Raw genomic sequence first — 144179 nt, 5'->3', positions numbered from 1 at the left:
CAGTAAGCTTTGATGACACACTTGGTATTTTCACTACCATGCTACTGATAACTGTTCTAGAACGTTACTTCTAATAACTCTTAAGTATAATTTATAACCCGTGGTTCTCTTGTAAACAAGCAGAGGTGTCAAATGCAGATTATTTTGTAAAATTTAAAGTGTGATATTGGGCTTCCCTGGTGGCTCAGCTGGTAAAGAGTCTGCCTACCATGCAGAAGACCCCCTGGAGAAGGGAAAGGCTACCTACTCCAGTATTCTGGCCAGAATTCCATGGACTGTATAGTTCAGGGGGCCACAGAGTTGGACACGACTGAGCGACTTTCACAAGGTGTGATATTACTTAACTGTTAAGTCAGTTTACTGTAGCTTTGCTTTGGGGGCTTGTTACTGGTCGTGTGTATGTGGTGAAGCTCAGCTCTTGTAGGGAGATAGGTCTGCCTTTGTGATAGTTTGCCTTTTATTTTTGAGAAAAGATTTCTATAGCGCAAAAGTGGCTCATGTTCAGTATAGTAAGGCAGCTAAAGTCAGAATCCTCCAGTATAATTTCCAGCTCCGTCAGTACCACCTGTCATTTTCATCAAGTTACTCTTTACCAACACACACACACACACACACACACACACACACACACACAGTAGTTTTAACTACCTGTGGAAAAAAATGAGATTATGCTCCTAATGGTGATTGGTATGTAATGTTGATTCAATAAATAAAAGCTATTTTATTGTTGTTACTTATATATGTAAGGAGAAAGATCTTTCTGCTCTCTCTCCATCAACTTACATAGATCCAATGATTTTTTGTGTTGCCTTCCAGAATGATGAGCTGATTAATATGCTGTTTGCAGAAATGAATTCTGATTAAAATCAGATATTTTCCCTCCAGCTAAAGCAGGGGCACCAGTCTGGACAATAAAGGGAGGTCCTCTTATTGGCAGCAGTTCTACTTCAGAAGCATTTATTCTTCCGTCTCAGGCCAGCAAAACTGATAGGTACCCTCACCAGATTTCTTTCCCAAGTTTTAAGCATGAACAAGTTCTACTGGTTGTTATATGCATACAAAGAGAATTTAACCATGGGAATGAAACCAGCCACGAGGACAGTGATCAATAATTGAGTCTAGAATTTTAATAAAAGAAAGCTGTTGTCTACTTGAAGTAGATAATACAGGGCAGCATTTTAAGTGTACAGTCTATCATAGTAACCACTAACAGCTGTATCTGAGAAGCAGAAGCATCATAGATGGATTTGAGATTTTATATAAAGAGTATACACTTTATTTCATAGCTCCAGTTCAATTTGAGAAGGGGAGCAATACAAAGTTGGCTTTTAGACTTTAAAAAATGGTGTTTAGAATTAGATATTTACAAATGAGATGGTAACTACAAAAACAGAAAAAGGTTGAAAGTGGACAGTAGCTGCCTCTTGGAAGCAGTAATCAGAGTTCAGGGGTATTAGGTTATTATAAGCCATGTACAACTACTAGATTTACAAAGTGGTATATATTACTTTAAGTAAATATATATTAATGTTTAAAACAAGTGAGTTTTAGGAAAATCAATTTGTTGGTAATTTTCAGAAGGGGTCAAGGTACTGGCTCCAAAACCGTAGCATATAATTTTTTTCCAATGTGAAGTTGAATGAGACAGAAAAGGACAATGTGGTAAATTTTTCACAAAGCTGATTCATACAACTAATATGAAGATTGTCCTTTATTCTGAGATTAGTCTTTCTTTTTGGTGTTAAAATAGCCTTTCTTTTATGAAATAAAGGAGACAGTAAATGATAATTGGTTTCGTTTTAAAATACCCTTCCTGGGAATTCCCTGGCGGTCCATTTGTGCTTTCACTGCTGTGCGCCCAGGTTCAATCCCTGGTTGGGGAACTAAGATCTCACAAATCCTTAGCAAAATTAAAAACTGAAATGCTTTCTATGGCAGTCACCCTTCCCTCTGTTTTGACTTAATTGGTCTGCAAAATTCAGTATTTCTAGAAACCACTGAATGTGTGGGAAAGGTTAGAGCACAGTGGACAAGTTGCAGCCATGAGAAAGATTCCACAGTTTGGAGCCAGAAAGGTCACCCGAGTAATGTAGAGGGAGTGACCAAGGAGACTTCAAGAAACTTGATGAAAATGCAGATGGGGCTGGGGGGGGGGTGGGCGTGGCTGGGAGGGTGATGCCCAAGGCCTTGCCTTCTGCTCCAGCACCTTCAGTCTCCATTTCCATTGCCAGTACTTCCCATCACAGGCTCTGCACACCATGCTGCTGAGACATCTCGTTCCCTCTTCCTTACTTGCCCCTACCTCTGCCTATTTCACTTCTCTTTCTGGATTTTAATTCAAACACTGCTGCTCACTGGCCTTTCTGGTCTCCCTGATAGTATTTATGTTCTCTTGTGCAATCCGAGAGCACTGTGTACCTTTAGGATTGCAAATCACTGTTGCAATGGTGCATTTGCTTTTGTGATTATTTGCATCCCACACTTAATAGGGGTAAGGACCTTATTTGCATTTATTTCCTATATATTGTATGTTTTCAGTGCCTAATACCTGTCTTGCCTGGTACACAGGCTGCTGTCAGTACATACTTTTTAAATAAATGACTGAACACTTCCACCAGGACCGACACTTTGTATAGACTGTTACATGCATTTAGGAATCTCTAAGTGAGAATGCACTGACATGCAAATGAATAGAGATACAGTCCTGTCATAAAACTATCACCATTGTCTCCAATGGCAGTGTCCAGCAAATAAACTATCTCAACAGCACTTTGAATACTTCAAAAAGACACAAAACAGGGCAATAATGATTTTGAGGTCTTTGGGTTATATTTTATTAGAGTAATAAGACTGGCTTTTTATCAACCAAATAGATGAGTAGGCGAAGTACAGAGAAAGCAGAGGAACTTAGGAAATAAGAGTAACAAAACTTTTTTTCCTTCCCCCAAATCTTTAAACACTCCCATCAACCGACCATGACTTAAAACATAAGGTCTTTTGGGAACACATGTAAGAATTAAAGATTTTAAAATTAAAAAAATAAAAAACTAAAAAAAAAAAAACAAAAACACATAAGGTCTGCTGCTGTTCTTTCCTCTCGGAGTGGCTTTTGGGAGACGCAGGGATATACAGTCATCCCTCAGGGTCTGTGGGTAACTGGTTCCACCACCACCCCGCCCCCCCCCCAACTCCACATACCAAAATCTGAAGGTGCTCAAGTCCCTTATATAAAATGATGATAGTATTTGTATATAATCTACAGCACATCCTCCCATTTAAACCACCTTTGTTGTTCTAGTCACTAAGTCGGAAATTACAGAATGTGTTAAGTAGGGCAGAAATCAGTCTGTTTCTTGTCATTGTTCAGTCACTAAGTTGTATCCAACTCTTCTTGACCCCAGGGACTCCAGCATGCTAGGCTCCCCTGTCCTTCACTATCTCCTGGAGTTTGCTCCAATTCATGTCCACTGAGTCAGTGATGCTTTCTAACCATCTTATCCTCTGATGCCCCTTTCTCCTCCTGCCCTCAGTCTTTCCCAGCATCAGGGTCTTTTCCAGCAAGCCAGCTCTTCACACCAGGTGGCCAAAGTATTGAAGCTTCAGCTTTAGCATCAGTCCTTTTAATGAATATTCAGGGTTGATTTCCTTTAGAATTGACTGGTTTGATCTCCTTGCTGTCCAAGGGACTCGAAAGAGTCTTCTCCAGCACCACAGTTTGAAACCATCTTTAGACTACTTATAATACTTAATATAATGTAAATTATATGTGAATTGTTGTACTTATTGAATTTTTTTCCCTAATATTTTCCGTTCTCAGTTGATTGAATCTGCCTGCAGATGCAGAATCACAGATATGGAGGTCTGACTATACTCCTGAGCAAAGGACGTTGAGGCCTGGAAGGAGGAACTCCCTAATTGGCATCTCTCCCTGGATGCCCAGTTTAAATGGATCAGTTCTGCGGTCCCCAGTGAGTGACAGCCGCTCAGTCCTGTCCAGCTCTTTTCGACCCCATGGACTGCAGCCTGCCAGGCTCCTCTGTCCATGGAATTCTCCAGGCAGGAATACTGGAGTGGGTTGCCATCCCTTTGGTCCCCAAGGAGAAGTTATATCTTGCCCAGATTCATGACACATTTCTCCAGGTAAAGTTTTTCTTTATGTTTTCCTTCCACAGATAGTAAAATCTTATCTAATGTTTCACCCTGCCTTGATGGTGTCTTTAATTTAATCTAAGGTGAGAGCCGTTGTGGTTGTTGTCTAGAGAGAAAAGTCACTCAGTTGTGTCCAACTCTTCTGCGGTCCCATGAACTGCAGCCCGCCAGGCTCCTCTGTCCATGGAATTCTCCAGGCAAGAATACCGGAGTGGGTAGCCATTCCCTTCTCCAGGGGATCTCCCCAATGCAGGGACCTGCATTGCAGGCAGATTCTTTACTGTCTGAGCCACCAGGAAAGACCCCTCCTCAAGGGAAGGTTCCAAGTTTGTAGTAAACTTCTTGGTTCTCAAGTTTTTCTTCTTTAAAGAAGACACTTCTTTACGTTATTTCCTCTCCGCTGGAGATCTATGAAATACACATTATCATCATGCTCAATTATATAGGTGAGAAACTGAGTCCTGGTAAGGTTAAGGAACACACCCACAGCCGTGAAGGTAGCACATGACAGGGCCAATGATTAAACCCATACTTTTTACACACAGATCATCTATAATAATTGCCATAATAAAGGTTCAGACCAGTAATTTGTTTAAATGTGTAATGCACGGAGTAATTCATAGAAAATTATAATGTATTTCATTATCCTGACCATCCTGACTATCCCCCTACCTCTTCACTTCAGAGAGATTGGATTTATCCAGGGAGTATAAAATGTGATCTCTTTTACAACTTTATCTGGTACAGATAACTAAGAAATATCAATGGTTTGTAGTAGCCTCAGAACACAAGGTTTTTATAATACTTTGATTTGTTCTTTTAAAAACAGAAATCTAATTCATATACCATAATATAAACTTTTTAAACTGTACAATTCAGTAGTTTTTAGTCTATTTACATGTTCGTGCAATTATCACCACTATCTAATTCGAGAACACTTTGATTTCACTTTTGAAGGCTCTTTTCTTACAGGTTCAAGAGAACCATTGAATACGTGCAAGCGAAAACTCCAAGAAAGATCTGGAGACCTCAGAGCAAGACTGGAGCCCGCAAATGCAATGCTGCTATGTAGTCTTCAAAGGGAAGCTGCCTTGTAAGCAATAAGATGAATTCTGGGTTAGGATTGGGGGCTTTCACTGTCAGGCCTGGGTTCAATTCCTGGTCAGGGAACTGAGATCCCACAGCCGCAGGGGAAAAAAAAAAAAAGACAAGACTCTGACGTCTGGGTACTACTGTGTCAGTGGTCAGGCCACAGAGGACACATTTGTTTTCTGTCTAGTGCAAGAGCTGCTCCCTAAAAGTGGTAAGAGGAGAAGGGTCCAAGGAGCATGATGAAGATAAAGAGCAGGCAAGTACGATTCATGATGAAACCTTTAAAGAGCTTGCAGTAATTTAGTCTAGTAATGTTATTTAAGAAAACTTTAAAAGATATGAAAGAATTTTTATACAGAAAATGTGACCTTTTCTTTCTCCTTTCACTAAGGAAGAGACAAAATGGATTCCTTCTATAGTATGGAGGATTAGGTTAACATAGGAAGTCAGGAGACAGACCCTTCTTAAACATCAAATGACGGTGGCAGCAAACAGTCCTCTGACACTAAAAAAATTTTATTTATTAAAAAAAAAACACTTTTTTTAGGTTGGAAAGAATAGTATAATTTGTTCACTCAGATTCTACATTAACATTTTATATTTTCTGTATCTTTCTCTTTTTCTTCATATATGTGTATATACATGTGTGTATATATATATATATTTTGGTCAGAATCCTTTGAGAATAAGTTATAGACAATGACTTCCCTTTATCACTAATTACTGGGTAATTCCTAAAGCAAAGGCCATTTTCCTGTTGAATTACAGTAAGATTACAAAAGTTCGTAAATTAACAGTGATACAACACTACTATCTAATTTTCAGAACTTATTCGAATTTTTCCTTTTGTCCCAATAATGTTCTTTAGAGGGAAAAAAAAAGTTTCTTTCTGGTACAGGATCCATATTGCATTGAGTTGTCATATCTTAATTCTGGAACAGTTCTTCAGAAAATAATTTTAAGGTCTTTAAAAATTTTAAGAATACAGGCCAGTTACTTTGCTGCCTGTCCTTCAACTTGGGTCTCTTCGCTTTTAACAAAGGTCAGCTTCTGTTTGGGGAGTTTTAGGCGTGTCCTGAATTAAGATCAGAGGTGGAGGGTTCATCTCTCACAAGGACTATTCCTATTATATATTCGAATCATTTGTAAATGGTGGGATGGACAATAAAAGATCTTTGTATTCAGAACTCATCGTTTTTGTATCAGTTTGCTCAGCGTTCCTGCATTTCACGAGTTTAATTTTTTTTTTTACAGTATCTTGATTTCAACAGATTTGTTTGTGAATAATTAGCCTACTCTTTCAAAAAACACTTGAGACTTGAATTACCTATAAACTCCCCTTTTCATAATCTCACCGATGCAGTCGTGGACTGTGCCCAGGCTCAGGAGACAAACAGCTGCAAAAACGGGTGGGTGTTGTTACTCGCTAAAATCTTTCAACAAATATTTGTGGAGTACTTCGTAGCTGTCAAGCTCTGCTCCAAGCCCCCGGAATCAATTCTAGAACAAAGTAAGACCAAAAAAAACCTCCTGTCTGTGTAGTTGGAAGAATTAAAATTAAGATTAAAAAGAATCGGACACTAGGAAATCAACTTCCTTCAAGAGGAAGCAGACAAGGCTCTGAGAAAAGGGGTTAGCTCTGAGGTTCGATCCCAACGCGCCCAACGCGCCCAACGCCGCGGATCCCCGGCAAACGCGCAAGTAATCAAGTTTGCGTTTACCCAAAACGCACTCCCCAGATCCCGACACCAAAGGCCTGAAAGGACGGGTGGGGCAGGACTGCCTGAGCAGTTGTAACATTTTTTCAGCAACAGTCTCCCGCCCGGTGTGTGGGTGGGGAGGGCTGGTTGTTCCCCCCGCACCAGGCCCCGCGCCCCGCAGGGCCGAGCGCCTGGGAACCGCGCGCGGAGAACGCCCCGCGGGCAGGCGGCTCGGGGAACCTGCTCCTCCGGCGGCCTCGCCCACTGCAATGCAATCTGGGTGGTTTTTCCAGGTCCCTCCCTGCCGCCTTCCGCGCCCAGTCCCTGCCCCCGCGACGCCTGCGGGCCTGGGAGAGCGCGCGGGGACGCGCGGCCCGGGCGGGGCGAGGCTGACGCCGCTGAGCCCGCGGAGGGGGCTATGGGCGCCCTTCCGGATCCCGCACCTGAAAGCGCGGGACGCTGGGGCTCCGGCTGCCGACAAGGCTGGTACCCAGCCCCTCTCGGAGGCCCCCGTAGAGCCCGGCATTCATTCTCCCGCTCTCCCGGGGCGCGCTCTGCGGTTACCTGCGTGGCGACTGTCCACGCGGCCTCGAGCTCCTGAAACCCTCCCGCCACCGGCCCTCTCGGCCCGCGCTTCCTCCGGGCGGCAAAGCCCTATCTCCAGCGTCCCCGGAGCAGCCTGAAAGGGGCTCAGATTTGTACCTGGCGCGGGTTACTGTAGTGATTGGGGTACGGTTACCGGTTCTCCCATTATGAGTAAAGGGCCGGATAACTGGAGCCGAATGAGGAATACTTCAGACGGCGCTGTGTTCCCAATAAGAGATCGATTTCAAACATAAAAATCCAACTTCATCCCCAGCACTTTATCTGGAAAACGGCAACAGAACCCACCACACGGCCGTCCGACGAGGGAGCAGGACGATGTGGGGGGGGGGGGGCGCCCGCTAAGGTGGGCGCTCAAGTTCCCGGCAGGTTTAGCTGAACGAAGGTAGGGAGATCGCTCGGGGAACTTGGCCAAATCGACACAGAAGTACAAAGGCAATGGTACGAGGTGGAGGGCGGGAGATCTGAGCCACGAACTGTGCAAAAAGCTCTGTTTTGGCTTGATTTAGAAAAACATCAGGTACAGTATTCGATACATTTTATTTAGGGGCCAGGGCAAAGCAAAGGAAGTGGGCCCCTGGACCGGAGGAGGCTGCAGTCTCCAGCGAGCAGCCAGCACCGAACAAGGAGGAGCAGTTAAGAGGAAACGGCGTGGGGGTCCACGGTGCCCGAAGTTTGTTTGGTGGCCGAGAGTCCAGCCCTCTTCGCCCCCGAGACCCGCGCAACCGCGCGCGGAGGTTTCACTCCCCAAGGTGGGCAGTGAGTGACTCTGGCCGGAGGAACGTGCGCCCCGAGCCGGGGGCGGCGGGGGGGCGGGCCGGAAAGCTTCCGCCCGCTGTTTGCACTTAAAGGTGTGTTGGGCTCGGGAGCGGCTTTTCCGGGGCTTGGCCAGCGCGCCCGCCACCTCCCGGCCGCCGTTGGCCGGTCCCTCCCTCCGCAGTTCGCCCTCTCGGGGCGCCGCGCCCCGGGCAGCTCCGCACCTGGGCCTCACCTCTGTCCTGCTTTCACCTCCCCGCGCCAGGCCTTTGAGCTTGACCCTTTAGAACCTGCGGCTTCGTTCCCCACAGCCGACATTTCTCCCAGCACACCCCCCTCGCCCCCACCCCCTCAACCTCTCGGGTCCTTCCACACGGGCGACCCGTCCCTCCGCGCCCTCGACGCCTCACCCTTTCAAGGTCCGACCTCGGCTCCCTCTCTGGGTGGCCGCCGCCTCTTCCCCGCCCCTAGCGTCTCCCCCTCCCCTCCGCAATCAGCCAGCCATTGTCTCCCGCCCCCTCCTCCCCTTCCACCCCACCCCCCCCGGCCCCGGGCGGCCTCCTCCCCCACCTCCTCTGCCACGTCGTGGTTTGAAGGAGCCAATGGGCCGGCCCCGCCAGGTGTCTCTTACCTGCACCACGTGGGGGAGGGGGAAGGGGCGGGCAGGTAGGGCCACATCCCAAAACAGAAAAGCTTTTCAGCCATTGCGCGCCTCCCGGGGGTGCAGCCTCGGCTCCCAGCTTTTTGCATAGACGCACGGGGCCACTGAATTCAAAAAGGGCAGGCCTCCTTCGCCCTGCTTCCCACCCCCCTTCCTGCCCAGGGCGTGGAGCTCGGGCCAGGTGAGGGCTAGGGTGGTTGGTTACCGCCTTTTGCACCGGCGGCGGCGAGGAGGAGGAGGGGGGTGGGGTGGGTGGGCGCTCTTTTTTTTTTTCCTTCGCAGAGATTTTAGCACAGGTTTCCCCCTCGTTCTCACGGCCGCCCCACCTCGCCGCCTCCCGACCCCCCTTCTCCCCCTCCCCACCCATCGTCATGACGGCGTCTCCGGATTACTTGGTGGTGCTCTTCGGAATCACGGCTGGGGCCACCGGGGCCAAGCTGGGCTCGGACGAGAAGGAGCTGATCCTGCTCTTATGGAAAGTCGTGGATCTGGCCAACAAGAAGGTATTTCTGCACGGTTTCTGTCCAAGGGATAGCGTGGGGGCAGAAGCTGCTCCGAGTTGGAGTGAAGTAGGTAAACAACTGCTCTCCTTTGCCCACTTGTGAGGCTGGACCCGAGGTCTGGAGAATCCAAGGAGAAAACCAGACTTCTCTTCCAGCCGCTTTTGAACCAACCCTTTCAGCTCTCCAAAACCTGGCCCAGGTGGGGAGGCCGGGCGCCGCCAAGCTCTGTTCTCCTGCCGTCGGGGGCCGCCCGGCGGAGGCGGGGTGGGGTCCCTGGGGGGTCCGAGCGCGGACTTCTAGGGCTTTTTCGGACCTGATCCGGGTGGGGGTGGGGCTAGGGGGCAGGGCTGCACCGACCTCTCGGCTACCCGAGCCGCAGGCGACGCGCGAGCCTGGATTCTGAAGCCGGACCCGCCGGGAGGAGTGGGCCTTCCCCACAGGGGAAGGGAGGGAGGAGGGTGAGGATGGAGGTCCCCGCGTTCAGGGAGGGGAAACTGACCCCCTGCTTCTTGTTTGTTTTCTTTCTTTTTCCCGGAGGTGGGACAGTTGCACGAAGTACTAGTTAGACCGGATCACTTGGAGCTGACGGAGGACTGCAAAGAAGAAACGAAGCTCGACGCCGAGAGCCTGTCCTCGGCGCCGCAGCTGGACCAAGCTCTCCGACAGGTGACAGCGCGGTGCCGCGCCGCCCACCCTATCCGCGGCGTCCGGGCGGCGTGCGTTGGTCCCCGGGGCGGGGTGTCGAGACCCGGGCTGGGAGCCCTCGGTGGACTCGGCGGCGAAGTCGCTGTTCGTTGAAGCCTCCCAGCTCCCCGGGGTGGTGGTGGTGGTCTAGTTGCTCAGTCGTGTCCGACTCTTGCGACCCCAAGGACAGTAGCCTGGCAAAGCTCCTCCGTGCGCGGGATTCTCCAGGCAAGAAAACTGGAATGGGTAGCTATTTCCTTCTCCAGGAGATTTTCCCGGCCCAGGGATCAAACCTGAGTCTCCTGCATTGCAGGCGGATTCTTTACCATTTGAGCTTGGGAAGCCCAGCCCCCCGGGTCTTTGGGCCAAAACTTAGTTTTCCGGCTGTTTCCTGAATCGCTCCTGGGGCCCGATATCCGCCGGGTTATTCACCAGTCGTGTGTCTAGCGGAGCTGGAATCCGAGCGCCCTCAACCCCAGGCTGAGACCCCGCTGTGGTCTGCGGCTCTGCCCCCGGGGCAGGGGGCGCTGCGGTGCGGGCGGGCGGGCAGGCCTCGCGCGGAAAGCTAGAGGGGGGCCCCTGCTGGGTGGGAACCGCGGGGGTGGGGGGTTGCTGCTTGGTTTCAGGCTCCTGAATTCCCCCAAGGGCCCGGTTCCGGTTCCGTTTACCTCTTTAGTGACCTTGGGCCCAGCGCCGGGAGGGTTTGTGGTCCCGACCAGGTGGGGCTGCCCCTTGGGTGGCCGCGAAAGTAGTGGAATCCCCTTAGCTGGGGTTGAGGTGACCCGAAAACTAGGATGCTGACGGGTACTGGACCGCGGCTAGGGCGGGGTGCTGAACACCTGTGCGCAGGTGAGTGTCCTGCGTGCTCCCTGCTTCTGCCCTAGAACAAGAGTTGCTAATTACAGGGGAAAGTTACCATTGCTGGGGTGTGTTACAGGAAACATGATACTACGTTTAACAGAGTTCTATGTACCCATTTTTGTTGACTGGTCTCTAAGTCGTGTCCGACTTTGCGACCCCATGGACTGTAGCCCACCAGGCTCCTCTGTCCATGGGTTGTCATTTCCTTCTGGGGATCTTCCTGACCCAGGAATCCAATCTGTGTCTCCTGCATTAGCAGGCGAATGAATTCTTTACCACCGAGACACCAGGGAAGCCTTCTATATACATATTAGCCACATTTACTTCAGAAACTGGCATCTTTGTTTAAGTCTAGAGCATCTTAACAGAAAAAAAAAACAAAAAACAGAATGATGTAATCAGAAGGCAATTTGCTGATGAAATGAGACCTCTGACTTAAAAGTCTTGAATGGATTTATTACAAAAATGCAAGGAGGAGGGATGTTGAAGGATGCATTTACTAAATTCTTCTGTGGGTTAACTGAGGATTGATTGGAAAACTCCCCTGTCTAAAGGAAGCTGGACCGTTTGGAGGGACTAGGTCCTTCTAATGTTGCCCCAAGTAGTGGTGTTCTTTGCAGCTATTAGCTGGGTTTTTTCTGGTTTTAAACAAGAGGGGCCACTTTTCAGAGTTTAGTGAAACTTGCATCTTTTGCATCCTTGGATGTGTTTTGTTCTTTCCAGTTTAACCAGTCAGTGAGCAATGAACTGAATATTGGGGTAGGAACCTCCTTCTGTCTCTGTACGGACGGGCAGCTTCATGTCAGGCAAATTCTGCATCCTGAGGCTTCTAAGAAGGTAAGAGTACCCGTTTCCAGAAAAAAATGATTAGGCCTTAGCAGTGACTGGAGGCTTGAAACCTTCATCCAGGTTTCTCTATTTTAAAAATATGCATATGAGGAGTTAGTATGTCATGGGTACAGAATTTCAGTTTGAGATGACAAAGGAGTGATGGTGACGGTTCCACAACAATGTGGATGTATTTAATGCCTCTAAATTATACACTTAAAATCGTCAAAATGGTAAATATTGTATTATGTATATTTTACCACAATAAAAAATTTGCAACACTTTTATAGAAATATTTGAGGTAACAGTAGTTTTATAGATACCCTTTGGACACTTAAAAGTTTGTTTTTGTGTATGTTAAGTTTTAGAGAGGCTTGACACTCTCTCTTTTCCAGAGCATATTAGCTGAATTTTTGACATTTAAAGTGGGTAAAACTGTAGTTAATACGTCGTGATATTCCCATCTGTGTAAAGGAGGGAGCAAAGAAAAATCTTTCAAATTAGAGTGTAATTCTAATGATTTCATTAAAAAGCTTTGTACTCTTTTAAGTAACTAGTTAAATGTTAATGATAGCATACAGTGTTTTGTCTGACTTTAAGTAAATGTGCAACTGATTGAATTTTGTATCAAAGTGATGGCGTCAGCCTCATCTTTTACCTTTACTCATCTTTCTGGTATGGAAAAAAGTATGAAATGAGAATGATAACTATCTTATGTAGATGTGATTTCCCTTCTGGGGAAGAATACTGAGGGATTGAGAAAAAATGGTACCCATAGACAGCAAACCCAGTGTGACCAATTATTGTTAATGTAGTTCATCTTATCAACTTAATTAGTTAGAGCTGTAACTTTTTATTGTGATAGGCAGATACTGGACTTGAAAAGATGGAAGTAAAATATTTTCATAAGGAAAGGTATATGAGGTAAATCTTGTAATAAAAAGTGTAGACTGGCAGTTGATGTCACAAGTGAGCAGTCAGTGCAGACTTCTTTTTACTCCAGCAGGGAAAGGAAAGGAATGAATGAAATGTATAATGACAACTTTAAAAGTTTAAGGGAGAAACTCAAGTTCCTGTATCATGAGTTGGATAAAAACTCCTCTTTTTACAGCAACCTTAGTAATTGATGAAAAGAGGAGGGTTATTTGTTAGTTAAATGCTAAACAAATTGCTATACCCTCAATCCAGAAAAAGATACATATATGGAATTTTTTTTTTTCCCTTCAAACTCATATGAAGGATAAAATTTAATCTTTCTCTATTGGGTTGGAGTAAAGCAGCAGTTTTTGTTATTTTAGACACACTGTTTTGGATGTGAGACAACCTCCAGAGAAAAATTTTCCTGAGTAACTTCTGTTAAGATTTTGATAAAACTAAAACAATTAATTTAGCATCATAATGAAAATAATTCTATTCATTATAGAAAAATAAGAAAATGGTAAAACAAAATAGTCCTTCTAGTCAGAAAACAAAGTGGTTTTTTGAATGTGAACATAATTGAATGTGTTCTTTCAGATTTTTGAAAAAAAGCCTTGCTTTTACAAGGAGCATTCATACTACATAAATCTTTTAGCCTATTTTAAGTTTAATATAATATCAGTATTTTGTGTAAGCAGTAAAAAAAATTCACTGTCTTAAATGGATATACCTGTTTAAACCAAACTTTTATTGTTGGACTTTTGAGTTATTGTCATTGTAAACAGCTTTTAAATAAGCATTTTTGTAGGTAATCTTAAAAGATTCACAATTCAAGATTGCCTATTTTGAAAACATCACCATTATATACTGATACCTGTTTCAAATATAGCGTAAGCAAACCACATCTAATAAAATCCAATAAGGAAATTTAGAGACATTGCATAAACATTACAGGTCACAGACATTGAAAAGTTTATCTCCTTGACTTTATAATGTACAAGTTCCTAATAAGTGAACATAGACTGTCTTGAAGTTTTAAGACAAATCTAAAGTCACTGTAACAAAAAAACTTTGAAAATTATTCAGTGAGGATTTTTTTCTCTCAGAAAAGTGACACAATAGTGTGATATTTGCTCTGACAACTGAGCTTTGTTTAATTACAAGAGTGATGCTAGTCAATAGGAACCATGTCTTCTTTGCCACTGAGATTTGTGAGATATTCTTTTAAGTCTAATTTGAGTTCTCAAGGTTTAGCCAGAATAATAGTGACCCAGAAAACTAATGTGGGACTGTAATTTGGCAGAAAAATAATCCTCTTCAGGTAATCAGGAATTTGCTATCTTATTCTAATTTTAGTGTGTGGAATATGCTTTATCAGAACCCAGTATTTTAAGCTATGTTTTAATAGAAAACTAAATTTTGATAAAGACTTAGGGTCCTAGGTCTAGACATATGTTGTAAACATATGCATCTGTATGAAAACTGAGAGGACTAATATCCCTTCCTAAAAGTACAGATGGTCTAACATAATTGTGGCTAGACAAAGAACATTGTATTATCAGACAGGAAATATAAAATATAGTAGCCTAAATGTTTTATAGCTTCAGAACTGTTTTAGAGGAATACATAGTGGAGCACAAACGTATAATCCACTGCCTTAAAATGAATTATTTTTTTCGTGACACTTTTATATAGGATGTAATACTTTAACAGAAAGTGAAGACACTGTTTAATTTAAAAAAAATTTTTTTAATTGTGGTAAAATATAATTACATTCAGTTCTTAGGTTCCTAATTGTTAGGGAATTACTGAACTAAATGTGTCTAGTTAACAGTATCTACCTTGTCCTTCCTCAGAATGTATTATTGCCTGAATGCTTCTATTCCTTTTTTGATCTTCGAAAAGAATTCAAGAAGTGTTGCCCTGGTTCACCTGATATTGATAAACTGGATGTTGCAGCAATGACAGAGTGTATCCTTTAAGTGGTGACTCAGGAATCATTTGAGAAGACAGCTCTAGGAAAACATGACAGTTCACGAAACTTTAAAACATTGTATGAAAATTCACTTGTCCAAAATTTGTCTCTAGTGCTAGGGGAAAACAGTACAATCAAAGTAATTATAATTGACTGAATTTGAATGGTGTTCTCCCTGGTGTTAGATGTTGATTTTTGTGAGGTGAACACATAAAATAGAATTCAATTTTGAATTATGGGAGTGGCTTGATTTTGTTTATTTTGTTTTTTCAATTGATGAATTGTTGAATGTGAAGACCAGAATTTTTTTTGCCAATTCTAAGGCCACTTACTCTTGATTATCTTGGTTTTGGTGTTTATTTCTGCTTCTTTTGAATGGATAAGAGTGTTTGGGTTTTTTAATTGTGGATGTATACTCTTTACAAACAGCTGTTCATCATTGGCACCCTGTTTAATCTTCTCTGTTTTTCAAATACATGTAGATTGTGGTGATTACTATAACTTATCTGATGAGATGATAAAATGAGGTTGAGATTTTTACCCCAAATTATTTCATTACCAAGCTAATATATCCGATGCATCATGTACTGTAAAAGTAGATTTTATAGTCACAAATCTTGTCATGAATGACCCATCATCTTTCATACAGTAAGTCTTTAAAGTGCTAACTAATAAGCAATTATGTGCCAACTATCATATGTAACACTGAGTAATAGAGGTGTTGGGGACCCACCCAAAGCCACTATGAGAATCATCATGAAGTCAGATTCAGGTTATTCTCAGGAACTTCTAAGTTACAGACGCTTATTCTTAAACTTCATTCTTTTTCAGGAGCTAAAGCCTGATTTTTATTTCAAAATTTCTTGATGAAAGATAGTTTGGATATTTTTCCTAACCATTTGTAAGCAGATCAAACTCATTATTTGCTTTCTTGGAAGTAGATAGCTAGAATTTTGGTGTAACTGATTTAGCGGCTCAGACGATAAAGAATCTGCCTGCCATGCAGGAGACCTGGGTTCAATCCCTGGGTTGGGAAGATCTCCTGGAGAAGGGAACGGTTACCCACTCCAGTATTCTTGGCCTGGAGAATTCTATGGACAGAGGAGCCTGGTGGGCTACAGTCCATGGGGTCACAAACAGACACAACTGAGCGATTTTCACTAAGTTACTGGTTTAGCTCCCAGCAGTTGGGAGAAGGGTAGAATATGCTCATTTGAAGGAATTCTTCACAAGAGTTTTCATTAGAAGGTTGGGACAGTAGAAAAACATGTGTTATGTGTTTTGTTGGTTAGAATGCTGTATTAGTTAGCTCAGGCTGCCATAACAAATACCCTAGACTGGTGGCTTATTAGCAACAGAAATTTATTTTCTCATTGTTCTGGAGCATGGAAAGTCCCAGATTAGGGTACCATCATGGTTCATCTCTGGTGAGGGCTCTTTCTGGCTTTCAGATAGCTATCTCCTCCTTGCATCTCACAATGGGGTGGGGGCCTGGCACAGCCAAGAATGAGGTGGTTCTTTCCTCTTTATAAGGCCACAGGCCTAACAGGGCCCTTTCCTTGTGCCCTCATTTAACCTTAATTATCTCCTAAATAATCTATTCCCAGATAGTCACATTTAGCAGTTAGGGTTTCAACAAGTGAAGTTTGGGGAGGGACACAATTCCATTGATAGCAAGTGCTAAACAATGTGCTGGTACAAAATAACCAAAAACTTATGCAAAGTATTAATAGATAGTGGAGGGAAAGTCTAATAGAAAAATAATTTGAATAGGAAAGGCAGTATTCAGGTTTATCGCTGATCACCCAGTTTTCTCTTTTAGCAAAGAAAATCTTTCTGTAGTAATGATAAGTCAGATATTAGTAAAAATTTGCATAGCTACAAACAAGAGGTTCTTACATTTAGGTATTCTGGTTTTTTTCAATGTACTTTCAGTTGAGAGATAACTTGTTAAAAGCTTACCCATTTTTTTCTCCTTGGTTTCTTAAGAGCTTAACATATATAAGGGTATCAATAAACATCTTCAGTATGGTAACCTGGGCTTTTTACTTGCTCTATGCTGTATTATCTGGGCTTTCCTAGTGGCTCAGATGGTGAAGAATCTGCCTGCAATGCAGAAAACCTGGGCTCGATCCTTGGATTGGGAAGATCCCCTGGAGAAGGGAATGGCTACCCACTCCAGTATTCTTACCTGGAGAGTTCCATGGACAGAGGAGCCTGGTGAGCTTCAATTCATGGGTTGCAAAGCGTCAGACACGACTGAGCAACTAACACTTTTACTTTCCACTCCATGCTATGTTACCTACAGATTTATGCTCCATACTCTTTTAAATTTCTATATACCTTTGTATAATTTTTGCATTATCTGACCTTTAGGTGAATGGGTAATATGCTATGCTGACTGTTTTTTTTCTGTCATTTCTTTTCATTCTAGCTCCATATCTATTTGTTGGCAATTTTGGTTCCCCCGCCCCCCAAATACCATAGAACTGAAAATCGGAAATATTTGACTACAATAGACAGGTGAATTATGAATAAAGCTAAGTTAGGCCCAATTTCAGGCACGTGTGTGTGCTCATTTGTGTCAGACTCTTTCGCTATCCCATAGACTGTGGCCTAACAGGCTCCTCTGTCCATGGAATTTTCCAGGCAGACATACTGGAGCAGGTGACCATTTCCTACTCCAGGGGATCTCCCTGACCTGTGGATCAAACCTCAGTCTCCTGCATTGGCAGGTGGATTCTTTTGCACTGAGCTACCTGGGAAGTCCTTCTCTAGTTCCTCGACCACGGATCAAACCTGGGAGTGTGGGGTCTTAGCCCCTGGGCCACCAGCGAAAGTCCCTCAGGCCTCACTTTTATTTATGGCATTTCCCAGTAAAAGCTTTGTGAACCCTGGATGTGAATGAAGCAGTATGACCGCTTTGATAAAAGGTTTAGGCATTTCTTTTATGAGATTCCGGTTCTCATATTAGCACTTATTTTCCTCTTTTGTCTTTGTGTTGGTTCTAAAACCACTGCTGGAGTTAATGTTAGAGCCTCTCTGAGTTATTCCAGCTGCAGTTTTGTTACCTGCTTTTTTGAGTTATGCAGTCCTAAGTAGAGAGGAGACCTCACTTAGCAAGTGAACTATGGCTGGCATTTTGTAATCAGGTGAAGTGGTAAGGGTGTGATGATAGGAATTGGGGCCCATGTAATTTTTTTTTTTTTAAAGGAAGAAATTTATCATGGATCCCTTGGGAGAAATTAATTCTACTTGTCCCCCTACAAGTCCATTTTGATTATGAGGCTGTTTGTATGACTTACCTGTTTGTTTGTTTGTTTTTTAAGAACAAACCTATTTCCCCCACTATCTTGAGTGGAATTACTTCCTCCTGGTTTTTTAACCTATTTGTTAGTTTTGCTATTCATGAGCTGATTTATTCTCATTAATCGAGACCTTTACCACTGTTTATTTCATTTTACCAAGCCTTTACTGAGAACTCATTTTAAATGAAGTATGGCCTTATCCAGAGAGCAGGTGAAAGTGGAGAACTGTCGATTGGAGTTTATTGTTTATCCCAATAATAGCCTCCCAAGAGCCCAGTGGAGGGAAGTATTGCCCCCTTTTTATAGCTAGGGAAACTGATGCTTTGAGGTTTTGTCTTAAGTTAGAAATGGCAGCATTTGAACCTGAGTCTGATTGCAAACATCCTGCTTGTTAACTAGGGGATAAAATTCTAGAATTTGTAAAGATTATTTGACTATTGGGTTGCCTATTTAAATAGATTATCTCCCTTATAAATTTATATTGTTTCCTGAGACTATAATATTCAGGGGGAAAGGGAAGTTAATTTTGTAAAATTTCAATCCAGTTGAAGCGTATTACATCCATATATGCTGTTTGACATTATTAGCAAATGCCATTTCACTAGTGCAGCTTTACAATATCACGGTAGAAAAAAAAAATCACTAAACCACTCTTGTCTGCCCATCCAAGTGTTAGCAGGAGTGTGTCTTTGTGTGTGTGTGTGTTTCACCACTTCGTGATAGGAATAAACCATACATGTTTGTGTGGGCGTGCTACTAACGGTTGCTGCTGCTGCTAAGTCACTTAGTCGTGTCCGACTCTGTGCGACCCCATAGATGGCAGCCCACCAGGCTACCCTGTCCCTGGGATTCTCCAGGCAAGAACACTGGAGTGGGTTACCATTTCCTTCTCCAATGCATCAAAGCGAAAAGTGAAAGTGAAGTCACTCAGTCGTGTCCGACCCTCAGTGACCCCATGGACTGCAGCCTTCCAGGCTCCTCCGTCCATGGGATTTTCCAGGCAAGAGTACTAGAGTGGGGTGCCATTGCCTTCTCCGACTAACGCGGTAACAGTGGCCTGTCTTTCCCATATAGTAAAGATGGACGTAATAGCCTTACTGGCAGAGTGGTAAGAACACGAGCTCTGGGGTCAGATTTCCTGGGGGTGAATTTACTGGACCTGCAGCCTCAGTTTCCCCATCTTGAAATGAGTGTAACTATTGTAGGAATAATGGTGTGGTTCATGCAGCCACTCAGCCACTGCCTGCCCTACCATGCACTTTCCAGTGTAGACTGGGTTGTTGAGTGTCATAGAAAAAGAAAGCCAGCTGCTGATGACTGAAAGGACTTCTTTATTGATTTAGGACCTTATCTAAACTATTTTACACCTAAATATTGTTTTCTAACCTTGTGTGAGACTGGGTATAGGCCTTTTAACATGTCAGCTACATGTTAATACAGGTAAACTTAAGGGTTAATTTAGCTTCTCCATTGTAAAATAGTGTGTGAATGTGGTTCATTCTGCGCTTATGTGCTTGTTTTTATAAGATTTATTTTTAATTGATAGTTTTACAATATTGATTTCTGTCATACATCAACATGAATAGCCATAGATGTACTTATGTTGTCTCCCTCTTGAGTCTGTCTCCCACCCATTCCCACCCCTCCAGGTTACCGCAGAGCCCCAGTCTGAGTCCCCTGAGTCATACAGCAAATTCCCATTGGCTTTTTATTTACTTATGTTAATGTATGTGCAACCATACTCCTCTCTCCATGTCTCTCTCCCTCCTCCCCCACCCTTTGTCCGTAAGTCTGTTCTCTGTCTGCATCTCCATTGCTGCTCTTTGAACAGGTTCGTCAGCGCCATCCTTTCAGATTCCATATATATGCATTAGTATATGATGTTTGATTTTTTTACTTCACTCTGTATAATAGGTTCTAGGTTCATGCACCTCGCTAGAACTGACTCAAGTGCATTCCTTTTTTTGGCTGAGTAATGTTCCCTTTTCCACAGCCTTATCCATTCATCTGGCGATGGACGACTAGGACGTTCCGTGTTCTAGTTATCGTAAATAGTGCTGCAATGAACATTGAAATACACGTGTCTTTTTCAGTTTTGGTTTCTTCGGAGTATATGCCCTAGAAGTGGTATTGCTGGGTAATATGGTGGCTTATTTTTTTTTTATTTAAAAAAATGTTGTTTTGGTTTCGCTGGGTCTTCGTTGCTGCAAGAAGTCTTTCTCTAGTTGCGGTGTCTGGACTTGTCATTGTGGTCGCTTCTCTTGTTACAGAGCATGGCCTCTGGAGCACAGGCTTGGTAGAGGCTTGGGGGCTTAGTTACTCAGAGGCATGTGGCATCTTCCAGAGCAGAACCTGTGTCCCCTGCATAAGCAGGCAGATTCTTAACCACTGGGCTACCAGGGAAGTCCGGTTGTTTGTTATGATTCGTTGAACTGGATCTTTGTGGTCGCGCACACCTTCGTTGCCCTTCTTAAAAAAAATAGAGGCAAATGCTGAATCCTCGCTGGTATCTTTTTGCATATGAAAGGGGTTTAAAATATCACCTAGTTAAGCTGGGTTGCTAGTTGACCTTGTTAGCTGAAGTGGGGAAGAAATTATCTTTGGCACCACACGGCCATGAGGTGAGCCAAATCGGCCAGTAGTCTGGTTTGTGGTGTGTAATAAGTTAAAGTGACTAGAAATACTGTATATTCTTGGCCAGCACTCAGAGTTGTTTTGTTAATTTTATGTGGTTTATTTTGATTATAAAATAGTTTACTTTTAAAATGTGAGTTTGGGAATTCTAAGATAGTTGTTTTGTTGTAGAAGGCTTTTGAAAACATTATCATGGAGTCTCTCCTAATTTGTTTATCCCATATAAATGTCTTTTTCTAAGGTAGAAGTTTTTCTTTTATTTTGCTTTGGCCCCTACTTCCAGCTTATTTCTTCAGAGGTATAACTGACTTGTCAGTTCTGTGCTTTTGTTAACAATAATACCTCCTGAAGTAATAGTTGTTAGGACGAATCTCATTTTTCTCTCCCTCTTAGAAAGTGTAGGCTTCTGCGGAAGAGTTAAAACTACAGATATATGTTCCCCAGCATTTATTATACAAAAAGTTTTTGTATAAGCTTTTAATCTTAGTTACATTCTTTTATAGTGGCATTCTTATTTGCTTCTTTCAAAGGTTACTTTAAAATATAGCAGATTATTTATACAACCTGTTCCATTATTTTATTTTATTTTGGCCACTCAGTGTGGCTTGAGGAACCTTAGTTCCCTGACCAGGGATTGAACTGTGCCCCCTGCAGTGGAAGCACAGAGTCCTGTCCACTGGACTGCCAGGGAATTCCCTAGAACCCATTTTTTTTAAATTATGCAACTCATATAAGGGTAATTTTATCACTTTCCCTTTTTTCCTTCACATAATTGTAGGAAATTCAGTTCTTATTTGGAGCACTGTTTCAACTTTTTTTGTGGTCTATTCCTTTGTTCCTTTAGCACAGGAATTTTATTGAAAAATGTCTGTCTGGCAATATAGGCAGCTGTGTTAGACTATAAAAACGTAAACAGTAGAAGGGGAAGAAGCAAATTTTGTCTTTGGCAGGAGGTGGGGGGCTACTGTTTAATGGCAATGAAAAATGGCTTTGAGTTAGAATTTTGAATTGTGATGCAATTTTAACATGGTTTACATTTAGTTGGTCCACAGTGCCTTTGTTTTATATGTGTGCTTTCTCCTCGAAACTAAAAACTTGTTTTAAACTAGTTTTAAAAAGATGCTATTTATCAGGGAAAATTGAGTGTTCTGAAACGACATGTGTCGCCTCTCAGGCCGTCAGAAAAGGGAACTTCTTTTGAGTGGATCAGCTGATACTGAGGTGCTCTGTAAAATTTCTCTTTGAACTCTGCCTTCAGATAGTATAAGCATGGGTTAAGCCCTGAGATCTGTTTCATTGACCGGGCACCCTCTGTTTAGCTACCAGCGAGGTCTCGAAAGGTCTCCGAGATCTGTGTCAGTGCAGCCCTAGCTCAGGTGTAGCCTGAAACGCTCATTCTGTTCCCACATGTCTGGCTTTACCCTTCCGCGTTTGCTCACGGCGTGTCTCATTTGTAGAGCTGGCCAAGCCTGTTGGTGCTGTTGCGGCCGCCTCGAGGGCAGAATGAGTAAGCTGCATGACGAACCATAAATCAGGAGGCACAGACTCATCTTTCCTTCCCTCAAGATTAGATGCACAGCAGGTCATTCAGTATACACTTATGAATTGATAGCAGAAAGAATCGGTACTAAACGTGTTTTTCTCACTCTCCTGTATGTGGTGTTCATGTTAAGTTCTGGTAAGAATTACTCAAAACTGAATGAATCTTCCAGAGACAGTGGTGTGGCTGAGTGGGTGGTTTGGGCATGCAGGAGGTTGGGTGACTTTTAAAAGTTGCTAGGAGCTCAGAGCTGCTGATCTTCCTGGTGTGTGATGACTTGAAGGGAAACCTGTTGGGACCTGTTATGTGGAACCAGGTTAGCCAAATGTCTACAACACATTCTTAATTCAAAAAGTCGAGTTCAGTAAAATAATTCTTCAGGTGCAGATCTATTCTACACAAACAGGGTACTTCACGTTGTTACTTCTGTTCTTTTTCACTTGGCTTTCATATATTTATTTGTTAATTATTATTTTATTACATGTATTATTCCAAAAGTAGTTTCCATAGGTTGGTTTTAGACTTTAAATAAAACGCCTTCTCAGCGTTAGTACTACTGAGAGGATGTCTGCTTAGATGTGATCCGAGTATTCTCAGGTTCAGACTGTAGTTCAGATGGGATCATGACCCGTGCTAGAGAAGTTAGTCATTTAGTCCTCTTTTCTGTTTGTTGGTTTTCAAACTTTAAACTTTTAATTTCGTATCGGAGCATAGCCAGTCAACAGTGTTGTGGTAGTTTTGGGTTAACAGTGAAGGGACTCAGCCATACATATACATGTCATATATGCATTTAGAAAGCTCCTCACAAACTGTTGCTCAAAACAAATTAAACAGAGCTGTTTATCTCGGGGCGGCGAATTGCATACACATAGTCAGATCAGAACTATATGATAATTCCAGCTCCATTACCTACCAGCTGGGAAACTTGAGTGAGTTACAGAACTTCTCTCCATCTAGTTTCATCATCTGTTTGGCTTCACTGTCATCCACCTGGCAGGGCTACTGCAAAAGTATAGGAGGAAGTAGTGTTTGGCACAAAATGGTGTGTAATAAATATCACTGTTTATGTCAGTAGAATCTTAGAAGTTAATAGGTGCTGTGGTAGATGGAAAGAGATCAGAGGAAAGGGAACCTGTGCTCAGGAAATGCAAAGTAGACTTGAGGAGAGTCATAGTAATATTGTATAGAAATAGTATATCTAATCAACTCAGATTGATGGTTGTGACCTCCAGCAGTTGAAGGAGGCTTTGGTGCTGAGTGGGAGTGACCCATGGTCTAATTTGGTTAAGGGATTATGAAGATAAGAGGATTTTATAGGGGAGTTACCTGAGCAAAGGTGACAAGGCTTATGCCTCTTGTCACTTACAGAAGAGAAAAAACTGGTTTGATTGGAGCATACTCTCCCCATCCAATTCCTTGGAAGTTTAGTTTCCCCCAAGATTCTGCTTTGGGATAGAACGTTGCAATGTGGCAAATATTTCTACAGCACCCTCTATTTTTGGCAGTTTTATTCCTCCAAATCAGAAGTTAGCAATCCTATTCACTAAAGGGCTAGAGAGGCCATGTTTTAGATTTTGGAGGCCACATACAATCTCTTCTCATTCTTTCTTTACAATCCTTTTAAAAACAGGAAAGCCATACTTTTCTCTGGGCTGGCCAGAAATTGAATGAGGGTCAAGGGCTGCCTTTTGCTGTGTTTTCATCCATGTTCCTTAAGGTATAGGGTATGTGTCTCTGCTGATTGGGGTTTTGCCACAGCATCAAATTGCCTTATGCAGTGTTTCCTTGATCAGATATCTTTAAACTTTCTGTCCAGTAATGATCTCCTACATATAAAACTTTTCTCTGAATCAGTAGTAAGGGGTTAAGTTGCCACTCTTTGGAGCTGTTAGTTTTTAATGCTGTTTTTCAACCGGGGCTAGATTTTGCTCACCTGGGGACACTTGGCAAAAATCTGGAGATTTTTTTGGTGGGGGGAGGAGACATTTTTAATTGTTAAAACTGGGAGTAGGTAGAGGTTAACATGGTACTAAAAAATCCTATAGTACACAAGACACCATCCCCACTCCCAACAAAGATTTATCTGCCCTTCATGCCACTGATGCTGAAGTTGAGAAACCCTGCCTTTATGATGGATGGCATTGGTCTCTGTTTCTTGAATATCCTTCTCTCTACTTCATTGTAGGCCCTTACAAGAGGGAAAGTGTTATAAGAATTGCGGGGTTCCGGACGATTGGTGGCATAGTTTACATGATACTTTATGGCTAGTCACAGCTCTTATTTCTTAGTTCTATAAAGGCCCTCCCATCTCCCCAGAAAACTTAGCACAGTTGTCTTCCTAAAGTATCTTCATCCTTTGGCTCCAGTTTTTCTGTCCTGTCATTACATTCTTTGAAAATGGCCCTGAATTAATAAATACAGTACAGTCTGCCAATGATGATCTTTTTTTTTTAAAGCTTATTTTGCACTGGGGCATAGACAAACAATGTTGTGATAGTCCCAGGTAGCAGGGAAGGGACTCAGCCACACACATACATGGATCCATTCTCCCCTACACTGCCCTCCCATCCAGGCTTCCACGTAACATGGAGCAGAGTTCCCTATGCTATACAGTAGGTCCTTGTTGGTTCTCCATTTTAAATATGGCAGTGTGTCCAGGCAACTGTAAGTTCATTCTCTAAGTGTGTGAGTCTTTCTGTTTCATGAGTTCATTTGTATCGTTTCTTTTTAGATTCTCTATATGAGGGATGTCATACAGTATTTCTCCTGCTCTTACTTCATTCAGTATGACAGTCTCTAGGCCCATCCATGTTGCTGCAGGTGGCATTAGTTCATTCTTTTAGTGGTTGAGTGATAGTTCACTGTATACACGTGCCACATCCTCTTTGTCCATTCCTCTGTTAAGGAGGGTTCAGGCTGCTTCCAGGCTATCAGGTTGCTGTTGTCAGCGGTGCTCCAGGGAACGTTTGGGTGCATGTATCCTTTCAGATCATGTTTTTCTTCAAATGTACGTGCTCAGTGCTCACACCCAAGCACGTTCTGTTTTGGGGCTTCCCAGGTGGTACTAGTGGTAAAGAACCCGCCTGCCAATGCAGGAGACAGACTCGGGTTTGATCCCTGGGTCAGGGAGATCCCCTGGAGAAAGGCATGGCAACACACTCCAGTATTCTCGCCTGGAGACAGAGGAGCCTGGTGGGCTGCAGTCCACAGGGTCACACAGAGTCCGATGCAGCTGAAGCGACTGAGTACACACAAGCACGGACATATGCCCAGGAGTGGGATTGCAGGGTCCTGTGGTAGCACTGTTTTAGCTTTTTTAAGGAATCTCCCTACTGTTCTCTGTAGTGGCTGTATCAATTTACGTTCCCACCAACAGTGTAGGAGGGTTCTTCTCTCCATACCCTCTCCAGCATTTATTGTTTCTGGATTTTTTTTTTTTATGATACCCATTCTGGCTGGTGTGAGGTGATATCTTATTGTAGTTTTGTAGTTTTGATTCCCATTTCTGTAATCATTAGTGATGTTGAACATCTTTTCATGTGTCTCTTGGCCATCTGTATGTCTCCTTTGGCGAAATGTCTTTAGGTCTTCTCCCCATTTGTTGATTGACCTGTTTATTTTGATGTTGTTAGGCATCATGAGGTGTTTGTAAATTTTGGAAACTGGTCTGTTGACAGTCGTATCATTTGCAAATATTCTCTCCCAGTCTGTGGGTTGCCTTTTTGTTCTGTTGTTTCCTTTGCTGTGCAGAAGCTTTTGAGTTGAAGTAGGTCCCCGTCTCTTTACTTGTGTTTTTATTTCCCTTATTCTGGTAGATGGGTCGAAAAAAGATGCTGCTGCAGTTTCTGTCAGGAAGTGTTCTGCCAGCATTTTCCTCTTAAGAGTTTTATTGTGTCTGGTCTTAAATTTAGGTCGTTAATCCATTTGGGGCTTCTTTGTGTGTATGGTGTTAAAGAATAATCTAATTTCATTTTTTTACAAGCAGTTGCCCAGTTTTCCCAGCACCATCTGTTGAAGAGACCATTTCCAACATCGTGTCATCTCGCCTCCTTTGTCACAGATTGACCAAGGACAATCATTTTAATGACCCCGGTCAGCGGTCATTACTCGGTTGCTTGAACATCTCCTGGGATTGGTTTTCTAATCCCTCAGTGGGCAGCACATTTATTTCATCACTCGGTGATTAATGTAAAGACGGAATGCAGAAATTATCCACCATTTTAGCTTGATTATCCTATGAGTATACAAATAGGCATCTGGTGAGCTCAGATGTTTTTTTAGTCATAAAGTGACCCTCTTAAAGTGTCCTTATCGTGGGTTATGAAAGTCAGTCACCTAAAATCGAGGAGCTTCAAGTATTAAATGCCTGCTTTGTGTCCTCAGCTTGTTTTATCTCATTTAATCTTCACAAAAGTCCAGGAAGGTAAAGGTGATCACAGCTTTGGCTTTACAGATAGCATGAAGTTTAGTGGGGTTAAGTAATTTGCCAAGGAACGTATAGCTGCCTTTCTACATGCAGTATATTTAACTACAGAGAAATGTAACTGGTTGAGAGACAACAGAAAAATGATTTTGCCCAGTGTGGGGAAAAGCAATGCGATGTCTCTGTTGGAGAAGGGAAAGAGGAAGCTGATGTGGATGAAACAGAAAAGGATTTTGAATTGAGAACAGAAAAGAATATTACTCATTCAGAAGACTGACCATAATTCTTGGTGGGAAAGAGATCTCTGGGTTGTTTTTATGTTATATCCTCTTTGTTCACAGTTAAATGGTACCTACTTTTTATTAATATTTGTCTTCATTTTTTACCCATATTACAAAATACCAGTCAGAAGACATTTTTATAAAACATGTTAACAACCACCACACAGATGGCTGTTTTCATTTTAAACTTGAGAAAAGGTAGTCCTGTAGTAGTATTTGTTATGTGCATTGTACTACACTATAAAACTTATAACAAAGTGAATTCATGAAAAAGTAATGGTAGCATTGAAACTTGAAAATAAAAGAAATGAACCATTTTAATGACTGTTGGCTTTCTAAGGTAACTGTTTTGACAAAGTCACATGCTTTAGACTGCAAATTCATAAAACCTGGCAGAAACCTCTTTTGGTTGCATCTTCAACACAACTTGAGCCATGCATTTCTTAAAAGTCATGTTTCCTGGCTTATCCAGACAGTGTACTCACGTGATCAGAAGTCACATTGGTCACGGTTGGCCCTGAGTACTGGAGTTGTTTCTACACATCTACTCTGAAAAGACAAGCATTTGTTGCCATCCAAGATAGCTGTGTTATGGGACTCCAAAAATCTTGTAGAAAGGAGTTCAGGATAAAAACGGTATCAGAGATACAATGTTGTCAGTAATCTGAAAAGTTTTTGAACATTAGGCTTAAAGCCATTTAATACCTTGTGATTTTGGTAGATGTAACTATATCTTTAGGTCAGCATGGTGTTTGCCTGTGTGTGCTATAAAGGTAAGGGAGGGATTCTGTTAATTTCACTGTATACTTCATGGTTTGACAGTAAAGTGCTCATTATTCATGCATTCTCTACCCCTCAATAAACGTTTTATTCCTGGTATTATTCCTCAGGACAGAATTGTTTGGCCATCTTAGTCCAAAGGGGCAATTGGGTACTTCAGAAACTGTGGGTGAAGTCCAGGCTGATGGGAAACAACTATTCTGAGATTTCAAAGAATTTTCAATCTAGATGCATTTTACTTGACTTCCTGGCTCCGTGACAGTTTAAATTGGGGTTAAAAGCAAGCTCATTTTACCTCCCCAAAATATTTCCTTAACTTAATTTCCCAGGTTTAAATTTTGAGAAGAATAGTTCACCCTCCCGGTATGGAGCATCTCAAGTTGAAGATATGGGAAATATAATCTTAGCAATGATTTCAGACCCTTATAGTAAGTACTGGTGTTATAACAATGGGGACCTAGAATCTGATCCCATCCACTTTCTGTCACCTATGCTTCTGAGTCCCATTCTGCCCCACCCCCCCACCATACACCCCCCCCCCCAACACACACACACAGCTTTTTCTCCAGCTAAAAAGATGACTTGTATGTTCTCATTTTAGATCACAGGTTTTCAGATCCAGAGAGAGTAAATTACAAATTTGAAAGTGGCACTTGGTAAGTACTTGCATACTACGCCATTGGAGTCTTTCAATGTGTTTGTATTCATATTGTGGTATTTAACTCCCCTTATATTTTAGTGACTTTACTGACCCTTTTGGCTATCCATTTTCTACTATTATGTCATTCATTAATGGAGATTCTGATTTAAAGTGAGCTTGGATGTGGGGATTAACATTTAATGAAATATTTGTATCCTTAGTCACTAAGACCTTAGGGACATCTTGTGTTCCTATCTGTGATTTTGAGTTTAGCCTCTCTGAACTGTCCATCCTCACTGGAAAATTTCCAAGGGGGAACATCCTAGGGCTTGAAAGAGTTCACAAGGTTTTTGCTGAGATAATTGTAAGCATGTTCTATCAGCTCCTACTTTAAAGCCCAGGAAATAACTGGGGAGAAGTATGAAATGCTGGTATCTCCGTTTGTGATCACAGGTAGACCTATTTGTACATCACTGCACTGGCTTGCATGAGATTACTTGGTGCCTGAAGTGAACAGAAACTTCTGACATCTTTGCCCATTAGAGAGACACTGAGGCCTATTTAGTTGTGGGAAAAGTGACTCATTAAGAAAATGTCCTCAAAGTACTGAAAATAAAAATGTGGGAGGAATAGAACATCAAAAGATGTCAAAATATAGAATAGGTGATTTACAAATGACTCATTAAGATATGGGAACTCCCAAGCATTTTCGTAAACACTCTATGATGCCTCCCTGTTTGATAGGGGAGATATTTTAATGGCAGACTTCTGACCACACACACGCATTACTGATGTGGGTTAATTACCAGCTTTATGGGAATCTTAAGTTTTTGCGGTCAAGCTGGATCTAAACCCCACTGGTGTACTGGCCAGATCAGAGAATGAGTTTAAACCTATGCTTCTCAGCTCTAGGAACTTAGAGGCCATCAGGGTATTGGGAGGATTTTTCTTCCTATGAATTGATCTCAGGTTCTTGTGAGAACAAGGAAGCAGCAACTTAGCTGATAGGCGGTTTGCTGGGTGATTAAGCTGTGCTGAACTTGCATAGGGCATTGCCTTTTTGTAGTTACCCACCTAAAGAGTACTTTGAACTATATACCCAGAGAATTTTTCAAGTTACGAAGTATAGTGGGCAGTATGACAAGTTTGTCTGAACTCCAAATGAAGAATAGCTCAAGTGCAAATAGGCCAGGTGTCTTAGGAGGGGGTAGTACGTCAGACTGCCTAGCATTAATCACGTAAGCTGAAGTTTTGCTTGATCCACAGCAGCAAGATGGAACTTATTGATGACAACACAGTAGTCAGGGCACGAGGTTTACCATGGCAGTCTTCGGATCAAGATATTGCAAGATTCTTCAAAGGACTCAATATTGCCAAGTTGGTTTTTCCTTAATCTCTATTTGACTTAACAGCCCCAAGGGGATAAATAGATACTGTGTCATTTTCCTCCTCACTGTTGTTTTTTTTCCCCCCATTGTTTTCTGTTCGGTTATTTTTCAAAGGGGCGGTGCAGCTCTTTGTCTGAATGCCCAGGGTCGGAGGAATGGAGAAGCCCTGGTTAGGTTTGTGAGCGAGGAGCACAGAGACCTAGCTCTGCAGAGACACAAGCATCACATGGGGAGCCGGTACATCGAGGTATGTCCTCAGCCTGACAGGTGACGTCTGACAGGCCTGGCGTCTTGAATGAGTGTGCGCGTCAGAAGGCTCAGAAACTGCATTTCATTTCCCTTTGTCTTTCCTTAGGTTTACAAAGCAACAGGTGAAGATTTTCTTAAAATTGCTGGCGGTGAGTACCTTTCATACAATGTGACTATATTGAGAAGGATCTAAAATTTTACTTATATACCAAAGGCAGATAAACACAATCATGAATGTTTTTTTACTCCCAATGAAATATAGGAGTTGACTTTTTATTCTTTTGACAGGAGGAAGAAATATCCAGTGGTATCAGGTAGTGTAACACTTGTCCTAAGGCTTAAGTCAACCAACTGTAGTTAAATAGCAATTAAGCATACTTCTATACAAAGGCCAAAGGGTACATGTAAAGTCATGTACAAAGGGAAAGAGTCGTTCATGAAAGAAATTAAATAGTCTGAAAACTTTCAAACAGCCGTAACAGCTGTACCCGAGTACCTGGAATCGTTGCATATCTGCTTCTAATTTTTCTCTCAACTTCATAACTCATCAGTGGCCAGGAACATGGTAGCTTTCTGGCTTCTAGTATTTTAGAATACGTGATGTTTGAAGTAACATGGTCAAAAAGAAGTAGGAATAGGAAGTCTTTATCTAATTCTGGAGTGATTTGTAACTGTAAAACCTAAAAATAATAGATAAAAAATGTCAACTGTGGTTTGTCCAGCAGATGTTTTTCTTTGCTCCTATTGCTTTAATTTCCTTTCTCCTTTTAGTATATTATGAATATCTTCTTAAATATTTCAATGTTCCTCAGTGCTCATTGCCAGGCTTCCCAGGTGGCGCTAGTGGTAAAGAATCCACCTGCCAATAGCAGAGGCACAAGATGAGGGGTTGATCCCTGGGTTAGGAAGATCCCCTGGAGAAGGAAATGGCAACTGACTCCAGAATTCTTGCTCAGAAAATCTCATGGACAGAGGAGCCTGGTGGGCTACAGTCCATGGAGTCACAAAGAGTTGGACATGACTTAGCACACATATGCAATTATGTTTACCATAATTTTTTATGAAAACGATCATATTGGAAATAAGCTCCAATTGCCCAACTTTTCACTCGATACGTATGTTGCAGTGGATATTTATTTATCTCTGTATGTGCCACTCATTAAGATAAATTCCTAAAAACGGGAGAACTAGATCAAAGAATATGGACATCTTAAGGGGTTTTGGACACATATTGCCAAAATATGCTAAAGTAGCTTTCACTTAAATACAGAAAACTTTTATACCCCTTCATTATCATTTTGTTATTTATCCCTGATAAAAATTTTTACAACTGTAAAACTTGTAGTAACAACATTCTGTTAATAAAATTTGCTGATAAATTTCTTGCACTTATTTCTTGAAATAAACCAAGGCTTCCAAATTAAAAACTTCAAGTTAATAGGGTTTCCAATGTTTGATATTCATTGGGGATAAAGTATATTTGGAAATGCTATGGTCCTGAGGTTCCATGGTAGATAACATTGTACATCGCAGGTGGCAAAGTTGACTGAATGTTTATTTGAGTATTTGCTACAAGGCAGCATCTTACAAAATGCTTCATGTTCAGCAGAGTATTGATAAATGTTGAAACTAGCTGCCAAATGTGTTCATTATCCTCTCTACTTGAGTGTGTTTGGACCTTTCCTAATAAGAAGTAATTAGGAAAACAGTAACAAAAATCACTAAGTGCTTTGTATGCAATCACTTAGTCTCATAATTTATGAGGTAGGTAATTTTACTCCCATTTTACAGATGAGCACACTGAGGTACAGAGATTAAACTTGACTGAGGTCACAGCCTGGAAAATGATAAAGCCACAGTTGCATCCAGGCATTCTAGCTTCAGGGCCTGTGCCCTTAACCACCATGACTAGTTACTTCTTCAAGAATATGATTGTTGGTCCATGATTTAACTGTATGGCTACTTTCTTAAATTAAGAGAGGTGTTTTATGAAAATGGTAGAGGGGAAAGTTTCAAGTTAATTGGAAGTGAGTTCTGATTCCTGGAATGTTACTATGAATTCTTTGGGTAGTGCAGGTCTTAATTATAAATTCAGGACATTGCCAAAGATGTCACCATTTTAACTTTGGTGAAGTTGATGTCTTAACCGTTTCTCCCTGTGCTTCCTGCTGTTTGTCTTCCCAGGTACATCCAATGAGGTGGCCCAGTTTCTCTCCAAGGAAAACCAAGTCATTGTCCGCATGCGGGGGCTCCCGTTCACGGCCACAGCTGATGAAGTGGTGGCCTTCTTTGGACAGCATTGCCCCATCACCGGGGGGAAGGAAGGCATCCTCTTTGTTACCTACCCAGATGGTAGGCCCACAGGGGATGCTTTTGTCCTCTTTGCTTGCGAGGAATACGCACAGAACGCACTGAGGAAGCATAAAGACTTGTTGGGTAAAAGATATATCGAACTCTTCAGGAGCACAGCAGCTGAAGTTCAGCAGGTTGGTGGCTTTGCCTTATTTCTGTCCTCTTTTTGCTTAATTTATTTTTTAATTGAAATATAGTTGGTTTGCAATGTTTTAGGTATATAGCAAAGCAATTCAGTTTTTTATATATATATATTCTTCTTCAGATTTTTTCCATTATAAGGTATTATAAGATTGAATATAGTTTCTATTCATTATTTCAGATCCCACATTATTCGGTGTGCTAAAATAAAACTTGGAAATTACAGAAAGTATAAGCACATAAAAAAATCTTACTCTGTAACTAAATGAGAGCCACTATTAATATACAAAAAAAAATTCAATCTTTAATTCTGTGTCTAACAGCAGCATATAATTCATTTAGAAAGTCTATTTGCCGAGTTTTGTTTTGTTTTGTTTCCTATCATTAGAAATTGCTAGGTAAACATGGTAATAAAATGGTCAGTTTCTGGTTGATTTCTTTAGAACTGGATATAGGGAAATAAGGTTTTAATGTCTTGCCAAATTTATTTCCCAAAAGGCTTGATCAGTTTCATACTGCTGGAAGAGTGCAAAGTGTCCTTTTGTCCTGCTGCTGGTCATCCCTTTCAGAATTGAGCACTCTTTTTGAGACACGGACAGAGCAGTCAATTCCCGAAAATATGCCAAGATCTAAGCATAAAACCATCTCTAGGGTCTCAAGCCTTTCAGCTGTTCTTCTTGACTTACAAGCTGATCATTTCACTTCAGGGGTCAGTTAGCTTTGCACCTGAGATCATGTTGACTGTTTTCACATGGCTCTTCAACTTATTCTACTTGATTCGATAGTAGGATATAGTCATTTCAGTGATTTTCTTTGGTCTTTTTTGCAAGCAGTTCAGACACTGACTCTACTGTTACTTCAGTGAGTTCCTAATATGATTTTGTCTAGCTTCTGCAAAGCCCATTGTAATGATTTAAAATAGTTCTCCAAAGTTAAATAGAACCATCCTCTGCTAGAATATCAGACTGATTTTATGCTGAAATAAATGTAAGCGAAATGCTACATTTATTCTGTGTTCTATTGTACTGGTGCTCTTGAATCTTAAACTATGAGCATACTTGTAGTATAATCAATTGTACTTGTTGAAAGTGAGTATCATAAATTCTGAATCTCTAAAATATGCTGAGCACGCTCAAGGCTTAAAACATCCTGCCCAAACTAGAGGGCGGGGGCTGAAATTTTTATTTTAGATCTTTATTTCAAAAGAACTGTTTCATGGAAATCATGCCCTAGAATGTATTACCCCAGAGCCTTGGCGGCGGCTGCTGCTACTGCTGCTAAGTCACTTCAGTCGTGTCCGACTCTGTGTGACCCCATAGACGGCAGCCCACCAGGCTCCCCCGTCCCTGGGATTCTCCAGGCAAAAACACTGGAAGGGGTTGCCATTTCCTTCTCCAATGCATGAAAGTGAAAAGTCTAAGTGAAGTCACTCAGTTGTGTTCGACCCTCAGCAACCCCGTGGACTGCAGCCTACCAGGCTCCTCCGTCCATGGGATTTTCCAGGCAAGAGTACTGGAGTGGGGTGCCGTTGCCTTCTCCAGCTACTGTTTGTTTATTGGCTTGGATGTAGAGTATGCTGTCTCTATGACTCTGCCATAGGTGGTTTTGAGTGTAGGGGGCAGTTTTCTCTTTCCTGCCTCCCATCTCTAATAATTTATTTTAATACGTACTGAAGTAGTCTTAGACTTTCCGCTGTCTTTGTTACTAATAATCACTTAACTCAGAATCTTTTTACTCACCTTCTATTTGGCAGGTTCTGTAGGTGCTAGACCATTTCCTGTCCCAAGTTTGTTTATAACCACATTTGTTTTCTATTCATGTTCTTCCCCCTAATGTTTGTACAGTGTCTGGATTGTTTGTATATTTTCTTAAAGTCTTGCTTTCTCTTTGGCTGTGTTGTGTTTACTTTTTATTATTGTCACCTCTTATTCACCTAGCAGTTGGACAGGCTGTGAGTGAGGAAGTTAGGGCAGTTTGGGGGGAGTTCATGGATTGTCTTATATTTTTAGTTATGAGCTGGTAACTAGTTGGGCTTCCCTCCTAGCTCAGTCGGTAAAGAATCTGCCTGCAATGCAGGAGACCTGGGTCTGATTCCTGGGTTGGGAAGATCCCCTGGAGAAGGAAACGGCAACTCACTCCAGTATTCTTGCCTGGAGAATCCCATGGGCAGAGGAGCCTGGTGGGCTACAGTCCATGGGGTCCCAAGAGTCAGACACGACTTAGCGAATAGACCACCACCACGTGAGATGATAAAGGCTACAGTGGTAAATGGTTCAGAAATCTTGGGGATTCCACACATGGCATTTGCACAAGGACCTCCTCGTATTATTAGCTAATAGGCGTACTCTAAACAACAACAAAAGTAGACAACAACTTTGTAACACCAGTTTTGCCTGGGAGCAATTCTTTCTCCACTCCAAAATGTTCCTGACCTCTCATCCATTCTCAAGAGAGCCGAATTCCATGAATTTAAAAGAGAGGATCCTCTCTTTTGCCACTCTCTCAAATTCACATGGAAATTGATTTTTTATTTTTACTAATGGATTTTTTTTTCAGGTTTATGTTATCCAGGCATTCTGCTTTACATATCATTATAAATGTGACATATTTTAATGTAATTGAGTCACTATTTGACCTGTGGTTCCTTTACTGGGTCGTTTTCTTTATATTCTTGGGTTTGGAGGTGAAATGTGAAGATAATGTTGAGAGCACAATTTAATGAAATGAAATCTAATAGGTTGTCCATAAGTCCGCATTTTAACAATATGTCCTGAAAAGCAGCAGACTTGATGAGTACTTTCTCAAAGCAGATAGTGATGCTTTCGTCTGTGGGAGAGGGTGAGGGTGGGATGATTTGGGAGAATGGCATTGAAATGGTATATTATCCTATGTGAAACGAATCGCCAGTCCAGGTTCGATCCATGATACAGGGTGCTCAGCGCTGGTGCACTGGGGATGACCCAGAGGGTTGGTATGGGGAGGGAGGTAAAAAAAAAAAAAGTCCTTAATCTAAGTTCGTTGTGTTGTGTGTGGCATATACCTCAGAATGCCTCTAACAAAAGTGGGCTCACGATCTCCCAGCTGAAAAGCATGAACGACTTTCTCTATGAATGCTTCTCAGACTATTATGCTGGTTGATCACCCGGGGATCTTGTTAAACTGCAGACCCATACGGACTGAGTTGGGGTGGAGCTGAGAGGATGCAGTTCTAGCCATTCCCTAGGGACGCCAGCCCTGGCCTGCAGGCAGCATTGCAGTAGCAAAGCTCTAACTGACTTCTGTTTTGCTCCGAGCACAGGTGCTGAATCGATTCTCCTCGGCTCCTCTCATTCCGCTTCCAACCCCTCCCATTATTCCAGTCCTACCTCAGCAGTTTGTTCCCCCTACAAACATTAGAGACTGTATACGCCTTCGAGGTCTTCCCTACGCGGCCACAATTGAGGATATCCTCGACTTCCTAGGGGAGTTTTCCACCGATATCCGAACTCATGGGGTCCACATGGTATTGAACCACCAGGTAAGAAAATCACTTACTGGAAAGCTGATTTGCTGCTTCTTATTAAAGACACTCTTCAGTAAACAAGTAACAATTGTTCCATCTGTTTGTATAGTACGTTTTGCAGGAAAAATTTAACTATAAATGCAAGAGATCTTTTAAGATGAGCTCCAGAAAGAATGCTGGAGTTGGTATAGTAATTCAGATTCAGCTTTGATTCCATTATCACATACATCCACCAAGTCATCAATAGCATCAGGTCAGAGAAAAAGACGTTATCAGCATTTTACTACTGCAAGTACCGAATTCTGCTGGAGTGAGAACGCAATCATAGACAACATTTAAAAGCAATAAACATGTCTGTGCTCCCAAGTATTTTGTATCCATAGATGATTTAGAAATGGGTTATTTCATGTAGCTATCAAATCACATTTAGTAGAGTGCAAACTCAGAAAGAATTTGTATCTATACCACTTGGAACAGTATGTGATCATAAGAGACATTCAAATGTATTAGTGTATTTGCGTGCGTGCTAAGTCATTTCAGTCGTGTCTAATTCTTTGTGACCCACCCAACTTCAGCCCGCCAAGCTCCTATGTCCATGGGATTCTCCAGGCAAGAATACTGGAGCGAGTTGCCATGCCCTCCTCCAGGGAATCTTCCTGAGCCAGGGTTCAAACCCACATCTCTTACGTCTCCTGCTTTGGCAGGCGGGTCTTCACCATTAGCGCCACAGTTGTTGAGAATCCTCTGAAAAATCTAACAGATTCTTATAGTATGCAATATATATTCTAAGCATATTAAAAATAGGTCTCGGCTTGGTATCTCTTGCTCTTTAAATAAAATGAATTATATTAGTTGCTGGGCAATTTGCCAGTATGTTGTGTTATCATAAGCAGGACAGAACTCTAAATACCCATATAGCATGTAATTCTAATGAAAGTTTTGGAACTGTTTATTAAAAAGCCAGGTTGTATTAATTTTTGAAAAGATGTTTTCTGTGCATTACAGTCTGAATATAGGTTTGTATTAGAAATGCCCACTTTCTCTAAACTGCTAGTTTCCCACTTTCTGTTCTCTTGTGAAGATGGGTCACATTCATAACCATAATCCTGTCTCACTGGAAAGTGCATGCCACTGGGTATAGGGAACCGGAAGATACTGAGTCCCTGGTTGATGCTCCACACTAACACGTGCTCACTCTTACGTCACTTTTGAGCTATGTAACTTTTTATCCAACTAGGACTCCTCTCGGCATGTTTCACTGATGGGAGTCCTTTTGAATCTAATTCCCCACAATTCAGCATCACCAGAGAATTGTTTGGGTTCTGAGTCACCATTTCTAGTAATCTAGGGGCCATTATTACTCTTTGATTAACAACTGTGGCCAGATTTGCCTCTCATTGACCCTTGTGACCTACTGTGATTGCACCTGGGAGAAGTGCTTCTTTGATGACGGACAAGCTCTTAGCTGCCTCGAAGATGTTAGTTTTCCATCTTGGACTGGGTTTCCCTGGTGTCCTTAATTTCCCTGGTATGGTAACTCTGATGGTAACTTGCATGGTAATCATTTGCCATAACTAGTCCCTTAGAGACTTGAAAGAAACCCATAAAATAAAAAAAAAGGAGTCTTATAAGCCAGTTGTATCTTTCTTTCTCTCCCATAAAATGTCTATGCTAAATAGGACTAACGCATTCTGGTCCTGTGTAGCAGAGATCCACCAGCTTTGTTTTAAATAGGATTTTTAGCAAGCTGTTAGTAACTGAGGAAATGTCTGTAATACCTGTTGCCCAAGGTTTAAAATGGAGATGCAAAGAAAGAGGTGCGAGAAGGGCTCCCTCTCAGTGCTGGTGCTCCGGCTCCGGCCACCCTTCACCGCGCTCTGCAGTCCCAGCTCCTCTCCTCCTTCCCTGCCTACAGGCCACATCCCAAGCTAGGCAGGCTTCAGGAAGGAGGAAAAGGCATGTTACTCGTCAGTGAGGGACAGACTGGAGAGCCCATAGAGAACACTGGTTTGTTCATTTTCATGTAGGAGATGGGTAAAGCTCTAATACTGGTTCTGTTACTAGCTTTTCTCAGTTGAGTGAGATTTAATCAGATTTTTCAGAAAGGGAAAAACCCAGTGTACAATCCTGTAGTTTGAAACCGCAATCACAAGGAGACCCTTCAAAAACCCATAAATCTAATTCTAGTTGATAAAAACCCAAAAAGGATCACTTTCAGCTATGAGCTCTCAAAACTTATTTCTTCAAGGTTTTGTGGGCAATTCTGTTGATTAGGTGATGAAACATAAGTCAGGTTTCAGTAGATCTTACCGTCACCCAGATTTTGTGGCTAAAATGTCTGTACCATGGGTGATTGTCACTGTGCATGTTTTGTAAGCAACCACTTCCTTGTTGAAGGAGACAGTCTCCTTTTGTTTTTATTCTTCCTTACGCGCTCAGGGCCGCCCGTCAGGAGATGCCTTTATCCAGATGAAGTCTGCGGACAGAGCATTTATGGCTGCACAGAAGTGTCATAAAAAAACCATGAAGGACAGATATGTTGAAGTCTTTCAGTGTTCAGCTGAGGAGATGAACTTTGTGTTAATGGGGGGCACTTTAAATCGAAATGGCTTATCCCCACCGCCATGTAAGTTACCATGTAAGTTTTTCTTGGGTCTTGGCGCTATTCTACGCTATATGCTGGTAGGTGCTTAAGCTGCTTTCATAACTTTCTGTGCCCCTGGTTCTTTCTAAGGCAGGTGAGGTGGTTACATAAGGCTTTCCCATCTGAAATCTGTAGTATCTGGTAATCATTTAAGACCTTGGTTGTGGACACCCATAATTAGAGATGCTACATATACCTCCTTTCAAATTATATTCTTGCTTTTCCAATGATAAGCACTTGATTTCTGAAGCTTAGTGTGCTCAAGATAAGCACTGACTCTGGGAGGCAACCTGGCTATGTAGATATTTTAATACGCATTTAAAGGTTAAATATAACAGATCCTTTTTGTTTTTTTCCTGCAACATATTGTGGGTTTGTTTTTTTTTTCCAAGCAAAGGGTGATTTGATGCCCATTTTGCATTTTTAATTTTTTGAGCATTAAGTATTTTGGGGGAAGGATAACCTGAAGAGCATCTCTCTTGCTGTCCAGGATATCTGGAATGAGCAGTTTAGTAAAAACTAAAATGCGTAAATAAATTAGCCAAAGTTACCATTGGATCACAGGATCAGTGCTTAAATCAAGCCGTGCTGTTGCTCATTGGCACCTGGGTGCAAGCCATCTGGAATCCTGTTTGAGAGGAATAAGCCCTTTAGCATGGAGACCAAGTTCTGGTTCACAACTAAGGAGCATCTGGAGATCTGATGTTCAAAACTTGAATTCCTGAGAAAGTTTTCAGTTTTGAATAAGACTTTTTCTTAGGAAGTATGTTGGGTATGTTTAAAGAATGTAGCACTCAAAGTATAGTCTAAAGATAAGTAAGAAAGTGAACTGGATGGTGTGCTTGATTCCAGTAAAATGTGGAGTGTTAAGACATCACTTTCTAGTAAAGAGGAATCCATACCAATAAACCTATTTGATAAACTGTTATTCATAGAACATTTGGTAGGGCTTAATCCTTTATTGCCCTTGGAATTCCTAAATGCTAATATTCCATTTATCTGCTGCTTGCTGTTGGTGAATATCTAAGAATTGATCACTAATGACTATAAAGTTTAAAACATTCTTATTGGGCTGAAGTGGATATCTTAATACAATCTGTTGTGTGTTTCCTGTCCATAAACCACTGATAATATCAGTAACTTTTACAATTTCCTTTATTGATAATCTATCAAGCATTGTAAGATAAGGGAATTTCTCCATCATGTATAACCCCAATTCTTTTACTGTGATACATTTTTACTTCTCTCTTCCTAGTGAAAAAAATGGTCATTACAGGCTTCATAAGACTTGTATTTCTCTTTCCCCCATCACAAACCCTAAAATAATAATTTTTCAAAATTTAAATGCACTTTTACATAAAAACTTACTTCCATATTTTTATTTCCTTCTGAAGATTTTAATTAAAATTCAGCTGTTTGTCATTTTAATGGAAGAGTTTGCTAATTTAAAAAAATTAGAACCAGTTTGTGCACGCTGTCGTGCTTGTTCTGGTAGTTTAGTCGTTTAGTCATGTCCGACTCTTGCCACCCCTTGGACTGTAGCCTGCTGGGCTCCTGTGTCCGTGGAGATTCTCCAGGCAAGAATGCTGGGGTGGGTTGCCATTTCTCTCTCCAGGGATGCTTGTTCTGCTGCACTTATTTTTTTCTGCCAACTCACTTTAGGTGACCCTCTCTTTATGACTTGGTTGCCTCAGTTCTGTTTGCCCTTTTTCTGGACTTTTTCAGGCCAGGGATCATAATTCTAAAATTATCTACACACTAGGTATCTAACCTGTAACAGTTTTTGATGGATATGAAGGAGGCACCCCAAAATTGAATATGAGATCAATATGTTAGTCTTGGGTTTCTGGTTTGTTTGGAGGGGTTGGGGTTTTTTGGTTTTGTTTGTTTTTGGCTGCACTGCTTGGCTTGCAGGATCTCAGTTCCCCAACCAGGGACTGACCTAGGCCACGGCATGAAAGCCCAGAACACTAACCACTAGGCAACCAGGGCACTCTCGGGTCTCGGGTTTGTGTACCCTTATTCAGCTAACTTACTCATCTCCAGAGACACACAGAAACCTCTAAGAAGACCCACAGACAGTAGAGGTTTTCATGTGATAAGTTATCCATTGGGCCTCAGCTGTTTGCAAAATATATTAGGTGATCCTAGGTTTGAAAATTGAAGATAGGGACCCCACATTCAGGCTACCACTCAATTATCTCTCTTGTTGGGTGCAGATGTCCTGAAGAGTTGTGCTCTTCCCACACATTAAAGCTAGGGACCAGCAAGTGGTCTGACTTAAGTGAGTTGCTGTCTTCAAAGACTTTGCATAGCCAGAAGACAAAAAATCCTGTCCTTTCTAATCTAATCTGAATCCACTTTTCATCAGCTGACTGTCAGGAAGACTTACACATATTATTTCTTCAGGATTCTTTTTCAAGGAATCTGACTTTTTTACTTTTTTTTGCACTGGTCTGAAGATGTCCATTCATTTTGAACACCCACCTTCTGGGTTGCCTTGAAGTGTGCACAATACAGAGATAATCTACTTTTCGGTTACTCTGCTCTGTCACAGTCTATGCTTCGGCATAGCACATGGTCCTGGCGAATAGTATTTTACCCTAACTGTGCTGTGCTGTAGAGTCGATAAAAGGATGGACTGGCAGTGTAGCTCTCAAAAGGGGAAAAAAAGAAAGCTTGTAGTTTGAAGTTACACAAGATGTCAGTCTGTCCCATGTTTCTTTCCTCAAAGAGTGAGTTTGTGGTTTCTTGCACTTAGGAGCAGGGTTAAAAAAAGAAAAGAAAAGATTGTGTCACGAAATTTTGAGAAGACTTGAAAGTCCACTTAGAACCTTTTTTTTTCCCCCCAAATTTCAAACTAAGAACCATTCTTCAGGTAGATGGAGTGTGTGAGATTTGAGATTGCTCCTAGGTATTACCTGTGTAATCAAAAGGCAGTTGCCTGGGACGGTATGCAGAACTGGTCTCTCTTTCAAATGTGTGTATAGAAGGGCGACCTCATGGCCTCAGTGCTTGCATGTGTCAATATCACTAATATATCTCAAGGTCTCTCTCTCTGTTTGTTTAGGCCTGTCCCCTCCCTCCTACACATTTCCAGCTCCCGCAGCAGTTATTCCTACTGAAGCTGCCATTTACCAGCCCTCAGTGCTCCTGAACCCACGAGCACTGCAGCCCTCCACGGCGTACTACCCCGCGGGCACCCAGCTCTTCATGAACTACACAGCGTACTACCCCAGGTAAGGCTCACAGGAACAAAGGACTCCTTTGATAGCCGCTACCTGAGTCCACAAAAGATTGTCACCCGCCACGTGGAAGGTTAGCATGGCAGGCTGCAGTTTCTGGTCATATATATCTCTGTCCAAGAAGGTTGTTTCAAGACAACCAGAATGTTTATTTTTTTTATCCATCTCTTATTGATACATAGTCTTTTCAATTACTTGCGTATACAACTTTCCCTTTTTCCTTCTGTTTTAGGGTTGTTCGTGAGTTAGCCCAGTAATCATTACAGAGTGACAATATCATGTGAGTGAATTACAAAACAAGACAATCTGTGGTGAAGGCAGTTAATTTTTAAGGATTCGTGTCAGCCCAAAGTAGATAAAAACTGTCTTAAATTTTATAGGGCTTGCATTCTTTCCCCTCTAAGGCTTTACTAAAGTCCAGAATGAGATTTTTCAGTACTTTCTTAGACTCAACATATTTTAAATCTGATTGTTTTTAGTTGTTCTCAATTTCTTGGAGGCAACAGGATATAATGGAGAGAAATTCATCAGTCTCATCTCTTCTACCCGCAGCAGTTCACTTAACCTTTCTGGTTTTTAAACAGTGATGGGATCAGCCATGTTTCTGGAGTCCCTGAGTACCTCCCAGGTCTGATTGCCTGTGATTCTAACTTGGATATATAATAACTTCTCATTCTCAATCTTCTTTTCAGAAAAAATTTTAAATCTTTGTTTAGTTACTAACCAGTTCACTTTATTAAAATAAAAATTTTACTTTGGCACAAGCAATATTGCTCAAAATTCTTTTTTAAGGTACACAAGGGCCTTGTTTTTGCCTTCTCAACCTATTTAAAATAGATGTGTTGAATACATCCACCAATGTACCTGTGAGGTTTTGACCTGGAACTTAACTGTCTGATCTCTAGAGTTTTGCCACACTGTGGCTTTTTATTTTTGTTGTTTGTTTGTTTGGCTGGGGAGTTTCGTTGGCCTTGCGGCATGGCTTTCGGGATCTTAGTTTCTCGACTAGGGATCAAACCTGAGTCCCCTGCAGTGGGGTGTGGCATCCTAGCCTCTGGGCCACCAGGGAATTCCCAATCCCACTGTATTTCCGTGCCCTCTCCATCTACAGCTTCCTCACAGGGAGCGAGAACACTGAGATCTTGGTGGCAGTGAAGCTTGCAGCCAATAAATTTATTTTTTTAGGAATTTTAAAAACTTTCATTCTTGTTTTTAAATGGAAAATATTGACATTTTTCTTTATTGGGGAAGAACAGTGAGAAAGCATGATAATCATCAGCTGACCATCTTTTGAAAATTTGAAAAGGTCCAGAAGCATGAGTAATTATTCTGGGTTGAGTACTGTCAGGCACCCACTCCAGTCCCAATCTGTCAGCTTCTCTGGAGCCTGTAACAGTCACTTGCTGGTAGCGGCTCTGGTTATAAGAAAGATCTTGGTCTTTCTTGTGCCATCAGAATGCCAGGAGTGGGATGCTCTGTGCCCCTGGGTGTCGGGGGCACTTTCTTGTGCCTGTGATACACTTGGAGAGCATCCAGTTCCATCATTGCCTTGCTCTCTAGACACTGTTAAAAGAAGGAATCTCTTAGAAATAGTTTCCCATCATAGTGAGTTGCGAGCTTAAGTCTGGAACTGAAGCCCCAAAGGCAAGAGAAACTGATTTATGGCTTAATAGTTCCTGTAATTTTTTTCTACCAGTAGTTTTAAAGTTTGTAATGTCCTCCTTATTAAGTCTAAGAGGATAGAAGTAGTGGTAAAAGTAGATTCAGATTTTACATAACTCTAAGTCCAAAAGTAACCTCAGTTATCAATTTGAGAACATCTGTGTGCTTGTAAATAATGTGACATAACATATGCTTGGTTTTCTTTTCAACTTGCCAGTATGTCACTGACTGCTTGCCTAAGGAATATCTGCAAATTTACCTCACTCTTATAACTTCCCATGATAACTAACAAGTTACTTCCCATTCATGTAACTTTCTAAGAATGAAAACGTGTCATAATTTTAAAATTCCTGTATTTTTATAGACATCTAACTGTATCTTTCTCTATTAAACCTCATACTGATTGTTAAATACTTCTATGGAACAATTCCACAAAAGTGGGATTTTTAAATCATGCTTGTGTGTTGTATTTAAATTAATATTTCCAAATAACTCCTAGTATGTTTCATTATTTGAATTTTCATTTCCCTCATTCTAGGAAATTAAACACACGAACAAAGTGTTCAAACATTGGAATGTTCTGTTAACCAGACTTAAAGTCTGATATAATCTAAAAAAAAATATTCCAGAAGCCATCAAATATTTCATAGTTTTGGGAGAACACCACTAATTTCTAACCTCACATGACTCTGTAATGTAAATGTTAAAAGTATATTTTGGCTTATTTACTGATGTGTAGGAAAATGGGAGATAGCATACTTCAGGCTAAAATAGGATATTAAATCGGAAGCTCTGGAGTTTGTCTCTTTTCAAATTAGAAATAAATTTAAATTCTTTAAAAACACTTTTAAACACTTTAAAAAAATACTTTATTGAAGTATATTTGATTTACAGTGTTGTTTATCTCTGCTTGTACAACAAAGTGATTAATTATACACATTTCCTTTTTCTTGTTCTTTTCCATTATGGTTTATCATAGGATGTTGTCCCTCCCCTTTTTAAATGAAAGCTGTATGTCTGACTTCAAATTAATGCCATATGTTCATTACTTTAAAGATGCTAACATATTTTGCAAACTTTTAAAAGCAGGCCCCTCAGAAAATGATACTGATTTTTACCTGTTTTTAATTAATTTATCTGTTATTCAGTACCTCTGTGTGTAACACATTTGGAATATTAGGATTAATAAAATATGAACTCTTTCTGCCATAGGGTAGCTGACAGAATTCATCCCTGTGCAAAGTCAGTGACTTCAAAGGGCTCCTTCTGCTAGAGGGCATCTGTTCTTATTTTATTTCCTCCTACTTGGTATATCTTCCAGTGGGTATTGCTCTGAGAATATACTGATGGCATCTCTCACCATAAGGATTTGGATTACTTAAGGAACATGTAAGGAAAAAAGCAATGAACCAGTTAATTGCTTTTTGTTTATTACTAGATGAGTTTCTAGCAGTCTAAATGTGTGGCTGTGACAACAGCATCTTGAAGAGCTAGTGAAATTAAAACAAGTGGTTCTGTTTGCTGCTTAAGAACATTGGTTTTTTCTTTCTCCACTTGAAAGAAGGTTTCAGGTACCCGTATGCCAGAGATTAGCCTAGGATACAAAAGAAGTGTTGATGCCCACCCTGCTTATCACTCAAAACTTCTCTCCCATTACACCTTTTCTCTCCTATTACATAAAGTCCTACCTTTTGTTCTGACCTCTCATTTTTCTTAGAAAAGAATATTCTCTTTTGCATCAGAGCTATAAGCACAGGTGAGAAACGTGCTAGATCTTCAGCTAAATGTCATATAATTTAAAGAAAGGTGGATTAACATAAATGTCTTGTGTATATCCATTGCCTTGCCTTTTGTAGGACACATAACTAATAACATAGTCACCTTGAACCAAAGTAGAGGGCAAGGGGGTGCTTGACATTTTTAATGAGGGATGCTTTATTTGCATGCCCATGAGAGAGGGTGGGGGTTGGATGGGGGATCCTTTTATTTCTTGGGATAACTCGTTATGTGAAATGCTTTCTATCCAAGCATTAAATACATATATTTAGAAATAGTGAAACATTCTGCAGTGCTTGGTTTGTCATGTCGTTTTTTCATTCTCTTCTGAAATTCTTTGCACTTGAACCGAAAGAATTCCAACCCTCTGAGAGATGCCTCCATTTGCGCTTGGCTTTCTTGTTCCAGTTGCCTTTGTTTTATTGAGATAAATATAGGTTCACACGCTATGTAACAAACAGTACAGAGGCATTCCATATACACTTGAACTCATTTAGTCACTAAGTCGTGTCCAACTCTTTGTGACCCCATGGACTGTAGCCCACCAGGCTCCTCTGTCCATGGGATTTCTCAGGAAAGAACACTGGAATGGGTTGCTGTTTCCTTATCCAGGGGATCTTGCTGACCCAGGGACTGAGCCATGTCTCCTGCTTGGCAGGAAGATTCTTCTCCGCTGAGCCCCTGGGGAAGCCACATTTACTTGCTGAAAGCTTTCTGATAGGACCAAGAAAAAGAAAGAATTCTTGTTTTAAAATTTTCTTTTTATTTTATAACAAATACTTAGTGTCACAAATGCAAGCTGGAACTAAGCATGCAATGAAATGACACTCAGTTCAGTTCAGTCGCTCAGTCGTGTCCGACTCTCTGCAACCCCATGAATCACAGCACACCAGGAGTTCACTTAGACTCACGTTCATCGAGTCAGTGATGCCATCCAGCCATCTCATCCTCTGTCGTCCCCTTCTCCTCCTGCCCCCAATCCCTCCCAGCATCAGAGTCTTTTCCAATGAGTCAGCTCTTCGCATGAGGTGGCCCAAAGTATTGGAGTTTCAGCTTTAGCATCGTTCCTTCCAAAGAAATCCCAGGGCTGATCTCCTTCAGAATGGACTGGTTGGATCTCCTTGCAGTCCAAGGGACTCTTAAGAGTCTTTTCCAACACCACAGTTCAAAAGCATCAATTCTTCGGCACTCAGCCTTCTTCACAGTCCAACTCTCACATCCATACATGACCACTGGAAAAACCATAGCCTTGACAAAAATGACACCAGAATGTTGTAAAATGTGATATTAGTGCAGTTTCAGACAATGCAATAATGAAGATGCGCCAGACAATTTCTGTTGGTGGAAACAACTTTTTTTTTCTTTCCCGATTTGAATGTCATTTCTAAATGACATAAGCAAGAACTGTTGTGGACCATAGACAATACTATCAGTGCCTGAGAATTCAGTGTAGTTTCATGGAAGAAGTAGTTGTTTACTAAAGACCTTATATAATGAGTAACTCAGGGAATTTAAAATATACTTAAAATTCTTAACTTCAAGGAAAAAGCTTTAATTACTCAAAGCACTTAATTGACTTCAATATATAGAGTTTCCCGCCCCCCCCATTCTTTTTCTTAAAAATGTTATTTTCAAGCATAGCTTTTTAAAAACCTATTACAGAAATTTTCAAACAAGTAATTTGGGAATATATCTATTACTCCGTATTTTGCCAATCTGGTGTCATCATATTGAGGATATTTTAAAGCACAGAAACCTAGACATCATTTCTTTCATGTGTTGCTATTTATGTGCCCAGTGTATCTCTAAGCGCCTTATTCTTAAGCGTTAATGCTGTTGTTGCACTCGATTCTTCTCAACCCCGTGGACTACAGCCCGTCAGGCTCCTCTGTCCATGAGATTCTCCAGGCAAGAATCCTAGAGTGGGTTGCATTTCCTACTCCAGGGGATCTTCCTGACCCAGGGATCGAACCCATCTCTCTTGGGTCTCCTGCATTGGCAGGCAGATTCTTTATTACTCTGCCACCTGGGAAGCCCTGAAGTATTGATAACTTTAGTTAAAGCAGATAAACTTAACTAGAACACATATGCCTATCTTGATAAACAAAATAAGCCTCTTTGCCTCCACTGCCCTATGTAAGCATTTCCTTGGTATATATTTATTGCACTGAAGTAGGTTTAAAGGAAAAACTGACACTTGTCTATGAGTTTATTTAATAATGGAGTAATGCTTTTTATTTTATTATTTAAATTCAAAATAAACCATAATAACCACAAAACTAGAATGGGATTGCTTCCAGACAGGGTGTGATTTGGGAGGAAAGAATGTGATGGAGTCTTCCTGCTTGCCTTTTGCTTGTACCTTTCAATGTTGTCCTCAGTTCCTATTCAAAAATAAGACAAAAGTGCATTTAAAAAACAAAAACCCAATAAAATGTGCCTCTCTGGAAATTGTTGTAACGTAGCATGGATCACAGTGTGTTTTGCTTGCTTCTTCATCTACAACTTTTCATCAAAATACTACTTTTTAAACTGTTGTGGTTCTCAAAATATGTAAGAACAGTTATCATTTTGTGCTTTAAATCAAACAAAAAGATTACTTTTAAAATAATTTCTGGTGTTGGATATAGTTTTCAAATGTAAAATGAAGCTTTGTGGGGACAATTCTTGTTTTGAGTAAGCAGTCTGTAACTTTACTATGTATTTGGAACATATTATGATAAATGTAGTAGGGGGTTTAAATTTTTGTAATCTTTAACATAATTGGAGTAAATTTAAGTTTAGCTACCAAACAATTTTGACAGTGCCTAAATTTGCTTACTATTTTAGTGAAAAATTCTAGAAATATTTCTTTATTCCTTCCAAAGTGTTTTTATATTTGTTGGTTACTTCAACTTTCTCCAGGAGGGAGATGCACTTGGAAAGAGAGACTTGTAGCCTTTAAAAAGAGCTAACAGAAATGGAGGATCTGCGTGTACTGCCCAGTCCATCTACATGAGTATTAAGCTCAAAAGAATGTTGCAAAGTCAGCCTTCTTCAGACTGTTCACTTCAGATGAACAAGTTAGTTCAGAAATTTCCAAATGAAAATTGATTCCAGCCTTTACACTTGCTAGGATTAAAACATTGTTTCTCCAGTCACTTTCCAAATATAGGGTCTTTATGTCACTAGGGGTATTAATAACTGTTAAACAAAGACTCGGTGCAGTAATTTTGCAAGGAAGTAGAAACCAGATTTCTTTTTGTAAGACTTCTTAGGATGTTTTCTGTGTTAATGTGTTTTTGATTTATTGTGACTCATTCAGAGGAGAGTATATTCTCTCCTCTAATTTTCTTTTCCCTTAACCTCTTTCTCTAATAAGGTAGATAATGCTTTTGATCTTTGTCCTCTAGAGAAATATGACAAGTCATTTCATTGTTTTGTCATGCTATAACTGCTTCTACTTTGGAATGCTATCCGTGTTGCCAATGTTTGAAGTGAAGTGAAGTCACTCAGTCGTGTCCAACTCTTTGCAACCCCATGGACTGTAGCCTACCAGGCTCCTCCGTCCCTGGGATTCTCCAGGCAGGAATACTGGAGTGGGTTGCCCTTTCCTTCCCCAGGAGATCTTCCCAACCCAGGGATTGAACCTGGGTCTCCCATATTGCAGGCAGATGCTTTACCATCTGAGCCACTCGGGTAATTTGTAATTATTATGAGAACTGTTTTTGAAAGAGTATATATTTAGTTTTCTTGGTTGTTAGACACCTTGGGCTTCAGTGTTTTCATATATCTTCCCCTGTTCTGAAAAAGAATTTGTAGTGATGTATTAGGATACAGAGTATTTTTTTTTAATGTGATATAAATTAAGACTTGATAAAAATATAGGAAATGTTTGATAATCTGGCAGTTAAATTAATATTGGGATAACAATCATGGGCTTTGGGCAGGAGGAAACTTGAATTGCACACTCATAATTTCAAAGGAAAAGAAGTCATAAATTTCTCAGGGAAATCCAGTTTTTCTCCTCATTGAGTTTGAGTGTTATTACTCAAATCCATAGAGAGAACATGGGGGAGATCTTCCACTTTATAACTCATGTGTTTGACTCCAGCCACAAGTATACATATATCCCCTCCCTCTGAGCCTCGCTCCAGAAGTTTCTTAATATGATCTCAGAGTCACCTGCTGACTGAGTCTCAGCAGCAGTGTCTGCATAACTGTGATGCTCTAGCAGTCTTTTGAAAATAAACCTTTGGGGAGAACCCCCCCACCATGCTGTTTTCTTTTTCTCTTCATTTCTTCTCACCTCCCCTCAGGTCTTTGCTGGTTCAGGCAGCCCCAACAGGGTTTCTTAGCAGTTCAAGGGCAGTCTCCTTGTTAGTTCATACAGTCTGTCCACGCCCTGTAGGAATTCCGTGTTCAGTGTTGGGTTGACTCATTCATTTGGACCCTAAACCTTGGGTTCCTTTGTGGTTCTATCAGTTTTTGAATCTTTGCAGCTTTTGAGTACCGGTTACATTATCCCTGGTGGCTCAGATGGTAAAGCATCTGCCTGCAATGCGGGAGACCTGGGTTCGATCCCTGGATTGGGAAGATCTCCTGGAGAAGAAAATGGCAACTCACTCTAGTACTCTTACCTGGAAAATCCCATGGACGGAGGAGCCTGGTAGGCTACAGTCCATGGGGTCGCAAAGAGTCAGACACGACTGAGCGACTTCACTTCACTACATTATTGGTACTATGTCCATCTGAGACTTTTTTTTTTTTTTTCGCAGAATGTTGGGATCTTAAGTTTCCCAACCAAGGGATTGATCCCATACCCTGCTGCAGTGGGAACAGTCTTAACCACTGAACCACTAGTAAAGTGCTTCTAACAATTTAATTTTAGAGTAACCACTAGAAGAACTATGGTGTCCATTAGTAGCAACTCCAGTTCGCTTCCCTTCTACCCACTTTACTTGCCCCTTCCTCATCCCTAAATAACTATGAATCTATTTTCTGTTTCTATGGATTTGCCTGTTCAGATGTTTCATATAAACAGAATAATGCCATTTGTGGTCTTTCATGACTAGCTTCTTTGATTTAGCTTGTTTTTGAGGTTCACTCATGTTGTAATGTGGATCAACAGTTTTCATTCCTTTTTATGGTTAAACAGTATTCCATTGTAGGAGTATACAACATTTAGTTTATCATCAGTTGTCAGACACTTGGGCTTGTCTGTTCTCTCTGACTATCAATACTGCTGTATACATCTGCATTCAAGTTTTTGTGTGGACCTAGATTTTCAGCTTTCTTTAGTTAGGTATGTTCATAGGAGTAGAATTGCTGGGTCATATGGTAACTTTATGTTTAACTTTTCAGAAACAGCCAAACTTATTTTCCAAAGGGGCTTCACCAACTTAACATCCTCATTAACAATGTTCTGGCATTTTTCCTTTCTTTACACCCTTTTCAGCTCTTTTAACTTTTCATGGGTGTGGATTTGCTATCTCATTATGGTTTAGATTTACATTTCTTTAACTATTGATTTTGAGTAACTTTGTATGTAGCTATTCGCCCGTTTTCTTTGGAGAAAAGTTTATTGAAGTCCTTTGCACATTTTTTAATTGAGCAATTTTTCTTAACTGTTTTTTAGTTGTAAAGTTTCTGTATATATTCTAAGTACGACATCTTATATGACTTACAAATATTTTCTCCCAGTCTGTGGGTTGTCTTTTCATTTTCTTGATGATGCCCTTTAAAGCACAAAAGTTTTTTAAGTTTTGGTGGGTTTTGTTTTTGGCCATACCACATAGTAAAATCATGGATTCCTAACCATTGGATCACCAGAAGAAAAAAGTCAAAGTAGAAAGTATTAGTTGCTCAGTCATGTCTGACTCTTTGTGACCTGTTGGTATGTCCATGGAATTCTCCAGGCCAGAATACTGGAGCAGGTAGCCTTTCCCTTCTCCAGGGGATCTTCCCAACCCAGGGATCGAACCAAGGTCTCCTGCATTGCAGGCAGATTCTTTATCATGTGAGCCACCAGGGACTAATTCCCCCAAAGTTGTGAATTTTGATGCAGTTTTGTCATATAGAATGCAGGGTCATGAAAATGTATTACTACATATTCTTATAAGAGTTTTATAGTGTTAGCTCTTGTACTTAGGTGTATTATCCATCTTGAATTAGTTTTTTATACAGAGTAAGGTAGAAGTCTCAATTCATCCTTTTGTATGTAGACATTTCACTGTTCAGCACCGTTTACTGAAAAGAGTTATTTTCTCATCAAATTATCCTGAAACTCTTGTCAAAAATCAGTTGACCAGGGACTTCTGTGAGTCCTAGTGTTGACTCCATGCTTTCATTGCTGAGGGCCTTGGGTTCAATCCCTGGTCTCGGAACTGGGATCCCATGGGCTAACAAACAAGCAAATAAATTGACCATAAATGTAAGTTTATTTCTAGCCTCTCAAATTTGATTCCATTGATCTTTGCCTACCGTTATGGAAGTACCACACCAAAATTACTGTAGTTTTATAGTAAAGTTTTTAGGAAATTCAAAATACTTTGCTCTTTTTCAAGAAAGTTGGGATGTTCTTGGTCATTTGTAATTCCATATATGTTTTACCTTCAGTTTTGTTGATGTCCGGGGGGAAAAAGACAGAATATCATAGCTATTTCATCAAATCTATACAATCTTAGAGTATTGCCATTTTAACAAAATTAAATTGTCTGTTTATGAACATAGACTGTCTTTCCATTTATTTAGATGACTTCTATTTTTTAACAGTGTTTCATAGTTTTTAGTGTGTAAGTCTTGCTGTTCCTTTGTCACTTTTTTTGTAATAGTTTGTTCTTTTAATGCTATTATGAATGCTTTCCTTATTTCATTTTTGGGTTGTTCACTGTAGTGTATGTATGTATGTGAAAGTCGATCAGTCGTGTCTGACTCTTTGCGACCCCACAGACTGTATATGTAGTCCACGGAATTCTCCCGGCCAGAATACTGGAGTGGGTAGCCTTTCCTTTCTCCAGGGCAACCCAGGGATTGAACCTAGGTCTCCCATACTGCAGGTGGATTCTTTACCAGCTGAGCCACAAGGGAAGTCCTATTGTAGTATACAGAAATGTAATTGATTTATTTTGTACATTGATCTTATATTTGTAACCTTGCTGCTTTGAATGAATGCTGCCTGTATGGGGGGAAGCATTGAGCTAGGAGTTAAGAAATCTGGGTAGTTCTTTGGTTTTGTGAAGAGCTAACTGGTTGTGTGACCTTCGGGAAATTATTTAACTCGTAGTTTCCGTTTCTACCTCTGTGAAAACAAGAAGGTGTGGCTGAATGATGGCTAAAGTCCCTCTCAGCCCTAAAGATCAGCATTCCCTCTCTGCTCACAGTTACACATAGATTGACTTTTGGTCTCTAAACAGACTCTCCTTGCAGAGAGCTGTAAAAATCTCTCCAAGTAACTCGTATATGCAGATGAGTTGACAATGACTGTTTTAGAGACAGATTATGGGCAGCTTGATGTCAAGTGATATTTTCAGGCTTCCATATTTTAGATATGATGAAATGGAAGAACGGTGATGGGAATAGCAGGAGTGAGAATAATAACAGAACAACAAATTACTGCGTTTTACGGTTTGTGGAGTATTTCGAGACGATAAGTCATTGATGCTGAAGGACAATTCTGTGAAACTAGGAAGTGTTTTCATTCCTGTTTAAGAAATGATAAAATTGGAGTTCAGAGAAATTAAATGACTTGTTCAAGGTCACTGCGCTAACAAAATGGAGGCTATGATTGGATCCACCATCATCTGGTATCATTCCTGTTAAGCCATCAGTTAGGATTATGTAGGGTAGATAATTTCAAAAATTTTTAGTCCCTTTCATTATGTTTACTTGTCTTTGAAGTGGGATAATTACCTACTTAGAATCATTTGTGCTAATAATCTAAAGCTGTGAATCTTTATTGCTCTTTTAAGCTAATAACTTAAAAAAAAAAATCCCTGTGCATATATAAGTATCAGGCAACTAAATGAAAAACAGATTGGTATGGGACATGGTGAAACTAATTTCATAATATGGTAATCACTTGAGTTACTACATAAAGAATGATTAGTTATTCATGTGGCTTGTGTTTCTTGGAGGTAATTGTTGCAGATACACTAAAAGCACCCACCAGCAGTTCCCCCTCATGTTAATGGTGGGCAGTGTAATTTGTTATGCATCCCTTCTGGTTTACTTGGCCCCTCCCCCAACACACACTTTCTTTTTCAGTTCGGTTGGAAGAATGACTCATGGGTGCTGTAGTACTTTGCTCTCATATTGTTCTGTACTTAACTGTTGTGCATTTGCTTGTATACAGGGAGAGAACAGTGTGTTCTTGGAAGCGATCATTTTGTATACTTCTGGTCTCTGGCTATGGTTCTGTTACTCTTTTGTGTTCCTGACTTTCCTTGCCTTAGTATTCCTAGTAACTAGCCAGTTAATCATCAACGAGCTGGGCTTTGGAAGTGGTGCTGTGGTTGAGTGGCTGCAGAAGTTTCCTTCTCTCCTTCCTTCACTTAAGAATCTCAGACAGAACCAGATCTCTGGGGACACCCTGCATCTAACTCCGCATTAACCCTTCTGTCTTTCCAACTCGGGGCTTTTGTAGAAACGGGGGACAGAATAGCTTGTGGTGTACTTACCTGCCTTGGGAGAGAGAACTGAGAATTCTAAGAAAGGTCACCTTGAGAAAGTGTTTCTTTAAGTAACTATTGTTTTTAGAGTAAATATTAGACATTGTCTGTTTCTATTGGTTCATTGTGCTTTCTCTCCCTTTAGCCCCCCAGGTTCGCCCAATAGTCTTGGCTACTTCCCTACAGCTGCTAATCTTAGCGGTGTCCCTCCACAGCCTGGCACGGTGGTCAGAATGCAGGGCCTGGCCTACAATACTGGAGTTAAGGAAATTCTTAACTTCTTCCAAGGTTACCAGGTCAGTACCTTGAAGAAGAAAACTACTTAAGTGCCCTTATTACTTAAGCTGATGTGCCTAAAGAATGCAGCCAGGAATATTCTCTGAAACTCATGTGTGTACAAGTGCTTTTAAATAGATTTGCTTTATGAAGAACCAGAGTCAGGGGGGACTCATTATCTGAGTGCTTACTTCAAACTCATCCCTTTGGAAGGATTAGGGCTCTTCCATGGTATTTTAATTACTTCCACTTAATCTTAGGTGCTTTTCTTTTTCTCTCTTTCGGTTGGGCTACTTTGAGAAAGCTCTTTATGCACACAGTGGTGTGGGTCTTTCCATCTAGAATAAGATTGGCTAAGAAGGAATTTTCTTCAAAGTCAAATTGTTGACTAACGAAAAAATAAGAGACTTTGAGTATTTAAAAAGTAGTCTGAGTCCTTTCTGCCTGGTATGGAAGAAACAGGGTGACTCAATGAATCTTTAGATGGTAACTCTTGAAAAGAGCCGTAGGAAGTGTTTCTTTTATGATAACTCTAATGAAACTGATTTTTACTCTTTTCTATTTTTCGAACGCTACCTGTGTCCATCAGTTGTTCTTATTCTCATCTCACCTGAGAGGATACTTTTCCTTCCTTAAATCACATGGTTAGACCCAAACTCCTTCTTCCTACCATGTCTAAAAATCAGTATCTTGCAGTCTTTTACTTGCACTAAAAGCGAAAATGGTCTTTCCTCTTGGAGCTGAGCCTTGCTTGAGTCATTAGAGTTGAGAAGCATTTGTAGGGCTAATCATCAAGTCCTAAAGCATTAACCATACAAAACGATAAGGGTTTTGCCTGCAGGCGCAGTTGCACTGGCACTCTTAGAATAGGTTTACAAGATTGGTGTCCATGAACCATGGAGTCGCAAAGAGTTGGACATGACTTGGCGACTGAACAACAACGACAAATCCATAAATCGGGGAGGATTGTGGAGCTCAGCTAAAGCAATGTCAGTGGGGATGCCCCAAACCTACCAACTTACCATCATGGGATATTTTTTGACAATTGAAGAAAATCTATGTCTGATAGTGAAAGACTGAATGAAATTGGACAAAAGTTATGTTTTGTTACTGCTTGGCTTAGCACATTCTTTGCAGACATAGCTGTTTTTCAGAGATCAGCAGATACTTTGCTTCTTCCCTACCTGTTGGAATCCTTTGGAATGGTAAAAAGTTACTTCCCAAACTTCATATCTGATTCACTAGATTACGAAGAGAGAATTTTACCAATGGCTATTGAAAAGATAAAATCACATGGAGAATACATTTGAGTTTTGTGTTTTCTCCCATGATTTTCCAGTTGTTTTGACTAATTAATTTTTATTACATTCAAACTGAATAGCGTCAAGTGGTCATACATACAAACTGTATGAGAGTAAACAAAACTGCTCTTCTAATGGGTATTTATCAAACCACAAACACATAATAGCAGTTATTTCTAGATTTATGGCTAAAAGATTTACAGGCTTCAAAATTAAGATAAACTACTACAGATTGACGTTATTTTATCTTCTAGTAGCCTCTAGGGAATTATTCAGTGTTGGAGCAGACCTAGTATAATCAGAAGCAAAAAGATTCTGCCAGACTATTTTGTCTCAAGGCATTTGCCTTCATTTCTGAAGTGCTTGGAATTTATGAACTGGATAGATAAATTAGGATTACATGGGAACCTCAGTTATCTAATTCAGCATATCAAATTATTCTTGAATAGTTTTAAGGTAGTTAAAATGCATACATTCGAAATCTTTTGTATATAACCTAGTTTCATGTTGCTCTTACTTAAAAGTTTATTTTCTGCTGTCTTTAAGAGTCCTTGCCTTCTTATTTCTTTTTGCCTGTTCTCAGTTGTTTTAGTAATGGCCAGTAACCCTGAAGCCCTAGATTCTTTTAGATATGGCTTTGTCACAAGATAAAAAAATCAGTGGATGACTTTTTAAAAAAAATTGTTCTGAAGTGTAATCTTTATGTCTATCTTTATATATGGGGCCTTCATTGCTGTTGCTTACTTATTGGGAGGTCTTCATTTGATTTCTGGGTTAAAATTTATCCTACATAATTACATAATTTATTTATGTAGGTAATAATACCAAATCCTTGGTGGTAATTGTTTGAATGAGTGAATGAAATCTCTTTATGGTTTCCGATTCTGTCTTTTAAAACATACATATATATATATATATAATAATGGTATATGTCATTTTTATAAATGTTACTTTCAATTTTTAGATGTATGGTTCCCCTTTCCTCAGCAAAATTCTTTCTATAAAACTACTCCCACTTAATTTTTCCTTATTTGATTTGGGGTTGAAGGGGCTGGAAAGGGCTGATTAACAAAAAGAGAAGAATTGTGATACTAAAGCAAGATGCAGGATATAGGTTCTGCTATCAAATCTGCATTTTTGTAAATTAACCTGAGTGAGGCCCATTTTGATAAATGAAATTTAATAGAATGAGAATTGAATTTATGAAGGCAAACTAAAACTGTTTACTGATGAGGACGTCATTCTGGTCGTGGAAGTAAATCTTTGTCTTTATTTTGGTTGATGGACCTCTTATTCTGAAATGGGCTCTTAGGTATCCTTATATTAGTCCTTTAACTTTTTCATTTGCCCTTGGCATTAACCTTTGCTGTCAGTGGCTTTGCATTTTCAATAGTGCTAATTTTCTTTTCTCCTCCAAGTACTGACTTTAGTGATTATCTCTTTGGGTCGCTCACTGCTCTTAACTTGCTGCGCTGCTGAGAGAACTAGATTGATATTACAAACACAGCTAATGCTCGTGGTGTCATGGAAACTATCGTTAACAAGATCTGAGTTGTTTGGTAATGCTGTGGTACACTGTTCTTTTTCTATCTGCATGTTCATCTAACTTCCCGCTTAGAAGAGATTTTTATGGTATTTAGACATGTTAAGTAAGAAAAGATTTGAGATTCACAGTTACTTATGTGGCTTGTATCAGCGTTAACTTGTTTCCTATGGTTTTAACGTCCTGTATGTAATTCAGTTGGTAGAACTATTCAGTTGAAATACTAACCATCTGTAGTGATTGTTTGTCCATCTTTTGATCCTGTTTGTTTTAACTTGCATTTTTAGTATGCAACCGAGGATGGACTTGTACACACAAGTGACCAGGCCAGGACTCTATCCAAAGAATGGGTTTGTATTTAAGGGCCCCAGCAGTTAGATCATCCTCAGAAAAGAAGGTAAGGCTCCATGCTGTGGAAGTTAAATTATATAAAGGGCCTAACAAAGAGAGATCAAGAATCTCGATGTTTTTTAAGTCAGGTGGGACTTCTCTTCCCTTTATGTGATATAAGAAATGACAGAAATCTTGGAAGGAATGGAGACTGAAATTAAGATTGTCATCTTAGTATCTAAGCGATATATATGGAAGCGGTTGTATGTTATTTTGGCGTAAGGGAAAACTTCCATTTGGAAATTATTTTATTTTAAAGTATACAGTTAAATGATACTTAGTGTATTTGCAATATTGTGTGACCACTGTTTCTGTCTAGTTCCAAAACATTTTTATCAGCTCTGAAAGAAAATCCCATACCCATTAAGCAATAGCTCCCAGTTTTCCCTCCCAATAGACCCAGGCAACCCATCTACTTCATGTCACATGTTTTTGAGGTTTATCCATGTTATAGTATGTATTAGTACTTTATTCCTTTTTTTGTGACTGATTAATATTCCATTTATCAAGTCAGAATTAATATTCTGGCTTGATGGACATGAGTTTGAGTGAACTCCAGGAGTTGGTGATGGACAGGGAAGCCTGGCATGCTGCAATCCATGAGATCACAAAAAGTCAGACACGACTGAGTGAAATGAATATTCCATTGTATGGCTATATGAGATTTTTTTTTTTCCCCATATATCTATTGATGGGCTTATGGGCTGTTTCCACCTTCTGGGTATTGTAAATAGTGCTAATATGAATAATTATGTACAAATATTTGAATATTTTAAATTATTTTGGGTGTATATTTAGGAATAGAAACACTGAGTCATATGATAACTCTATTAAGTTGGTTATACCTTTTTTTCCTAGTTTCTTTTCTAAAGTTGTGATAAAATAATATATAACATAATACGATTTTAGTCATTTTTTAAGTGTACAGTTCATGGCATTAAGTACATCCACATTGTTTACAAAGTCTAGCTCCTGAACATTTTACCTTCTTGTGCTGAAACTCTAAATAACATTAAACACAATCTCCTATCCCTCTTTCCCTAGCCCCCTGGAAACCATTATTCTCTTATGTTTCTGTGCATTTGACTATTGTAGTTACCTTATAAATGGAAAAACACAATTGTTCTTTCGTGGCTGACTTATTTCATTTAGCCTAATGTTTTTTAAAGTTCTTCTGGATATACTTTTAAGTATGCCTCATTCCAAAATGATTGTAAGGTTTTTGTTGCATGTCTTCCTCCTCTTCTAAAACTAAACCTAGAGGAAAAGGATGCTGATAGCTTTTTGAATAATTTTTTCTCCCTACTAATACAGTTCAGCTCAGTCGTGTCCGACTCTTTGCGACCCTATGAATCACAGCACACCAGGCCTCCCTGTCCATCACCAACTCCCAGAGTTCACTCAAACTCATGTATATCGAGTCGGTAATGCCATCCAGCCATCTCATCCTCTGTTGTCCCCTGCTCCTCCTGCCCCCAATCCCTCCCAGCATCAAAGTCTTTTCCAATGAGTCAGCTCTTCTCATCAGGTGGCCAAAGTATTGGAGTTTCAGCTTCAGCATCAGTCCTTTCAATGAACCCCCAGGACTGATCTTTTTTAGAATGGACTGGTTGGATCTCCTTGCAGTCCAAGGGACTCTCAAGAGTCTTCTCCAACACCACAGTTCAAAAGCATCAATTCTTCGGCGGTCAGCTTTCTTCACAGTCCAGCTCTCACATCCATACGTGATCACTGGAAAAACCATAGCCTTGACTAGATGGACCTTTGTTGGCAAAGAAATGTCTCTGCTTTTCAATATGCTATCTAGGTTGGTCATAACTTTTCTTCCAAGGAATAAGTGTCTTTTAATTTCATGGCTGCAGTCACCATCTGCAATGATTTTGGAGCCCCCCAAAATAAAGTCTGACACTGTTTCCCCATCTATTTCCCATGAAGTGATGGGACCAAATGCCATGATCTTCGTTTTCTGAATGTTGAGCTTTAAGCCAACTTTTTCACTCTCCTCTTTCACTTTCATTAAGAGGCTTTTTAGTTCCCCTTCACTTTCTGCCATAAGGGTGGTGTCATCTGCATATCTGAGGCTATTGATATTTCTCCCGGCAATCTTCATTCCAGCTTGTGCTGCTTCCAGCCCCGCGTTTCTCATGATGTACTCTGCATATAAGTTAAATTAACCTTCCCTTAAAAAATATTAACATTGTGTGTGAATCTCCTCAAAAGAGCTGGTTATAAGGAAGGACATGGTCAGGAATTGGTGTGGCTTCTTTCTTTTTTTTTTTTTTAATTGGGTTGCTGAAATTGTTTTTTTGGCATGTCATTTGGTAACCATTTTCATGGCCAAGGACTATGTGGGCTTCAATCACATGGATTCTAAATTAGAAAAAAATGTTGTCATTGCAGTGTTGTGTTTGAGAAGATGACAGTTGGGGGTCTTAGTCTATCATTCTGAAGTTGTAGAAGCCCCAGTTCTGGATTGGAAGTGTTGATTCTCTGCCATTTTCAGTGAGGTTTCAAGATGCTATCAAAGGGCTCACATCCATGGAGAATTTTCCAGTCCACATACCAGTCCACTGTGCATTTTCTAGTACGTGGTGATGAGAGCACTTCAGGTGTTCTTTGCTCATCTCCCTGATGCTGCCTATGAACTTGACAAGCACACTGTGCACAAAATACGTGTAAAAATGACTAGAATTGAGGAATTCTCTGGTCATCTAATGGTTAGGACTTGGCACTTTCACTGCCAGGACCTGAGTTCGATCCCTGATCAGGGAGCTAGATCCCAGAAGCCTCACGACCAGAAAAAAACTGACTAGAAGTGTGACATTTTGAAATATCCTGAATTGACTATGACCTTTACTCAGTACCGCTAATTCTATCCTAATGTTTGTATATTTGGGGTCATGGTAGGATAACAAACCAGGTCCTTTGTTAAAATCCAGGCTTTTGCATTTAACATCAGATTAATCTGCCTTTATATTGAGGATTTTTAAAAAACTCACATGGAGTACTGTATGAAATACTTGGCATAAGTTATCTCATTTAATTATATCAACAACCTTGGGCTGTAAGGATCATAAAAGTATTTGTGCTCCTTGTAAAGAATTTGAAACATATAGACAGTTACAAGGAAATCAGTAATCATCCCACCATCTAGAAATAGCTACAGTGAATGATTCTTTTTAAGTTCTTTTTTTATATGCCCTCTAGGAATTTTGAACCTGTTTCTTTCCCTGAAACCTTTTGCTGTGACTGTATATTTGCATATTTTTCTCCTCATTCACATGCATATTAAATTCATTAGCATTAGTCATCTTTGACGCCAATAGAGTGGCATGTGCTCTGAGAGCACTTTTATATCTGCAGTCTCACTGGAGTTTCAACACAGCCCTGTGAGGCCTCAGGACATGTACCTTGGCTCCATTTGTCAGAGGAGATGAAATCCAGAGGGATTAGACAATTTTTACAAGTCATATAACTAGTGACCAAGCTGATCTAAGACCCATAGTTTCCAGCTTCACTCTTGGTGCTCTTTCCTTTGGGCAAATGAGAGCACAGCAGTAAGTGTGCGTTGAACTAATAGTGACCCAGAATGTCTACATCCTGATTCCTGGAACCCGTGTCTTTTGCCTTACCTACCAAAAGGTGTAAATTAAGGATCTCGAGAGGAGGAGTTTATTTTGGATTACCTGGGTGGACCCTAAGCGGGATTATAGGAAAGAGACAGACAGAGATCAGGTAGACACGTGAGAGAGGAGGTGGAGGTATAACTACCAGAGACTGCAACCAGGCAAGGAACACCTGTAGCCGCCAAAACTTGGAAGAGGCCAAAAGGAGATGTTTTTCTTGCACCCTACCCTCTGGAGGGTGTGTGGCCTGGCTGACACCTTCATTTCTGACCTCTGGCCTCCAGAATTGTTAAGAATAAATTTCCCCTTGTTTTAAGTCAGTTTGTAGTAATTTGTTACAGTAGCCACAGGAAACTGATATGTTGTGTAAAAATTCACTGGAAGAACAATGTCACTGCTCGTTATAGAATCAGATAAAGGTAACCAAAGCCCATGGTGAGGTCTGGTAAAGTCTTTTCCTGTAGCCTTTTCCCCTCAAAGGAGCCTATATTTGCAGAAAGTAAAAGTGAAGTCGCTCAGTCGTGTCCGACTGTTTGCGACCCCATGAGCTGTAGCCTACCTGGCTCCTCTGTCCATGGGATTCTCCATGCAAGAATACGGGAGTGGGTTGCCATTTCCTTCTCCAGGTGATCTTCCCGACCCAGGGATCGAACGCGGGTCTCCCACATTGCAGGCAGACACTTTACCCTCTGAGACACCAGGGAAGCCCAGACTGCCCCCTAAAAGATAATGCTTGCTTTTTTGGTCATAAGAAACCCCTAAGGACAGCTCACAGGCTATTAAAGATGCCCAAGGGGCACTTCAGAGATGGAGGTTGTGATGACTGGCTGGAAAAATGCCTCCTCACCTGGCCAGAGTTCTTGTCGCCTCAACTTTCACTGTGAGCTCCAAGCCTCATACTCAGGATCTCAAAGGGCAGGGTCAGCTCATAAATTTAAATTTGTCAACAAGTGCTTCCTAACTGTGTTTACAACTATATTTTGCATACATAAGGAGATGATAATTCTTTTGAGGGGACAGTTCCTTTCTCTGTAAAAATTGGGGAAAAAATAACTTCTACATATGTAACATTTTTGGGTGTTAAGAATCAGGTGGATTAATGAGTATAAAGTTACACAAACTAAGGTTCTTTCTGTATACAAGTACCTATTTTGTTGTTCTGAATACAATAATCATTACAGGGTTAGACTACTCTCTACATTCCAGACTTATTCCGATTTTACTAGTGTTTTCGTTAATGTCCTTTTTCTATTCCAGGATCCAGTCTAAGGTTTCACATTTAGTTGGTTTGTCTCCTTGGTGTCCTCTGGCCTGTGTTAGTGTCTCAGTCTTAGGTTGTTTTCTTGACCTTGACAATTCTGTTTTACACTGTTCTTGAAGTCTTGTGGGCTGTCCTTTAGTTGGATTTGTTTTTTTCTTGTGGTTGGACTGGGGTAGTAGGTGTTAAGAAAGAGTATATGGAAGTGAAGATCCCCTCTCATGAAGTTTCATGATATGTATTATCTGTTGTGTTGTACCCAGGTGACCTCCCTGATGATATCAATTTTGATCTCTTGGTAAATAGCTTCATCCATTCAGGCTGTCTTAACACAATTCTGTGGACTTGGCTGGCTTATAAACGACAAACATTTACTCTCTCACAGGGTTCTGAGAGCTGGAAAGTCCAAGGTTAAGTGCTTCTGGTTTCCTTTTGTGTGTGTGTGTGTGTGAAACGTTTTGTCTGTTTACAAGGTTATTTTTGGAAGCTCTTGTAATACATTAAGCCTGGTATTGTCATAGCACCTAAGTTTCATGGAAAACAACAACAAAAATCTCGATGTAGCTCTCATTTGAATAGGTGTGTTTTTTTCTCTTTTTTTGGCTGCACTGGGTCTTTATTGCTGTACTCGGGCTTTCTCTGGTTGCAGTGATTAGAGGCTACTTTCCAGACTCCGCATTTCGGTGGCTTCCCTTGTGCTGAGCACTGGCTCCGTGTCCTCGGGCTTCAGCAGTGGCAGTGGCAGATGCAGCAGTAGGGGCTGGCAGGCGGTAGCTGTGGCACATGGGTTTAGTCGCCCTGCAGCGTGTAGGATCTTCTGCAGCAGGGATCGAACCTGCGTCTCCTGCTTTAGCTGGTGAATTCTTAACCACGGGGCCTCCAGGAAGTCCTGAAGGGTATTTTTTATTCTTGGTCTCTTAAGTGTATAGTTTGGATTACTTTGTGGATTGAAAAAATGTTTTCTTTTCGATCAACATAGTGGCTGATATTTTATTTTCTGCCCCCCAAATTCAAGATATCTTTTGAATAAAAAAGAGCAGCTTTGAAAATTGGACAAAACTTCTCTCTTCCTCCTCCAACTAGGATTATAAAAATGGGCCAGAATGACAAATAAATATTGATTCTTTTGACTTAACTGACAAACAGCCTTTCTTTGATTAAAGAATTTGAGTTACAGGTTTTATTTTATCTTAAAGGAAGAAGAAACTGTTCTTCTGTCCTAATCAAAGATCCCACCTATGAATTATACTTTTCAGAAAAGAGATGTCAAAATTACTGGGAGGAAATGAAATATTACAAGTACAGACAGTCCCTACATACGAACAAGTTCTGTTCCGAGAGTACTTTTTAAGTCCAGTTTGTTAGTAAGTCCAACAAAGTTAGCCTAGATACCCAACTAACACAATTAGCTATATAGTACGGTACTATAATAGGCTTATAATGCTTTTCACACAAATAATGCATAAAAAACAAACATGAGAAATAAAACATTTTCCATATTACACACAGTGCCTTGAAAAGTACAGTAGTACAGTAGGGCAGCGGGCACACAGGGGCTGGCAGGGAGTGAGCAGGCAAGGGCAGCTACTGACCAGAGGAGGGATGGGCGGTGGGGCAGCCGAAGGACCGGCGGCAGTAGAAGACGCAGGGCAAGCTGCACCTTCCCTCGCACACCTGACGCTGATGGCACAGGATCTGGTTCTTTGCTGGCTTAGCTTCTGTCTACCCTCTTGAAAAAAACAGTCTAGCGACGTCTGGGTAGTAGCTGTTATTTCTCGTCATAGAGGACACAGTAGCACTGGATCGCATTCTGAATGGCTGCTGCAAACTCCTTGAGCCGTTGTAAGTTCCCCTGCTGTGCCTCAAAGACTGACGGTGCCTCCTCAAATAAACAAAATCCCCTGCCATCTCCTGCGTCGTGAATCTCTTCAGTTCTCTGTTTACTTCTTCCCTCTTTTCTCTCTTTGTCCTTTCTCTGGGCTTCCAGTGCCATCAGGTCTCTAACTTGCGTTTGCATCTTTGAAGGTTCGCAACTTGAAGGTTCGTATGTAGGGGACTTATGTAATCAGAGTTGCAGGCGTTTTTTTCTTTTTAAGGTGTGTAGGTTCATTCCATAGGACATAACACCAGTTGGTGAAACCAGATATCTTAAAAGGATTCTTTGTAAATATACATAGAACTTTTAATGGCAGCTTAGTGCAAAACACAGCATTATATGTTTTGACACAGATCTTACTAGAAACGAAAGACAAATTTGCCGTTGTACCTTAAAAATTGTCTTCGCATAAGAGTGTTTGCTCTTCTGCAGCTATAGGGGAATATGAAACATTTTCTCCTTATCTGTCTGAGATTTTCTTTTTTGTTGTTGTTGTTGTTGACAGCTAGGAATCTACAGCTGCACTGCTAAATTCTAAAGTTGCATTGGATACCATGGGGATTAAAAGGCAGGTCTGAGAAGGTTAAGCTTTTAATTTTTTCAGAACTTGTCCACATTTTCACAAAACATGAAGGTATAACTTTCAACATCTACAGTGATTTCCTACTGGAATACTAGTAGTCTGGGCTGACAATGAGGAAGCTAGAATTCATTGACTCTGATAACAGACAGGTCCATAGTTGACCAACTTGGCTGCATCCAATTCCTCACTCTCAGCCCATCTCGCAGCAAATCCTGGCTTGTCGCCCTTCCATTGCCAAGTCCAGAGGAAGCCAGGGCTTCAGTGTCACCGGCCTCACTTTAAGTCCATCTCTGAAACCATTGTGGCCAAGGGCACACAGGACTCTAATGGGCTATATCTGGGTCACTTGTTGGGCTCAGTGGTAAAGTTGCCTCTTTATGGCCTTGAGACTGGGGGCAGGGCAGTCATTTAAGGAAAATCAGGTGCTATTGCCAAAAGATAGACAAAATAGATATTGGACAGCAATAATAATGTCGGGTCATTGATAAGAGATTTTCCTATCCAAATTTAGTATCCAAAGTGAAAGTGAAGTCGCTCAGTCGTGTCCGACTCTTTGCGACCCCATGGACTGTAGCCTACAGTGCTCCTCCGTCCATGAGATTTTCCAGGCAAGAGTACTGGAGTGGGTTGCCATTTCCTTCTCCAGAGGATCTTCCCAACCCAGGGATTGAACCTGGGTCTCCCGCATTGTAGGCAGATGCTTTACCATCTGATCCATCAGGGAAGTCCTGGAGCAGGTTTCAATGCATAGTATTTTAAAGCTAAGTGCTAAATTATGGTCCCTTTGAAAACCACATTTAAAAATGAATTCTAACAAAGAGACAAAAGTTTCTCTGTTCTTAAGAGTACCTGAATCTAAATCTGTATTCCAGTTTTGAAATCTTTTTTATTTTTTATTTTTTGCTGTATGCTGATTCTTAGCTATGGCTGAGTCTTAGTTTGATTTTCATTGCAGTGTGCAAACTCCTAGTTGTGGCATGTGGGACCTGGTTCCCTGACCAGGGATCAAACCTGGGGCCCTCTGCATTGGGAGCACAGAGTCTTAGCCACTGGACTACCACGGAAATCCCAGAATCTACTTCTAAAGCAAATCTAGGATTAACCACAATTACAAATTGGCCATATGAATAGAATTAAACTCTGAAGAACTATATTTCTATCTTCATTTGTTTCTCATTTACATGTGAAAGTATACACATGCCTAGTTAGTTTTCATTTTAAAGATTGTGTGTGGGATATAAGTAAATAGCACAGAAGAACCAATTTGCATTCACATTCTAGATCTTCCAATTACTGGCTTAATTGCTCTGTGCCTCAGGTTTCCCATCTGTAAAATGGGCGTGACATGGCAATATAATAGGGTGGTTGTAAGGATGAGATAGTCCACATAAAGGTGGTTTTTATAGATTGGCCACTGACATATAGAACTCTTTTGCTACAGTGTCATTATTTAGTGCCTTTTTTTTTTTTCCTTTTGGCCGCACCACGTGGCATGTGTGGTTAATTCTCCCACCAGCTATGAAGCTTGTGCCCCCTGCTTTGAAAGCATGGAGTCTTAACCACTGGACCACCAGAGAAGTCCCCTCTCAGTGCTTCTTACTGATAACAAATAGTCTTGTTTGAATTTTTTTGAAATTTCTTATATTAGAATTTAATATTAAATTTTTGTCTTACTGGCTTGATTTATTTAAAAAATGGTATTGAACCTCCACTATCACTAAAATGCTTGGATAACTTGGGGACCCAGAATAAGGAATGGAGAGAATAGTCTCCTCACAAAGGATTTAAGTGGGGAGGTAAAAACACACATCATCCCATGCATGATAATATGGCTAGGGTATTGTGGAAATGCCAGTTATCACATAAACTTCACTTGTCAGCAGTGTATTCCCTGAGAATTTGCTGTGTAAATACCAATTATGTCTGTGTAAAATACAAATTTGGAATCCTTTTAAGATTTTTAGACAGTCTTTTTTATGGCGACCAGGAATTGTAAACTTGAGAGACTATAATTTTTTCTTTTGTTGTTTTTTTTTTTTATCCAGTATTTGAAAGATGTATGGAGATCCTGAAACCTTCAGACATAAGACAACTTCCAGCAACTTCAGGAGAAGTTTGTCTACACTCAGGCTGCAGTATTTTCAGCAAACATCACTGGACGGTGGGCAAATGCCCTATCTTTTGGTGGAATGAAAAATTTGAGCCAGTGAAGCCAAATTCTCATTGCAAGCAGCATGCTTGGCTCCTTGCTCACTGCAAACAGGCATTTAAAATGTGAATTTGAAATCGGGTGTCTCCATTACTACCAGCTAGTATGGCATCATAGGTGTTTCCTAAGTTTTAAGTCTTGGGGGGAAAAAAAATACTCCACTAACAACTGCCATCTCCACCAGGAACTCTTTTCTGGAAGCTCCATTTATGTGTGTTCCCCCTCTTCTCCCCATCTTCTGCACAATCACGTGCTCTTCTGAAGTAAAAATAAGGTCTTGGAGTACGTAAGTCCCAGACTTACAAAAAGAAATAAAGCTATTATTTTCCCAGTCTCTTGGCCATCACAATGTCTTACAGTTAAAAGCCACCAAAAAACTATTTTTAAAACACCTTGGAATAAGTGAGAAGAAATGGCACACCCATCACAAAACATATGTAGTTTAAAAGTTGCAATTTTTTCTCAGTGGGTATCAGTTGTAAATAAAAATGAACTAGGGGCCAAAATATAAAACCAAAATGAAGCAGCTATGTGTAGTTATTAATTTCTAGTTTGAACTGTAACTGAATACTGTGGCTTCATATGTATTATTTTATACTATACTTTTCCCATTATTGATGGTTTGGACTTTAATAAGAAATTCCATAGTTTTTAATATCACAAATGAGAATATTTGAACAGTGTATTCTAGAAAGCAATATACTAACTAAAGTGAATGCTTGTATATAATATAGCCTTAATCCTTTTTCTCTAATGCCTTAACTGTCAAATAATTAAAACTTTTAAAAAGCCTAGGGTTATAGTCAGCATGCTAGACTGAGAGGTAAACACTGATTGATGAGAACAGGTACTGATGCTGTCAGTGTTTAGCACTATGTGTTTAGCTGTGTTCATGCTCCAGAAGTGCAATATTAGACACTAGCTAGATAGTACTGCTGCCTCATGTAACTCCAAAGAGAAAAAAACAGAATTTGATTAACTGAGTGCACATGTTCCTTTAAGTTACTCTTAATGTCCTTAGCTTGAATGCAATGCCATACAGATTCATGTGGCTGCTATTTTTATTTACTTTGCATTGTTTTGATTAATACCTTAAATGGAAAGCCAAACATTCCCTCTTCACTGACCAGTAATGGCCCTTTAACTGCAGTAGGAAAAATAAGAAAAACCATGTTGTGTGAAAATTGGTGATAACTGGCACTTAAGATCATAAAAATAGTTCTTTATACTCGGCTGCCTTAAGATGCTGTTTGCCCAGAGCTCTGAAAGACTTTAAGATAGGCAGTAATACTACAATACTACTGAATTTTTGTAGAATTGTTACATTTGATAATAAAACTTGCCTGTTGAATCTCCATGTTTGCATTCTGTTTTGTAATTAGAAGAGTTAAGGGTAGTAGGTGAAGGGTGTGGTGGGTAAAGCTGTCTTTCCTGAGGTGGTAGGATATTTCCTTAAGTTACTGCGAGTATTTGTAGGTGTGCTCTCTTGTGTCTGACTCTTTGCGACCCCATGAACTGTAGCCCGCCAGGCTTCTCTGTCCATGGAATTTTCCAGGCAAAAATACTGGATTGGGTTGCCATTTTCTTTTCCAGGGGATCCTCCTGACCCAGGGAATCGAACCTGCATATCCCGTACTTCCTGCATTACAGGCAGATTCTCTATTGCTGAAACACAGGGGAAGCTATCAATGATTAATGCACTCCAGATACAGATTAAACAACCAGCCTTAGAGTATAAATCATTGAGACTTTGATCCCAAAATTCTTAAAACTGTAGTCATAGTTATTAATATGTAGTCCTTGCATCTTATTATTAGAGCTCTGTTTGCTTGATAATTTGAAAACTTATTGGAGCCACATAAGACATTTCTTAAAAGCCATATAATAAAAGCTAGAACTCTAGTGTTTCTGAATCCCACATACTTCTCTATTCCAGTTTCTCTGCTAATTCTGAGTTCTCCAATATTCTCTCATCCAAATTTTATCCATTTTTTAGAAACCAGGTTAAGACTTGCCTGACTTCCACCATTTTACAGTTACATATATTGACCATATCGTTATTTGATGTATGTACTCTTTATGGAGTTCGATTCAAGATCTAGTACATTTTTACACACATGATCTTGTTAAATACTCATCAAGTGAAGTTTAGTTCACCTGGGACACTTTTGCAATCTCAGTCCTTGCCCACATCATTTGTAAGAATGAAGCAATTGCTTTCCGGTTTGTGCTTCAGCTTTGGGTGTGAAGAGGGAGCAGAGCCCTCTGGGTAATTTAAGGTTCTGCTCCAGGTTCCTGTACCTTTATGTCTGGTAGGCATTTAATGCCCAGCTATTCCTTGCCTTAAAGAAAAACAGGTTGCCTAGGCTAAGGAGATAGCTATTTACCTCCTTGAAATAGTACCTCATATAGTTGCTCTTAAGGCAGAAAAAGAACAGGCGATGGTATGAGATTAAGAAAGGCCAGTGGGAAAGAATTGAGAATAGAGAGTATATATTAAAAATCTTAAAGTCCGTCTCTTAGGTTTATAGTTGGTTACATAATTTCTGTTCCTCTCTCTGCTTCCCCCAGCTCTTTGGGGAAAATGTTTTTAACATATACAAAAATAGAATGATGGCCACCAAGCCTCTATCCAGCTTCAACAATTACGAACTCAAAGCCAATCTTGCCTATAGATGGGTTATATCATCAATTGTAAAGTCTGTTACATACAGGATTATATGTAGTTAAATTGTTCAGTCACTATGTTGTGTCTGACTGCGATCCCATGAACTGCAGCATGCCAGGTTTCTCTGACCTTCATTACCTCCCCAAGTTTGCTCAGACATGTCTGTTGAGTCAGTGAGGCCATTCAACCATCTCATCCTCTGTGGCTTCCTTCTCTTTCCCTCAGTCTTTCCCAGTGTCAGGGTTTTTTCTAATGTGTCAGCTCTTTGCATCAGGTGGCCAAAGTATTGGAGCTTCAGCATCCGTCCTCCCAATGAATATTCAGGGTTGATCTTTAGGATTGACTGATTTGATCTTGCTGTCCAAGGGACTCTCAAGAGTCTTCTCCAGCAGCACCACAGATTGAAAGCATCAGTTCTTTGGCACACAGCCTTCTTTATGGTCCAACTCTCACATCCATACATGACTATTGAAAAAACCATAGCTTTGACTATTCAGACCTTTGTCTGCAAAGTGATATCTGCTTTTTAATATTGTCTAGGCTTGTCATAGCTATTCTTCCAAGGAGCAAGTGTCTTAATTGCACGGCTGCAGTCACCATCCACATTGACTTTGGAGCCCAAAATGAAATCTGACACTGTTTCCACATTTTCCCCATCTATTTGCCATGAAGTGATGAGATTGGATGCCATGATCTTAGTTTTTTGAATGCTGAGTTTTAAGCCAGCTTTTTCACTCTCCTCTTTCACCGTCATCAAGAGGCTTTTTAGTTCCTGTTCACCTTCTGCCATTAAAGTGGCATCAGCTGCATATCTGAGGTTGTTGATATTTCTCCTAGCAATCTTGATTCCAGCTTGTGATTCATCCAGCCCAGCATTTTTCATTATGTTCTCTGCATATAAGTTAAATAAGCAAGGTGACAATATACATCCTTGAAGTATCCTTTCCCAGTTTAGAACCATGTCCAGTTCTAACTGTTGCTTCTCATCCTGTATACAGGTTTCTCAGGAAGCAGGTAATGTGGTCTGGTATTCCCGTCTCATTAAGAATATTCCACAGTTTGTTGTGATCTGCATAGCTAAAGGCTTTAGCATAGTCCATAAAGCAGAAATAGATGATTTTTTGAAATTCCTTTCCTTTTCCATGACCCACTGTATGTTGGCAATTTGATCTTTGGTTCCTCTGCCTTTTCTAAATCCAGCTTGTACATCTGAAGTTCTCTGTTCACATGCTGCTGAAGCCTATCATGAAGGAATTTGAGCATAATCTTGCTGGCCTGTGAAATGACTGCAAATGTTCAGTAATTTGAATATTCTTTGGCATTGCCTTTCTTTGGAATTGGAATGAAAACTGACCTTTTCCAGATTATATAGATTATCCTTATTTCTTTCCACTTTTCCCACTGTTGTATTATTTTGAAGCAAATTCTTTGGGCCAAGATTAAAATGGAACTCCAAGTATAAAACTGGGCCATGGCAGGAAGTGTTTTAATGAGAAGTGTGTGTGCTCAGTCATGTCTGACTCTTTGTGACCCCATGGATGGTAGCTCACAGACTCCTCTGTCCAGGCAATTTTCCAGGCAAGAATCCTGGAGCGGGTTGCCATTTCCGCCCCAGGGATAGAACTCAAATCTCTTGGATCTCCTGCATTGACAGGCAGATTCTTTACCACTGCACTACCTGGGAAGCTTCTTAGTGAGAAGAGGCAAAGGCTAAATAGGACTGAACTGGTAGAAATAATTCGGTTTCTGAATTTCTGCAATTGTGCTTTGTAATCCATTCCCTATCCCATGTGCCAATATGAGACACAGACTAGACAGGATATGGTGTAAGCTGAGGACTGGAAGGCCACAGGATGGAATTTAGGAATGAGAGCCCTGAAGGAGTACCATAGGGAGAAATTGTTTTTCTACATTTTTGCTGCCTTCTTTAAGTGAGTTTTGAGGCCAAGATCCTAAGGGATCAAAGGTTCAAAAACAAATGACTAGCTCCTAACTTAGAAAAATTAAAGGGAAATGTCCATATTTCAGTGTACTTCCCCTCAGTTACTTTATGTGGAAAGTGGAGGGATATTTCAAGCCAAAACCAAGCTGATAATCATTACCTTGGAAGAGTATACAATCAAAAAAACACTGAGAATATGTATAAATTATATTATACATATATTAAAAGCACAATAAAAAGTACTGTGTAGGTTAAATGATTCTTCACAATAACCTATTAGATGGCACTGGTGGTAGAGAACCACCTGCCGATGCAGGAGACATAAGAGACTCGGGTTTTATCCCTCCATCAGGAGGGCACGGCAACCCACCCCAGTATTCCCACCTGGAGAATCCCATGGACAGAGGAGACTGGCAGGCGACAGTCCATGGGGTGGCAGAGAACCGGACTCTATTGAGGCGACTTAGCATTTATTAACAATAGCAACACTGTTATTATTTTTACTGACCAGGAAATTAAGTGTAGGTTAAGTAGTATCTGTCATGGCTGCCCAGAAGGTACAGGAAAGGATCTAGAAGATAAAGATTTGGAGTCTAGTTGATGTGATTAGTGCTCTCATAACTGCTTCTTAGCAGTTCTGGCTCTTTTCCTAGCATCGCACAAATACAATCCATCATTACGGAGGCATAGAGTTGGGCTTCAAAATGTTCCTTTGGTCTGCCTTTTCATGTTATTACCACCATGCCATCAGTTCAGCTGCTGAATTATTCAGCAGCTATGTACTGTTGCTGTGCTAAAAGGCAATGTTGATAAATGAGTAGCAAAGCTGCTGATTACACACTCAAATTTGAGCCAGTGTTTTTTAACCCATATGAAACCAATATGATAGTGGCGTTAAACACTAGAAACATATTTTAAAAAATCGACGTGGAATTTTCATCTTGTTCTGGACGGTTCTCAGCGTATGTGTGTGTATGTGGGTGACACAGACAGAGAGAGAAAGAGATTCATCCTTCCTTCCCTGATGGTGTTTCTCATGGTTTCTTCCTTAGCCACCTTCTCTATTTTCTGGGCAAATTCACTAACTTACTTCTGCATTCTTCTTTGGAGCTACCAGCTTCTAAACCCAACAATTCAATGGACACTTATTTACATTTAAATATCTCTCTGGGCATTTCAAATGCAACATGTTAAAACAAACATATCTTTCTATGTTAGCAGGTCTGAAAACCTGCTACTTATCTTTTCTCTACTTCAGGAATCGGCACCACATAGTATCAGGTATTAATGTTAAGAAAGCCATTTGTAACTTCCTCACCTCACCATCCTCATCATCAGTATTTCTCACCAGTTCTTTGCCTCATTATTGAACCTGTGCATCAAATTCTGCTTTCCTCTATTGCCAGAATGCTTTTTTATAAGAATAATATTCCAAATTATTACATTTTAAAATAAAAATGTTTATTTATTTATTTGGCTGCACTGGTCTTTAGTTGCAGCATGCTGAATCCTTAACTTCAGCATATGAACTCATAGTTGTAGTATCTAGTACCCTAACCAGGGATTGAACCTGGGCCCTGGGCATTGGGAGTGTGGAGTCTTAGCCACTGGACCACCAGGAAAGTCTCTGATTACATGTTTTGAAACCACTTTATTGAAGTATTATTGAGATATAAAGACTGTACTTAATATGTGCAACTTGGTGAGTTGGATCATTGAAAAAGCAAGAGAGTTCCAGAAAAACATCTACTTCTGCTACAGTGTGGGAGACCTGGGTTCGATCCCTGGGTCGGGAAGTTCCATGGAGAAGGAAAAGGCAACCCACTCCAGTACTCTTGCCTAGAAAATCTCATGGACGGAGGAGCCTGGTGTCTACGGGGTTGCAAAGAGTTGGACACGACTAAGTGACTTCACTTTCACTTTCACTTTCACTTCTCTGTTTCATTGACTGCCCCAAGGCCTTTGACTATGTGGATCACTACAAACTGTGGAAAATTCTTAAAGAGATGGGAATACCAGAGTACCTTACCTGCCTCCTGAGAAACCTGTATGCAGGTCAAGAAGCAACAGTTGTAACCAGACATGGAACAACGGACTGGTTCAAAGGAGTGACTTGGGAAAGGAGTGTGTCAAAGCTGAATATTGTTACCCTGCTTATTTAACTTGTATGCAGAGTACATCACGAGAAATGCCAGACTGGATGAAGCACAAGCTGGAATCAAGATTGCCGTGAAAAATATCAATAACCTCAGATATGCAGATGACACCACCCTTATGGCAGAAAGTGAAGAGGAACTAAAGAGCCTCTTGATGAAAGTGAAAGAGGAGAGTGAAGAAGTTGGCTTAAAACTCAACATTCAAAAAACTAAGATCATGACGTCCCGTCCCATCACTTCATGGCAAAGAGATGGGGAAACAGTGGAAACCGTGACAGACTTTATTTTTTTGGTCTCCAAAATCACTGCAGATGGTGGCTGCAGCCATGAAATTAAAAGATGCTTGCTCCTTGGAAGAAAAGTTTTGACAAACTTAGTGTATTTAAAAGCAGAAACATCACTTTGCTGACAAAGGTCTGTATAGTCAGGGCAGGAGGAGAAGGGGGCAACAGGACAAGATGGTTGGATGGCATCCCTGACTCAATGGACATGAGTTTGAGCAATCTCCAAGAGATGGTGAAGGACAGGGGAGCCTGGCATGCTACAGTCCATGGGGTCACAGAGTCAGTCAAGACTGAGCGACTTAATAGCATACTAGGTAAGCATATTAGTGAAACCATCACCACAATCAATACCACAAATATCTATCACCTCCAAAAATTTCTTCCCACCCTCTTTAACTTTTGTGTGGGTGTGTGGTAAGAACACAACAAAGTGATTATGTGTTCTTCACATCTTTTCTACTAAAGGTTTCCATTTGCTGTTTAAAATACCCAAACGTATTACTCATGCTATTGGGTGAGCTGACTTCTGCCTGCCTCTTGAGTTTTATTCGGGTACCCTTACCCTCATGCTCTACACTTTGTTGTCGTTTTTCCAGGTTGTTGCAGGAGTGATGCACTGTTTTTTGTTTTTGTTTTTTTTCTGTTATCTTTCTCTTCACTGACTAACTACTATGCAGAATCTTACCTTTCTAAGGAAGGCCTTTCCTGACTCACTAGACTCTATAAATTTCCCTATAATCTGCTCCCCAGATTGTAACTTCAATCAAGGTAAACTGTATCTTCTTCCCTTCTGAATCCTTCCTGACTAGGCAGCACTTCCTAGGGAATAAGTATCTGTTGAATGAATAAGTGTATGTTCATTCCTGTAGGTGAAAAGGAATGTGCTTTATGCAGTTTTCCTTTAAAGTTGTCTATAAATTTAAATCTTAAAAGTAAAAAATTGTTTTTCTTTAGCACCAGTTAAAATGTTAGTATTCTCTAGTTATTAACAGTATGCTTTTTACACTAAAATGTAAAGTCAGAGTCACCTTTCACATTGATGTACACATCCAAAGAGAAAGTTTGGTATGAAATTCACCCAAACACGATTTTGGATGCCTCTGCCATCTCCAGGACTCACAGTGACTTTTCAGGGTCCTATTCTCAACCAGAGTGCTTATGTGGAACTGTAACAAGATTTTTAAAATTTATCTGTATTTAAATGATGTCATAATTGGTGAACAGATTTTTTGTCTTTGTTTTTCTTTTTTACTGTATTAAGAAAAAAATACCATGGCAATTACCCTGTTACACTTAAATTGTTATGGTGATACATCGTAATTTTGCTGGGAAAACTTTTCCCGCCACAATCACTGTATGCTTTTGGTTTTAAGATATATCTGTACTTTGGAAGTGCGACTAGTCCTCCACACAGCTGGTCTAGATACACCCGATCAGTCATCTGCAGTGATTGGCTGGGTGAGAAGTTGATCAATGGTAGCTCTAGGAGGCACCAGGCCCATCCAAGGTCTAGCTGGAACCATTTTCAGGGTGAGAAGACAGCATCAGCAGTTTCACGTATCAGTGCTTGAGGAATGGCAGATTCTTTTCTGAATTCATAATTGATGTACTTAGAATCCACCTGCTATGCCTTCCCTCTATCGTGAGAAAGACTTTAATCTGTTATTTACATGGGTCCAAAATGCTGGAGAGTAATCAATGCTCGGGAGCTCCTCATGGGGCAATCTCAATCCATAAATAGGGTTGACAAAGGAACGAAAGCCAAACCAAACCAAAAGCAGCATACTTAATTCAATGGAAATTTCAAATAAACAACAAGTAATTTTTAGCTTAAGCTGGCCCAAATATTGCATGGAGCATATTATACTAAAGTGTCCTATATTATCTGCAATTCTAATATTCAATTCAACTAAATTTCACAAATATTTATTTACTTACTTACCTGCAAGAAGAGAGGATGAAATCTTGGTCTACTAAAATAGAAGCTTTGTCTGGGAAAATCTTAAAAATAAGCCATTTAGTACCACTAATTTTTTTAATCAATAAATGAAAGGATGTGTTTAATTAATGAATTAATGATTTCTTACAACTAATCTGGTTAAAAAAAAAGTTTTTTCCTGGAGGAGTTTTAATTGTAGGAAAAAACTATACTTTAGAAATGTCCTAGAGTTCAATTGTCTATGTTCAAATGTCCTATGTTCAATTTAAAAATATTTAAATAGAATACACATTGTTCAATGTTTTCCCACTGGCGAGGCTTATACAGTTTCCCAGTTTGACTATTGCTTTGTATGATTGTAATTCTCCTAGTTAGTGGAAGAGGAAGACAGCCGATCCTTGTGAGTGATAACAGAGCAAATATATTCAGGAGGCACCGAAGTACAGCTTCAAACAATGAGGAAAAAGTGAGGGCTGCTTGAGAAACAACTGCAGGAGCCACTGACAATATAGCTCTTTATTTCTTCTTTTACAGAAAAAGCATAGAAAAAAATTAATCCATAGTCACAAGAAAAACTAACAACAAGCTAAGACAAAACAGCATCTACTCATAGTTTTCATGGTTAGTGTGAAACATACAACTTATCTAAGACATCCACAGCTCATACTATTATCAGTTCAGTCAGTTCAGTTCATTCGCTCAGTCATGTCCGACTCTTTGCGACCCCCTGAATCGCAGCATGCCAGGCCTCCCTTTCCATCACCAGCTCCCAGAGTTCACTCAAACTCATGTGCATCGAGTCGGTGATGCCATCCAGCCATGTCATCCTCTGTTGTCCCCTTCTCCTCCTGCCCCCAATCCCTCCCAGCATCAGAGTCTTTTCCAACGAGTCAATTCTTCGCATGAGGTGGCCAAAGTACTGGAGTTTCAGCTTTAGCATCATTCCTTCCAAAGAAATCCCAGGGCTGATCTTCAGAATGGACTGGTTGGAACTCATTGCAGTCTAAGAGACTCTCAAGAGTCTTCTCCAACACCACAGTTCAAAAGCATCAATTCTACAGCACTCAGCCTTCTTCACAGTCCAACTCTCACAACCATACATGACCACAGGAAAAACCATAGCCTTGACTAGACGGACCTTAGTCGGCAAAGTAATGTCTCTGCTTTTGAATATGCTATCTAGGTTGGTCATAACTTTTCTTCCAAGGAGTAAGTGTCTTTTAATTTCATGGCTGCAGTCACCATCTGCAGTGATTTTGGAGCCCAAAAAGACAAAGTCTGACACTGTTTCCACTGTTTCCCCATCTACTTCCCATGAAGTGATGGGACCAGATGCCATGATCTTCGTTTTCTGAATGTTGAGCTTTAGGCCAACTTTTTCACTCTCCTCTTTCACTTTCGTCAAGAGGCTTTTGAGTTCCTCTTCACTTTCTGCCATAAGGGTGGTGTCATCTGCATATCTGAGGTTATTGATATTTCTCCCAGCAGTCTTGATTCCAGCTTGTGTTTCTTCCAGTTCAGCGTTTCTCATGATGTGCTCTGCATAGAAGTTAAATAAGCAGGGTGACAATATACAGCCTTGACATACTCCTTTTCCTATTTGGAACCAGTCTGTTGTTCCATGTCCAGTTCTAACTCTTGCTTCCTGACCTGCATACAGATTTCTCAAGAGGCAAGTCAGGTGGTCTGGTGTTCCCATCTCTTTCAGAATTTTCCACAGTTGATTGTGATCCACACAGTCAAAGTCTTTGGCATAGTCAATAAAGCAGAAATAGATGTTTTTCTGGAACTCTCTTGCTTTTTCCATGACCCAGCAGATGTTGGCAATTTGATCTCTGGTTCCTCTGCCTTTTCTAAAACCAGCTTGAACATCAGGAAGTTCACGGTTCACGTATTGCTGAAGCCTGGCTTGGAGAATTTTGAGCATTTCTTTACTAGCATGTGAGATGAGTGCAACTGTGCAGTAGTTTGAGCATTCTTTTGCATTGCCTTTCTTTGGGATTGGAATGAAAACTGATCTTTTCCAGTCCTTGGCCACTGCTGAGTTTTCCAAATTTGCTGGCATATTGAGTGCAGCACTTTCACAGCATCATCTGTCAGGATTTGAAACAGCTCAACTGGAATGCGATCACCTGCACTAGCTTTGTTTGTAGCGGTTCTCTCCAAGGCCCGCTTGACTTCACATTCCAGGATGTCTGGCTCTAGATGAGTGATCACACCATTGTGATTATCTGGGTCATGAAGATCTTTTTTGTACAGTTCTGTGTATTCTTGCCACCTCTTCTTAATATCTTCTGCTTCTGTTAGGTCCAGACCATTTCTGTCCTTTATCAAGCCCATCTTTGCATGAAATGTTCCCTTGGTATCTCTAATTTTCTTGAAGAGATCTCTAGTCTTTCCCATTCTGTTCTTTTCCTCTATTTCTTTGCATTGATCACTGAAGAAGGCTTTCTTATCTCTTCTTGCTATTCTTTGGAACTCTGCATTCAGATGCTTATATGTTTTATTTTCTCCTTTGCTTTTTGCCTCTCTTCTTTTCACGACTATTTGTAAGGCCTCCCCAGACAGCCATTTTGCTTTTTTGCATTTCTTTTCCATGGGGATGGTCTAGATCCCTGTCTCCTGTACAATGTCACAAACCTCATTCCATAGTTCATCAGGCACTCTATCTATCAGATCTAGGCCCTTAAATCTATTTCTCACTTCCACTGTATAATCATAAGGGATTTGATTTAGGTCATACCTGAATGGTCTAGTGGTTTTCCCTACTTTCTTAAATTTAAGTCTGAATTTAGTAATAAGGAGTTCATGATCTGAGCCACAGTCAGCTCCTGGTCTGGTTTTTGTTGACTGTATAGAGCTTCTCCATCTTTGGCTACAAAGAATATAGTCAATCTGATTTCGGTGTTGACCACCTGGTGATGTCCATGTGTAGAGTCTTCTCTTGTGTTGTTGGAAGAGGGTGTTTGCTATGACCAGTGCATTTTCTTGGCAGAACTCTATTAGTCTTTGCTCTGTTTCATTCTGCATTCCAAGGCCAAATTTGCCTGTTACTCCAGGTGTTTCTTGACTTCCTACTTTTGCATTCCAGTGCCCTATAATGAAAAGGACATCTTTTTTGGGTGTTAGTTCTAAAAGGTCTTGTAGGTCTTCATAAAACCATTCAACTTCAGCTTCTTCAGTGTTACTGGTTGGGGCATAAACTTGGATAACTGTGATATTGAATGGTTTGCCTTGGAGACGAACAGAGATCATTCTGTCGTTTTTGAGATTGCATCCAAGTACTGCATTTCAGACTCTCTTGTTGCCCATGATGGCTACTCCATTTCTTCTGAGGGATTCCTGCCCGCAGTAGTAGACATAATGGTCATCTGAGTTAAATTCACCCATGCCAGTCCATTTTAGTTTGCTGATTCCTAGAATGTCGACGTTCACCCTTGCCATCTCCTGTTTGACCACTTCCAATTTGCCTTGATTCATGGGCCTGACATTCCAGGTTCCTATGCAATATTGCTCTTTACAGCATCAGACCTTGCTTCTATCACCAGTCACATCCACATCTGGGTATTGTTTTTGCTTTGGCTCCATCCCTTCATTCTTTCTGGAGTTATTTCTCCACTGATCTCCAGTAGCATATTGGGCACCTACTGACCTGGGAAGTTCCTCTTTCAGTATCCTATCATTTTGCCTTTTCATACTGTTCATAGGGTTCTCAAGGCAAGAATACTGAAGTGGCTTGCCATTCCCTTCTCCAGTGGACCACATTCTGTCAGACCTTTCCACCATGACCCACCCATCTTGGGTTGCCGCAGGCATGGTTTGGTTTCATTGAGTTATACAAGGCTGTGGTCCTAATGTGATTAGATTAACTAGTTTTCTGTGAGTATGGTTTCAGTGTGTCTGCCCTCTGATGCCCTCTTGCAACACCTACCATCTTACTTGGGTTTCTCTTACCTTGGGCATTACCAACATAGTCTACAACATGTTTCAAAGAGTTGAAAGAACAGGATAAAACATGACCAAAGTACCAGTCAGAATATAATGCTGGTAAGAGTGTTATGTGTTTTCAAGGACTAATTGATCATACCTGGTTCAGACTTCACAAAGGAGATGGTATTGAGACTAACTCAAATATGTTACTTAATGGATAATTACAAATTAATGATATAATAAAGGTGAGAAAGAGTTCCATATCTTTAATAGAAGAAAAGCTGAACTAATGCAAAGATTTCACACTAATTATTCTATACATTAAGATGGAGAATTAGATAGAAGAGTATCTTTTAAAATAGTCTTTACTTGTATTTTTTTGGTTTCAAGTAGGTAAGTTTTCAGGGGCTTTTGTTTTGTATTTGTCTCATATTCTGGTAACAAACAGTACTTGGCACACAGAAGGCACATGATCAATTTTAAGATAGAAACCTTAAGAGTCATTCTCAACTCATCATTGATGGCATCCAATCTGTCACTAGGCCCTGTAGATTTTACCTCCAGCATTTTTTGAATCCGTTCTCTTTGAACACTTTTATTTCCATTGCCTTATTTCAAGCCTTTATTTTTTAACCCAGTTACTACAATACCCTTCTAATCTACATTTTCTTAAAAGACTTAACTTCTTCAACAAAGCATTTCACATCAAGCCCTAAAGATACCCATTGCATACAAAAGGGGTCCTTAAACTTCTAGGTGGTGGTTTAGTCTCTAAATCATGTCCAACTCTTGCAACCCCAGGGACTGTATCCCACCAGGCTCCTCTGTCCATGGGATTTCCCAGGCAAGAATAGTGGAGTGGGTTGCATTTCCTTCTCCAGGGGATCTTCCCAGCCCAGAGATGGAACCAGGGTCTCTTGCACTGCAGGCAGATTCTTTACCAATTGAGCCACCGGGGAAGCCAGACTTCTAGAGGAGGCAGCAAATCGTACTGTTCTTTGAGTGTAGACGGTAAATAAAAGACCATTTGAGAATATCTCCAGTGTTTAGGACTGGTCAAGATGAGGCAAAGGTTAATGAAACGACCCTTCAAATTCTGGATGGGAAACTAGCAGCCCATGGTTTGCAGTCATAAAATGGTCAATGAAGTCAGGATCAGAAGTTATCATTCTGATTGTCACACATATTAGGATCACGTGCACACCTGGTTGTGTATATTACCATCTGGAATCACCTGGTCGTATCGCGTTATGGAGTGATGTAATGAAAGCTCATCTATACTGCTAGGTAAATGGCAACATCTTGAGCAGTCAGGAGTACATCTTTTTGAATGAAGTTGATATTTGGAATAAAAAATGTCTTATTTTTCTCACAGGGAAATTACACTGGTTCAGGGATAAAATGATTCATTCTCAGACTTATGGGAAGGTTTAGGGTTCAAGGGAAGAATATTCCTATCAGGGAACACAATCACAATTCCACCATTTATATCTAAAGATTGAATATCTCTCCTTTCATATTCCTATTTGATTTTGAGAATCACTATTTTTTCTCTTTTTCTACTTCTGTGTAGCGCATGTACGACTTGAGGAATGGTCATCACCTCAAGACCCTTGACATGGAAAACAATGGCCCTCATGAGGTGGAGCTCTGCTTGCTTCTCATCTGATAAGCTGGGCACTGAAATGTGCTGCTTGTGTACATGGGCTCTTGTGGTTTTCAGTGACCAACAGTCTTGTTCTCTCTTAGATTTGACTCAGGCCTTTTTTGGGCAATTAGTGTCTTCCCATAGAAACCCATGTTTCATTCAGCATTGTTTGATAGATTATTAAAAAAAAAAAAAAAGAAACCCATGTTTCTAACTCCTTGTCCAATGTTACTTGTCAGGCAAGAAATATTTATAGGTGACCAAAGGCATAAAAGAGAAGCGATAAACAAAGGAGAAAAGGAAAGAGATAAGGATTGGAATGCAGAATTCCAAAGAATAGCAAGAAGAGATAAGAAAGCCTTCTTCAGTGATCAATGCAAAGAAATAGAGGAAAAGACCAGAATGGGAAAGACTAGAGATCTCTTCAAGAAAATTAGAGATACTAAGGGAACATTTCATGCAAAGATAGGCTCGATAAAGGACAGAAACGGTATGGACCTAAAATAGAAGCAGAAGATATTAAGAAGAGGTGGCAAGAATACACAGAAGAACTGTACAAAAAAGATCTTCACGACCCAGATAATCATGATGGTGTGATCACTCATCTAGAGCCAGACATCCTAGAATGTGAAGTCAAGCGGGCCTTGGAGAGAACCGCTACAAACAAAGCTAGCGCAGGTGATCGCATTCCAGTTGAGCTGTTTCAAATCCTGACAGATGACGCTGTGAAAGTGCTGCACTCAATATGCCAGCAAATTTGGAAAACTCAGCAGTGGCCACAGGACTGGAAAAAGTCAGTTTTCATTCCAATCCCAAAGAAAGGCAATGCAAAAGAATGCTCAAACTACCGCACAGTTGCACTCATCTCACATGCTAGTAAAGAAATGCTCAAAATTCTCCAAGCCAGGCTTCAGCAATACGTGAACCGTGAACTTCCTGATGTTCAAGCTGGTTTTAGAAAAGGCAGAGGAACCAGAGATCAAATTGCCAACATCCACTGGATCATGGAGAAAGCAAGTTCCAGAAAAACATCTATTTCTGCTTTATTGACTATGCCAAAGACTTTGACTGTGTGGATCACAATAAACTGAGGAAAATTCTGAAAGAGATGGGAATACCAGACCACCTGACCTGCCTCTTGAGAAATCTGTATGCAGGTCAGGAAGCAAGAGTTAGAACTGGACATGGAACAACAGACTGGTTCCAAATAGGAAAAGGTGTACGTCAAGACTGTATATTGTCACCCTGCTTATTTAACTTCTATGCAGAGTACATCATGAGAAACGCTGGACTGGAAGAAATACAAGCTGGAATCAAGACTGCTGGGAGAAATATCAATAACCTCAGATATGCAGATGACACCACCCTTATGGCAGAAAGTGAAGAGGAACTCAAAAGCCTCTTGACGAAAGTGAAAGAGGAGAGTGAAAAAGTTGGCCTAAAGCTCAACATTCAGAAAACGAAGATCATGGCATCTGGTCCCATCACTTCATGGGAAGTAGATGGGGAAACAGTGGAAACAATGTCAGACTTTATTTTTTGGGGCTCCAAAATCACTGCAGATGGTGACTGCAGCCATGAAATTAAAAGACACTTACTCCTTGGAAGAAAAGTTATGACCAACCTAGATAGCATATTCAAAAGCAGAGACATTACTTTGCCGACTAAGGTTCGTCTAGTCAAGGCTATGGTTTCTCCTGTGGTCATGTATGGTTGTGAGAGTTGGACTGTGAAGAAGGCTGAGTGCCGAAGAATTGATGCTTTTGAACTGTGGTGTTGGAGAAGACTCTTGAGAGTCCCTTGGACTGCAAGGAGATCCAACCAGTCCATTCTGAAGGAGATCAGCCCTGGGATTTCTTTGGAAGGAATGATGCTAAAGTTGAAACTCCAGTACTTTGGACACCTCATGCGAAGAGTTGACTCATTGGAAAAGACTCTGATGCTGGGAGGGATTGGGGGCAGGAGGAGAAGGGGATGACTGAGGATGAGATGGCTGCATGGCATCACTGACTCGATGGATGTGAGTCTGAGTGAACTCTGGGTGTTGGTGATGGACAGGGAGGCCTGGCATGCTGCAATTCATGGGGTCGCAAAGAGTTGGACACGACTGAGCGAATGAACTGAACTGAACTGAACTGAAACGCATAAAAAGAGTTCCTGGAACTGTTTTTGCATAGCACTGAAAGCTGATAGCTTCTCCCCAAATATCCTGACTTAATATAGGTGGTATTAGGAAGAAGACTCTCGCTGTCTGCTAAAATGGGACAACCATCATTACCCCATGACTTCAGTGAATTCTTGTGCTTTTTTCCTCTCATTCTATAATGGGGATTTTATCAGTTCTTAAATGTACTTCTTCCTACTGTTGAAACGCATGAATGCAAAGTGGTATGACCCCGATAGCCACAATAGTGTGGTCACTCACCTAGAACCAGACATCCTGGAGTGTGAAGTTAAGAAGGCCTTAGGAAGCCTTACTACAAAGCTAGTGGAAGCAATGGAATTCCAGCTGAACTATTTAAAATTCTAAAGGATGATGCTGTTGAAGTGCTGTTCTCAATATGAGAGGAAATTTGGAAAACTCAGCAGTGGCCACAGGATTGGAAAATGTCAGCTTTCATTTCAATCCCAAAGAAGGGCAATGCCAAGGTATGTTCAAATTACCATACAATTGTGCTCATTTCACATGCTAGCAATGTGATGCTCAAAACCCTTAAAGCTAGGTGGTGCTAGTGGTAAAGAAACCGCCTGCCAATGCTGGAGTTGTAAGAGATGCAAGTTTGATTCCTCGGTGAGGGAAGATCCCCTGGAGAAGGAAATGACAACCCACTCCACTATTCTTGCCTGGGAAATCCCACGGACCGAGGAGCTCAATGGGTCTCAGTTCATGGGGTCGCAAAAATTCAGAGACCATTGAAGCGACTTAGGACAGCACACAGACTTCAGTAGTATGTGAACTGAAAACTTCCAGATGGACAAACTGAGTTTTCAAGAGGCAGAGGAACTAGAGATCAAATTGCCTACATTCGTCAGATCATAGAGAAAGCAAGGGAGTTCCAGAAAAACATCTGTTTTATTGACTATGCTAAAGCCTTTAGCAGAAAGTGAAGAGGAACTAAAAAGCTTCTTGATGAAAGTGAAAGAGGAGAGAGAAAAAGTTGGCTTAAAGCTCAACATTCAGAAAACTAAGATCATGGCATCTGGTCCCATCAGTTCAGTTCATCACTTCATGGCAAATAGATGGGGAAACAGTGGAAACAATGTCAGACTTTATTTTTTGGGGCTCCAAAATCACTGCAGATGGTGACTGCAGCCATGAAATTAAAAGACGCTTACTCCTTGGAAGAAAAGTTATGACCAACCTAGATAGCATATTCAAAAGCAGAGACATTACTTTGCCAACAAAGGTCCATCTAGTCAAGGCTATGGTTTTTCCAGTAGTCATGTATGGATGTGAGAGTTGGACTGTGAAGAAAGCTGACCGCCGAAGAATTGATGCTTTTGAGCTGTGATGTTGGAGAAGACTCTTGAGAGGCCCTTGGACTGCAAGGAGATCCAACCAGTCCATTCTGAAGGAGATCAACCCTGGGATTTCTTTGGAAGGAATGATGCTGAAGCTGAAACTCCAGTACTTTGGCCACCTCATGCGAAGAGTTGACTCATTGGAAAAGACTCTGATGCTGGGAGGGGTTGGGGGCAGGAGGAGAAGGGGACGACAGAGGATGAGATGGCTGGATGGCATCACTGACTCGACGGACGTGAGTCTGAGTGAACTATGGGAGTTGGTGATGGACAGGGAGGCCTGGCGTGCTGCGATTCATGGGGTCACAAAGAGTCAGACACGACTGAGCGACTGAACTGAATTGAACTGAACTGAAAGCCTTTGACTGTGTGGATCACAATAAACTGTGGAAAATTCTTAAAGAGATGGGAGTACCGGGTTACCCTATCTGTCTGCTGAGAAATCTGTAGGTAGGTCAAGAAGTAACAGTTAGAATCGGACATGGAACAATTGACTGGTTCAAAATTCGGAAAGCAGTATGACAATGCTGTATATTGTCATCCTGCTTATTTGGCTTATATGCAGAGTATTTCATGTGAAATGCCAGCCTGGGTGACTCACAAGCTGAAATCAAGATTGCTGGGAGAAATTTCAACAATCTTAGATATGCAGATAATACCACTCTAATGGCAGAAAGTGAAGAGGAACTAAAGAGCCTCTTTGATGAGGGTGAAAAGCTTAACTTAAAACACAACATTCAAAAACTTAAGATCATGGCATCCAGTCCCATCAGTTTATGGCAAATACAAGGGGAAAAAGTGGAAGCAGTGACAGATATTATTTTCTTGGGTTCCGAAATCACTGCAGAGAATGACTGCAGCCATGCAATTAAAAGATGCTTGCTCCTTGGAAGGAAAGCTATGACAAACCCAGCCATTGTATTCAAAGCAGAGGCATCTTTTTAATATGTGACAAAGTCAAAGCTATGGTTTTTCTAGTAGTCATGTACAGATGTGACAGGTGGACTGGAAAGAAGGCTGGGAGCCAAAGAACCGATGGTTTGAACTGTGGTGCTAGAGAAGACTCTTGAGAATCCCTTGGAGAGCAAGGAGCTTAAACCTAAAGCTAAACGAAGATCATGGCATCCGGTCCCATCACTTCATGGGAAATAGATGGGGAAAGAGTGGAAAAAGTGTCAGACTTTATTTTTTTGGGCTCCAAAATCACTGCAGATGGTGATGGCAGCCATAAAATTAAAAGACGCTTACTCCTTGGAAGAAACAGCCTAGATAGTATATTCAAAAGCAGAGACATTACTTTGCCAACTAAGGTCCGTCTAATCAAGGCTATGGTTTTTCCTGTGGTCATGTATGGATGTGAGAGTTGGACTGTGAAGAAGGCTGAGCACCAAAGAATTGATGCTTTTGAGCTGTGATGTTGGAGAAGACTCTTGAGAGGCCCTTGGACTGCAAGGAGATCCAACCAGTCCATTCTGAAGGAGATCAACCCTGGGATTTCTTTGGAAGGAATGATGCTGAAGCTGAAACTCCAGTACTTTGGCCACCTCATGCGAAGAGTTGACTCACTGGAAAAGACTCTGATGCTGGGAGGGGTTGGGGGCAGGAGGAGAAGGGGACGACAGAGGGTGAGATGGCTGGATGGCATCATGGACTCAATGGACGTGAGTCTGAGTGAACTCTGGGAGATGGTGATGGACAGGGAGGCCTGGCATGCTGTAATTCATGGGGTCACAAAGAGTTGGACACGACTGAGCGACTGAACTGAACTGAACTGAAAGGAAATCAACCCGAAATATTCATTTCAAAGACTGTTGCTAAAGTTGAAGCTCCAATAGTTCCGCCACCTGATGTGAAGAGCTGACTTACTGGGAAAGACTCTGACTCTGGAAAGACTGAAGGCGAAAGGAGAAGGGCCACGTCAGAGGGTAAGATGGTTAGAAAGTATCACTGACTCAATGGTCATGAATCTGAGTAAACTCCGGGAGATAGTGAAGGACAGGAGAGCCTGTCATGCTGTAGTCCATGGGGACACAAATACAAGACTTAACGACTGAACAACAACAACACTGTTGAGGGGGAAAGATCCAGGTATATTTGGAGAATGCCTGATATAATAAAAATGAAGACAAACAGTATGCAAGTTAAAACTATGTTCCATTGCTGTGGAATATCTAAACTGCACCCTCTATTACTGGCCATAGTATTACTGTTTGTAAAATAATGTTATGAAATGCAGATACGTTTAACCACTTTGGGTGGTTAAAACACTTAAGTTGCAAGTACAAGTTTTTTTCTTGTAAATGTCTGCTGCTGCTGCTGCTAAGTCGCTTCAGTGGTGTCCGACCCTGTGCGACCCCACAGACGGCAGCCCACCCGGCTCCCCCGTCCCTGGGATTCTCCAGGCAAGAACACTGGAGTGGATTGCCATTTCCTTCTCCAATGTGTGAAAGTGAAGTTGCTCAGTTGTGTCCGACTCTCAGCAACCCCATGGACCACAGCTTTCCAGGCTCTTCCGTCCATGGTATTTTCCAGGCAAGAGTACTGGAGTGGGTTGCCATTGCCTTCTCCGTCTTGTAAATGTCTAGCGGGCTACTAAACCAATGTGCCAACAACCCAAAGGGGTTTTGCCGCGCTCTGAAGGCACTCTGAGGATTCAGGAGCCCTGGCTCAGACTGGCTTGGTGACTTAAGACTCGCTCGACCTCCTTTTCCTCTCTGTAAAATGAGGCAGGTACGGGGGCTGGATCTGGATATTCTCTGGACTGTGCCGTGCTTAATCACTCAGTCGTGTCTGACTCTTTGCGACCCCATGGACTGCAGCCCACCAGGCTCCTATGTGCACTGGGGATTCTCCAGGCAAGATCACTGGAACGCGTTTCCATGGCCTCCTCCAGGGGACCCAGGGATCGAACCCAGGTCTCCCGCACTGCAGTCGGAGTCTTTACCGTCTGAGCCACCAGGGAATACCTGAGTCACAAAAGTGCCAGAAGGGCCCTCGGGCACCCACCTTTACCGGTGTGTGTGGGGCGAAGGGCCTCAGCGGGAACCCCGGGATTTGTCTCCTGGGGTGCGGGCGGAAGGGGCCCGGAGCGCCAGCCGTGGGCGGAGCCACCCCCGCCTGAGCCGCCTTCCTTCCTGCCCGCTCAGGCCCAGGCGCTCGCGCCAAACACTCCGGCCAGCCCTCCGCTCCCAGCACTCTGGTTCCAAGGCGGCCCGGGGCGGGGGGACGCGGTTGGCGGCGACACCGGAGGGGGGGTGAGTGGGCGGGTCAGGAAGTGGGGGCGCGGCGGCCCGCGAGCGGGCCTGAGGAGAGCCGCGGGGCTCGGCTACGCGGAGGCGGGAGACGCCGGGCGGCGCTGGAGCCCCGAGGGAGTCCCCCCCCGGCCTCCGCGGGGACGATGGCGGAGGAAGAAGGTGACCGGCCCCGGGGTCCGGCGCGCGTACGGCCGCCAGAGGTCTCGGGAAAAGGGCCGGGAGACCCGGCGGCTGGTGGCGCGGCTGTCCGGCGGGAAGGAGCGGGACCGCGGCGAGGGGGGCGGGAGGTGTGCGGAGACATCGAGAGGGAGTGGAGTGGACGGCCTGAAGTCGTGCCGGCTCGAGTGGGAGGCAGAAGCGGAGCTTGAAGTTGGAAATCGGGGCGCGGGAGAGAACGCCGTTGGGGGAGTGGCGGAGAGGAAGGGCCGGGAGCTGCTGGTGAGCGAGCGGAGCGGGGGACAGACTCGGGTTGAGAAGATGTCGGTGCGAGTGCTGAGTGTCTCCTTCGGGAGTGAAAGTCGTGTTGCCGAGTGCCCCTCGGGCTGAGTGCGCTCCTGAGACGTCTGTGGGTGCTGACCAGGTCACCCCTGGGTAAGAGGAGCCGCACGCCAAGGTGGGGACAGAAAGAGGCAAGGGTTTGGGATGAAAGGGGTAATGAGGTGGATTGGGAGGAGACGAAGAAGCAGAAACGGAAGAGTGAAGGTCAGCCAATTTCATTTACAGGTTTAGGGGGCGACGGCACAGGGAGAAGGACTGGGTGCCTTTGGGGGGATCCGGAAGCCCGGAGTGCTTTGAGAGTGAAAGTAGGTGGGCTGGAGAAAGCTTTCCACGTCTTCAGGGCCACTGCCAAGACAGCTCACTCAGTATTGATTCACAGAAGTTGATAGGTATGAGAGAAAAATGGGGAGCTGGGCGGAACTTCGCCAGCGAGAGATGTTCTAGGAAACATTTGTGTCACATGTTCATAATAGGCATGGTGCTTTCAGGCATAGATGTAATGATATCGCCTGACTGAGCAGTTAGACTTTTCATTCTGGAAAATATGACTTTTTAACCTTGTTGAGGAGGGTTGTGAACGTGATCTGTTTAGACTGAAGCCTTGCTAAACCAGGAATGCAAGAAGGGAGTCTGAAGAATTCAATGGAAAACAGTTTAAAAAAAATTAAGAATTGTTTGCTCTGTGACTTGCTGCTCTGTTCCTGCGCCCAGTCTTGCTTCATATTTGCCTCCTCCTCCTCCTTAAGTTTTCTGGGTTAAAACTGGTCTAATTTAAGACACTGTACCTAAAAACAGCTTCAAAACTGAATTCTTTGTAGTTGGTAAGAAAGAATGTATTTCTGTTTGTCGCCTTGGTTTTATCTTTGGTTCCAGTATATGTGACAGATTTTTTCATATTTTTTACTTTTCTAACTACCTGCAAATCTTGGGGTGGGTTGATAAGCTCACTTATATGTTTCCATGAGCACTTAAAGCATAAAAAAATTAAAACTGCAGTACTAAAAGTCTTTAATATTATATATCATGCTAATGAGGAATTGTTTTAACAGGTTAAAGTTAGACCTAACTAAACAGATATGATGTGGAACCAGTTGTGATTTCATAAGCCATACAAGTTTGTGAAATTTACTTCCGTGATATAAAGTGAAAAATGACTTTGTTTGTAGAACGACAGATAATCCAAAGGAATGAAATACCTCTTACTTGGAATAATTAATGCATTGAAGTTTTAAGTTATAGTTTCATTCAACAGACTTTTAATTCCATAAATATTTGGCTGTCTAATGTGTTAGGTGTGCTTCCCCAATGGCTCAGCAGGTAAAGAATATGCTTGCAATGCAGGAGACACAGGAGATATGGGTTGGATCTCTGGGTTGGGAAGATCCCCTGGAGGAGGAAATAACAACCCACTCCAATATTCTTGCCTGAAAAATCCCATGGACAGAGGAGCCTGGAGGGCTACAGCCCAAAGGGTCACAGAGAGTCAGACATGACTGAGCACAGCAACAACTAGTAATTAAATTCTTATTTATTGTAATCTAGTAATGTTATTTATAATAAACATGTCTATGTGCTAGGCATTATTCTGAGTACTTAATGTTTATTAGGCACTCCATACTTTTTCAAAATGCATGTTATTTGTATTCACTGTATTAAAATTTGACTAGTCTATTTTACTTGTATACACATGTTTTCTATATTGCTTTTTTGCTTATCATTCACTTCACTTGGACCCTTTTCTTTGTCCTATGTTTTCTCTAAGTAAATACTCTTTGGGAATCTCATCTTCTCTTGATGCTGTAGAGAGTCATGGTATTGTATTTGTATATCCTGGAAGAAATGTTAGAGCAAAGAAAGTGACAGCTTTGAGTAGAGCAGTATTCACACTTTTCTTGGTAACTGCTATGTATAGTCTAGATGGACATTTGAAAGCCTATTTGTAGCCTTGTTAACTGTATGATGTGAAGATCACAGAGCCAGAGACTGAAATAGTAGGTTGTTCCTGTGGCTGTGTTATCATTTTTATTTACTGGACTTTTTCTTTACAATGCTAAAATTATAAGATAGCGAAAAGAAAACTTGAATTCTAACCCAGAGCTTTCCTATCAGAATGAATAATCTGGTTTAGCCACTGCTTTGGTCTTTGTTGCTTATCCACCTAGGGATTCTGGGCTTTGTCTGTCAATTATGAAGTTAAAAGATCAACATAAAGAAAATGAGGTAAAATTTGCATCCAGTCAGTTTCGTTTTATAGTCACAGGCAAAAAGTTTAGGAACAAGATGGAAGAGATTGGTTAAAAAGGTTACTGTATTTCCTAAATAGTACTTTTTGCTCCCACAGTTTAATGCCACTGAAATTGGCATGTCTTAAAATCAATGCAGGTATTTAATATGGTAGTGTTTTGTTTTGTTTGTTTTCCTCTTGAAAAACTATTATTAAATAGTGTCTTAAAATATATGACATTTTAGAGTCAAGAAAATAGTACTGAAATTCCCTGGAGGTCCATTGCTTAGGATTCTGAGTGTCCACTTCAGGGGTCATGGGTTTGATCCCTAGAGAACTAAGATCCCGCATCCTGTGCAGCATGGATGCAAAAAAACAAAACAAAAAAACCCATGTGTGTGCACACTCTATTAAAATCTCTGTAAAGTGATTCATTTTATAGAGAAATTTTTTTAAAAAGAAAAATGATAGCTTTTTGTGAAGAACACTTTTCTGTGAATATCCTCATCCTTTCCAAGTTATCGTTATCTTAAATGCATACTTTTAGACTTTGTGTAATAAAAAAAGCCCTATCTAACTCATTGGTCACATATTTTGTTTGGCTTGCCTGGTTGCTCAGACAGAAAAGAATCAGCCTGCAGTGTAGGAGACCTGAGTTTGATCCCTGGGTCAGGAAGATCCCCTGGAGAAGGAAATGGCAAAGCACTCCAGTATGCTTGCCTGGAGAATCCCATGGACAGAGGAACCTGGCGGGCTCTAGTCCACCATGCTGCAAAGCGTTGGATACAATTGAGTGACTAACACTTTAAATTTCAGTAGATTTGTTTACTTGATTTCTGAAATTACCCAATTACATTTTTTAACTTGTTTAATCATGGATGTGTGTCTACTTGTGGTTACATTCTTTTTAAAATTTGTTTATGTATTTATTTGATTTTTGACTATGTTGCTTCTTCTTGCTGGGCTTTCTGTGGTTGTGGGGTGGAGGCCTACTCCCCAATTGTGGTGCAGGGCCTCTCATGGTGGTGGCTTCTCTTGTTGTGGGACGTAGGCTCTATGGTGCTCAGGCTTCAGTAGTTGTGGTGCACGGCCTTAGTTACCTCATGGCCTGTGGAATCTTCCTGGACCAGGGACCAAGCCCATGTCTCCTGCATTGGCAGGCAGATTGTTAACCACTGGACCACCAGGGAAGCCCTGTGTTCTTTTTCAATAAAATTTAAAATGATCACTTGCAACAAAAGACTTTGTTTGGCTTTACATAAATTTTCATTCTTGTTGACTGCTTTTAACTTTCGTTTTAACCCATAGCAAAATTAAAAGGAAATCATAAATGAGGAATATAATAGTATTTATTATTTGTCCCAGATTTGTATGCAAAAATGCTCAATATCCATGGTATGGCTTTTCTAATGATGTCATTTTCCAATCTGTTCACTGACTTTGCTACTTAACATGATTATAAAATAAAGAATAAATGATATAAAAATGGTTAAAATTTAGACTAGTCAGACAGAAGCCACTAAGTATATAGTATTTTTTTTCCCTCAGTATGTCAGTGTTGAAAGACATTTTTTTTTGTTGTTGAAAGACATTTTAACAAACATACAGATTTGCTTTGAAACTTTTTTAAAACAAATTTTATTCATTTTCCACAGTTAAGTTAGAATTAGCCATCTGATATCAGCAATAGTAGCTAATTCATTTCTCCTTTTTTGACTTCTCTTTTTAGACTCATTAAACCCTGCTTCTATGGAGAAGGCAATGGCACCCCACTCCAGTACTCTTGCCTGGAAAATCCCATGGATGGGGGAGCCTGGTAGGCTGCAGTCCATGGGATCGCGAAGAGTCGGGCACGACTGAGTGGCTTCACTTTCACTTTTCACTTTCATGCATTGGAGAAGGAAATGGCAACCCACTCCGGTGTTCTTGCCTGGAGAATCCCAGGGACGGGGGAGCCTGGTGGGCTGCCGTCTATGGGGTCGCACAGAGTCAGACACGACTGAAGCGACTTAACAGCAGCAAAACCTGCTTCTATAGGAAAGAGATAAATTCTTGTACCACCTTAAACCTTGACAGCCCATGATGGTGTTCTATACCTACATGGCACAGTCTGCCTCATAATTAACTAGGGAGGAAGAGTAATTAGGGAGAATGTAGTAAATTCTTGTTTAATTTGGAGTTTAGTTTACTGATTTGAAAGTACTTTCTGCATTACATTTATTTTAATCGGTTGTAGAAATAGTAGATAATGGAATATTGGAAAAATTTCTGAGAGCTTCCCAAATACAGGGATTTTTGTAGGTTCAGCCTATTTTCTGATACCTAAACATCTAAGACTGTAGAATGATAATGATAACACAGCACTGTGAAATTCTGTAGAACCTTCAGGATTTTAAACAAATGAAGTATAATTTTATGATCAATTTATTTTATAATATTTTTATTTAAAAAAAATTGTTAATTCATGAATAATGCCTATGATACTCTCAGGTAACTTGAAAAATAAGCCAGTTTATTAAATAACACTTTGTTCTCTAGTCATTCTGGAAGAGTTTACTTATTTTAGGATGTTTTGAAAATAGCATCATCTCAAGAGAAGAGCTCAGTTTATCAATAAGACTCTGAAAGCATGAATTGGAGGCAGAACTTATATTGTCTTTTGGTTTGTAGGAATGTTTGTTTTGTAGGGAGTGCTAAAATAATTATGAAAAGAGTTATCTTTGGTACTAATAGTTCTTCATGGGACTTTTGCCTTAGTATAATAAAGGTAAATCAGTTCAAGATACAGACAGAATAATTTGTTACACACATTGCAATAACATCTCAAATATTCTAAGGACCAGCTATAGAACTGCGCCAAAGAAAAAAGCCAAAGTCTTCAGAAAATAAAGAATCTGCCAAAGAAGAGAAAATCAATGACACTCCAGTTCCTGAAAGAGCTCCAAAATGTAAGTTAGATTTGGAGGTTTTTCGCTATTATAAAAATAGTTATGTTGTATATTTTACAGTAATATTTTAAATTATAAATTAATTTTGTCTTAAGTATGTGGTGGTATCAATCATCTTTCATTAGGTTGTGCTGTAGAACAATTCCTAAGTGTCCCTGGCTTACAGAAAGCGTTTATTTCTGATTAACTTGCATATTGTGGCTGTCGGTTGGCTGATGAAGCTTCATGTGTCCTGAAGGAACAGTCTCTATTTGGAATGTGTTCTTGTGGCAGAGAAAAAGAGCAGGAGACAGGCAGAGTCATGCAGCGCCTCTTAAAGGTTTTGCTGAACTGCACACTGTCACTTGTACTTGCATTCTATTGGCCCAAAGAAGTCATCCAGTCAATCCAGGCCATGGGATGGAGAAGTTTATTCTGACTACAGGATGCACAACAAGTCACGTGGTAATGGGCAGGGATGAAAAATCTTTCCAGGAAAGGACAAAGTAGTTGGGAGTAATAATAATAGTCTACCACATTCTGGCCTTTTGGTCATAAATATTTATTTCTCTCCCTCAGACAGAGTATACTTGATACCTCCCCGACTCCAAGGAAGACACTCAGTCTTACCTAGTGAGGGCATCAGTCTTGAACCTAAGGTCATCTTATAGGGTCTATTCACAGTTAGCTCTGACTCATTCTGATCCAAAAGAATTGAAAAAACAAGTTACTTGCTCTGTGTCAGGGGTCCCCAAACCCAGTCCTGTGTTTAGAGATTGAACAATCCAAAACAAAATCAGCAAAGGGAAAAGGGATATGGGCAAAAGCTTCCAGGACACATAGGACATGCATAATTCCTTCAGCCTCAATTTGTTGTTTTGTCTGCCTGGGAAGCTTATTAACAACTCTGCTCAGGATTTTTAGTGGTGGCTGATCATGTAACCTCTGCTTAATGCATGCAAAAGTTCTAGACTCCTAGAAAGAAAGCAGTAGGTGTGAAGCATACTGTTTGCACAAATAAGTTAGACACAGTAGATCACTCATTAGCAAATGATGTGAAACCTTTGGAAATCCAGGTTCCCAGAGACCTACCAAGAGCTTAGCTTTTAAGCAGGCTTTTCTTTTTTTTAAGCAGGCTTTTCTTAGCAAAGCAGTTAGAAGCCTGCTATGGTAATCTTTTCTGTACATGTCCACTTTTCCATTATACATTTTTGGTTGGAGACAGGATAACCAAAATAAATGCTTCCATTCAGAAAGAGGAAGAGTAAGAGATACATTAAACACTGGGGGTCTTCCTCCTCTGGAGAAGGGAACGTTTCTTGATTAGTCACTAGCTGTTTTCCTTGGGGGTAGTTGCCCAGTTCATTGTTCTTTGTGGTCCTTGGCTTTATCCTCTGAAGGTCCTTCCTTTTCCATTATCCTCCTGAACCATATCTGAAAGTGGCTCTGGAGAATATGCCATCCTTAGGAGCTGAACAGCTTTTACCAATAGATTCTTCCCAAAGGGAGTTCAAAGCCAATTTATATAAATTTGTTCAAATAAGATAAACATTTTGGGAGATGGAAAATAATAATATATCATATGTGTGATAAATCATTTTATAAAACTGTTTCTTGTGAATAGTTACAATTCTAGTACTAACTTTTGTTTTTATTACTTTAGATAACAAGATCACAAAAGAGATTATTACTAGAGTACCTTGATTATGAACTGCTTTGATTGCAGGAAAGAGATCCATTAGAACAGAACTGGCCCATTTGCCAACAGACATGTACAGGAAAATAAGAGTCCAAAATTTCTGAGACTTGTAGTGTTGAAGTTAGTATTGTTTGTCTTTTCAAGTAGTAAATCATAAAATTGAGAAATACTTTAAGTAACAAAGACTGATAAAGATGAATCCTTAGGGCAATGACCAAATCAACGGCATGATTGGTCACTTAGTCTGTTAAAATGTATGAGGTTTAAAGTAGTTCCTAGTAACTCCTTTCAGTTGAATAAAGCACTCGGGAAAAGAACAAAAGGTGTGGCTTTTGTGACAAATAAGCAAAGCTTGATTAGTTCAAAATACATGTAGTTAAACCTCTAAGAGAGGCATATCTAAAAGAAAAATTTGGGGTAGTTATTGGAGAACAGAGCTGACTGGAATCAAGTAGGTAAAAAACCAATAAAATTGTTTTTTTCTTTGCAAAAATGAATGATTTAATTTTGTAAAATTAAGGTACAACTTAACAATAAAATGCACAGAATCATAGGTATTAAGTCAGTTTTGGTACTTGAATACAATTAAGATATATAACATTTCCCTTATCCCAGAAAGTTCTTTTGTATCCCTTTCCAGTAGAGTTCTCCTGTGCCCCCTAAAACAACCACTCTTCTGATATTTTTCAATATTGATTAACTTTGCATGTTGTAGAATTTCATGTAAATAGAATCACACAACATATATGCCTTTGTGTGTGGATTCTTTCACTTAGTTCAATATGTTATCCTTAAAATGTAATCATTTTGAGATTCGTTCATCTTGCTGTAAGAGTTTATTCCTGCTTTTCTAGTTGGATATTTGAGTAATTTCCAAGATTTAGCTATTATGAATAAGGCTGCTATGAAAACTTGTACCAGTCTTTTTGTGGACATCTGTTTTTATTTCTCTTGGAGAAAGAAATGTCAAGCTACTCCAGTATTGTCTGGGAAATCCCATGGACAGAGTAGCCTGGTGGGTTACAGACCATGAGGTCACAAAGATTCAGACATGACGTAGCGACTAAACAACAGCAACAATTTTTATTTCTCTTAGGTAAATACCTAGGCAAATTGACGGCTAAGCTTAGAGAGATACATACTGTCAACAGAGCTGCCAGCCTAGGTTAAGAAGAACCCAGCTATTCATGTCTTGAAATGATGTTTGAATTCCTAACTTTCTACATTCAGGAAGCAGGCCGAATAGGCTGCTCTGCTCTTAGGGTATCTTTCCTGAGGAGTAAGTGATTTTTGCCTTTGAAGGGAAGTACATATTTGTGATGAACGGGGCAAACCCTGATGGATTCTTCAGTTATTCACAAATATTTTCTCCCTTCCCTGAAAATGTGTTGTATGTTCTTTCCCATTATTGTGTTGATTTGGAGTGCCTCTCTGAAACAGCGTGTACTTCCCTACCCCATTGTCAGGTTTATATATGTGAGTTGCTGAGCCAATGGACTGTGAGTTAAAGTAGCAGTGTACTTGTTCTAATCAGAAATTGGAAGAGGCATTATATGTTTTTGCCTGTTCTGATCTTTTCCTCTGTAATGAGAACAGCATGTCCCAAATAGGGACTGATTCCATTCTGGAACTCTGAAGATACAAGAGGAGCCACAGCTAATCTAAAATCTGGAATTGAGTGGGGAGTGACTGCTGATCCAAAATCCATAGTAACATGAGTGAGAAACAAATACTTGTTTTCTAAGCCATTGGAAGTATGGGGGTCACTTCTTCACTACAGCAAAGCCAACTAATACAGTGATCATTTAATATGTTTTGGAAAATGCAGTATAAGCAATTGTTCTATTAAGCAATTTAGAGATAGCTACTATAGAACAGTATTTTCCCCCAACTACAAAAATGTGTTTTTAGGATCAAAAATGTGAAAATGGAGAAAAGTATAATAAAAATAAAATATATGTGTAATTCTACTGCTGCTAAGTCGCTTCAGTCCGTGTCCGACTCTTGCTCGACCCCATAGACGGCAGCCCATCAAGCTCCGCCGTCCCAGGGATTCTCCAGGCAAGAACTACTAGATAATAGCTATTGTACTGCTTATATTTTTTCAGTGTATTTGTACTTTTTTCTTTTGTTTATTTTACTTTTTGTGAAATTGAATACTATGTTTCTTTTTTTTTTGGCTATGTGGCTTATGGGATCTCAGTTCCGTATAAGGGAGTTAACTTGGGTTGAAACATACAGAAGTTTTTTGATTAGGCCTGTTTGTGACTAATGTAACTTAACTGGAAATCAGTCCTTTACTTTCCAGTTTTCCAATTTTAAATGGTAATTTTTTCTTTTTTTTTGGCCATGCTACACAGCTTGCTGGATCTCAGTTCCCTAACCAGGTATTGAACCGTGGTTGGGCCATGGCAGTGAAGGCCCAGAATTCTAACCACTAGACCACCAGGGAACTCCCATGATAATTTTTAAGTAAATAATTTCCAGGACCCAGAGCTCTTTATTTTTCCTAAAACGTATATACTTATACACTGAACACTGATAGCTTGATTCCAGCTTTGACTCTACAGAATCTTCACAAACAAAATAGTACTAAGGTAAGGCATTTATATGTAGGATTTGCTTGAATGTATTTTTTGTAATAGCCCTTGATTATCAGGATTAATTTTCATTGTCTAGGAATTAATTTAAAAGATAGAGGGAAAAAAAAAAAGATACAGGAAAAGATACGTTTAGTACTTTTACCAAATTACCATGTTAGGTAAGTTTTCTTGTGGTCTTTTTATAGGTTACGTTGTGTCAACACTGCTTTAATTAACTATCTTATATATTTTTGCAACTATGCTTTTATAGCCCAGTAATAATAACTATTATTTACTTATCTCTTGCTTTGTGCCAGGGCAAATGCTTTCCATTTGTTACTGGAAACAGTAATTGTAAAATAATTGTGTCATGCTGATTCTTTCTAAAAAACATTTATTTACATATTTATTTTCATCTTTGGCCAAGTCAAATGACTTGTGGGATCTTGGTTCCCTGACCAGGTATTGAATCCTCGCCCTTAGCAGTGAAAACAAAGTCCTAACCACTGAATCGCTAGGAAATTCTCTGATTCTAATATTTGATTTATTGGGTAGTATCTTTCAAGCATTTTTAATATAATTCTCACTAGTTTACTGATATCTAGCTAGTATTTAATGTCTCTAATGTGCTGTGCATACCAGTATTTATTAAATAATTTATTAAGCTGCAGTTTTAGTTTAGCTAAATTAGTAAGTCAGCAGGTTTGTTTTTACAAACCTGTCAGTCATTCAGTAACATAACACTGGGCATTGGACCTTGAGGCCTGGGCTTAATTTACTGAATCTTTTTTTTCCCCCTATAGTTTTATTGAGATATAATTGACATACAGCACTGTATAGGCATAATGATTTAACTTGCATACATCATGGAATAATTATCACAAAAGTTCATTAGAAACAATTAAATAGAAATTACAGAATTAAAGAAATATAACATTTTTTTCCTTGAGAACTCTTAAGCGTTACTTTCTTAACAGCTTTCATGTATAACATAGCAGTATTAATTATATATACCATATAGTACATTGTATCCCTAGTACTTATTTATCTTACAGCTGGAAGTTTGTACATTTTGACTACTTTCATTCAGTTCCCTCTTCCCCACCTCTCACCTCTGGTAACCACAAGTCTGATCTTTTTCTCTCTGAATTTGTTTTTGAAGTATAATTGACCTACAACAATATGTTAGTTCCTGTTATACAACATAGTGAATCAGTAGTTCTGTAGATTTCAAAATGATGACCACCGTAAGTCACCTTGCCATCTGGTACCATACAAAGATGTATTCTGTCTACCAGGGGGACAGTGGCCGGGAGGAATTGTTATCGAGTTTGAGATTGATATGGACACACTGCTGTGTTTAAAATGGATAACCAACAAAGGCCTACTGTGTATCCCTGGGAACCCTGCTCAGTGTTATGTGGCAGCCTGAATGGGAGCGGGGTTTGGGGGAGAGCAGATACATGTATATGTACAGCTTAGTTGCTTTGCTGTGTACCTGAAACCATCAAAGCATTGTTAATTGCCTATACTCCAAAGTAAAATTAAAAGTTTTTTTAAAAAAGATATATAATTATTGACTATAGTCCCCACACTGTACATTTCATATCTGTGCTTCATTTATTTTGCAGCTAGAAGTTTGTATGTCATAATCCCCTTCACCTATTTCTTCATCCCCCCCACTTCTCTGCTGTTTGGCAACCACCTGTTCTCTGTACCTGACTTTCTTTCTGCTTTGTTATGTTCTTTTCATTTTTTTCAGATAACACATATAGGTGAAGTCATATGGTATTTATTATTATACTGAATCTAAATAGCTGTAGAAGGGCTAAATCATCCTGTGTGTAGAAAATTCAAATGTGTTCTATGCTTTTGACAAGAAGTATTTACATACATATATATATGTAACAGTTATGTATGATGTTTTAAATATGTAATCATCAACAGTCATTACCTTGTATAATTCAAAGAGCTATAATTTGTAGTGTGTAAAGTATTCCTCAATAAAAAATTACTTGATAAGGAAAAAAAAAAGGGATAGTAATTCTAAATGAACCTGTATTTTTTTCCCCCAGATATTTGGTAGTACATTCCGTTTACTCCTTTTTTTGAATTGATAAGACTTTTATGTATTTATTTTTTTAAAACTTTTTCTTTTGTATTGGAGTATAGCCAGTTAACAAACAATATTGTGATACTTTCAGGTGAATACTGAAGAAATTCAGCCATAATATACATGAATCCATTGTATATTATGTATATCTATAATATGTATAATATACATGTATCCATTCTACCGTGCTGCTGCTGCTGCTAAGTTGCATCAGTTGTGTCCAACTCTGTGCGGCCCCGTAGATGGCAGCCCACCAGGCTCTGCTGTCCCTGATAGGCTTGAATTTTAAAAACTATTTTTAATTTATAGAAGAATTGAGTAGATAGTATAGTACAGAGTTCCTATCTTGCACACCCCGGTAAGAATTTATTATTAGTATGGTTCATTTGGTACAAATAATGAACCATTTTATTGATATATTATTTTTGTTTTAGCATCAATAATATATATTATTAATTTTATTAGAGTATAGTTGCTTTCAGTCACTTTAGATACATTTTTTTTTTTGAAGTGGTTGATGGAATACTCTTGTTTGCTCAGTTGCTCAGTCGTGTCTGACTCTCTGCAACTGTATGGACTGTAACCCACCAGGCTCTTCTGACCATGAGATTTCCCAGGCAAGAATACTGGAGTGGGTTGCCATTTCCTCTTCTAGGAGATATTCCCAGCCAAGGGATCGAACTCGCCTCTCTTGCGTTGGCAGGCGGATTCTTTACCACTGCGCCACCTGGGAAGCCCTCAATATGTTAACTAAAGTCCATACTTTCTTTAGTGTTCATCTAATGTCCTTTTCTGTTAAAAAATAAGGGATCACATTCAGGATACCACATTACATGTAGTTATAATGTCTCCGTAAACTTTTCTTGGCTGTGACAATTTCTCAGACTTCCCTTATTTTTGATGACCTTGACAGTTTGGCAGAGTACTGACCAGGTTTATTGTGGGATACCCCTCTGTTGGAATTTGACTGCTGTTTTTCTAGTGATTAGACAGGGATTATGTGTGTTGGGTAGGAAGACCACAGAGTTAGAATGCCACTTTTGTCAAACCACATCAAGGATGCATACTACTTTTGATTACTTTTTCTTTTTAATAGAATTGCATACATATTAATGTCATCCATCACTGATTACTTTTAATATGCCTTTTCAGATATATTATTTCAGCGCTTTGCAAAGATATTCATTGGCTGTCTTGCAGCAGTTACTAGTGGTATGATATATGCGCTCTATTTATCAGCATATCATGAACGGAAATTCTGGTTTTCCAACAGGCAGGTAAGAAGAAAGAATGTTGAGCATATGAACATTTGCTTCAATATTTAATATTAATTTTAAAGATGCATTTCCCAGGGGGTTTTATTACCATAAAAATGCATGGTAATATGATAAGTGTTTTCTTATGTTGTGGCTGTAAGCCATTAGGAACAAAATGGTATAGAAGCTATTTTGAGTCATGGTATCAGCCTGAAAGGTATAATAGATTGTATTTCAAGGTCACAGAATAGAAACAATGAGGGTGCTTTTCTTCATGCAATTGACTTATCAGGGACTTAAAAAAATTTTTTTTAGTGGAAGGATAATTGCTTTACAGAATTTTGTTGTTTTCTGTCAGACATCAATGTGAATCAGCCATAGGTACACCCATGTCCCCTCCCTCCTGAACCTCCCTCCCATCTCCCTCTCCATCCCACCCTTCAACCTGTCACAGAGCCCCTGTTCCCTGAGTCACACACACAGCAAATTTATCAGGAACTTTTTTGATGACAGTGAAATGTTATAAAGTCTAGTCAGCTTTTTAGTAGTTTTGGTAGTTGACATTTATGAAACAGTCTGTGGACATTTCAGCATCAAAATATTTTAATTTTTGGATTCTATGATTAGAATGTCTGGAGGTGCTGAAAATGATTAGCAGACATAATGGTATTTATTAAAATGTTGCCTCATATTAGTATGTTTCATGTTTGGTTTTAAATCCTGTGTAACCCACAGACGTTTGCTATGGTTATATTCATAATTCATTTGGCCTTTGAATAAGTTTGTTTTCAACTTATCTTTGTAGTCACATATATCTGTAATATGCATTGGCAAAGTTCACAGGGTTACTACTTGACTTCAAAGATTTTTTGTTTTTGTTTTAGGGGAAACTCTTTTGTTGGTGTTCTTATTTTTGAGCGAGTAGTCAAGCTGACTATATGTTTTTCAGACATTGATTTATCTAACAACACCTAAACATTTAACTGAATAATTACTCATCTGTATTGATTTGACCAAGACTATTGCATAGCCTATTTCCTTGAAAATAGTAGTTTTCAACACTGAATGTGCAGTAGAGTCATCTGGGATGATTTAAAAACTAACACAGATTCTTAGATGAAGCAGAGAGAGTATCTGGGGTCAGTATTGCACAGAGTCTTCCTACATGATTCTGTTACGTAGGCAGAATTGAGAACAGCAAAGGTTTGGTAATCTAGAAGACATACATGAAGAACTTTGTTTTCCAGAGCATTGTGATGAGTCAGGGGTATTGGCATCATTTGGGAGCTTTTTCAGAGTTGCAGGTTCTCAGGCCATACTTTAGAATCAGAATCTGTGTTTGAATAAGATCTTTAGGAATTTATATGCACATTTAATTTGAGAAGCACTGATTAAGAGTTTACATCTTTGAAATTGTAGAAAGAAAATCCTGTATCCATTCATAAAAAATGATTTTCAGGAAATTTATTTAAACTAGTAAACTCTAAATGAGAAAAAAAGAGCTTGAAAAAAGGGCTCTAGATCTGGTAAATTCATTTAACTTTCTTTAATCTAGCCTTTATACAACTTACTTAACCACAGAATTCTTTTGAGGTAATACCCCTTAATCTTAAGAAGTTCTATTGATCAAACTTTGGGGAAACTGCTCTGATAGCATTTGTATAATGATATGATACAATTTTATCAAATTATGATAAAATTACTTGTGAAAATAACTTTTGTTTAAAAGATTATTGATTTGTGAAAGTTTGATTCATCATGAAAAGCACAGATTTCAGTGTTTTTGACTACCTATATTCTTGGTTTGTTATAGCCCAGTTTAGGAATTCTAAAATTTATTTACTTTTCTGGAAGTTCATTTGAAAATCACGGATTAGTTATCTGCTGCTCTTCTAAACCCTAATTATGGGCTTGCTTTTCTGGATACATAGGGAAATGGAATAGTAATAGAAAAATAATACTTTCTTCTTAAACTTATATTTTTATTATGGACTTGTGATACTTCAGCTGTCATTTTTTATTACCTGCCATACTATTCTTGTGCTCCTATGATAATACTTTGGGTTTTCCTTCTAGATTTTTCTTATATATAATAGGCAGATAACTTATGAGTTATAATCCAGTTTAAACCTTAGGTGTTTCATTAAAGTGATTGCCAGATTATGGAAAAGTTTAACCTTATTAATATGGCCACTAGTGATTAAAGGAAAATTCAAATATGTCTTTGGATAAAAGGATAAATAAATAACATTAATTTGAAATATGAGGAGAGAAAAAGATCACAGTTGAAATTTAAGTCACTGAGTATTTAAATAATCATTTAATTTTCTTTTAGGAGCTTGAACGGGAAATCACATTTCAGGGTGATAGTGCCATTTATTACTCTTATTATAAAGATATGTTAAAGGCACCTTCATTTGAAAGAGGTATGATAACTACATCTGTGTATTTAATAACAGTATTTTCCTAAAATAAAGCATTTTTCTTCTATGTGGGAGCTCTTGAATGTGGAGGTTTGTCTCAGAATATAGATATTGTGCTTTTTATGTAGGTAATTTAAAAATGGGAAAAAGAAGGCACAGAGTATTGTATTTTGATATCCTTCTTGATAATAAAGTATTTAATGACTTCTGAATAACATGTTCAGTTTTCATAAAAGCAGAATAAATAACCTGGAGAAAAATGTTTCTGACTTTAGGTGTGTATGAACTGACGCACAATAACAAAACTGTATCTCTGAAGACTATAAATGCAGTTCAGCAAATGTCTCTGTATCCAGAACTTATGGCCAGCGTTTTATATCAGGCAACTGGTAGCAGTGTATGTGTCTCTTTTGACTTTAATATTCATTTTCTCACGTATTTATGAATATTCAAAATTATATACTGTCATCCTATTGTCTCCTCCTCTTTTTTCCCCCAATTAGGAGATTATTGAGCCAGTATATTTCTATATTGGAATTGTTTTTGGATTGCAAGGAATATATGTTACTGCTTTATTTGTTACAAGTTGGCTTATGAGTGGAACTTGGCTAGCAGGAATGCTAACAGTTGCATGGTTCATTATTAACAGGTAAGAAAGGTGTTTTTAGTGAAACTTTACAATTTTTTGTGACTGCAGTAGTCAGAGTTCTAAAAATGGCTCCCTCCCTCCAAACTTTGCATGCCCCTAATTCCTACCCGTGAATGTGAGATATCATTCCTGTGGTTGTGTTATGTTATATGGCAGAGTTGACGTTAAGGTGGCATGATTACCTGGTGGGCCTGTTCTAATCGTGTGAGCCCTTAAAAGTGAGCAGCTTTTTGTAGCTGGTACAGAAGGGAAGTCAGAGATACTTGAAACATGAGAAGAATTTGATGCCTTGTTGCTGGATTGAAGTGAGGAGGAAATGAATTCTGCCAACAAACACTGAGCTTGTAGAAGGAATACCAGGCCTAGATGAGAACTGCAGCCCCAGTTGCTGCTTTGATTTTAGCCTTAGAAGACGGTAGCCTTAGCCTTAGTCTTAGCCTTAGCCTTAGGAGAACAGAGAATCCAGCCATACTGTGCTGGGTTTGTGAGCTAATAAATTTGTGTTCTTTCAAACCACTACATTTCTGGTCATTTGTCATGCAACAACTGAAAAATAAAACACTCACCTCTACCTCTCTTTTTTTTCCAAACAGCAACATTAGCGTACATGGATACACCTCCTCTTTCTTTGTTTATTTAAAATTGATGACATGGCTTTATGAAAAGAAGGAAGAGACATCAGCTATATCAGTTTTAAGCCAACCACTTTATTAATTTATGAATTAATAAATCCATTAATTTGGATTAGTGTGTACTTTAGATTAATAAATCTGTTCCTTTTGGTGATCAGAGGAGTACCACTTCTTTAATAGTGAGGTACAAAGAGAAGGGGGATGGGGCTTCTTTGAATTAGAGGGCTGAAGTTTTCTTGGCATTGGTCAGTGTCAAAAACTTGTTTTTTCAGTGATCCTTGTTTAGGTTTTGAAACATACTTTCTCTACACAGCACTTTCTCCCCATAACACTTAATGTGATTAAATTTTAGAATATGAGACATTTCTTTTGTTATACATTTTCCTTTGGCAACTGCCAAATGAAAAATATGATACTTCCATGTTCTTGAGATTCAGATATAGGGCTATATTTCTAACTGGGCTTTGTTTAGGGTCATATGCTGGCAACAATTGATGTAAGGGATTTGAAAAATCTTCCTTAGGGCCTTCCCTGGTGGCTCAGTGGTCAAGAATTTGCCTACACAGATTCTACAGGAGACATGGGTTTGGTCCCTGATCTGGGAAGATCCCACATGCTGCTGAGCAACTAAGCCCTTGCACTGTAGCTACCGAGTTTGTGCTCAGGGCCAGGAGCTGAACTACTGAGCCCATGTGTCCTGGAGCCCATGCTCCACAACAAGGAAGCTACCGCAGTGGAAAGCCCGTGCACCACAACTAGAGCGCGGCCCCTGCTCACCACAGCTAGAGAAAGCCCGCGCAGCAGTGAAAACCCAGCATAGCCAAAAACAAAACAACCTTCCTTAGCAGTTTTCAAGTATAGCTTGCCAGCTTTTATGAGTCAGGTATGTTTCTTAAAAGTACAGGGATGGGAGGCTTTCCTGGTGGCCCAGTGGTAAGAACCCACCTACTAATGCCAGAGTCCGGGGTTTGATCTTTGGGTCAGGAAGATCCTTTGGAGAAGGAAATGGTAACCCATTACAGTATCCTTGCCTGGGAAATCCCATGGACAGAGGAGCCTGGTGGGCCATATAGTCCATGGCATTGCAAAATAATTGGATAGTTGGACACAACTTAGCAACAAAACAACAATTATTTAAAATAGAGACCTTCTAAAAGGATTGCTTTCTAGCCTATCTGATGTATAATAGATCAGCCCAAGACTTAAGAACAAACAACATTCTCTCTTACCATTTCTGAGGGTCAGGAATCCAGAGCAGCTTATCTGGGTTGTTCTGGCTCAGGGTTCCATGTGAGATTGAGTCAGTAATTGGTTGGGGCTGTAGTCATCTGAAGGTTTGACCGGCCTGGACCATTTTTACTTTTCACTCGTGTGGCTTTTTCAGGAAGCCTCAGTTCCTCACTGGGTGTTGACTTGGAAGGCCTTAGTTTCTCATCTCGTGGACCTCTGCAGAGGGCTGCTCACAACTTGGTTTAAGGTGAATGATGCAAGAGAGAGTGGGGTGAATGTGTCATAGTGGAAGCCAGGTTCTTTTATAACCTGACCTCAGAAATGATAGAACATCATTCTGCCATATTCTGTTGGTCATATAGATTAACCATGGCACAATGTGGGAAGTGGCTAATGGGTTGTTAATACTGGTTTGCTGTTCAGTCACTAAGTTGTGTCTATTTGTGACACCATGGACTGTAGCCTGCCAGGCTCCTCTGTCCATGGGATTTCTCAGGTAAGAATAGTGAAGGAGGTTGCCATTTCCTTCCTCAGGGGATCTTCCTGACCTAGGAGTCAGGGGCTATTGTGAACCATGTTGGAGGCTGGCTTTAATACTCATTTCATTTAATCCCTAGATCTTTCTTCATCAGAATTTCAAAGAGAAGAAGACCAGGCAACTTTTCCATGTAAAAATAACAGCAATTAAAAGATAAATAAGATTCCCTGTCAAATAAAATATTTTAAAGATCTTAGAATTATAACAAAATTGCCTTATTATAATTTGTTTGCCTTATTTAATGACACAATATATCCTGGGTAGCTAGAACAGGAGTTAGGTAGAAAAACTAATCTGAAATATCTCTGTTAAAATATATCTTTTAGCAATTTAGAAATTCTTAGCAAGTAGTTTTTCTTTATATGTTTGTTTTGCATTGTTTATTTTTTGGTATATATTTTTCTTTTGTTTTTTTTGGCCACATGTTGCGTGGCTTTGGGATCTTAGTTCCCTGACCAGAGATTGAACCCACCTCCCCTGCAGTGGAAGCAGTCTTAACCTCTGGACCACCAGGGAAGTCCCACGTTGGTATATATTTTATATGGCAAAATATATGTTAATGCCAAGAAAGAATATGCTATCTTTTTTATTCATCAGCTTTGGTTTAAATATGATTGCCTGGAAAAGTATAAAAAGACATGAGTTATTCCATTGTATTTTGAGTATTTGTTGTATTCTTAATGGCATTTTGTGTTCCTTAATATTAGAATTAGGATAGTAAAATAGCTCCTGTTTGTTCAAATTGAAGGATGTAGGCATACTAGAAAATTCAAGAAAATTTCGGGAAGTAGCACTGTGTATACAGTAGTGGGGAGAAGTAAGATGATTCCCTCTGAATAGTCTTATCACCAAAATGGGGTAATCTGAGCCCAGTCTTCATGTATAAAGAATACAGAAATTGCTCTAGGTCCTCAGTGATCTTCTCATCTCAAATACCAGAAAACCACTTTCAGTGGATCCAACTTTGTATTTGAAGAGCAAAAAAATTATATCTGATTAAAAGTCTATACTAAGTTTAATCTTTGGCCAAAAAAAGATTACTAAACCCATTGGTGATTAATAAAAGGTAAAATACAAGGAATGCACATGTTGCAGAGTTAACAGAAAACAGTGGTAACACGTAGTGCTGGATCTATAATAATCTTATTGGTATACTCCAGATACTTGTAGAATTATTAGGTTTCTCAATTTTAGATTCCAGTTTTTCCCAGGAATTTCATTTTATCCAAAAAATTAATTTTAAAAATAAGGGAAGATTTCACTGCCTCAGTAGTAGTATTTGTAATAAAATGAAAGATTAGAAAACAACCTAAATATAAGGGAACTAATAGGTAAACTATGTCGATGCAAGAGAACATATAGCTATTTGAAATGATACTAATATTGCATAGGTATTTTTCAGCTTTCACACATGATACATAGACATGCCAAACTGTTTATCATATCTAATCTAAATCAGTGATTGTGAGCTTCCCTGTTGGCTCCGTGGTAAAGAATCCACCTGCCAGTGTAGGAGACATGGGTTCCATCCCTGATCCAGGAAGATCCCACTTGCTGTGGAACAGCAAAGCCGGTGGGCCACAGCTGTTGAGCCTGTGCTCCAGAGCCTGGAGCCACAGCTGGTGAGCCCACCTGCTGCAACTGCCAAAGCCTGTTCATCCTAGAGTCTTTGCTTTCTAACAAGAAGCCCCTGCAGTAAAAAGTCTACAAACCACAACTGGACAGTGGCCCCCATGACTAGAGAAAAGCCCATTCAAACAAAGACCCAGCACAGCCAAAAGCAAATAAAAAGTCAGTGTTTCTCAAGCTTCACATATGTGTATTTAAAACTTTATAACCATGGGTTTCGTCTGCTGACTTAAATAATCTGAAGGATGCGTGCATGTGTGCTGTCGCGTCAGTCGTGTACGACTCTGTGACCCCACAGGCTGCAGCCCGCCAGGCTGCTCTGTCTGTAGCATTCTCCAGGCAAGAATACTGGAGTGGGTCGCCATGCCCTTCTCTAGCGGATCTTCTCAACCCAGGGATCGAACCCGCGTCTCCTGCATTGGCAGCTGGGTTCTTTACCACTAGCACCACCGGGAAGCCCAATTTGAATGATGATGTTACTTAAATATAAAACATAAAACTATGTTTCAAACTCCTTGTGCTGAAAACATTTATGATAGTATTGAAACCAATTTACTAATGAAGTAACAAACTAGTAAAATATTAACTAGAAACATTAATGTGAAAAATGATATTTTGCTAAAGCCAAATTTCTGCTCAGCATGTATATAGTACTGGAGCTTCCCTGGTGGCTCAATGGTGAAGAATCCGCCTGCTAATGTAGGAGACACGGGTTCAGTCTGCGAGGCAGGAAGATCATCTGGAGACAGAAATGACAGTTCACGCCAGTGTTCTTGCCTGGGAAATCCCATGGACAGAGTAGCCTAGCAGTCTGCGGTCCATGGGGTTACAAAGAATCAGACACTACTGAATAACATATACCAGTTCACTAGGTTCTTTTGAGTTTGGCAGACCTACACGACTGGGTACTGTGAGATGACTCAGATCTCATGTTGATGTTATCCATTATGAAATTTTTTTTTTTACCATAGTTATCTGTACATTTTGTTTTTACTTGGCAGTACATCACTTAGTATTAAGAAAACCATCTCATGTTTTTTTTCTGATTAACCCAAGGCAGTTGAAGTAGTACTGTGTAACCAACTGGATTATTAACACAGACCTGAAAGTGAGTCCTGAAATCTTTTGGCAATAATGAGTTACAAAGTGGTCATCCAGTTGATTCCCATTATGTTTATACTATGATGTATTTGAAATGAAAACACAAAAACTCCGAGTTGGCTGTCTCTGGGAATATATCCATAGGCCCAGTTGATGAAAGTAGTTATTATTTGAACTGCTGGTTTGTGCTGCTCTCTGCTCGACTCTGCCACTGGGGAGAAAAAGTAAGTCTCACTGGATTTTGTCACATCCCATTGTTATCCTTCTGGGGCTTACACCCACCAGGGATGGTGGTGTGGGGAAGAACGTTGAGTAGCGCGGGCATTCAGGACGGGCTGTGAGGAGGCTTGTTCATGTAGAGAACTGGCAGAGTTACTCCGTTTTTGCTGCAATGACTAAGAAGTTTCCCTCATCTCTTCCCAGACAGTGTTTCTGGTGCACAGTTTTGTGGGTTTCACTGTGCTGATCTGTGCATTGGGTAGGGGTAGTGAGTGAGTCTTTGGAGTGAGGATTACAGTTCCAGCTTCCCAGTTCTGGGCTGGTGGAGTGGTGGCAAAGTCCTGACTTGAGAATAGACATCCTCTTCTTCCTGTTTGCTGACTAATGACATGTGAATATCTTGTTTTGTGTTTTAGAAAGCTAACTTTCACAACAGATTTTCAGAAGTAATATCATATTGAAAATAAGTGGTCTTTAGAATACATGATATTCACAAAATGGTATTGCAGCAATCACATCTGGAGAAGAAATACTTATTCCATACATAATAAAATAAATTCCAATTGGGTTAAAGAATTAAAAGTAAACAGTGAGACCAATGATCACTATACAAAAACATTGGTTCCTGTTTTTAAAAACTGTAGTAGGTAAAGTCAAAAACAAGGTAATATATAACAATAGGAAGGAACTGGTTAGATTATGATAAACATGTATAGTTATGTACCATGACCATTCAATGTTCTTGAAGTTTATGGGCATATATATTATAGAAGGATGCTCATAATATATTGTTAAGTAAAAATAGATCATACAGAGTTATAAAAGAGGAAAGATCTAATACTGTTTACTAGGTTCTAGAAACTGTATTAAGTGTTTTTCACCTTGTATTTCATTTGATCTTCCATGGTTTTAATATATGTGTGTATATATTTTCAATTACATATACATTCGTAGAACACAGCTTATTTTCTAATACTTTTTAGCAGTTTTGAGGTATAATTGACATAGAATGAGCTGTATATATTTAAAATGTACCAGTTAATAATTTTAGATGTTTAGACACACTTGTGAAACCATCAACAAAATCAGTATAGTGTTATCACTACCCAGAGTTTAGTTGTGCTGTCTGGTAATTTCTCCCTTGTTCCTCTTCTCATCCCACCTCTACCGCTGTTCCACTGTCTTCAGGAAACTGATGATTTGCTTTCTGTCACTGTAAATTGGTTTGCAGTTTCTAGAATTTTATGTAAATGGAGTCATGGCGGCATATAATTTTGTTTTTTTCTTCCACTCAGCAGAGTCATTTTGAGATTCACGTATGTTGAGTGTATCAATAGTTCATCCCTTTTTATTGCTAAGCAGTGAAGGCAATGGCGCCCCACTCCAGTACTCTTGCCTGGAAAATCCCATGGATGGAGGAGCCAGGAAGCCTGCAGTCCATGGGGTTGCGAAGAGTTGGACACGACTGAGCGACTTCCCTTTCACTTTTCACTTTCATGCATTGGAGAAGGAAATGGCAACCCACTCCAGTGTTCTTGCCTGGAGAATCCCAGGGACAGGGGAGCCTGGTGGGCTGCTGTCTCTGGGGTCGCACAGAGTCAGACACGACTGAAGCGACTTAGCAGCAGCAGCAGTAGCCTATTGTAATGCTGTGCCACATGAAAAAAAATGTTCCCCAGCAAGGGACTGAACCTGCGTACTTGGCAGTGAAACAGCAGAGTCCCACCCACTGGACTGCCAGGGAATTCCCTGTACCACAATTTAAAAAATAATAATTTTACTTATTTGTGGCTGTGCTGGGTCTTCATTGCTTTGTGTGGCTTTTCTCTAGTTTCGTGGAGATGGGGCTCCTCTTTGTTGTGGTGCTCAGGCTTCTCGTTGTGGTGGCTTCTCTAGTTGCGGAGCACAGGCTCTAGGTGCTTGGGTTTCAATCCTTGCAGCCCACAGGCTCAGTAGTTGCTCAGGGCCCCAAGAACACTTGGGCTCGGTAGTTGAGGCTCACAGGCTCAGTAGTTGAGGTGCACAGGTTTAGTTGCTCTGCAGCATATGGGATCTTCCCAGACCAGGGATTGAACTCTGTCCCCTCCATTGGCAGGTGGATTCTTAACCTCTGTGCCACCAGGGAAGTCCCTGTACCACAATTTGATTGAACCAAAATAAATGCAAGCATGTTTGTCTCCATTAGGAGAATTATGCAGCAATTCTCATGAAGTATTTTAAAGCAATAGCACCATTGTGTTTGTGTGTGTGGCGGGGGAGAAATAGCCATTGAATTTATGGAGATCCAAATTTAATTGTTGGGAAGGGAGTCTGCTATGGTAGAGGATATGCATAGGAGACAACGCTCAATGAAGATTGATACAGGAGAAACTTAGGAGGCACCTCCAAAAACATTTTGTGTTTGTGATTCTGGAAATTTTCAAAGCTCTCTAGTATCTGTCATATACAGGGCTACTGTAATGTTAATTTTGGATAACCTGCTGATTGAAAGGAGTGTTAAGTAGATATTAGAAGATAACGCATTGTAATCCTAATTGTGTCATCTTCTAGCTAATGACTTGATTAAATCACCACTTCCTTGAGCTTCTTATTCGTTTTACATAAGAGTTAGTATAAGAACTGCTAATTTCACAGGAGATAGCCCTCTAGAGAGGGATAACCATGTCTTTTCTAAGGGAAGGGAAGATGGGGGTTGAACTCCAGTGTGCTTGGACCAGTTGTGTTTTGTAGCATGAGGCTGTATTTGCCCAGAGCAGAGATTGCTTTTTTAAATTCTCACAAAGGCCCATCTATTCATTAAGCAGACTCAGCAGCACTGAGTCTTCCTGGATGGGAGGTCAGGTAGTAGTGAAACAAGGGATTTGTTGTAAGATGCTGTATAGGTAATGGTGGCTTTGACCATGCCTACCTCACAGGATCTGGAGAACAATGAGATATGTGTGAAAGTGCCTTGAAAAGTGTAGTGTTACACAAATATAATGTCTTGCTCTTTTGCTGTTCATCTGTGGTTTATTTTAGGGTAGATACAACAAGAATTGAACACTCCATTCCTTTAAGAGAAAACTGGGCACTGCCATATTTTGCATGCCAAGTTGCTGCACTTACAGGCTATTTAAAAAGCAACTTAAATTCTTATGGAGAGGTAAGATGCAAATTTATTTGTCACAATTCTGATGTATTGCAAATGTGGTATATAATTTTAAAGCTATTCATATGAAAAGTTATATTCAGTGAAATCTAGTTACTACATGATATATAATCTTGTTGTAACTTTTTCTGTAGTCTGGTTGACAGTAAATTATATTTAGGAGAAGGGAGATGTTAACTTGTTTTAGTGCAGTTACTTGACAAATATGAAGAATATTTTCTTAAGAAAATGAATGTTTCATTGTTTTGCTGTTTCTCTCACTTTGGGGACATTCATGGCCTTTAATCATCATGAGTTGAAGAATGTTAATGAAGTTAGAAAGTTACCGCAAGTGACAGCAGTGGTAGCAGTGCACATTTTGTTTACATTTACATTTTACATTTTGTTTGCCTGATGTTTTCTGTGATTGAGGTATAGGTAAGCTTCAGGAGAATGTCCTGGGTAGTTTAGATTCTTAACTTTCGTTGTTGTTACTGCCATAAACCCTTTCAGGAATCAGGTGAAGCTTAGAGACTCCATCTCAGAGTAATGATTTTAAATGCATAAAATAAATATGATTATAAAAGGCAACCAGTTATATTGAACTTGACTTCAATGTAGTAATCTTTTGACAGTGTGTCTGCCTGTCTTGGGTTAAGAATTCTCAGCCTGAAAAAGGGACTGACTACAGGGACCTGGTTGGCTAGGAAATAGGATTCGCTTATGTTTCCTTTGTGAAATCTCTGAAATATACTCTTTCAAGGATGTCAGATGTCCTGAGCATAGCAAACTTTATTTCATTTCCTATAGTACTAGAATTTCCTTTTTTATCTAAAATAACACATTTTAGATTTGTAATTTTTCTTTTGCTGGGCTTGTGTGAAGACCTTTCTGAGGAGGAATATTTTCTATAATAGGAAGTCTTTAATTGAATGTTTTCCTGTTAGATTGTGCAGCCTTCTAGGGAAGAATAGTTCTTCAGTTTTTGTATAAAAGTGTAACTTAGCAAAATGAACTGCTGAAGCTTCTTTATATTTACCATTATTTTGAATTAAAGTGAAAATTTTGTTGCCACAAAAAAAGATGTCTTTGGTTTTTTTGGCCATGCTTCGAGGCATCTTAGGTTCCCTAGCGGTGATGAAACCCGTGCCTTCTGTGGTAGTAGTGAAGTCCTAACCACTAGACTTCCAGGGAATTCCCTACCAAAGATAACATGATTTTTAGTAAAATCATTCTTCTGGAACTTCCCTGGTGGTACAGTGGTTTAGACTTAATTTTCCAAGGCAGGGTGCATGGTTTCGATCCCTGGTCTGGGAGCTAAGATCCCATGTACTTTGCTGCCAAAAAAACAAAAATATAAAACACAAGCAATATTGTAACAAATTCAATAAAAGACTTTAAAAATAGTCCACATCAGGGTTTACCTGGTGGTCTAGTTGTTAAGAATCTGCCTGCCAAGCAAGGGACATGGGTTTGATCTTTGGTCTAGAAAGATCCCACATGCCTTGGAACAACCAGGCCTGTGCAACTGAGAGACTGAATGCTACAACAAGAGAAACCACTATGATGAGACGCCCAGACTCCGCAAGGAAGAGCAGCCCCCATTCTCTGAAACCAGAGAAAGCCCACACAGCCACAAAGACCCAGCGCAGCCAAAAGTAAATAAAAATGAAAAAAAAAATCATCAGGAAGTGTATTACTAATCATGAAAATTTTAAGAAATAGCCCATGTCAAAAAAGTTTCTTTAAAAAAAATAAAATTATTATTTATTTTAGAAGGTGTTTCAGAAGAGGTAGAATGAAGTGTAAACTTATTTTTCCCTTCTATACCATATTCTATATTTTTCTGAATATCATTGTTTATTGCCATGTTATGTATTCTTTCTAGTACTTTTAAAAATTGTTTTAATTAAAAAAGGACTTCCCTGGTGGTCCAGTGGTTAAGAGTCCACCTGCCAAGGCAGAGGATACAGGTTCAATCCCTGGTCCAGGAAGATTCCACACAGTGTGGGGCAACTAAGCCTGTGAGCCACAGCTACTGAGCCTGTGCTGTAGAGCCCGCATGCTGCGAGAAGGGAGATCACCACAAAGAGACGCCTGCGCACCGCAGCCCGAGAGCAGCCCTGGCTTGCTGCAAACAGAGGAGGCCTGCGCAAAGGCCGTGGGGCCCCTGTGCAGCCGAAATGCACTCATATATATAATAATAATAAAGTACATACATTTAAAAAGTAATAAATACATCTACATTATACAGATGGTAAAAAAAGTGTAAATGGATAGATACACAGTGAAAAGTATATTTCCCTTCAGTTCACTATTGTTTACCAAAGACATGGTGCTTTTTGAAGGGATCCAAGGATAGCCTTTTGAGAAATCTGTATGTAGGTCAGGAAGTAACAGTTACAATTGGACATGGAACAACAGACTGGTTTCAAATAGGAAAAGGAGTACGTCAAGGCTGTATATTGTCATCCTGCTTATTTAACTTGTATGCAGAGTACATCATGGGAAATGCTGGACTGGAAGAAACACAAGCTGGAATCAAGACTGCTGGGAGAAATCTCAATAACCTCATATATGCAGATGACACCACCCTTATGGCAGAAAGTGAAGAGGAACTAAAAAGCCTCTTGATGAAAGTGAAAATGGAGAGTGAAAAAGTTGGCTTAAAGCTCAACATTCAGAAAACAAAGATCATGGCATCCAGTCCCATCACTTCATGGGAAATAGATGGGGAAACAGTGGAAACAGTGTCAGACTTTATTTTTGGGGGCTCCAGAATCACTGCAGATGGTAATTGCAGCCATGAAATTAAAAGATGCTTACTCCTTGGAAGAAAAGTTATGACCAACCTAGATAGCATATTCAAAAGCAGAGCATTACTTTGCCAACTAAGGTCTGTCTAGTCAAGGCTATGGTTTTTCCTGTGGTCATGTATGGATGTGAGAGTTGAACTGTGAAGAAAGCTGAATGCCAAATAATTGATGCTTTTGAACTGTGGTGTTGGAGAAGACTCTTGAGAGTCCCTTGGACTGCAAGGAGATCCAACCAGTCCATTCTGAAGGAGATGAGCCCTGGGATTTCTTTGGAAGGAATGATGCTAAAGCTGAAACTCCAGTACTTTGGCCACCTCATGTGAAGAGTTGACTCATTGGAAAAGACTGATGCTGGGAGGGATTGGGGGCAGGAGGAGAAGGGGACGACAGAGGATGAGATGGCTGGATGGCATCACTGATTCGATGGACGTGAGTGAGTGAACTCTGGGAGATGGTGATGGACAGGGAGGCCTGGCGTGCTGCTATTCATGGGGTCACAAAGAGTCAGACATGACTGAGCGACTGAACTGAACTGAAGAATAGCTTATACTCCTATTTTTGTTTACATGTTTTTCTCCTTTTTTATTTAAACATAATTATTTTTCTGTATTGTGAAAGTATTCCATGAGTTTCTCCCTCCTCTCCCATCCTCTTTCATTTTTTCCCTCTCAATATTAAGGTAAAGGAAGTAAATTATGTTTAGCAGTTATTTGATTATTTGTAACCACTCATCTGGTACCGGGCTTCCCTGGTGGCTCAGATGATAGACAGTCCACCCTGCGGTGCAGGAGACCCGAGTTTGATCTCTGGGTCGGGAAGATCAGCTGGAGAAGGGAATGGCAAACTACTCCAGTATTCTTGCCTGGGAAATTCCATAGACAGAGGAACCTGGTGGGCTACAGTCCATAAAGTCACAAAGAGTCAGACACAGCTAAGCAACTGACACACACATCTGGTACTCAAGAGTACGCAACAAGAGCAAAATATCTTCAAATATTAAAGCAGTAGCAATATTAAGGATTGTATAAAAACATGGTGGTTAAAAAAGAGCAAGTTATTACTGTGGTGTATTCTTAACCCTTCAGCTTAAAACTCAATTTTTTAAGAAAACAAAACTGGACTTTCTGCCATCATGATGCCTGTGAAAAACCTTATGGCATGGGGGAGCAAAGAAAGAAGCAGGTCCTAAAGTTTACTCGCCTTCCCTCATAGTTCAGTTGGTAAAGAAGCTGCCTGCAATGCAGGAGACCGGGGTTCAATCCCTGGGTTGGTTGGGAAGATCCCCTGGAGAAGGGAACGGCTACCCACTCCAGTATTCTGGCCTGGAGAATTCCGTGGACTGTATAGTCCATGGGGTTGCAAAGAGTCAGACACGACTGGGCGACTTTCACGTCACTATACCCACCCTGCAGAAGATGGAATCTTGGGTGCTGCTAATTTTGAGCAGTTTCTTCAGGAGAGAATTAAAGTGAATAGAAAAGCTGGGAATCTTGGAAGTATTGTAATAATTGAAAGAAGCAAAAGCAAGATTACTGTAACGTCTGAGATACCTTTTTCCAAAAGGTATTTGAACTATCTCACCAAAAAATATTTGAAGAATAACCTGTGTAGTTGTTAAGAGCAATAAGTAAGTAATCAAGGTGAGGAGGAGGAAGATAAAGATTAAAATTCAGTTATCTGGAATATTTTGTATGTTGTTGCTCTTTTGTTGTGTGGGATTCTTTGTGACCCTATTGACTGTAGCCTGGCCTGCCAGGCTCCTCTGTCCGTGGGATTCTCCAGGCAAGAATACTGGAGTGGGTTGCCATTTCCTTCTCCAGGGAAACTTCCTGACCCAGGGGTTGAAACTATCTTCTGCATTGGCAGGTGGATTCTTTCCCACCGAGCCATCTGGAAAGCCCGATTTTGTATGAGATTTTCACTAAAATTTGGAAACCAAATAGATACATATATATATAAACTGTCATTCGGTTATGTTTGCTTCCCCTTGAATTCACCCTATACATAAATGTCTGTGTATGTGTGTTGTAATGGAAATAAGATTTGCACCTGAATTAGTAGTAGTGACCACCCAGCAGTCAAGTCTAGTAGAAGCTACCATTTAAAAATACTTACTACTTCATCTCCCAGAATGAAAGAAAATTTTACTGAATTTTCTTTTTTTTTTTGTCTTCCTGAGATTCTCATTATGATGTTGAACATGAAGGGCAAGTGGTTGATTTCTTTGTAGAATGTTTGATTTAAGATCTTATTGTTTATGTAAGGATTTAATCATAATTATGTGATTTTTAAAACAAAGTTTTAAGAGTTGCTTTAAAATGGAACCAGTAACAGCTGCAGAAGTTCAGGTAACAACCTTATGGGTTTATATAGTAACAAAGCTGTTAACACTTAGTTTCTTTCTTTTGTTTTCCCTAGAGGTTTTGCTACTTGTTGATGAGTGCTTCAACTTACACCTTTATGATGGTGTGGGAGTACAGCCACTATCTCTTGTTTCTTCAAGCAATCTCTCTCTTCTTGCTAGATAGTTTTTCACTGGAGCAGAGTGACAAGGTATTAATGGCATTTCAAAATTATGATTTTAAATCTGCAGAATTTTAAATCTAGTGTTTATAGGGTTGTATAAAAACCATTGAATTTTTAAACTTATTTTGAAATGCTTTAATAGGCTCTGATTTATACTTCTACTCAAAAGGTTGTTAAACTCCTTCTTCCCTAGTCCTTTGAAATTCCCTTAAGCATGGGCTGTTTATCCAAAGTCACCTCTGTGCTTCCTCTCTATTTCTAGCCATTTCTCAATCTTCCTTGTTTCTTACACAAAAAAGTGAAATATAGGACATGTTCAAAAGAGTCTATGTATGCTATATATATCCCATGGGCTGAGTATCCAGGCCACGGGGTCACAAAGAGTTGGACATGACTGAGCAACTGAGCACACATATAGTATATAGAAAAAAATATGAGTAATTGAGCAGCCAGGCCAAGAATTGGAGCATTTCAGTACCCTGGAAGCCCCGTTTCCCCAGTCGTATCCTACTCCCTCTCCGACAGAGGCTAACTGTCCTGAATTTTGTTAATCCTTTCCTTTTTCTTTATTTTTTTTTACCATCTATCTATGTATTCCTAAAAATACATTGTTAAATGATAATGTATCATTTACTTTTGCCTGATTTGCTTTTGAGATTCATCCATGGTGATATACAGAGCTATATTTCATTCATTTTTATTTATTAATGTATTCTGCTGCTAAATAACATTTCACCTTTTTTCCAGTTTATTGTTCATATGACCAGTGTTGCTATAAGCATTCATATACATATCACCTGGCTCAGAAGATTTTTCTAGAAGATATACCTCATAGTGGAATTAGAAGTCAAAGGATAAGTGCATATTCAGTCTAACTAGAGATACCAAGCCTTTCCCCAGAATAGTTATATTGATTTATACTCCTGTCAGCAGTAGTTTCCTATAGACATTCAGTTCCTTTATCTTTTTATTTTTTTGCTTTGTTATCTTTCTTTTCCTTATTTATAAACATTTATTGAGTATTTAATATATTGGCTTATCTAGAAATTTGGGAATCTCCATGCTCATCCTTTTTCGTCTGCTTGGTCCAGAATCCTTGTGATTAGGTTATTTAAATAATCATTAACCGAGTATAAGGTTGTTAACTTGTTAAGTGAAAGGGTGATAAGTACCTAAAAGTATTACAGAGGTAAAGCTTCAGGAAGTAGCTACCACCCTAGAAGCTGTGGAAGAACTGGGAATTATTAAAACTTAGAAGTTTAGAGGAAGGACCCCCATGGAGCTGAAACAGACCTCTGATAAAGAGCCACTACTCCACTTTGCTGGTATCTCTGTACTGGAAAGAAGGGCTGTCTGGAAATGGGACCCAGATTTCTGAGAATGGTAGTCTGGCTAGCTGATCCCATGGTCTCTGAGGTAAGAAGATATGATAAAGCTGATTCTTAAAGCTTAAGAAAACTGCAGCTGCATCGAACTGCTGTTACAGGAACAAATTACTCTGTTGGAGTGAAGAAGCCTCGCTAAGGTGATCCATCCAGGAACTGCAGGCCACAGGAAGGAATACATCCCTGCTCTGTCCTCCAGCCTTACCTCTCAGGAAAACAGATTGGCAGAGCTTAATAGGGAGCCAAATGGAAAAGCAGAAATACAGATTATAAGATTGGCCCCAGCATTATGAATCTGGGATAGAGGCATAGGTTTGGACTAAGAGAATCTGCAGCCAAAATGAAAAAATAGGATATTATTAGCACCTAGAAGATCAGTAGAGCCCTCTTCCTTGTGATTGTGTCAGTCTCCCAACAGTGAGGTATCTTTTTAAAAAATGGCTCTGGCCTTTTAGGGATGTTTTTTCTGTGTGTGTGTGTTTTTTTTTTTTTTTTTTTAACATCACTCTGCCTTTTGATTCCTCCCCCTCCCCCCAACTAATGTCTATATTTTGTCTTAGTTCTCCCCTTTCTACTCAATAAAAGGCATCTATTTTATGGTAGATTAAGTTATTCTATTGAAGTTTAGAAAAGAAACCTAGTAAGACAATAACTTTCTAGAAGAACTAGGAAATTTATTTAATTTAAAATTTAAATTAAATTTAAATTTAACTTTCTTATTGTCACTGTTAAATGGACCAAGTGCAAAAATACTTTTCTCTGGTGCTGTATTTCATGGCAATATATTTTCCTTGGGTAGGTTTTGGGAACTACTGCTAAAGATTATGATTTTTTACTGGCATAGCTTGATGTTGCTCAGGTAGACGAGACAAACCAAGTGAAATGAAGTCAGAGCCTGGGATTAAAGAAGGTTCTTCTAGTCTGATTTAGACATCCATGATTTCAAAGCTTTTTACTTTGTTTCTGGAGAGTTCTTTCTAAAAAGAAAGAACTATATTCCATGACATTAAAAGTACAAATTGAAAGGTTGTACAACACTGTCCAAAATTATAGTAGAGCATTTACTTTATAATTGTGGTCAAATTTTATCTAATGGAAAAATGTACAGTAAAATTCATTTTATTCTCATTTTTGTCCTAACAGATTCATGAAGTTTATAAAATCTATATATTTTCTCTCTTTCTGGGATATTTACTGCAGTTTGAGAATTCAGCTTTATTGGTGTCTCCTTTATTAAGTTTAGTAGTAGCCTTAATGCTTGCTAAGTGCCTTCAGGTAAGTAGAATTGACTATCATTCTTGGGGTGAATTTTTAAATTGTTAATTTTTTAAAAATCTCATTTATTTGTTCATATGGTTCCTCCTCCCCATAGTTGAATGTGAAGAAAGGAACTTTTGTGGCTAAAATAATGAAAGTGATTAATTTTTACTTGGTGTGTACTCTGACAGTGACATTGAATATTATAATAAAGGTAAGTAACTCTGTGTTGGAGATTCATGTAGTAGAGCAGTTTGAATAATTTAATGAGAATAATGGGATAATAATAGAGTTTATACAGTAATATTTTTAGTGGAACAGTAATCATACCTAGTATATTAGGTGGGACAATAGGATTCTGAGTTTTTTCTAGATATACTTTTAAAAATTCTATTTTATTTTTCATTTAATTTAAAATGTCATCATTACCCCAATTAGCATTAAGTAATATGTAGAATAAATTCAGATGAGTAAAAGACATTCAAAAGAGTGGGTAAGTTGTTTATACTAGGTGGAAAAAGGTTAAAATTTTCTTACTACCCCATTATACTTTTATGCTTAACTATAAGGTAATGTGATTGACTTACGCCAATAAATCTCCTTGCTTCATAGTTATACCATGCATTTTTACTTCACATTTTTTGTTTCATAATCTTGCTGTGTTTTCTAGTTCTAGTATTGGACAAAAGCATATTGCTATAAGCATAACTGATAGTTCTACAGCTAATAGTTCTAACTAGTGTTTTTATCCTCCAGATGTTTGTCCCACACAAAGAAAATGGACATATGCTGAAGTTCCTTGAAGTAAAATTTGGACTAAATATGACTAAGTAAGTTTTAGATTATGTAAGTTTACCTAATTGTATACCGCTTAGAAGATAAGGAGCAAAAATAATCAAAGGAGGTAGTATGCACCTAATTACATACCACTCAGAAAATAATCTGGGATATTATAATATCTAGAAGAAATATGACATTAATACTTTTCTTATTTTAAAAAATATCTCATTTAGGTCTTTTAAAATTAGATATACTTAAACCTCAGTAACATCACAGTAACTAATTTCTCCCTTAATGAGAAATGATGATACAATCTAAGGTCAGGATAAATTAAAGATTTAAAATGAATAAAGAACCAAGGAAATTTTAACCTCTAACCAGCAAAATGCTAATATTTAAAAGAACATGGGGATTTCCTTAGTGGCACAGTGGATAGGAATTTGCCTGCACACTGCAGCAGAGTAGCCCCTGCTCACGACAACTAGAGAAAGCCCACACAAAGCAACAAAGACCCAGTGCAGCCAAAGAAAAGAGTATGAAGTGAACTATAATTCAATTAAAAAAAGGTTCATGGTATATTACAAATCTGTGCTTTAATAAAAATGGGGTATGGGCATAAAAATGAGGTGGTCAGTAAGATATTTATTTCTTAGCAAAGAATCTCACCTTTGGTCATAGTAGTGGATTGGGCCAGAAGCTGACTTTTTAAATTCAAAAACAGTATACTTTTGTTTGTTAGTTAAGTACATTTTTAAAATCTAAAATGAAATAAATGATTTTAGATACCGATAGAATCCATTTGCATAGCAGAAAACATATATTTACCTATGAAAGTGTTAGTTGCTCAGTCGTGCCTAACTCTTTGCAACCCATGGACTGCAGCCCACCAGGCTGTTCTGTCCATGGGATTTTCCAGGCAAGGATACAGGAATGGTTTGCCATTTCCGTCTCCAGGAATCTTCCTGACCCAGGGATCAAACCTGGGTCTCCTGCACTGCAGGCAGGTTCTTTACCAACTGAGCTACCAGGGAACCCCTTAATGCCAGGTTCATTCTAGAGTTTTCCAAGGTTACAGAGAAAGTCAGTGAAAAGGCCAGTCGATTACGGAGGTCTACAACCAACTTTTACTAGTTGGCTGCTGAATTTCAGACCTACAAATACACCTTATAAAGATATGGTCCCTAGTTTTATGAATCACACAGCCTCTTAAAGGATTCTTTTGTCTTAGTAGATATGATTTACATTTCAGAAGACTTCTGTGGTGTTTAATCCATGTTAAACAGTTGGTTAACTAATACATCACAACATGAAACTTCATGCACAGTATCTAAAATTCCACATAATCTAGTGAAATGTATAGGTGAATATTCTCCAGGGGATCTTTTCGATCCCTGAATCAGGAAGACTTCTCTAGTTCATAAGTAGACCCTAGAACCTTATCATCATTTGCTGTGATTACATGGGATTTTAGATACCATGCATAAAATTTCATGTTGTGATGTACCAGTTAACCAAGCGTTTTACATGGCTTAAACACTAGAGAAGTCTTCTGAAGCATGAATCACACCTATCTACTAAGATAAAAGAATCCTTTAAGAGGCTGTGTGCTTCCTAAAGTGAGGGACCATGTCTTTTTAAGGTGTATTTATAGGCCTGAAACTCAGCAGGCAACTAGTAAAAGTTGGTTGTAGACCTCTGTAATTGACTGACCTTTTCACTGACTTCCTCTGTCACTTTGGAGGACTCTAGAATGAACCTGGCATTAAGGGCTGCTTTTGTTCAGTGTTTCTTAGTTGATCTTGTATAGTGCTCCTTTGTTCTGCATGTCAGGTACTAGATTTGCTTCACAAGGTAATATACTTGGTATTTTAATATTAAAAATTAGTCCTTGTCTTTAAGGATATCGCCAGCTCATTAGGTAGTTTTTATACAATTAATGGCATATAGGTGATACAAATTGTTAAGTGCCTTATATTCAGATATACCAGTTGGATATCAGAGTTTGTAATGTTCATCAGAATTTCAGGAAATTCTGTTGAGAGAAACTTTTAAGAATCACTAAAGAAGTGTTAATAAATATTTATTTAATGTGCAAGATACTGGGCCAGGTACTCTTTGGGTTACAAAAATGTCTACAGTCTGACACGCGTTCTAAGTTGCTTCAGTTGTGTCTGACTCCTTGTGACCTATGAACTGTAGCCCTCCAGGCTCCTCTGTCCATGGGATTCCCCAGGCAAGAATACTGGAGTGGGTTGCCATTTCCTTCTCTGGGGGATCTTCCTGACCCAGGGATCGAACAGTGTCTCTTATGTCTCCTGCATTGGCAGGCGGGTTCTTCATCACTAGTGCCACCTGGGAAGCCAGTCTGGCACATAGTGGATTGCATTAAGCACTATAATAAACGGATAATTAAACTGCCATGGGAATATGGGGAAGGAAAGATTGAGATTGGGATTATGGAAAGAAGATCATTAAATAGGGAATTTGAATTAGACCTTAAAGAATTAATAGGTTTAATAGGCATATTTAAAAACAAGATGTGTTTGTCCTGGATACAAAAGATTTCGATGACAGCCTCTTTGATACAGTTTTATTGATGTTTGGCACATTGAGAAATTTGAACCTTTTAGTTTAAACCCAGTGATTTGTGAAGCATTCTTGGTCCATCTATGAGCACTCCTGAAGATCACTTTATCACTTACCTCCTTCTCCAGGGCTGGGAATTTAAGGATTAAATGGAAGTTAAAGATGGTTTGGGAATGAGAATGCCTATAAATCTACCTATAACTAGGAGTCTTGGTTATATTTAGCATTGGTTAAAAAAAGCAGTTTATCTGATAGAGCTATCTAATATAAAACAAGAGTGTCCAATAACAATGTAACAGTCGCATACCTAATTTTCTAGTAGTCACATTAAAAAAAAAGTAAAAAGAAACAATTAATGTATAAACAGTATAAAATTACTGAGATATATTTTGTATTTTTTAAATTCCTTTTTTCAGCTGTTCTTATCTTTGAAGTGCAGTGTATATTTTGTGCCTAAAGAATATTTCCACTTGCACTTGCCACATTGCATGTGCTGATAGCTACATGTAACTAGTGACTATCATTTTGGACTGTGCTGGTTGAGGCTAGACAGCTGAATTTTTTGTTTTCTTCCAGGTAAAAATAGAAAGTAAAACTACCTTAAAACTATATTGAGTCCTATATATATTGGACTGTATATATATACAGTCACATTGGAAAAGGAAATGGTAACCCACTCCAGTGTTCTTGCCTGGAGAGTCCCATGGACGGAGAAGCCTGGTAGGCTATAGTCCACGGGGTTGCAAAGAGTCAGACACGACTGAGTGATTTCACTTCCCTTATTGTCACATTGCTGTTTCATAAAAAAGTAGCAAGTTTAAATTTATTAGGGCAGTTTGTTGAGGAGGGTTACTACTGCTATTATTTTCATTTTGTAAAGGGTATGACCTTGGTATTTTAAGTTAGTAGACTAAAGAAACGTGTTTTGTCTTAGTTTTTGTTGAGATAAAAAATAACTTTTATGTTCAGTATTTTAAAACATCTGTAATTTTAATATCATGCTTTTTGTTTTCTGTAGGAATTTTACAATGAATTGGCTCCTATGTCAAGAATCCCTTCAGGCACCGTCTCAAGATTTTTTTTTGCGATTGACACAGTCTTCTTTACTACCTTTCTATATTTTAGTGTTAATTATTTGTTTTCTTTCTATGATTCAAGTTATTTTTAGGAGAATTAAGTAAGTACCTAAGAAAACCAATCATATTACTAATTAATAAATTATGAAATACATAAAACATTTAATATCTTTCTTTGTATTTGTTTTATAGCTTCTAATTTAATTCTTTTTTATCACTATGTAAAATATCATTATAAGTTGACCAGATAAAATTCACATTTAAGCATATATATCTGAATATGTAATGTCCATTTTTAATGCAGGAATAATATTAAATAGTTAAACTTTTAAAGACTCATTCACTAATTTACTCAGGATTTTTAGTTATTGTAAGAATAATCTCTTCTATTTAAATGAAACTAGTAGTAAAAGTGATTTTAAATTAAAAAGTTTGACTATTTAAAAGTATTTTTATAATGTTTGAAAGGAGGTTGTATATAGTATCTTAATTTTGAGAACTTACTCTAATTATGATTTAACTATATTGATTTAGCAGCCACTAGTTCAGTGATAATGGACAAGGAACCTAAGTATCTAAGTCTCTTTTTTATTACAGTTCTTAAACTTTCACGGTTCACCTTCATTGAGTCAGTTGTCTTCCACATTCGAAAAACCTCTTTCAAAGACTTGGAAATACATTAGTTAGGTGTTTGACCAGCAGAAAGTACTTTCAAATTTTAAAAACTACCTATGTATTTTTTATGAGGATACTAAATATCTTTGATGTACCGAAAAACACATTTCTTTCGGTAGTGATAAGTCCCTGAAAGAAACTGTCAGGCTTGAAGATGGACGAATTGGAGAAAGGCCAGAAATAATTTATCATGTGATTCACACTATTTTGCTGGGTTCTCTTGCAATGGTTATAGAAGGGTAAGTGTATATTTGATCCATTTGTTTTAACAAAGAATTGTCCTTTATAATGGTAGTTAGTGTGTACTTTCCAGAATACATTTATAAAACACTACAAAAACTCAAAAAACCTTAATATAACTGGGGTTTAGAGAGGTATTTATAATATAATGAACCAGTATTTACTTATGCATTTATTTGTTCAAAAACTATTGAATGTCTTCAAAGGATCCAGCATTGTGCTCACTGCTAGGGGTATACTGGTGAACAAAAGTGTGCAGCAAAAGTCTCTAACCTTATGTGATTTATGGCCTAGTAAAGGTGACAGACACTAACCACATAAAAATAAAATCACAACTTTCCTAAGTGAAGGAGAGGTAAATGGTGTTTTGAGAGTGAGGGTTCAATAAATGATACCCTTTTCTTTGAAGTTTGACTTACGTGAGAAATAAGACATAAGAGTATAAAAGGGTTCTGAGCACCTGGTTTCAATATAGGTAGGAGGTTTCTTTATACCAACAGACAATTCTCTGGACACCAGCTGGGTATCCTACAGTTCAACTCAGTTTTGACACTTGTCTGCCAGGACCATCAGAATCCACAGGCGTAGGGTTCAGTCCTGCGAGACTCCCTTGCTACCTCTTCAGACACCAATTAGAAGTCCAGGTTATTACCTGTTTCTGATGAACTGACCAGAGTGTCCCAAACTCTGGCTGGAACACTAGTCACTTCAAGAAGTAGTAGGAGGAAAACTGAAAAGGTGTGGCATGGCCATATCTTACAGGGCCTTGAAATCCATTTAGATGAGTTTCCATTTATTTCTGTTGGTACTTCTCTTGGGAGACTGAAGATTTTTAAACAGAACATGTCTTCTCATGGTTATGTTTGAAAAGGATTCATCTGGCATCTCTTTGAATTGGAAGAGAATTTAAAGGTTGAAATGTTAATTAGCTGGCTAGGTGAAATAAATGGTAAGGAAGGGTTGGATACTAAGAAGTCAGTGGATTGGCATAATGGTACAGTGTCTCCAGTAGAGTTTGTGTTCCAAGGGATGTCATATACATGTAATGCAGGGTGAATCAATGTCTCTCTGAGTTACAAATTAGACTTTAGTGTTGATTCCAGCTGACTGGAACAACTGGTTTGGTATTCTGAAATGGGGTTATTAGGAGGATATATTAGTTAACTGGGGAAGCTAATGCGATTCCTCTGTTAACAAAATGTAATCTGTATGCATCCACTACTTTTCTCAGAGCCTGATTCAGTATTCATTTTTTTAAACCTTAAATACAATACAGTCTCAAATCGATCATTTTGCTTTCACATAACCCTAGACCTTATAAAAACATTTTTAATACTTATTTTCTAATGGTTTCCCATGTGTTCAGGTGCCACATTAGCTGCTTCCTAGGTGGCTCAGTGGTAAAGAACTCACCTGCCAATGCAGGAGATGCAAGAGATGTGAGTTTGATCCCTGGGTCAGGAAGGCCTCCTGGAGTAGGAAATGGCAACCTACTCCAGTATTCTTGCTTGGAAAATTCCATGGACAGAGGAGCCTGGCAGGCTACAATCCATGGGGTCACAGAGTCAGACACGACTGAGCATGCATGCAAGAAATGCCTATGTTCAGTTTTATTCCATCTTGATAAAGACCTCCTTGAGAGCTGTAGCCACGTCTTGTCTTTTTCCTCTCTAGTACTTTGTTCACCCTGAACTGCATGATCAATAACTTATTAGATGAATGAATGTTACTTTGTTTTCCCCATTTCATAGCTTTTCTATTTTGTAAAACCAAAATAGTTCACATTTATACTCTGGCCTCATATTCTTTCAGTCTTTAGAGTTTGTCATCAAAGAATATTGCTTGGAAAGGTCTTTTTGATTTCCTAGTATTAACTACAGAAGTTACCCTTTGAGATGTTGTTTTTCTTTGATAATCTGTATGAAGCAATGGTGTCCACAAATTTTTCTCAACTTTTCCTCTTCTGTCTTCAGCTTTTACCATTACCTCTTACAACTACAAGTTACAACTTACAGTAATGGTCTATCTTTTATTTACACAAGTTGATTTTTCTGTACACCTGGGATTTTAATCTTTTTAAGAGCCCCAGTTTTTCAATCCTGTTTTTAAAAAGTTAAGCTCAAAAGTAATACACTGCAGACCATGTAACAAACACAAATATAGAAAGGTATGAATTAAAAAATTAAAATCCTTCCATCTCATTCCTCAAAGGCCACAACTGTCAGCAGTATGTTTCCAGATGTTATCTTTTGACTATACTATATATAGGTACATTAGGGGAAAAAAGTCACCATAAAACTAGGGTAACAGTATACATAAAATTTTGCAGTTCACTTTTTTGTTTTTCATAAAGATTTGTTTAATCAGGACCTATTAAAGGATAGTTAGGTTTCTATTATTTTTGCAATTAAAACAACATATTTTTAACTTTATGCTAATATATATATAAACTAGATTACTAGAAATGGCATTGTCTTGGGCTACGTAAAATTTTTATAGGTTCTGCCACGTTGCCTTCTGAGAAAATGAAGCCGTTTATATTCTCTCCAAGAGTACAGTTTTACTACACCTCATCTATATTAATGTCTAATCTTCATTTTAGTAACCCACATGTCTCTTGATTATTTAAGAAGTAACTATCTGTTGCTGAAAATTAGAGGGTAAGCTTTTTCATTCTGCCTTAACATTGTGGTGTTTTCATGAGTGTTAGGAAACAACTCAGAACAGAGAAATCATATAATAATGATGTTCATAGAGTAGCCAATATATGACTGTTTTTTGTCTTTTCCAGCTTGAAATACCTATGGACTCCTTATGTGTGCATATTAGCCGCGTTTGGTGTATGTTCTCCTGAACTTTGGATGACACTTTTCAAGTGGCTTCGATTACGAACTGTACACCCAGTATTGTTGGTGAGTCATTATTTTGTGTTAAGTTCTTGTTTCTCTTTCAAGTATATGAATGGAAATCGTGTTGAATACATTTGAAATAGCGTGAGTAGATCATATTATGTATGATTTATAGGTAGAGAAAAAACTCTGTGGAAAAAATTTTTTTTGTAATTTCTGATTATAAAAGTGTAGTATGTTTCAATGCAAAATCCTTAAAAAATAGAAAGTAAAAATATTAAGTGAATCAATAATTTGAGAGGCTATCAAAAATTAATTTGTATAACATTTTTCTTGGTTTGACTTAGAACTATGGGATGTTTTCAGTGTGAATGGAACATTTACACTGTACCTGCTATGAATAATGTGCTTGAAATAAAAAGATAAATAAAACATGATCCGGGGCCTTTCCTGGTGGTTCAGTGGTTAGGACCCCAAGCTTTCACTGCCGGGGGCATGGGTTCCATTGCTGGTTGGGGAGCCAAGATTTTGCATAGTATGCAGTATCGTTTAAAAAAAAAAAAAGATTAATTTCCTTAAGTGGATTACCATTTTCTGGTCATAAAAAAGATAATAAGAAGGGTGCTGTTGGAACAGAGAAGGCCTGCTTTAATTCAGTTTTTCAGGGATTCAAAAAGAACTTCAATTCTGAGATTTGAAAGATGAGGTATTAGTCAAATAAAGGGTAAAAAAGGGAGAGTAGAGGGAAGAAACACAGGTTGCAAAGTACATGACATAGTCAAAGGGAGTAAATTCAGAAGCAAAGAAAAAGCATGAAATATTTAATTTTGTTGGCACATAAAATGTGAGGTAGGGGTGGTTAAGAAATGAGACTGGAGGAATCAAGGGGGGTAAGGTCATTGAGGCCTTTGAGTGTTCTGCCGAACTTGGTGTTATCCCATGGGCAGTCGGAACATGTTTGTCCCAAGGTGAGAGAAAGTCACCCTTACCTTTTCTCTCAGCCCACCCTTAAAGTTCTATGAAGGATAGGCTTAAGGGTGATAGACTTGAACCAGGAAGGAGGATTGAACCTCCTTTACAAAGACCCTGTTAGCTAAGTTTCATTATCTGTATTTTATAGACAAGGAAACGAAGGCTTAAAAAATGATTAAATAACTTGCTCAATATCGTATAACTTATAAGTGTAATAAAATCATGATTCACACCCACTTTGGAGTTCTTTTAGCTCCAGAGCCCATTTAATTAATAATACTGTTCTATACTGAAGTGAAAAAAATAGAAAATTTGGTGCCTCATAAAGTATGGGTAAATGAAGAATAGGGAGAAATCATAGATGTTTCCTAGGTTTGGAGTTTGCATGACTAGATTGTGGGGTCACCAATCGCCATGGGACAGTACAAAGAACAGGTTTTGGCAGAAAGCTGGTAAATTATTATCTCTACTAATAGTCTTGTTGTATTTTGCCAACCTATTTCCAAAGGAATTTATATATTCTTAGCACAGTAGTATACTGGTATTAAAGAACCTGCCTGCCAGTGCAGGCTGGAGTCACAGAAGATGCAAGTTCAATCCCTGGGTCAGGAAGATCCCCTGGAGAAGGAAATGGCAACCCACTCCAGTATTCTTGCCTGGAAAATTCCATGGACAGAGGAGCCTGGTGGGCTACAGTCCATGGGGTCACACAGAGTTGAACACAACTGAGCATGCACACGTACTGGTCTGTATTGACTGTCTTTCCTGTGTTAATTCATTGTCTTTTTGCTGTTGTTAGCTATTCACATAGCTATTTATTTATTTACAGTTCAGTGTTTTTTGTAAGCTCTTCCTAAGTTAGATTCCTGGGAAAATGCTCAGATACTAACTTGCTGTTTGAAATGTTGTGATGAGCGTTATGTTCTGCCTCAAATTTGTATAGTAGATATGTATGTCTCACTTTGCTGCCAGCTTGTTATGTTTTAAATTCATTGTTTTTCTGGTAGTCGCTCAATTGTGTCTGACTCTTTGCGACCACGGACTATAGCCCCCCAGGTTTCTCTGTCCATGGAACTCTTCAGGCAGGATTGCTGGAGTGGGTTACCATTCCCTTTTCCAGGGGATCTTCCCTACCCAGGGATCGAACCTGGGTCTTCTGCACTGAAGGCAGAGGCTTTACTGTCTGAGCCACCATTAGTCATCACCATCTTACTCTGTGAACTAGGTTCCATGCTGACTCCAATTTCTCTGAAATTGTTATAACTGTGAGAACATTTGATTGGTCATAGAGTCATTGTCTAGTACCTCTAAAGTATATTTATCCATAACCCTTTTTGCTTTAACATTTTAGGCTCTTATTTTGAGCATGGCTGTGCCCACTATAATAGGTCTCAGCTTATGGAAAGAGGTAAGAAAGTTAGATTTTTCATAATGTTAAAATATATGTTGTTTATAAGGTAGTGATAAATTTTTATGTGTGTGTAGGATACTTATATTGGGACAGTATTTTAACAAAATAAAATGTGATATACTAAATAATACTTAATTTTCTACCAATAGGACCGTGCTAGAAGAGCTAAAACATTTTTAGAGTCCCATTTTCTATAGTCTAGTGGAATTTTCTATAGTCTAATATTGTTCAGTCGCTCAGTTGTGTCCAACTCTTTGCGACCCCATGAATTGCAGCACGCCAGGCCTCCCCGTCCATCACCAACTCCCAGCGTTCACCCAAACTCACATCCATCGAGTCGGTGATGCCATCCAGCCATCTCATCCTCTGTCGTCCCCTTCTCCTCCTGCCCGCAGTCCCTCCCAGCATCAGTCTTTTCCAATGAGTCAACTCTTCACATGAGGTGGCCAAAGTACTGGAGTTTCAGCTTGAGCATCATTCCTTCCAAAGAAATCCCAGGGCTGATCTCCTTCAGAATGGACTGGTTGGATCTCCTTGCAGTCCAAGGGACTCTCAAGAGTCTTCTCCAACACCACAGTTCAAAAGCATCAGTTCTTCAGTGCTCAGCTTTCTTCACAGTCCAACTCTCACATCCATACATGACTACTGGAAAAACCATAGCCTTGACTAGACGGACCTTAGTTGGCAAAGTAATGCTCTGCTTTTGAATATGCTATCCAGGTTGCTCATAACTTTTCTTCCAAGGAGTAAGCGTCTTTTAATTTCATGGCTGCAGTCATCATCCCCAGTGATTTTGGAGCCCCCCAAAAATAAAGTCTGACACTGTTTCCACTGTTTCCCCATCTATTTGCCATGAAGTAATGGGACCAGATGCCAAGATCTTCATTTTCTGAATGTTGAGCTTTAGGCCAACTTTTTCACTCTCCACTTTCACTTTCATCAAGAGGCTTTTTAGTTCCTCTTCACTTTCTGCCATAAGGGTGGTGTCATCTGCATATGTGAGGTTATTGATATTTCTCCCGGCAATCTTGATTCCAGCTTGTGCTTCTTCCAGCCCAGCATTTCTCATGATGTACTCTGCATATAAGTTAAATAAGCAGGATGACAATATACAGCCTTGACGTACTCCTTTTCCTATTTGGAACCAATCTGTTGTTCCATGTCCAGTTCTAACTGTTGCTTCCTGACTATTACAGTTGACAAAGGAAATAGCTGAATAAATAGTATTTACTAGTAAAGAGTAAAAAGCATTTTGGCAATCCCAAAATTTAAATATTCACAAAGTAATATAAATTCTTTACCTTATCATATTGTAACATGAAATTAATTGCCAGTAAACCTGTGAATTATTTGACTTAACCTGAAATTTATTTGTTTACTTATTTTTTCAGTGTGTATGTGCATGAAATAAACAACTGATGATTAATTGGTGATGCTAAAATTATGTATTGATTATAGGTAGTAAATTAACCAAACAGTAGATTATTTGGACTGAGAAGAATGAACAAGAAACTAAAAGAAAGTAAAGTGATCTGTGCCATTTTTTCTGTGAGAAGAGTGTTATAATATTGTTTGTCACAAGTAGGCCTGTTAGTCTTTGGAAATACTTTGAATCAGCTTTAAACTTTCTAAATACTTACACACAGGTTTCGGGGATTTTGTTTTGTATTTTAGTTTTTTCCAAGATTAATGACAGAACTAATGGAACTACAAGAATTTTATGACCCAGATACGGTGGAACTTATGACCTGGATAAAGTAAGAACTGAATTGCCTGAGACTATTGTTAAGCTATTAATTAATCATTGCATGCTATTTAATGGAGTCAGGGGGAATAATAAGGTAATCCTTTTCCCAAAACTCAGGAATTTTACCCTGTATTTTTAGGGACAGTTTTTTAATTAGACATATAATTCTAATTTTCTAATTGAACTTGTTTCCATCAAAAGTATAGTATTGATAAGTTGAAATATGAAACTCTAGCTATTAAGCATCTAGAAATGTGGAATAAAAAGGAACCAATGTCCTTTTATTTAGATAGTCAAGAGATGCTTCTTTTAACCAGAATTGGAGGTGAATGAACAGTGGGTTTCTAGTATTGATAACCAAGGTTAACAAGATTTTTAATTTTGATACTCCCACAGATTTTAATGTGACAGGAGATGTGCTCTTGGATCTGTGCAAGTGGGGAATTGTAATTGAAACACCCTGTTCCCTCCCCTAACATATTAATACATATAGAACTAAGGGACCCTCAAAGGGCCATACTGTCAGTGAAAGGATGAACTCAAAATATCCAGCAAGTGGTAGAAAAAGATGATGAGAAAGCATATCTTCCTTGGCCTCAACTCTTGGTCAAAAATAAAGTGTTTCCTCTGAATTTGTAGCAGTCCATCTGAATTCACATGTCTATAGCTTGAAATTACATTTTTTTAATCCAGGGAACCCTGTATCAAGAAATTAGCATAAAAAGTATTTCTGGGGTGGTCTGGAGTGCCTAATATAATCCTCAACCCAGGCTACCCAGGATTTCACAAACAAAGCTTCATGGAGATAAGTTCTAAAGTTACAAAACACATGAAAAAACAGTTCGACACAGCAAGACATATTGCTGTCATTTATGATAAGCAACAGAACTAGACCTCTAGCAATTTCTGATAATAAAATTTGTTTGTGTCAGGTTTTGCTGCACAGTGTGCTCTTACAAAACTTAGCGACTTACAAACAGTAAGCATTTGTTATTTTGCACCACTTCCGTGATCAGCTGAGTGGAAGCAATGGGTAGGATCCTTCTGGTCTGGGCCAGCTCACGTGGAACTCGGTAGTCTGGCCTGGCCTCTCCCACATGACTGTGGCTGGGTAGTGTCAGCTGAGGGCATGGAATTGACTTAGCCACTTGCTTCTCATCATCCAGCCCAGGTGAGACTGGGCTCATTCACAAGGTGGTGGTTGTAGAGCTCCCAGAGCTGCATGAGAGGACAAGTCTCAATGTAAGCATGTTTTAAGTCTGCTCACATTGTGTTTGCTAATGTCCTGTTGGCCAAAGCAAGTCACATGATGGAAACTAGAGTTTGCTCCAAGAGCATGACTAGGAAAGAATCATTGCAGTCATTTTTTTCAGCCAGTCTACCCCATGAATAGAGACTGATAAATAATATGAAAAAATTTAAACACATAGATAAAGAAACTAATGCTTGAAAAGGGCACAAAATACTATCAGAAAAGACCAGGATAAAAGGGAGAAAAAGATTAAAACTGTTTCTAGAAATGAAGAATTAATTTCATAGAATAGGTGAATAGAAGTGAGAATTATTATTGTTGTTCAGCTGCGAAGTCGTGTCCAACTCTTTGCTACCCCATGGACTGCAGCACGCCAGGCTTTTCTATCCATCACTAATCTCCCTGAGTTTCCTCAAACTCGTGTCCATTGAGTCAGTGATGCCATCCAACCATCTCATCCTCTGTCACACTCTTCTCCTCTTGCCCTCAATCTTCCCAGCATCAGGGTCTTTTCAGGCTTTTAGCTCGTGGCCAAAGTATTGGAGCTTTAGCATCAGTCCTTCCAGTGAATATTCAGGGTTGATTTTCTTTAGGATTGACAGTTTGATCTTGCAGCCCAAAGGACTCTCAAGGGTCTTCTCCAACACCCCAGTTTGAAAGTGAGAATAGGTATTATGTAAGGTCTCATTATTATGACGACACCTCTTGTATGTGTAAAGATTATTATTTTAGATCATCCTTAACTACTGCCTGTTAATATTTTTTTGTGAATTGTATTTACCTTTGTGGAACACTGACTGTATAGCCTTCTGTTGTTAACAAAAGAGGAAGTCACGTTTACATGTATGATTTACCACAATATTTTCAAAAACATCAAAGGCCTAAACATTGGACCTTTTACATCAAATGATTGGGCATTTATGTTACTGTGATGTGATTTTTCTGTTTCATTTCTGTTTCCCCGTTACTGGGTGCTCCTTGAGAACAGTGGCTGTGTCCTCTTTACTTTTGACACGGTAGGTTGATGCTGAATATTGAATACAGGGAGGGAATAAATAAGTCAGGACATTAGAGCAGCCCTTTGGGATCTGTCTTGTAAGGGGCATCTCTCTGGGACTTCGGAATTATGATTTAGAGAAGAGAAGTTCTTTATGTGTTAACTGGAGATAGACACATGGGTAAAGGCAGGGAAGGAGCAGGAGGATAGGTAGATCTGGGAGGAGCTGGGTTTTGGTGGTTAGTATTTGCCAAAGATGAATTTGAGAATTCACAGCATCACCATTGAACTGTCACTGTCCCATTACCCTGCATTATCGCCACCTGACCTCGATGGCAGTAGGAGATGTGTTAATCCTCTCCCCTTCTCTGTCTTGAAAGCAGTGACCTTGTCCTCCCACCTCTCTTTTTAAAATATTTATCTTTAGCACTCTAAACAACTTCTGGCACATAATAACTGCTCATTTTTTTTAATGGATCCAAAAATGAAGTGAAATTAGAACTGACATTAAAACTTAAGTGTACAACCCATTTTAAGTTCCTTGGTATTTCAGAATTGATACAAATCGGCGAACTAAATAGTATATTTACCATTTCAGTGTGTGAATCTTTATGGTTCTTTGCAGAAGGCAAGCTCCAGTTGCAGCTGTGTTTGCAGGAAGTCCACAATTAATGGGTGTGATTAAATTATGCACCGGATGGATGGTGACAAGCTTGCCTCTTTACAATGATGATGATCTTCTCAAGAGAAATGAAAACGTAAGGCATTTTATATTCTACATTGGGATCTTTTTTATATGACTTTTTAGTATGGTTTTACAATGATGTATATGTTCCTTGGGTTAGCTAGGAAAATCCAGACAATTTTAGAAGAGTTAATTAGTTTTAATTTTTTAAAAAGCTGTTTAGTACATTTAACCAAGAGGGACCAACATTAGAATATGAAGTTCTTTTATGAAAAGTATTGATATGTTTCTAGGAGAGACATTTCATTTCCCACAAGGCTCCAAGGGACTAATGTGTAATAGTTTAAAAGGGAAACATTCTCTTTCAGACTATCATTGTTCTCAATCAAATTATTGAAGGAAGGCTTCAGTTACTGTCTTTATACACTTTGTATTTCTAAGCCAAAATTCTATTATTGCTTATAAAGCACTGATTTAGTTTTCAGTATGGGCTGTTGTTAATAACTTAGTATATATAATATTTGTATGGTATCTAATTGCTTCTCTTTCAGAGAATTTATAATTTTGAATGTTTTGTTTGGATGTAAATATAACTTCATATCTGAAGGTAGTGACCAGTTGAACCTGAGTTCTAAATATTCTGTTTTTCAATTGGAGAGAATTTCACATAGTTTTTAAGTATACACTATGCTAAGTAGGAAGTATAGCAGTATAGAAGTTAGACTTAATAAAGAGGTTAGACTCTAAGAATCCAGTCTCTAGAATTAGAGTATCTGGACTCAAATGATACCTCTGCCATGTGCTAGCTTTGTGACCTTGAGCAAGTTTTTGAATCTGGAAATAATAGTTCTGACCCTCTACTTAGGAGAATTAAATAAGATAATACAGTCTGTCTGAAACAGTAAAATTTAAATGTTAGCTATTATAATTATGTACTGCTGCTGCTGCTGCTGCTGCTAAGTCACTTTAGTCATGTCCGACTCTATGTGACCCCATAGACGGTAGCCCACGAGGCTTCCCTGTCCCTGGGATTCTCCAGGCAAGAACACTGGAGTGGGTTGCCATTTCCTTCTCCAATGCATGAAAGTGAAAAGTGAAAGTGAAGTCACTCAATCGTGTCCGACTCTTTGCGACCCCATGGACTGCAGCCTACCAGACTCCTCCGTCCATGGGATTTTCCTGGCAAGAGTACTGGAGTGGGTTGCCTTTGCCTTCTCTGATAATTATGTACTATTAATATTATAATTCTTTGTGTACACACATTCACATATAATCACAGAAAGTACAGAGAGGAGTTCAAAAGCAGAAGCAAGTCAGTTCTGCCTACAAAAATCCAAGTCTTCATAAAGGGCATTCCTTTGATCGCGGATTTGAAGGATGACTTAGAAACTTGTTTGGAAAAAGAATATAATGATTCCAGATTGAAAAAGTCACAAGAGCCATGAAATTTGCTTGGCCATGAAACTAGAAAATAAGAGGCCAAATTCTGAAGGACCTGGAAGGTCATACTTAAAATTTAGACTTACCCTCAAGGCATTTGGGAGTTATCAAAGACCTTTTATAAACCTAGGAATGGAATGCTTAGGAGTTATTAAGGTCATAGAACAGCTGAAGCAAGGGAGAGGTCAGAGATGGGAGGTCTACCTGGGAGTCATTTATCTAAGAGACAACCGCCACCTCTGATTAATATTTGCTGCACTTGAAAAGGTAAGTGCTGCTTAGAAGACATATTGCAGCATATTCCTAAACTTAGTGTATGTCCCGTTGCTAAGTTGTGTCTGACTCTTTGCAGCCCCATGGACTGGGGCCTGCCAGGCTCCTCCATGGCATTTTTCCAGGCAAGAATACTGCAGTGGGTTGCTATTTCATACTCCAGGGATCAAACCTGCGTCTCTTAGGTCTCCTGTATTGGCAGGCAGATGCTTTACCACTAGTGCCACCTGGGAAACTCCTTCCTAAACTTTATTTTTTGTGGATTTAAACCAACAGACTGTGACATGTCTTTGTTTTCTTTGTTGTTTTTTAATTTTTTTAAACAATTTTTATTGTTTTTCAAATTCTAAAATAGAACTTCAGAATCACATGTAATTGGGTCAGAGTGCGAATTAACATTCTAGTTTGAATTAAATTTAAACATTTTAGAATTTTCAGTTTTATATGAATAGGAACCAGTTTTTTTCCCCCAAAATCTTTATCTTTCTCTGTGGTGTCCAGTACATAGCAAAGTACTGAATAAATTTGTTTTTAAATTAAAATTCAAATTTAAGTCCATAAATGAGATCATATCATTTGAATTAGACACCACAATCTATAATTCATAACATGACTAATCTGTATAATCTCCTAGGCCACTGATTCTCGAACCTGGAATGACGGTGCCCCCAGAGGACATTTGGCAGTGTCTGGAGACATTTTCTGTTGTTACAGCTGGAGGGAGGGGTTCTACAGGCACCTAGAGGGTAGAGACCAGGGAGTGCCTAAACATCCTTCAGTGTGCAGAACGGCCTCCTTTTGGTCCCAACAAAGAATTATGTGGCCCAAAATGTTAATAGCGCCAGAGTTGAGAAATCGCACCTGAGTCTAACAGTAATGTTATTGCCATTGCATCAAAGTCGTTTTTTTTTTTTTAACATGCCCCAGTAGTATGTTACAGTTTCCCTAGACTTGAAAATAAATAAAAATTATATAAAATACACAAATAAGTGTTAAACTGAATAGGATAGAACCATTCACATGAACTTACTTAGCAGGTGAAGTGAGTGAGAAACTTCCTCTCGATGTAGTCACATTCTGTATCCCACAGAATGAGTATCTAGCATGTCAGTGGACATTGACCTGAAGTTGCTGGATAGACAGCAACCAAAACATGTCGTCAGCAGCTGCTGAATATCCTGCAGATAGACTGGGATCTTGTCCAGTCTAGATTACAAACCTCAGGATTTTCAGGACAGTCTGTGATACTTTTGGCCTAACTTTTATGGCTTTTCCAAGTTTAGCATTTCAGAAAAACTGAAAAAAATGTATTATCTATTGTAATAAGATGCAGAGCTTATTATCTAATAAGGTCAGCAAAATTATAATGAAAAACACCATGTAATCAAGGCATGGGTTTTAAGCATGCCTGTTCTTTCAGTCATCTCACACGCTAGTAAAGTAATGCTCAAAATTCTCCCAAGCCAGGCTTCAATAGTACGTGAACCATGAACTTCCAGATGTTCAAGCTGGTTTTAGAAAAGGCAGAGGAACCAGAGATCAAATTGCCAACATCCGCTGGATCATGGAAAAAGCAAGAGAGTTCCAGAAAAACATCTATTTCTGCTTTATTGACTATGCCAAAGCCTTTGACTGTGTGGATCACAATCAACTGGAAAATTCTGAAAGAGATGGGAATACCAGACCACCTGACCTGCCTCTTGAGAAACCTGTATGCAGGTCAGGAAGCAACAGTTAGAACTGGACATGGAACAACAGATTGGTTCCAAATAGGAAAAGGAGTACGTCAAAGCTGTATATTGTTACTCTGCTTATTTAACTTCTATGCAGAGTATATCATGAGAAACACTGGGCTGGAAGAAGCACAAGCTGGAATCAAGATTGCCGGGAGAAATATCAGTAACCTCAGATATGCAGATGACATCACCCTTATGGCAGAAAGTGAAGAGGAACTAAAAAGCCTCTTGATGAAAGTGAAAGAGGAGAGTGAAAAAGTTGGCTTAAAGCTCAACATTCAGAAAACTAAAATCATGGCATCTGGTCCCATCACTTCATGGGAAATAGATGGGGAAACAGTGGAAACTGTCAGACTTTATTTTCGGGGCTCCAAAATCACTGGGGATGGTGACTGCAGCCATGAAATTAAAAGACGCTTACTCCTTAGACGGAAAGTTATGGCCAACTTTCAAAAGCAGAGACATTACTTTGCCAACAAAGGTCTGTCTAGTCAAGGCTATGGTTTTTCCTGTGGTCATGTATGGATGTGAGAGTTGGACTGTGAAGAAAGCTGAGCACTGAAGAATTGATGCTTTTGAACTGTGGTGTTGGAAAAGACTTGAGAGTCCCTTGGGCTGCAAGGAGATCCAACCAGTTCATCCTAAAGGAGATCAGTCCTGGGTGTTCATTGAAAGGACTGATGCTGAAGCTGAAACTTCAATACGTTTGCCACCTCATGCGAAGAGTTGACTCAGTGGAAAAGACCCTAATGCTGGGAGGGCTTGGGGGCAGGAGGAGAAGGGGATAACAGAGGATGAGATGGCTGGGTGACATCACCGACTCGATGGACATGAGTTTAGGTAAACTCCAGGAGTTGTTGATGGACAGGGAGGCATTATACTAACTGAAGTAAGTCAGATAGAAAAAGACAAATACTGTATGATATCACTTATTTATGGAATCTAAAAAAGCTGACCTCATAGAAACAGAGAGGAGTTGTGGTTGCCAGGGGTTGAGAGACCTCGAGAAATGAGATATTGGTCAAAGAGTACAAACTTGTAGTTATAAGATGAATAAATTCTAGGGATCTAATGTACAGCATGGTAATTGGAGTTAATAATACTGTATTGTAGATTTGAAAGTTGTTGGGAATAGATCTTAGATGTTTTCCCCACACACACAAAAAAATGGTGATTATGTAACATGATGCAAATATTAACTAAAGCTATGGTGCTAAATTATTTTGCAGCATATGAGCTTATCAAATAAACATGTTGTATACCTTAAGCTCATACACAATACTGTATGTCAATTATATGTCAGTAACATTGGGGGAAAATGGACAAAGGAGTTGAATGTATATTTCTCTAAAGAAGATATGCAAGTAGCCGAGAGCAGATGAACATAAGCTTGCTGAGGACAGGAATCAAGTCTTAGTGAATATCTTTATTTTACACAGATGGTACTAAGAACATAGTAGATGCTCAGTGTTTGATAAATAGAAGTTTTAAACGTCTTTTTAAGTTGTTGTTTTAATTATTTTCTTTCAGATCTATCAAATCTATTCAAAGCGATCTGCTGAGGATATTTATAAAATACTGACATCGTACAAGGCTAGTTACCTAATAGTAGAAGATGCTATCTGCAATGAAGTGGGAACCATGAGAGGCTGTCGGGTTAAAGATTTATTAGACATTGCAAATGGCCATGTAAGTAACCATTTGTAAAATTTTACTTACTTTTTTTAGAAAAATGACTTTATTTAAACTTATAATAGTAACAGTGTGTGCATGTGCTCAGTCACGCCCGACTTTGCAACCCTGTGGACTGCAGCCCGCCAGGCTCCTCTGTCCATGGGATTTCCAGGCAAGAATACTGGAGTGGGTTGCCATTTCCTTCTCTAGAGATGTAACAGTTGGGGAACTAATGAAACGTAGGTTGAAGTGTTTTTGCAATGTACAAAAGAAAAGTTGGACAATTTTACAAAAAAAAACCAAACAATTTTATCAATACCTGGAGTCATTAGTTGCCTGTACTTGTACATGTTCTACATTTAGGAACAAAAGATGAATTATGATTTTAACATTGTAATATAAAAAGCAGCTGATTGTTATATTCTTATTTGAGAAATTTCTTATAATTTGATTCATATCTAGAAAAATTGTTTATTAAATTAACATAGTCTTGTACATTGAGCCCCTGTTATCCTCAAAATTAGTGTTTTCAAAACTACTTTGGTTGTTAGGATTTAACTGTATTTTCAGTTTTCATTGATTTTGCTATTTTACCAAGCTGTGTTAATCTCAGCCTACAGTGTATATACTATATACCTAGCAACTAAGACTGACAGGGGAGTCAGTATATCTGTATGATATATGACAGTATGTCAGTATCTCCCAGTTTGTATATCTGGTAATGAGGCACTAGAAAAGGTACCTGTACTCCTGGGAAAGTTGGGGGTGGAGGATCTTAAAGTTTAGTAGATCATTCTTATTTAGATTACATATTCTATTCAGACTGCAGCCAAGACTTCTCTGTCTCTTCCTAATTAAATAGCTTTGTCATAATCATCCCAGACCAGTTTGTAGGTGAGAAATTAGTTTGTTGCTTTGGGGTTTTTTTGGCCATGCTGCGAGGCATGTGGGATCTTAGTTCCCCACATACCAAACCTGTGCCCTTGCCAGGAGAGTCTAGAGAAATGACCTCTTAATCTTATGAACTTATTCTGTTTTCTGCTGCATGTATTTTGAATTTTCTCTCTTGGTACTTGATGTCTGTGATCTTTGGCTTAATTGGTGACAAAATGGAATTTTATTAAACATTAAACATCAAGTATTTGGTAATAACAGTAGGAGATGGCAACCCACTCCAGTATCCTTGCCTGAAAAATCCCATGGACAGAGGCGCCTGGCAGGCAACAGTCCGTGGGGTTGCAAAGAGTCAGACATTACTGAGCGACTCAGCACACACGCATTTAGTGATTACTGCTGTATTGCTGTCTACTGTCTGGAGTTTTATTCTGCTCTTGGACACCCTCTTGCTCCTGGACACCCTCTTGCTCCATTTTGAAGGTCAGGTTACTTCTTTCATGTAATTCCAGGCACAGGCTTAAAGCTGATCTCTTCTTTTATTCTTGATTCTTCTTTGATTCTTGATTCTCTGACATCTCTCCAAAGCATTAGAAAAATAGTTAGTGTTTTTGTTGTAGAAAACTCTTTGAGCTAGCTAAGCTATCTTAGTGAACCTCATTAAAGTGAAAATGTAAAGGATTTACTAACTAGTCACAGAAACTTACTGTTGTGAGTCAGTCCTGCACAAGGAGAAGAATATGAACATACATTAAGAATATATGTGCATTTCTCAGCTTCAGTAGGCTCCATAAGATTCTTCAGATGAATGATAATAGACTATGGAGACATAGCCTTCTAAATTTTAGGAATAAATCTTTTAAAAATTGGAAAACACTTTATGCTGGTTTCTCAGTCTCAGTGGGAAGCTCAAGAATTTAGTGAACATGGTAACTCTTATGAAGAGGCTTTTATTTGCTGAACAATATGAGATATTTGCTAACCAATGTGAAATATTCCATATTTAACAAAAATATATCTATTTTATATAAATATAGTCACTTGTACCTTGATTGCATTTCTCCTGTAACCTTTTCAACATTATGTTTCGTATCATTTGATAGGTGGTTTGTGAAGAAGGTGACAAGTTAACCTACTCAAAACATGGACGATTTTGTCATGAGGTCAAAATTAACTATTCTCCCTATATGAATTATTTCACTAGAGTGTACTGGAACAGATCCTACTTTGTATATAAAATCAACACTGTGATATCCTTTCAGTCTTGAAAAATAGCAGAGCCTTCATATCAAAGACTTATATACCACCTGAAGTAAAATACAGTTTTCTTCTACCTACGTGGTGTCTCTTGGAAATCAGAGTGTGGACATTGAAATGTTGCTGCTGATTTTCCCTCCTGCTGTTAACTGGATCTACAGTTCTCTGAGGGAAAGAAGATCAAACATTACTGTCCTTCGGTAAAACGTCAAATCTGCCACTCTACAGTATTCCAGCCAGGTGTTTTCCTTATTGCTATGATTTTACCTTCCAAACTGTTGTAAAATTTTCCTCATAAATCTTTCCATCATAACGTTAGTCTTGAATTTGAATGTGTTCAAGGTCAGAGTATGTCTCAAACATAACATTTAACAAATACTTAATGTGATATAATTACAGAATAGAAGGAAAGAATTATCCTTACCCTCAAGGCAGTTTCTGAAGGTATTTCATGAT

The 144179-nt window shown here is 39.6% G+C and overlaps 2 protein-coding genes across 2 annotated transcripts; both read left to right on the top strand.

Annotated features, from left to right (window-relative positions):
- Window positions 1-9332: 9332 nt before the first annotated feature.
- ESRP1 (epithelial splicing regulatory protein 1) lies at window positions 9333-57425 on the top strand. Its single transcript, XM_052651770.1, has 15 exons — window positions 9333-9464; window positions 10002-10130; window positions 11733-11846; window positions 14612-14726; window positions 28026-28124; window positions 28298-28352; window positions 29603-29713; window positions 29839-29971; window positions 30080-30122; window positions 32158-32459; window positions 35765-35983; window positions 38408-38594; window positions 41683-41851; window positions 54089-54239; window positions 57351-57425. The coding sequence occupies exons 1-15, from the start codon at window positions 9333-9335 to the stop codon at window positions 57423-57425; spliced, it is 2034 nt and encodes a 677-aa protein (XP_052507730.1).
- Window positions 57426-88437: 31012 nt separating this feature from the next.
- On the top strand, window positions 88438-143814 carry DPY19L4 (dpy-19 like 4). The gene is made up of 19 exons (XM_052651839.1): window positions 88438-88507; window positions 93908-94018; window positions 101544-101668; window positions 103983-104073; window positions 104346-104467; window positions 104574-104719; window positions 113087-113210; window positions 118430-118564; window positions 121066-121197; window positions 121295-121393; window positions 121936-122009; window positions 125564-125722; window positions 126416-126535; window positions 129328-129448; window positions 131709-131765; window positions 133443-133525; window positions 136390-136522; window positions 141429-141587; window positions 143570-143814. Exons 1-19 carry the CDS (start codon window positions 88492-88494, stop codon window positions 143732-143734), a joined length of 2172 nt encoding a protein of 723 aa, XP_052507799.1. The 5' UTR covers window positions 88438-88491; the 3' UTR covers window positions 143735-143814.
- Window positions 143815-144179: the final 365 nt, after the last annotated feature.

Source organism: Budorcas taxicolor, chromosome 14, assembly GCF_023091745.1.
Source record: "Budorcas taxicolor isolate Tak-1 chromosome 14, Takin1.1, whole genome shotgun sequence".
NCBI lineage: Eukaryota > Metazoa > Chordata > Mammalia > Artiodactyla > Bovidae > Budorcas > Budorcas taxicolor.
The sequence above is the reverse complement of the archived record's forward strand: the minus strand, read 5'-3'. Positions and strand labels throughout refer to the sequence as shown.

Excerpts from the sequence above, each read along its gene's own strand:
- ESRP1 (XM_052651770.1), top strand. The coding sequence starts at position 9,333 with ATGACGGCGTCTCCGGATTACTTGGTGGTGCTCTTCGGAATCACGGCT. Across the intron at positions 28,125-28,297 it reads AATGATTTCAGACCCTTATA|ATCACAGGTTTTCAGATCCA; the intron begins GTAAGTACTGGT and ends TTCTCATTTTAG. Across the intron at positions 29,972-30,079 it reads TGGGGAGCCGGTACATCGAG|GTTTACAAAGCAACAGGTGA; the intron begins GTATGTCCTCAG and ends GTCTTTCCTTAG.
- DPY19L4 (XM_052651839.1), top strand. Across the intron at positions 94,019-101,543 it reads TCCTGAAAGAGCTCCAAAAT|ATATATTATTTCAGCGCTTT; the intron begins GTAAGTTAGATT and ends ATGCCTTTTCAG. Across the intron at positions 122,010-125,563 it reads TTTGGACTAAATATGACTAA|GAATTTTACAATGAATTGGC; the intron begins GTAAGTTTTAGA and ends TGTTTTCTGTAG.